Source organism: Rhododendron vialii, chromosome 4a, assembly GCF_030253575.1.
Source record: "Rhododendron vialii isolate Sample 1 chromosome 4a, ASM3025357v1".
NCBI lineage: Eukaryota > Viridiplantae > Streptophyta > Magnoliopsida > Ericales > Ericaceae > Rhododendron > Rhododendron vialii.
In genome coordinates, this window is record NC_080560.1 from 3,936,946 (window position 1) to 4,051,874 (window position 114,929).

General features: G+C 39.7%; 13 protein-coding genes across 15 annotated transcripts; 5 read left to right on the plus strand and 8 right to left on the minus strand.

The window, feature by feature from the left end:
* Positions 1–29,248: 29,248 nt before the first annotated feature.
* Positions 29,249–33,948, plus strand: LOC131323392 (TPR repeat-containing thioredoxin TTL1-like). The gene is made up of 7 exons (XM_058355161.1): positions 29,249–30,543; positions 31,340–31,535; positions 31,752–31,936; positions 32,024–32,357; positions 32,699–32,903; positions 32,984–33,090; positions 33,211–33,948. Exons 1-7 carry the CDS (start codon positions 29,705–29,707, stop codon positions 33,361–33,363), a joined length of 2,019 nt encoding a protein of 672 aa, XP_058211144.1. The 5' UTR covers positions 29,249–29,704; the 3' UTR covers positions 33,364–33,948.
* A 7,897-nt stretch (positions 33,949–41,845) lies between these two features.
* On the plus strand, positions 41,846–42,229 carry LOC131323560 (agamous-like MADS-box protein AGL61). Its single transcript, XM_058355413.1, has 2 exons — positions 41,846–41,997; positions 42,082–42,229. The coding sequence occupies exons 1-2, from the start codon at positions 41,846–41,848 to the stop codon at positions 42,227–42,229; spliced, it is 300 nt and encodes a 99-aa protein (XP_058211396.1).
* Positions 42,230–44,240: 2,011 nt separating this feature from the next.
* Positions 44,241–49,315, minus strand: LOC131323393 (ubiquitin-conjugating enzyme E2 36). Its single transcript, XM_058355162.1, has 8 exons — positions 49,144–49,315; positions 48,970–48,997; positions 48,429–48,515; positions 47,313–47,371; positions 45,687–45,728; positions 45,524–45,597; positions 45,123–45,220; positions 44,241–44,654 (listed from the first exon to the last, which is right to left on the minus strand). The coding sequence occupies exons 1-8, from the start codon at positions 49,177–49,179 to the stop codon at positions 44,617–44,619; spliced, it is 462 nt and encodes a 153-aa protein (XP_058211145.1). The 5' UTR covers positions 49,180–49,315; the 3' UTR covers positions 44,241–44,616.
* A 2,800-nt stretch (positions 49,316–52,115) lies between these two features.
* Positions 52,116–53,385, minus strand: LOC131323394 (olee1-like protein). The gene is made up of 3 exons (XM_058355163.1): positions 53,196–53,385; positions 52,723–52,853; positions 52,116–52,553 (listed from the first exon to the last, which is right to left on the minus strand). Exons 1-3 carry the CDS (start codon positions 53,338–53,340, stop codon positions 52,356–52,358), a joined length of 474 nt encoding a protein of 157 aa, XP_058211146.1. The 5' UTR covers positions 53,341–53,385; the 3' UTR covers positions 52,116–52,355.
* A 2,943-nt stretch (positions 53,386–56,328) lies between these two features.
* On the plus strand, positions 56,329–60,228 carry LOC131323396 (uncharacterized). The gene is made up of 6 exons (XM_058355164.1): positions 56,329–57,213; positions 58,132–58,282; positions 58,419–58,703; positions 58,777–58,948; positions 59,460–59,538; positions 59,618–60,228. The coding sequence occupies exons 1-6, from the start codon at positions 56,666–56,668 to the stop codon at positions 59,802–59,804; spliced, it is 1,422 nt and encodes a 473-aa protein (XP_058211147.1). The 5' UTR covers positions 56,329–56,665; the 3' UTR covers positions 59,805–60,228.
* A 3,121-nt stretch (positions 60,229–63,349) lies between these two features.
* Positions 63,350–63,823, plus strand: LOC131323561 (protein AGENET DOMAIN (AGD)-CONTAINING P1). The gene has a single exon (XM_058355414.1). The coding sequence runs from the start codon at positions 63,350–63,352 to the stop codon at positions 63,821–63,823; it is 474 nt and encodes a 157-aa protein (XP_058211397.1).
* A 648-nt stretch (positions 63,824–64,471) lies between these two features.
* LOC131323398 (anther-specific protein LAT52-like) lies at positions 64,472–65,772 on the minus strand. The gene is made up of 3 exons (XM_058355169.1): positions 65,542–65,772; positions 65,063–65,193; positions 64,472–64,941 (listed from the first exon to the last, which is right to left on the minus strand). Exons 1-3 carry the CDS (start codon positions 65,744–65,746, stop codon positions 64,672–64,674), a joined length of 606 nt encoding a protein of 201 aa, XP_058211152.1. The 5' UTR covers positions 65,747–65,772; the 3' UTR covers positions 64,472–64,671.
* Positions 65,773–68,380: 2,608 nt separating this feature from the next.
* LOC131323400 (major pollen allergen Ole e 1-like) lies at positions 68,381–69,463 on the minus strand. Its single transcript, XM_058355171.1, has 2 exons — positions 69,230–69,463; positions 68,381–68,904 (listed from the first exon to the last, which is right to left on the minus strand). The coding sequence occupies exons 1-2, from the start codon at positions 69,417–69,419 to the stop codon at positions 68,567–68,569; spliced, it is 528 nt and encodes a 175-aa protein (XP_058211154.1). The 5' UTR covers positions 69,420–69,463; the 3' UTR covers positions 68,381–68,566.
* A 1,979-nt stretch (positions 69,464–71,442) lies between these two features.
* LOC131323399 (major pollen allergen Ole e 1-like) lies at positions 71,443–72,637 on the minus strand. The gene is made up of 3 exons (XM_058355170.1): positions 72,394–72,637; positions 71,795–71,925; positions 71,443–71,690 (listed from the first exon to the last, which is right to left on the minus strand). Exons 1-3 carry the CDS (start codon positions 72,611–72,613, stop codon positions 71,445–71,447), a joined length of 597 nt encoding a protein of 198 aa, XP_058211153.1. The 5' UTR covers positions 72,614–72,637; the 3' UTR covers positions 71,443–71,444.
* Positions 72,638–74,089: 1,452 nt separating this feature from the next.
* LOC131323397 (phosphoenolpyruvate carboxylase 2-like) lies at positions 74,090–81,298 on the minus strand. 3 transcript variants are annotated; one of them, XM_058355167.1, is made up of 11 exons: positions 80,987–81,298; positions 79,603–79,796; positions 78,735–79,126; positions 78,473–78,557; positions 77,790–78,012; positions 77,313–77,416; positions 77,110–77,197; positions 76,876–77,030; positions 75,620–76,618; positions 75,081–75,467; positions 74,090–74,627 (listed from the first exon to the last, which is right to left on the minus strand). In XM_058355167.1, exons 2-11 carry the CDS (start codon positions 79,768–79,770, stop codon positions 74,331–74,333), a joined length of 2,898 nt encoding a protein of 965 aa, XP_058211150.1. In that variant the 5' UTR covers positions 79,771–79,796; positions 80,987–81,298; the 3' UTR covers positions 74,090–74,330. The 3 variants fall into 3 exon arrangements, with proteins under 3 accessions (XP_058211150.1, XP_058211149.1, XP_058211148.1); XM_058355166.1 differs by having other exon boundaries at positions 79,603–79,819; positions 80,987–81,146; XM_058355165.1 differs by lacking the exon at positions 80,987–81,298 and adding an exon at positions 80,312–80,635.
* A 3,311-nt stretch (positions 81,299–84,609) lies between these two features.
* LOC131323562 (uncharacterized) lies at positions 84,610–85,110 on the minus strand. The gene has a single exon (XM_058355415.1). It carries the CDS (start codon positions 85,108–85,110, stop codon positions 84,610–84,612), a length of 501 nt encoding a protein of 166 aa, XP_058211398.1.
* A 5,956-nt stretch (positions 85,111–91,066) lies between these two features.
* On the minus strand, positions 91,067–93,240 carry LOC131323401 (peptide-N4-(N-acetyl-beta-glucosaminyl)asparagine amidase A-like). Its single transcript, XM_058355172.1, has one exon. It carries the CDS (start codon positions 93,171–93,173, stop codon positions 91,443–91,445), a length of 1,731 nt encoding a protein of 576 aa, XP_058211155.1. The 5' UTR covers positions 93,174–93,240; the 3' UTR covers positions 91,067–91,442.
* A 16,669-nt stretch (positions 93,241–109,909) lies between these two features.
* LOC131323402 (uncharacterized) lies at positions 109,910–114,610 on the plus strand. Its single transcript, XM_058355173.1, has 8 exons — positions 109,910–110,167; positions 110,270–110,332; positions 110,554–110,620; positions 110,808–110,908; positions 112,813–112,857; positions 112,947–113,267; positions 113,566–113,668; positions 114,382–114,610. The coding sequence occupies exons 1-8, from the start codon at positions 110,021–110,023 to the stop codon at positions 114,462–114,464; spliced, it is 930 nt and encodes a 309-aa protein (XP_058211156.1). The 5' UTR covers positions 109,910–110,020; the 3' UTR covers positions 114,465–114,610.
* The last annotated feature ends 319 nt before the right edge of the window (positions 114,611–114,929 follow it).

Here is a 114,929-nt window from a genome sequence, read left to right on the forward strand (position 1 = left end):
GCAGCTTTCCATCTCTATCAATATAAATAGGAGAGACAGAGGTGAGATCGTCACCCTTTCTTCTGCTTCTGAAGTCGAACCGCCGCCGCCGTATACTTCCAGCTTTCAGTCGAGATTTCGATCGTTTTGGTTGGGAGATCTTGCACAAACTTGAGGTATGTCGACCTTCTTGCTTTATTCTTCACGTTTTGACCATTGTTTTGAGTTTTTCGCCGTTTTCTTGCACTTGTTACGGCTGAGCAACCGCTCACCACCGTCTGGTTCAAGGCGGCGCTGGGCTTCTCCAGCGTTGTAAACGCTATTACCGAGGTCTAAACTCATCCCGAGACCTAGATTCATCCCGAGGCCAAAACTCATCCCGAGACCTAGACTCACCCTGATCCCAAGGGAAAGGACTTCTGTTTTTAGAAATTCTTCCGAGAGGGAAACGCCTTTATAAGAAACGATTGTCCGAGGACTCCGGGGAGCGATGACCATTCCGCACTGAGCGCTAGACATTGATTTTTTCCCTGAGCACATAGCTAACGGGTTTTTGTATTCCTTTCCTTGGTTAGGCAGAAGCGAATGGTCATCGAGCTCTCTTCGGACAGTTCCGGTAGTTCAGGTTCTTCTCCTGTTGAAATTCCCGAGGACATTCGCCAGACACTTCGGGAGAGGGCATTCTTCCGGACTCCAATCGACTGCGTTGAACCATTTGAACCCTCGAGAGCTCCTCGTGAGGTGACGACGTTTGACTCCCAAGATATGGAAGCCCCAAGTACCTCGAACCAAGGTCCGGGTCCATTCGCCGATGCCCCCGAGGAGGTACGGGGACGCAGGAGGGCGATGAGGCCATGCCCATACCGAAATCAATACTTTGACGGCTCCTCGGCTTCTTATGCCGAATTTAAGAGGGTATACAGCGTTCCTCATGACGTTGACATTCGGATCTTACCGAACAGCGACCCCAAGGACCTTCCACACCGGGAGGGAGCACTCATATTCCCCTTGATGGCTATCACAGAGGGGGGCGTTAGATTCCCCCTTCATCAGTTTGTCCGAAGGGTTCTCCGAGCTCTCTCCCTCACGTCTTCTCAGCTGACGGTGAACTCCTACTGGATCATCACGAGCATTATAGAGCTGAGGAGACAATATAACCTGACGTTCGGACTCGAGGAGCTTTTCGGTGTATACCTCGTTGGAGTTAACCGGGAGAGCGACCGTCACTACCTCTCATGTAGGACGGGATACGACACCTTCCTTATCGACCATCTTCCTGACTCGGAAGAGTGGGCGAGTATTTATGTGTCGGTCACCGGGAATTTTATGTTTGGACCCGGGGAGAGCGCGGACACAGCCACCACAGTTCAGTTCGAAACCGGGGCTCCTGGTCGGTAGAAACATCTTCTTAGCTTTATGTTTGCACATTTTTCTTTCCTCATTGTATACTGATTCTTCCATTCTCTATCTTTCAGCCGAGGGCATCGTTGCAGAGCTTCGGGCAAGAGCTAACCGAGCGCAAATAACAGCGGCCTACGCAATCCCTATCACGAGTCGGTATGCACCCGATCTGCTCGGATACAAACCGACTTACACCGGTTATTTGAAAAAGAAACCGAGGCAGCAAGGAGTTTCTCGAGGGGGACGAGGACGTGGCCGAGGAAGAAACCAAGGAAGAGGAGAAGGCAGGAAAGGAGGAGCCGGGGCGACAGAAGACGAAGTTGGTGAGTCTGTTCCCCGAGGCGTGATCCGGGAAGAAATCGACCGGGAGACCTCAGAAAGGACGGGACTTAGTGGAGAGATGACCGGTCGTGGAAGGGAAGTGCTCAACCTTCGGCGCCAAAGGCCACGAGGGCGGGGTGCTGGCGTCAGGGTTGGCTCGCCGGGGACCGGAACCTCGAGGGTGATCCCTGTTTCTCCTCAGGAGCCGCCGGAGAAGAGGGCTCGCACCGAGGAAGAAGGCTTCGGACAAGGGAGGGGCGGGGAGCCGATCTTGATAGATGAAACAGGGGCCCGAGGAGATGAGGGGGATGTGGAGAGCCGGGGGGGAACCGAGACGAGGACTCGCGTTCCGGCGAGGGAGGTCCCCTGGGCCCCCGAGGTTCGTCACTACTCGGGGCGCCTGATTCATCATGCTGATAGCGCGTCTTCTAACATTGGGACGGCGTTTGGGCTGCTTCGGTCGTGTATTCTTCCGAAGGATGCCCGAGCTGTTGAGGGGTGCACCGTGGATCTGACAGGAGAGATAGCGCAGGCACTTCTGAAAGTAAGTTACTTCTGAAAGTTTCTTTTCTTACTCCTTCGATCGTTTTATTGGAATTTTGATCAATTTTAATTGTGTTGGTAGGCCGGCGCTCGGGTGCTCGCTGTGAACGAACAGTGCCAGGCACGGGAGCAGGAGATGGAGCTGCTGAGGAAGACACTTGCTCAGAGAGAGGACGACCTGAAAGTGGCGAGGGAGACTTGTGACCTCTACCTAGCCGACTTTCAGCGGTGCGACCGGGAGCGGGTTCTTGCCGAAGCGAAAGCCAAAAAAGCTGAGGAGGATGCTGACACATTGAGGGCTGCTGGGGCTCGGGAGGTCGAGTTTGCAAGGAACAAAGGCTACGATGAGGGCTGGGATGCTGCCGGAGTAGAATATAAGAAGCAGGTCCGGGAGATAGAAGCCGAGCTCTTCAGGGATCGGTTCTTGGACGGACTTCGGTACGGCCACGAGGCCTTGATAAGCAAGCTTACTCTGCCAGAGGGTTCGGAGCTTCGAACCGTGCCTGAGCCCCCTCCTGAAGAGCTCGTGCTACCGGAGGAAGAAAACGAGCAGGTGCCGATCCAGGAGCCCCAAGCGACCGAGGAGCCAGCTGACCTTAGTGCCCCTGTTCCCTGATGAAGCGTAGGAACTTTATATTTTGTAACTGAAAAAGTACTTTAATTTTTGCTTGAATGGTCGGTTTACTGGACGGCTCCGGACATTTGGAGTTTGCCGTTCCAGGAATTGTAATTGTTTGATACTTGAAGCAGTACCCCTTTTGTTTATTGTTCGTGAATGAATGCTCTTCTTTTCTTGAATGTTTTTATCTTTGAAATGCTTGTTTGATTGGTTTGCTCCTTAGGTTATGATGCCCCTGCTTCGGTGGGACTTAAAAAGTTTGTAGAAACAAGTTTAACCGAAGCGTTAACCGAATCGTTTTGCCAAGCATAAAAAAGATGTTCAATCAAGAAAAAGTGACTCGTTCCGAAGCCCCAGCTTAGTAGGACCGAATCAGAACCATTCATTGTAATGAACTTTTGACATTGCACGCCCCTGCTGATTAATAGAAATGAGCTTATCGAGCAGGCGCGGGATTGTATTACTGCTAGGGACGTAGGCCGGCGTAATGAAGTGGTATGGCTTCTGCCATAGGTTCGTGACGCGGCGAGTCCGAACAGTGAGAAATTGCTGATGGGTCGGTGTAAAGGGCTCGGAGAAAAAGGCCGAGTATCCTTACAGCGAGTGACCAGAATTTTAGACGACCGAAGAGGCCCGGGCGACTTGGTGGGGATTTTTCTCTGAGGGTATCACCTATGGGAGAATAATATCCCTGAAGTCGGTATAAAATGGTCCGGGCAAGAATAGGCCAAGTATAAGTAATTTAAACAATCAGTGTACGAATAGTGCCAAAGAGCATTCTCATTAAAACTCGGGGTATTGTCAATACATAAGCAGATTGCTTTCAAAACTTTCTTAAAAGAAAATGCAACGTAATAAGGACAAAACGGGCTTCGGTGGCCGAGCACTATCCGTAGAACTTCTTCAGATTGTTGGCGTTCCATGACTTAGCAATGGGGGAACCATCCAGTTTCTCCAATTTGTAATTACCCGAACCGAGGTGCTTGAGAACTCGGTAAGGACCCTCCCAATTGGGCATTAACTTTCGCTTTTTGGACTTCTCCACCACCTTTTTCCAAACGAGATCGTCAGGCTTAAACGACCGGAGGCGCACGCTTCGGTTGTAACCCTTTGCAACCTCCTGTTGGTATGAAGCGAGCTTTATCCTTGCGTTGTCCCGTTCTTCTTCGGCTAAATCTAGGTCCGAAGCAATGGTGGTGTTGTTGACCGACTCATCAAAATTTTCTGTTCTCATTGTTGGGAGTCCGACTTGGAGTGGGATGACCGCCTCCATTCCGAATGCCAAGGAAAAAGGTGTGCGACCGGTTGATCGCCGAGGCGTCGTACGATAGCCCCAGAGTACCCTGGGCAGCTCTTCGGCCCACTTTCCTCGCCGTGACTCGAGTCGTCGCTTTAGCCCGGATGAAATTGCTTTGTTTGCCGCCTCAGCCTGTCCGTTGCCCTGGGGGTAAGCCGGAGTGGACGTGTCCCATTTGATACCGTATTCGTCAAGCAGAGCCCGGTACTTCTGTCCTGTAAACTGCCCTCCATTGTCAGTAATTATGGCGAACGGCACACCGAAGCGTGAGATGATGTTGCGCCACACAAAGCGGATGACGTCTGTTTCTTCGATGGTTACCAGGGGCTCGGCCTCGACCCATTTCGAGAAATAATCTGTTGCGGTTAAAAGGAACTTGAATCCACCCGGAGCGACTGGGAGCTTTCCAACGATATCCATGCCCCATTGGGAGAAGGGCCAGGGGCTGGTGAGAGGGCTCAGGTCCCGGGCCGGTTGATGGATAATGGGAGCGAACATCTGGCACTTTTTGCAACGCTTGACGAACTCTTCAGCGTCCTTCTTCATTGTCGGCCACCAATATCCCTGAGTGAGGGCTCGGTGGGCGAGCGATCGTCCACCGGAGTGACAACCGCTGTCACCGGCGTGAAGCTCTTCGATAATGCCCGGAACTTGATGTGGGTGTGCAACCAATAAGTACGGTCCGGTAAACGATCTTCGGTAAAGCTTGCCGTTGGGATTGAGCCAGAAGAGGGCAGCTTTGTTGCGGAGTCGGTGGGCGTCCTTTTTGTCGGTGGGAAGGGAGTCTTCCCTTAGGTAAAGGACGATTTCATCCATCCAGCTCGGACCGAGCTCTATGTTGAGTACTTCCTTCTGTAGGTCTTCGAGTTCAAAACTGGGCTTGTCAATAGAATTGAAGGAAATGGATCGGTGCCCAGTGCATGAGAATGCCGAAGCGAGACCTGCCAGGGCGTCGGCGTGGGCGTTCTGTTCCCTTGAAATATGCTCGACTCTGATTGCTTTAAAGCGTTGAATGAGCTGGACAGCGGCGCTTAGGTAGGTACGCATGCGGTCATCCCGAGCTTCGTATTCTTCAGAGAGTTGGTTAACCACCAACTGGGAGTCGCTGTAAACGACGAGCTCTTCGATGCCAATGGCTTCGGCAGTCTTGAGTCCGGAGATTAACGCCTCATATTCGGCCTCGTTGTTAGAGGCTGGGAAATTGATGGAGAAGGAACTTTCGTGCAAGACACCGGAGGGTGAGAGAAGAACCACGCCCGCACCTGCGCCTCGGCTGTTGGATGCGCCATCGACGTACATTTTCCATACATCTCCGTGAAAGAGCTGCCAAGCTGTGCTAGGGTTGGCCTGGAGTACTGCTTCGGTGCTCGGTGGGGGTGCCGAAGCAGATACGTTGGGCGGTGTAAGCTCTGCGATGAAGTCAGCCAGAACCTGAGCCTTTATTGCTGTCCGAGGCTGAAAGTGGATTTCGAAATTGGCAATCTCAACGGCCCATTGTGAAATTCGGTTGGAGAGATCGGCCTTTCGGAGAAGAGATTTGAGGGGGAACTCGGTCAGGATGATGATGCGATGAGACTGGAAATACGGGGCAAGCTTTCGGGAGGCTGAGATTAGGGCGAGCACGAGCTTCTCCAGGGGGAGGTAGCGCGTCTCGGCGGGAGTCATGGTTTTGCTGGAGTAGTAGATTGGCTGGTGCTCCCGACCCTCCTGTCGGACAAGCACCGAGCTGACGGCGTGCGGGGAGACAGCTAGATAGAGGAACAGGTCTTCCTGGTCCCTTGGAGTGACGAGGAGTGGAGCCGTGGAAAGATACTCCTTTAGTCGCTGGAGGGCTCGGTCACATTCTTCTGTCCAGTTGAAGCTTCGTCGGCTGCCCTTTAGTAGAGCGAAAAATGGCTGACATTTGTCCGAGGAGCGACTTATAAACCGATTCAGAGCAGCAGCCATCCCGGTTAGACGCTGAACATCGCGCTTGTTGTGGGGAGCCGAGAGCTGATCAATTGCTTGAATTTGGGAAGGATCGGCCTCAATACCGCGTCGGGAGACAAGATGGCCGAGAAATTTGCCGGAGCTGACGCCGAAGACACATTTCTCGGCATTGAGGCGGAGTTTGTGGCGCTTTAGTATCTCGAAGACTTCGGCAAGGTGGGTTAGATGATCACCGGCACGAAGACTTTTAACCACCATGTCGTCAATGTATGCCAGCATAGTGTCGCCCAGTAATTGCTCGAACATCTTGGTTATCATTCGCTGGAAGGTTGCTCCGGCATTTTTCAAACCGAAGGGCATTACGAGGTAACCGAAGATCCCGTGGGGGGTAATGAAGGCGGTGTTCTCGATATCGCCTTCGCTCATGGCGATCTGGTGGTAGCCCCGGTACGCATCCAAAAAGCTGAGTCGCTCGTGGCCAGAGGTGGCGTCGACAAGCTGGTCGATTCGGGGAAGAGGAAAGAAGTCCTTCGGGCAAGCATCGTTAAGGTTGGAGTAGTCGACGCAGACACGCCATTTGCCATTTTTCTTCTTGACTACGACGGTGTTAGCCAACCACTTGGGGTACTGGACCTCTCTGATTGCCCCAGCGTTTAGGAGTCGGTTGACTTCTTCAATGACGGCCTCGGAGTGAATGGGAGAGGACCGTCGTGCCTTCTGTACGACCGGTCGCTTGGCTTTGTCGATGTTGAGCTCGTGGCAGATAAAAGAGGGGTCGAGCCCCGGCATCTCGTAGGGAGTCCAGGCGAACACTTCAATGTTTCGGTTGAGAAAAGCTACCGTCTCGTTCCGATCAGTGTCACTAAGTGAGGAACTGACAAGGAAGAAGCGGGAACCGTCCTCGGTGATTGGGATTGTGGCCACATCTTCGACGGTTTTGTCGTCGGGGGATCTGCCGACGTCCTCCAAAACTGGGGCTTCTGGTGCTTCAATGAGATTCACCCGGGGGGTCTGCTTGGTGCTTCGGACAGCGTTGACGTAGCACTGCTTGGCCGCGGTCTGGTCTCCGTACAGGTCTTCCTGGTGCCCGTTAGTGCCGATGAAACGTACCACTTGGTGATAAGTGGAAGCAATCGCTTTAAGCCTATGCAGCCAGGTTCGACCGACAATGGCGTTGTAAGGGCCAGGGACGTCGACCACCACAAAGTCTATTTCAAGCGTTACCGAGCCGGCACGGACAGGAAGAGTGATCATACCGATGGGCCAGACAGGAGCTCCGTTGAAGCCGATAAGGGGAACTTCGGAAGGACGGAGGTCGGTCTCGGGAATCTTCAGATCCTTGAAAAGGGAGTAGTACATGACTTCGGCCGAGCTGCCCTGGTCTACGAGGACGCGACGGACATTGAAATTTCCGATGCGTAGCGTGACCACGAGGGCGTCGTTGTGGGGAAGTTGGACACGGTCGAGATCCTTCTCGGTAAACGTTATCGTCCATTTGGAGCCGTCGTCGGTTCTTGGGCGCTTTGGTTCGGGGCCAACTATCATGACCTGCTTGGAGGAGGAGGCTTCATTCAATTCTGCCCGGATGACTCGAGCGGCTTCGGGGTTCAAGGGACCATGTATGACGTTGATTGTCTGTACCTCTTCCTCGGTATGTGATTCGGTCCTCTGTGTCCGAGCCGTCGTCTTCTCGTGATCGATGAAGTTTCCGAGGTGGCCACCAGCAACAAGCTGTTCCAAGTAGGCCTTGAAGGGCTTGCATGCTGTGGTGAAGTGACCTTGCTCGCTATGGTAGCTGCATCGAACGATGGGATTCTTGATTTTCCCATTTTCGGTTCCGAGCTTTTGATTGGGGAAGGAGAAAAAAGGCTGATCTTTCACTTGATCAATGATCCGGTAGATGGGAATGGTGAAGACGGTCTTTTCGGCGTTGAAGTCGCTTGGCTTCGGCCCCCTCCTCGGCGACTGCTTGATCGTGTTGACCTGTTTCTTCGAGGTTGAGACAGGTGCGGGGGCCGGTATGGATACCGAAGTGTTCAACGCTTTTGAACTTGTAGGCTTCCCGATGCCTCTCTCTGCCTTGGACTCGATGAGCTGACACCAGTTCTCGATTCGAGTCATAAGGTCCTTCATAGAGTTCGGCTTATGGCGAGCGAGGTCGTCGTAGACTTGCTCGTCCTGGGATGTGAGACCGAGCTTGAATCCTCGGGCAGAGATGACACCGTCGCAACCTTCTATCTCATTGAACAACTCCCAATAACGGCCGGCGTACTGCCGAAGCGTTTCGTCGTTCCTCTTACGGAGGGCTAAGAGGGAGTCGATCTCCTTCTCGTGCTTGTTGCTCGTTACGAACCGTGCCATGAAGGCGTCACAGAGGGAATCGAACGAGGAGATTGACCGAGCCGGGAGTTGATTGAACCAGGTGAGGCCCAGGTTGCCGAGGCTTGCTGGAAACACTTTGCACAGGAAAGCATCATCCGAGGGTTCATTCCGAAGAAATAGAGACATGACGGTTTTATACTGGACCAGATGAGTGTACGCCTCGGTCTTGCCGTCATATTTTGCGAACTTGGGTTGGGAGAATCCTTTGGGTGGGGTAACCGAGTCGATCTCTCTTGTGAATGGAGAGGTCGAGAGTCGTGCAAGTCGCGCATCGCGATGAGGTCGGATCGAACGGTCTGGGCCGTCTGGACGCTCAGTCGCTGTACGCTTCTTGGGGACGAGTTTGTCCAATCGTTCGTGCTCCTTTCTCTTTGGATCGATACTAACCGTTTTTCTGGGAAAACGCTCCTGGCGATGATGTCGGTAGCTATCCCGAGCGGAAGCCTCGAGGCGCTCGGTGACCGGGCTCCTGCTGTTTGCGCCGCCGGGGTGCGAGACGATGGGACTTCTGGCTCGGGGGCCCTTCAGGCGCTCCCGGTATCCTCTAGTCTGGATCTCGACAAGGCCGTCATCTCCCCTGGATGCCCTTGTGAGGCTAGGGGTAGATTCCCGGCATGTCCTGCCCACAAGGACGGAGTGGGTGGAGGAGGCAGAGACGCTCCCACCACCGAGCCTGTCAAAGGCCGATGGCCTCCTTCGAAGTTGCGCAGGAGAGCGAGAACGGTCCCTGCGCGATGTTTCTTTTGGGGCTCGTGTGTCCACCGGTCTTGGTGACTCAAGACGATCCTTGACTGAAGGACGGGATCTGTGCTCTAGCAGGTGACCGGCTTCGTGACTGCGTGGGGGGGTGCGACGGTTTGTTCTTCCGCCGCGGCTCCCGGAGGAATGAGATGGGGAGATGAGGAGATGTTTGATCTCTGCCAACTCGTCTCGGACGTGTCTGTCGCGGTCTACAACCGTCGTGAGATCATCGATTTTGCGCTCGAGATGGCGGATGTAGGAGTGGAGCTCGGAGGATGGGCCTGCGTCTGGAGCTGATGCTCCGGCGCCAACTCCGATGGATATGTGGTTCTTTCCATGGGCCGCCGCTCCTCCAGAAGCCAGGCTGTGGTCCACGAGGGAACCGAGCCCGTGGGCGGTACCACCGTGATGTGCGTCGTCGATCTCCACCATGTTTGATTCTGGATGTTTTAACGGAGCAGATGGGGGGAAGTGAAAGTTGAAAGGATGGCTAGGTCCCCAGCAGAGTCGCCAATTGTAGGGGTTCGATTTAGGAGGAGGGACCTTGGCCTGAACTAGTACTTCTCTTCCGCTGCTCTGTTCCTCCGCCGCTGAACCTGCAACAAGTCACTAAGGCTGGAATAGCCTAGTGACCCTCCGACGATCAAGTTAAATGTAAGGAGAGTTGCTTTTAGGTCTAGGGTTAGGAAAGATGGCATACCTCTCAAAGATGAATATCCCTTTGTATTTATAGACCTAGGTTAACTTGGGCTCCAAGCCAGTGCGTGGAGGTCACGCTTAGGTAACCGCCCTTGGTGACATCATAGATGACGCCACGGGATAAGACGGTTACGAAGCACATGGGCAGATGATCCTTTTCGCCACGTATCGCTCATGGTCCCCTCCTGCTATGCTGCATTCTGCCAAAAGTCCCAAGCGGAATGTACACCTCGGTAACTAGCCGAAGTGTAAACAGGAGACTTGACTCCGAGCGAGTAAATAGAAAGATATACACAGGCCCATGTCAATATGAGGCCTCGGTTGATGGTGGTCCGGTTTATATTACCGAGACGATTACCGAAGCCTCCACACTTCCGACTAATTTATACAGACTTTCTTTCACAGCCGTTTCACATGCTTACATGTGAGGGTGAGGGTTAAGTATTATTCCCATGTTACCGTTCAAGGTTTGATTCACCTCGTAAGAATGTGTCACACCCGCTAAATTTGTGCTCTGCTTTGGTAAATTATTCATAACATATTTATGCTCTGCTTTGGTAAACTATTCAATGAGAATGTATGGAAGTCTTGAGCTCCCTCATGAATGACGTTGATTAATATTTGGGCAAGAGATTCAGTTAAATGTGGGGTATAGGTAAGGTAAGGAGCTTATTAATCATTGGGGACTTGGCTTTTTGGTTGACATAGATTGGGATCAAAGCAAAAGAGAAGACCAAATTGAAAAAGAAGACCGGATTGGGATCAAAGCCAGCTTAACTAAAAGGAAAAAGAAAAGGTGGAGTTCAAGTGAAGTTTTTGAATGATCTGTACATGTTGTATGATTTCCCGAGAATAACTTCTTTACGGCTGTTCGAGTTATTTACAGCACCCAATTTCCGTCGTTCAAAAGTGTTTTGAAAGGTTCGGATTTTAATAAAACTTTGTGGAACTTTGCGGCCAAAAGTAATTTTTGGCAGCCAATAGGCATGTAAAACAAAAGAGAATTGTGCATAGTAATCACATTTTCAATACTTTGCGGCCGAGAGTAATTATAAGTGGCCAAGAGTAATTCTATGTGGCCAGGTGTAATTTGTTGCGGCCTAGAGTAATTCTACGCGGCCAGGTGTAATTTGTTGCGGCCCAGAGTAATTATAAGCGGCCAAGAGTAATTCTACGCGGCCAGGTGTAATTTATTGTGGCCAAGAGTAATTATAAGTGGCCAAGAGTACTTTTACGCGGCCATGTGTAATTTGTTGTGGCCAAGAATAATTATATGCGGCCAAGTGTAATTCGTTATGGCCAAGAGTAATTATTTGCGGCCAAGAGTAATTCTTCGCAGCCAAATGTAATTCGTTGCCGCCAAGAATAATTATTTGCGGCCAAGTGTAATTTTTCTTGGTCAAGAGGCATGTAAAACACAAGAGAATCGTGCATAGTAATCACGTTTTCAATACTTTATGACCAAGAGTAATTATTTGTAGCCAATAGTAATTCTTCGCAGCCAAGAGGCATGCAAAACACAAGAGAATCGTGCATAGTAATCACGCTTTTAATACTTTGCGGCTAGGAGTAATTAGTTGCGGCCAAGAGACTTGTAAAACACAAGCAAATCGTGACCGAAATGACTGATCATATGAGAATCAGAGGACAAAAATTCACACATCTTAGCCACCAAATCAATTCTGCTATCATGATGTCGGCCTTCTCTCTCTCTCTCTCTGGAATCCAAGGCACCATTGCCCATTGGAGCAGTTAAGGTTTGTCTACACTGGCTTTTTTTGACAAGGTTTGTCTACACTGGCTGGACCTGTTTATGTGCTTGTGGTTTTAGCCTAATACTGATCACACCATTAGTTAGTAGTAGTATTTTTGTGTAACCGTGCAACACCACGTACGTGACATGTTGACGTTGTATACACGGTTCCACTCATAGTCGGTCGTGTGTTCAGGGGATGGGCCTGAGGCCGACCTGGCTCCATTGAAGGATCCACCATGGAATTCACTATTCAAGTACTGGTTTATTTTTTTGTTTTGCGGCAAGATTTATGCAAATTCGTCGATTGGGATTAGATTGGATTAAATCATGTGGATAGGTAATCTTGTTGTATACATGACATTTATACCCCGTATATAACCAGTAGCATGGTTGATTTTTTTTATTTTTTATGACATAGAGAAAACAAAGAACTCTATGATATAAAGGTTAAGATTTTTTTTTTTTTTTTGAAGTCCGATATACAGGTTAAGTTATAAAGTTGCTTACTAAAGGATACAAACAAATTAATATTGATGATAGATTTTAACTTTGGAACAAAATGGTTAATCGAGATGCAAATAAGCTGGTGATATACACCTTAAGCAGTTAAAAAGAAAAAGAAAGTTATGCTACCTAACAGAACTTTTTATACCAAATGAGACATAATAACTTGTTCTTCAACTTGTAAAAAGAAATCCACCTTTTTTTTTTTTTTTAAAATCCATAGCACATTATATTCTTGAAAAGCCATCCGACAATTACAATGATTTTCATCCGAATACAGTGATAAAGAACTACAACCAAGCCCATAACTAACAAGATACAGGATACACGAGGAAACGAAACACCGGACGCAAACGAATCCTCAAACCAAAGCAATGGAGAAGACTTTGAGGCAAGCCCCCGCTGCCATGGCAGGCTTCGGGGGAGAAGACCGGAAAAAAATGCCGAAATAGGCTAAGATTCCAATCTCACAACCACAGCGACTGGTGATTGAAAACGTTAAAAATAGAAGTTCGGATCGAGCACATACACACGTCGGATGCCGTTGATTTTCGCGTAAGCCCACTCGGTTTTTTTTTTAGAATTTTTGGACGGCTCGGATCGGCCGTCCGGTGGCCGGAGTGGGCCCGGCGTGCGTGCGGTGAGCGATGCGGTGGGAGAGCCTCGGTGGGTGTATCATTTTCCTTTTTTAAAGCAGTGGAACATCAAATAGAACATAAAAGTTGAGACATGCAAGTACAAAAACTTATTTTTTTGGTTCTGATTTATAAAGTAGTTGAAGTAGTCATTTTCGGTCAGAGTAGAGTGACCGATGAAATAGGACTTTCGACACCCTGATTATTATTGTGTTCTGATATTTTCCTTAAATAAGAGACAGTACTTTCGTACTCTTTCTATTTTGAGCTTCTATTTTCCCAGACATTAGACTGCTTTCCCGGCCTGTACTACGTACGTACCCTTGTTTGGCTGTCGTCTCACATGGCATTTCAGTTTCCTGGAAAATGCTATTCTCCTTCCTTCTTACTTTTCTCACAATGGAATCGGATTCAAATTCCATTGGTTTTTAGTTCCTGACGACTCCTGTCCTGAGGTAACATTTCTCGCAGGAAGATGGATACTCGATCTCTGGTACTTTTTGGACTGATTTGTGAGTTTTGGTGTTTACCGGCTCTTTTTGTAAAATTTTCCTCGTAAAAATCGTAAAGAAAATCAACCATGCTATACATCACGTCTATCATAAATTTATTTTATTTTATTTTCTTGAAGTATGAAAGCCGAAGAATAAGATATTGAAACGTGAAAAGTTACAAAGATGTGTGACCGATGGACCCGAACCATACCGATTGGATTGCCTGAGTGAACCAGGGAGGACAACAATTGAACGTACACTTGGGAAAACTATTGATTGGTTTTAGAGTATCAATATACTTATGATATATCCTTATCCCTCCTAGCTTGCTATTCAAAACTATTGATTGGTTTTAGAGTATCAATATACTTATGATATATCCTTATCCCTCCTAGCTAGCTATTCTTTGGATTCGAAAAGGACATGCATTAACCTCTCATTTTCTCTCTCCACATTCCATGCACTTTTCTTGGCACGTACTCCTATATAATGTTTGGGTTAGATGGCTTCGAATGTTCTCATCCTCCGAAAAAATTGACTTGTAACTAGGGCTGTAAATGAACTGAGCCGTTCGTGAACTGTTCGAGGCTCGACTCGATAAAGGCTCGTTCGAGTTTGATTCGTCTACTAAATGAACCGAACCTGAACCTCAATTTTAGGCTCGTTTCATAAATGAGCCGAACATGAACGCAACAGTATTCGGCTCGATTAGGCTCGCGAACCTGAAGTATATGTGTATCATGGGGATTTTATATAGTTATATAGTAAAAATTTTAAAACTTGTACAAGTCTAAACGTTTACAATTACTAAAAATTTACTTATGTATATGTTTTTATCTTTTTATATGTATATGAACATATTTATGTACATAATGAAAATTTTATTTGCAGTTTTAGACCTGTATAAGAACATAAAAATATGATATTATTGAATTGTTAAGGCTCGTAAACAAGCTCGAGTTCGACCCAAACCTGGGCAAGCTCGGTTCGAGTTTGGCTCGTCATAATTTTCATTGAGTTCGGCTCGAGCTCGAGTTCGCTAAAAAACTTAACGAACGAATCTGAGTATTCTAATATTCGGCTCGATTCGGCTCGTTTACAGCCCTACTTGTACCACACACAAAATTCACACACACTCGCGAGTTTAAGGGCCCACACACGATGCATAGAGTGTGTGGGATTCTTACACTTGGATCCGAGGACCCTTTTTGCAGAGGTATAATACAACATCTCAGCTCTCCAAAAGTATATTTTTAAATCCGGATCGTTAATTTTTGAGATGGACGATCGGAATGATGCACTACATGACCCCTGTGGTGCACTCCTGCAATACAGTATCCTTGAATCCCTTACACTATATATGCTTGTTCTTGTGTACGTAAGTGTATGTACGTGGATAAAACATTAATATGGTAACTAATAAGTGTACACACGAATTCACACACTTACACAAGAATGAACATAGTGTAATCGATTCAAGGGCACTGTACTGTAGGAGTGCACTACAGGTGTTTAGCGCATCATCCCAACTGTCCATATCAGAAATTAATAATTCGGATTTAAAAATATACTTTTGAAAGGCTGAGATGTTGCAATACACTACCTCTGTAGCATACCTCTTTGCACTACAGAATCTCCCAAATCCAAGTGTAGGTAAGAATCCCACACACTATATATATGCATTGTGTGCATGCATGTGGGGCCCTTAAACTTTGCGAGTGTGTGTGAATTTGTGTGTCCGGGGATAAAACATTACTAACATTCAAACCCATTTAACACATAGATATACGTGCCAAGAAAGGTGCATGGAATGTGGAGAGAGAAAAGGAGAGGTTAGAGAAGAGGGAGGGGAGGGGTCCTTGGTGATCAGAACCTGAATTATACTGGAGTACCTGGGAAAGAAAGAAAGAAAGAAAGAAAAAGAGGGATAGATGATAGATCATGGGAACATGCATGAACGAGTGAATGTCCTTTCGAAACCAAAGAATAGCTAGCTAGGAGGGACAGATATAAGGATATGCTATATACATACAGCAATTATCTCTGAAAAGGATGTGACACTGAGACACAAACAGGGCTTTATTTTGAAAAGGAATCCCCACAGTACAGTAGTAGTACGTATCGGAATTGTTCTTTCTCTCCCCCAGAAATCATGGCCTCTCTCTCATTTCCCTGCGCTCATCACGTGCCCCATGCTGTCTACATGAAAAAAGTTCCATTATCCACATGCATACTGTACCACTACTATTTTGAGAGAGAGAGAGAGATGTCGCAAGATATTAGGACATGGTGGATTCCCAACGTGCAGTGACTGGATTGGACTGCACAAATTGAGTTTATGGGTTCATTTAGGAGAATGTAAAAAAAAAGGTGGAATTAAGGATTTTTCTTGGTAGACACATATGGAGTCAAGGATGGGATCGAGGGGAGTCTAGTGACGGCGACCGCCACGACAATAATTTTAGAAAATATAATTATTATATGTTTAAAAAATATATATGCCCAACTTATATAGTCTCGTCACCACTAAATTTTTTTAGTATATATTTCGCCACTACTATGATAAAATCATGATTCCGTCCTTGTATGGAGTTCGTGGAATATCAATGAGTATGATTATATAGTAACTCTGAGATTAATTAAAGTTTGAATAACGAATAGAATTATTTTTGACGGTCAAATACGGAGGGAGAAGATATTCTGGAGAGGGAGAAGTAGCCAACCACCCTTTCGAAATACACGCTCGTCCCTTATACGTACATGTGAGATAATAAGTGGGTAGATAGATAATCGGTTCTTGTCCGATTCGGTACTTATAAATTTTCTCCGAGTCCCATCTTCATCCAATCCTACAATCAAACATACCCTCTAGAGATCCACAAAATGAACGGAGCAGATAAATGGAATCGGTGATGGGCTTGCAGATCCAACTGCAGAGTAAGATTCACATAAAAAGGTCCATGCAGTTCCTAACTTGTTTAATTTGATATAAGTATATAATAGTTTCTCCCTTTTATTTTTATAGCTGGAACGCCACTTTCAAAGTTCAAAATTCTGCTGGCCAGGCATCTAAATTGGAGGGCTTTTCAAACCAAAACAACGAAAACTAATCGACAACATAAAAGGGGAACAAGAAATACTACTACCTAATACTGAAATTAGTAGACTCAACACACACGAGGAGAATTCGTTACCCTTTCCCATCTTCAATCCCAACACCCTCTCTCTCGACCTCTCTACGGTTAGAGGTGTCCAAGCCAGCTTATAGCATATACACACCTCGACTAGTCTCCTTTTCACGCGGTTTAGTCAAAGGCAGATCATCGACACTAGTTGAGACTAAAGAATTCATAAGAAACTACTTTCTTGCAGCCCTAACCCAAGAATCGAATCCTATTTAATTATGTGAGGAACAAACTCACCAACAACCAGACTTACCCTTGGGACTTCTCTCTCCCTTACACACGGCCCAAGATCCTCTGTGCCGAATGTATTTTCGGCCGTTGGATCACACAAAGATTTTAAAAAATATATATAAAAAAAAAACTTACACAATCTAACGGCTCAAATGCACTCAACACAGGGGCACATCATTTTTCGGCACATAGGATCTCGGGACCTCACGCGCGCACACACAAACACATGTGCTGATGTACATGCAATGAACTTGGGTGGGTTAAGTTCTGAGCCTATGATTATTCGCGCATATAATTCTTCAAACACCATGGATCCGTACTCTGACAATCTGGGGATTGAAAACTTCGAGACATTCTAAATTCTTGCTTTGCTTCATGTCATTCACATGGCAGGTCAGGGCCTTGTTACTCGAAAAGCCCTAAATAAGGCGAAATTCCAATGTTGTAATATAAGGTCCAAATATATAGACTATAGAGCACTACTTTCCCTAGTGAGTATATGAGATCGAGTTCAATTAAGGGCTACTCCATTGACAAAAAATTAATGTTGGGTTTCCCCCTCCTATAATTTAGCAAGAAGCTTTAATAGTAGTACTGTGCAATTTGCATGGTATGCTACGTTTAGCCATTGCTAATGGCTAAAACTTGGTGTCAAATTTGGATTCGAACCAACTTGAAAGTTAGAATGGAACAGAACCAACTTGGAGCTCCAAGAAAGCACAATTCCATCCACTACTACAATAATCGTAAAGGATGACAGTTTAAAAATGTCATTAAACGTAAAAGATGACAGTTTTGAAACTGTCATCTATAGAGCTGTCATTAAAAGTCTAAATCTTAAAATGACGGTTTGAAACAGTCATTAATATCTATAAAGATGACGCTTTATAAATGTAATTGAAAGTAAAAGATGACAGTTGTGAAACGTCATTAAAGTGCTTTAAAATCGTCATCTTTTGTAACGACTCGCTCCGACCCAGTATAATATTGTCCGCTTTGAACACCAAATCCCATCAAACCTCTCAGTGAGGTCACCCATCCCAGGATTACTCCAGTGCGAGCACGCTTAACTATAAAGTTTCAATTTGCTTTGGCACCCTCATAGTTTTAAAAGTCCTTGTTTAAGATATGATGACAATATATTATTTATAGCATAGAACTTACACTTCACCAAGCAATGTGAGACTACTCTCGATTGACCCTTTTGGTCACCGATCCGACAGCCCCTCACACAGGTCCCTACTGCCCTCAGGTCGGTTGACCACTACCTAGAAGTCCGCAGGGGCAGGGTGTCACAATCTCCCCCACTTAAGAACACACGTCCTCGTTTCGAGATTCTGTCTCACATTTCCGGTTGGTACAAGCTCTGATACCATATGTAATGACCCGCTCCCGGTTTGAGACTTCAAAGCAACGACGCTCATAGATGGCACCGTTTTCTCCAAAAATAAATTTTTGTTCTTCAATGTCACTTATAAGGAGAAACCGATATTAAAAAGAAAGAATAGTTATGTCACTATTTTACAAAGTGATATCATAAATATATTAGATCACAGTTTAGGGGAAACTAACATTAAAAAGAAATAATAATTATGTCACTGTTTTACAAAGTGACATCATAAATATATTATATCACAGTTTATGAGAAATTGACATTAAAAAGAAAGAATAGTTATGTCACTATTTTACAAAGTGACATCATAAATGTATTATATCGCAGTTTAGAAAAAACTGACATTAAAAAGAAAAAATAATTATGTCACTATTTTAAAAAGTGACATCATAAATATATTATATTACAGTTTTTTAGATGACTGAGACATTATTTATCTATTGCAATCTTTTTAATTACAGTTTTTTCAAAAACTGACATCTTTTCACTTTTTGAAGCGTCATCTTTTAACAATATTGTAGTAGTGATCTTATTTAATTAGTTTAGTTTCATGCATATGTATTTAAGATATTTGCAGCTCGAAGCCTCTAATTAACTAATGGACTATAACAGGGCCTAGATCAAGGGTTTGTTTAGTTACGTACTAGTCCACATAACTGGAAATGGGGGATCCTGTTGTCCCGTAGGGGCAGCATGGGTGTTGGTCCCATCCGTGCTATCCATATTTGGCAATGGATGGTTGAGGTTTCACCTTGGCTAGCTGGACGGCTCAAATAATTGCTACCAAGTGAGAACGTCAACTCCTGTAAGTATCTTGGCGAGATTTTGAAAAGAGAAAAATAAATCCATATCCACACTAGATTAATAAAGTCAAGTTGTTATTCAAATCGCGCGCACACACACATATATGAGACCTCCTTGTCTTAAAAATAATTTCAGGCTTTTAATTCGATGACATCTCAAGTGGTAAACCATATCCACTTGATCAGGTCACAAACCATCAAGAACTTGCTAAGAATGGAACAAAAAAAAAAAAAAATGATGGTTGGTGGACGACGGAACGTAAATAGGTAATTTCTCCCAACACGTTGCCAACTAATGTCTTGTAATTTTCCAACGAAGTTCTTGCCATTCTCAAAAAACAAAGAAAGCGCGCCCACATGTACACACAACTTGTTCTGTGTCTTGTTACTTTAATGGAGTTATTGATCTGCTAGCTAGCTAGATTGGTAGAAAAATAGGGAAGCAGCCAATGGCACAAATTAACTTCATATAATTAATCAAAGGAAATTAATATGGGATCCCTCCTTCCAAACCTTAATTAGCATATGGACCATTTATTAATATCAAAGTCAAAAGGGAATTAAACAATGATGCTTACTATGAAAAGTATATATAAATAAATGTTTAATTGCGAAACCCAATGGATCAGATGAATCTTGGGGACCAATTAGTGGTACAGTGAACCTTCCCTAGAAGATGTAAACATCATAACATGATTCTGTGTAATTTGCTTCGTCATCTCAACATATGTAAATAGTAGTTAGGAAAATAACCTTGCTGTCCTTCATGGGTGTTGGCCCCAATATCCAAACTGTATGCTCAACAATGGACGGTTCAGAATTCATTTCGGCTGAACAAATCTCAGCTATCCAGCCAAGGTAAAATCCGAGCCGTCCATTGCCGAGCATGGATAGCCTCGATGGGGCTAACACTCATGTTGTCAAATTTAATTTACAGAAGGATAAAGGGGTAATTTCACATGAATACAAAACAGAAAAAGACTGCAGATGGGTAAAATAGAGAAGCGCTAAAACACTGCCCGAAATTCATAACGTTAAATTTGAATTCACAACCTTTATAGAGAAATTCCATAACGTACATTTAGACACAAATTTATAGCATCGATTTTGTATTCACAACATTACATTTGCTATGAATTCTATGCAAGTCTTCAGAATACTTATACGAATATTATGAAATCAATACAATTTAAGGGACAATATGCACCTAAATATACAGTATACTAAGTTAAAAATAATAAATCAACATCGATTTGAACGCACATTATCCAATATTCTAGAAAACAGCTCCTTGAAATTTGAATGTTTACTAGTATTATTTTTCCTTGATTTTTAATTTAATTACTACAAATCTGGCAGAAGAATCCAAAGATTCCTGAGATGAGGGTCGCCGGATCTTTTCCCTCGTCAGTGCAGTTGGATGAGGCTGTTCTTGTTATGGGTATCAAACATATATCCTAGTAGTTAAATTAAAATGCAATAAGATTTATTAATTTAATTTTGGATTCTGAAATATTAAAAATTAAGGGGTCCGATCAGAAGGAATCATGCATGACGTTGGTGTCCTTGATTTGAGGTCACCTTGTTTCTGCATACCATACAAATATAAAATCAAAGTGATGCCAAATGTAAACTACAAGCAAGCTAGCAAAGAAGAATTAATTGTTAGGAAACAATAAGCAAGCAATTATATAAAGAGAAAATTTATGATGTAATTTGTTTATAGCACAAAAGAAATTAAGGGTAATTTGATGTTATGCAAACTGAATAATGGATTATCGTTTGATTCTACTAAACTATGTACTAGATATGCATCCTGCTTAAAGTTAGTGTTGTGTTCGACTCCGCTTACGTCTATATTTTACCTGGTCCTACTCCTGCATGGGCCTTGCATGCTGAGGATCGAAATAGGGGACATAATTCACATGGATATAGTGGATAGTGTGCCTTGAATTTAGCCTGTCGACATGAATCCGACATGATCTTGTCTCTGGAGCAATTTTTCTGATAGTAATAGATAGATAATTGACATGAATCTAACGTGATCTTGTCTGTCTACAGCAATTTTCCGCCCGTGAAAGATAAATGATAGAGATTTGGTAGTTAGTAGTTACTCCTAGTCCTAGGTAGCTATAATGTTTCATCATCACCTTTGATTTGGTGAATGTTTGCATTACTAACGGTCTTAAGACGAACTTTTTGACTTTCTGTAAGAATTTGATCAAAGGCTCAAACACATGTAACTTTTTGACTAAAGTAAAGAGGAATTCATTGCCCTAATTCCTCGCTTTCCATCCTTAATTTAACCTTTATACGGCTTTAATCAAGCCAGAAATTTTACATATATATATAAGAATTATGTTGAAATAATCTACCTATCCCAATGTTCCTTTCGATTTTCCAATAAAAGTACCTGCAGGATCAAAAGATTATGTCTCATTTTTATAAAGGACTTAGAAATTTGCTCCATCTTAAAGTCTCAAGTTCGAAATCTCACATGTGTTCTCAATTTTTCAGTCCATAGAAAACTTTCATCCGACTTTAATTGAGCTCCCCTCGAATGGATGGTGGAATTAAATCCCCGGAATTAATTGAGGTGTGCGCAAGCTGACCCAAACACCTAAGTATATAAAAAAAAAAGAAACAAATTACAAACATGTTGGCATTCGACAAGAAAAAGCTACATAATAAGAAGCAATGTTTACAATAAGGTGAAACCGGGCCGGATACACGTTAAGACTAGGGGGGTCATGTGCCCCTAGGTTTTCAATTCTTTCGCTTATACCCTTGTTAATTCATAGTATCTTTAATTCATAGTATCTTGATTAAATCGATCCCTCTTATTTCATAGTATCTTGATTAAATCTATCACTCTTATGAGTCTCAAATTTTAAAAAATTAAAATGACTCCTAAATGAATTTGTTTAACTTTTTCTATCAACAATAACTACATGTGTATCTTCCCTGATTGATCCCCTGGTCAGTCACTAATTGCTAAATAAATCTATTGAGATTATATTGTGCTTTTGAGATTTAGAATCCTAATTCAATTGCTAAACATTTCATTGTATGATTTGATATGTTTTCAAACTTATGTGTTAATTGCATGTGAAATTAGTCCTTTTCAATTTAGTAAGAAAGCCCATAGCGAGTAAAACTTATAGAACTTGAAACAATATTGTGCTAGGCAGGAAGAAAACATTTTCAAGCTTATATAACTAATAAGTGTCCCACTTGTGTGAAATTTATGGATGCATCACTTAGTGAAACTATCATGTGATAAAACTATTTGCATCTGATTTTTTATTTACTGTATTTATTTGCTGAGTGAAAAGATGAGCTGGGGCGACCAGTGTAGTTAAACGGGGCCTTTGGACGTGAGCATAGCCCATTACGTACCCACCCGCCCTAGAATGTCCGCATTTGAGCTATAGCTGACGCAAGCAGATAACATATATTTGTTGCTTACCAAGTCGTGAGACCCATCACCAAAACTGCATCCGGAAAAAAAAAAAAACAGAGAGAACAAAAAAACAAACTTACTTACAGGTACTGTCTTAATGTCCCAAAGGAAACAGAGAATAGATTGGTAAAATTAACACCGACAATTCTCGTGAAGGTTTGACTATTAACCACTTAATTAAGGAGTGAAAAGTGGAGGGTCTTTTGGCATTACAGCCGTTATGTTTGGTTTTGGGCTCTTGTTTTTTACCTTCATCTTTCAATCCTTCTCATCAAAAAAATTTGTCCCTTTTGTGCCTCTCTCTCTCTCTCTCTCTCTCTCTCTCTCTCTCTCTCTACTAATTTCTCGCAAGTACTCATAAAATCACGTTTTGAACACATTGAGCGGCTCGGATCATCGAAATTCGATCGGAAAAAAGGAGATCCTGATGGTCCTGACCTTAAGAGGTCCTGACTTGATTCTGACTATATATATAAAAAACCATTTGTGGGACCCCAGAAATATTTTTGCCCCCAAAATAGCTAAAATCAGAAGGCATCATATCTCAATAAAAAGGAGAGTTGTTTATTAATCCTTGGAACTTAAGCCAAGTTTTGACAATAATTAACTCATTATAACCAGCTTGGCCCCTACTCATTATTATCAAGCAATGCAATTAATTAATAATAATGCAATTAAGGGACGTGTTTGGATAAACAAATTGGGTCCAGGTCATCTACATCAAAATTGCCTTTAGGCTGTGATTGGGTGTCCTTAATCTTTGGGAGGAATATGAATTTGATTACCAGGTGTCAAATCCAATCAAATTCATAGTAATTCGATACGCGGAGTGATTTTATTCTGATGTTTGAATTAATTCAGTAATATTGTATAGGAACTAATTATTTCAGAAATTTATTGGTGTCGAACCATTCCTTGTTTTTTGGATTGAGCCATGAATATTGTAGAATTCTCATGGGAGATAAGAGAGATCAGATTCGATCCTACTTAGTTTGGGAAGACGGTTCCCAGTTGAATATGTTATCGGGAATCACATTCTCATTTTAGTGATCAGTTCTAAATTCAAAAATCATGAAAATATGACATCGCATTTCCATTCCTCCTCAAAATTACCGTCAGCCAAATTGAGCCTATGAAATCTATATGAATTCATTCAAAAGTCTGTAAATTAATTGGGTGGTGACTGAGAGCGTTCTCTATTGGACTCCGTATGCGCGGGATGGAATCAATCTTACATGCAGCCGGAAGGTAAGTCGATATCAAACCAAGTCAGCCAATGTATCGAGGGCCTGAGAAAGTTAATACGTGCATGTTTTGTCTTTCATCAAATCACATTTTTGAATTCCACACATGCCAAACATGCATTCCAGCCGTTAAAATAAACTTCGGAGCCATTGGAAGGTTTGCCCAATCGTTAACTTCAGGACCTCAGCATTATATGACGTGCACGCAAGTTGGCTCAGACACCTTGCAGTTATAGAAGAAAAAAAGAGAGTCTTACAACGTATCAATCCTGAACATAGTATTCGAAAATTAGACCATACACGTTCAGCAGGAAAAAGAAAAAGAGAAAAAGAAAGGCAAAATATATACATGGTCTTAATAAGGTTTAGTGGGCCCGAAGGCAGTAAATAAAATGAGCAATTTAAGACCGACATTGCCCGTGAAGATTGGAGTCATTGGACTATTTAACCACTACACATTACCGGGATAGAAAAATGTGGAGGGGTCCTTTTGGGATTTGATCAACCTTTATGTTTGGCCTAATTGGGCTGCTCTTTGTTAATTAACTTCCTCTTTCAAACCTTCTCATCATATAAAAACTTTTGAGCATTAATGCAACAAACACAACTGTGTCCGAAACCGTTAGATGCGCATGGATCGATGTAAATCTAACGGTTTCGGGACACAGTTATGTCATAAATTGTGTGTTCTAAAGGTGCGTTCCTAGATTTTTTTTGTGATTAAGCCATGCTTAGTGCCAACTTGGCTTTATGTTACATTACTCACAATTTATTATTGTGTTTATTTATATCATAAAATACCAATACAAAAGTAATGGGCTTCGCAAAATTCACCGATCATAATGCTTCATACAAGAGCTAGTGTCACCTTGTGTCATGAAATTTGGTTGCTACATAGCTCTTGACGCGAAATGTTAGCATGGAATTGACATCTCGAGAAAGGCCATCTATACCATTACTAACATGTGCTTGTCAATAAAATTAAGTCTCCGGTTGAAGATGCTCTAATGAAATTGACAAGAACGATAGATATAGTCGATAGACAATGTAGCCTACTCAAACACATGCAAATCTCTTGACTATAGTCAAGGCAATAGTAATTGGTCATTGTGCAATTGTGGCTAGTTCTGAACCCCAAAATACCTGTATCATATTTGATATTGTACAAACCATGTTATTATCACGAATAATATACATTAGCATTCGTTGAGTAGAAAAAACCCGGGTTGGCTCACTATAAAATGTCAATTTATAATAGATAACATATCCTAGCTAATTTTATCTCTCTGTCTTCTAAGTTCTAAATTCTAATCAAACAAGATGAGTACCTGTTTTTCCTAAATAATTGTTAAGGGGGACGCCTGTACCTAAAGAATCTCATGAACGTTGGTCTCATCCGGACTGTCCATACTCAGTAATGAACGGTTCAGATTTCATCTTGACTATATATCAGATTTCGAAGAACAAGGACTTAGTTTATGACTTAAGTGATGATGCTATGGTCCAAGTAATAGGGTACAGAAGCTATATGCTATGCCCATTATGTACTAGCATGAATAGACTTAATAATACACACCCTAACATGATAATCATTTAATTTATCATATGATTCATATTCAATGTTACTTGTATATATAATTCCACCCAGTGAGATTTAGAATTGAAAAAGAAGTAGAAAAATCAATACCATGAGCAAAAATGTCAATTTTGTGAAAATGTTAATTTGCATAACACCATGAGCCTAAGAAAGAATTCAGGCCCAACCCAGTGAACCTGTGATCAAAACCAGGTTGGACAAAACTTGGCATGGGACCACATGGCCAACTCCTACGCAAAACGCTTCTATTATTATTATTATTATTGTCTACTCGTAAAAGTGGAAACCCATGTGGCTTCCTCCATCCATCACTTCCCTCTATGGCATGAGAAAAATAAATAAACCATCACCCGCGAATTTAGTCAGAACCATTTGGTTTGATTTTTTTAGTAATGTGATTTGGACCCGGTCTAAAGTGATTCACGTTAACGGATTCAGTTCCAAACTAATCCAAATGGCATATTTAGATGCATACGTGTATATGTAATACTCCACTACTATAAAGCTAATTTAAATGCACCAAATAAACATAGAGGCTAATAATGCAGTACAATGCTCCGCCATTCCTTCACTATCAAGACTAATCACCCTAAATTTCTATTCTCTTTGTCCGATTTTGTTTGTTAGTTTCCATTTCTTCCTCAGATGTACACACATAGTGCACAAAACAACGACAAATAAATTTACCTTTCCCAGGGGTTTTATGACTAGGCAGGATTTTCTGTGCTGAAAATTCTTGTGCTTCAATGCTGAGAAATTTTCTGATTATTGAATTTAAAATATAAAGAAAATATCGCACAATCCAATAGCCGAAAAACCCTCAACACACAAACACATAGATTTTCGGGATAGTAAATTGGATCCCTTTTTTCGCTCTGAATTACTGTTGACCTGGCAGGGGATGGGGAAACAATAATTCTAGTGTCACACCCATTTTCACACCCAAACACACACCCATACTCACATGAGTGGTGGGCCTCATACACACACTAGAGTGTGTAGTGTGTGTGGGACTCACCACTCATGTGAGTGGTGGGTGTGTGTTTGGGTGTGAAAATGGGTGTGGTACTAGCACCACTCATGGGGAAAATCCGGCCGTCATCATTCGCTGCCACCACTGTTAATCTACCCCCATCCAGACGAACCGCTAACGGAATATTCCATTCTCGAGGGGAATATTCGGTGGAATCACAAAGACGTCGTTATGTCTTTCCGTTATGTGCTTAGCTGGTTAGAGTTTTGTGAATCGGCCAGCTGGCACGGAACCCGAAAGCACGTGGCCAGCTGCCGTGGATTATTAGTGATTCCTATTTCAACATTTTGCTCCCATGTCCAACCCAATTTACAGAAATGCCACTGAATTTTTATGGGCATTTACGTGAGATATATAATTGATTTTAATTTATACTTACCCTAATTACCCAGAAAAAGATTTTGGTTTTTAATATTCTAATTAGTACTCCATTGTTTAAAAGCAATTTGGTTAGAAGCAGAAAAGAACACATCATTTAGTGTTCATTCTTTCATGGAAGAGTTACTTATGTGCATACTTTTATACATAATACATGATGTGACTTTTTTTTAATTATTACGATAGATTTATCTCTACCGTTAAAGAATTGATATACTTTTTATGTAATCATGTTTTTAATTACAACAGTAACTTAATTTGCATCCACCATGATCCACGTATGATCCAAAGTCATTCTTCTTTGGATTTCTAGAGAAAGTCTCTCACGGTCGTGTTAAACTGAATTTCGATAGGTACGTGACCGATTTTTTTTTTTTTCCCACAAAATTATAGTAACACTATGACGGCCACTATACGAGGAGTTCAATTTTCTCAAAACAACGTTGAATTACGTGATTGTTCCTATCTGGCGAATCTAATCTCTTGCATGGCCAGTCTTCTTTAGAGCCTTTCCGAGATAAATGCCAAAAAATACTAGAAATTCCTGGGAGGCAAAACCCTGAATCCAAAAATGATGCCATGACCTTAAAAAACCACTACTATTAGAAAGAAAGAAACAAAGACAGGGGGCATTTATTTGAACAAAGGGCATTTTGGGAATTCGGATAGGCCCTTAAAATCATGCATGGGCTGGGCTTCATTCCCTTGCGTATGAAAGTGAAAAATCCTGTAAAGTACGTGAATCTAGGATTGAGGGAAAAGTACCCTTCAACTTGAGAAGTTTTTCAGTGCCGAGCGGGTACCACGTGATGTTCGCTCGCTACATTCGAGTTATCCATTTTCGGATTAGAACGGCTCAAATTTAGAAATAGAAAGAGGAGAGAGTGTGAGGGATGAGAGAAGAGAGAGTGTTAATACACTTTTGAACGGCACGGAAAAATTTATTCTTCAACTTCAAAGTTTCAAACAATACCGGGAAAACTAGAAAAGTAAACGCTTTCAAAAGTTCCCTGAAATTGATCAGAATCATTAATGCCTAATTTCGGTTTTACGAGTTCAAGATCAAACGGCTCTCAGTTGAAATCTGATGTTAGTAATTTCGGCTGATTTTGGGCCTACTTTGTGTGGGGTCCAAGGGATCGATGGCAACCTGCGATGACACATGTTAGATTAGTCCGGATGGTCGGTCGGTTTGTTCTTCCCACAATCGATTAGGATTTGATTATTAGAGTCAGACCATAAGAATGTGTTAATTTTTTTGTGAACTCCGTGATTTCGGTATGTGCATTTTTGACCGAATCGAAGAGGAATTAATTGAGGTGACCGTAAGAGAGATACATGAGACTGCACATGAGCACCGGTAAAAAGGGTAATGGAGTAATGGTCCGCTCTAAACATCAACGCCGAGGTAGAATGGGCGTAACCTGCGCACCATCCCTAAAAATTGCACCATTTTATGCATATATTTATAAAGGAAAATTAATGTTTTACTCCATTCTTTTAAAACACTCTAAAAAACATCTCCTAGTGCATTTTGCAAATAAATTGACAATGCATTTTGTAAATAATAAAGTGCAAAAAATTATCATTTAGATTTATTATGATATTGGATTCAAACCTGCTTAATTTTTATATTCAAGATTGATGAATTTCCACATAGTGCACCCCACAAAATGCTTGCGATTTGAAAATAAAACAAACCAATTCTAGACATGGGTTTGTGATATGGTAACCATAGTACTTTTCATTTTGGACTTTGTTGCAAGTTATGGTAAAGTTATTACATAACTTGCTGGTCTAACGGTACTTTTTTTCTATCATCGCTTTGTCTATTTTTTAGTTCAAAAAAGCAATAACAGTCAATATTGTGAATTATTTTAGATTACTCGTATCTCCGGGTTACTATCTCTAGAATTTTAATCGTTGACCGTAATTGATACGATTTCATACGAAATAAGAGAAAAAAATTGAAGTTCGTGATAGTTCGCATTTACTACGACAATGGGAAAGCAAGACTCCATAACTACGGCTGGATTTGTTTTTAAATACGATAAGAATCGAATCTGTAACGACGATTTCATATCGCGTTCTTACGTAAATTTAACTTACCAAACTCGCTATAGAAACAATTTTACGTAATCTCATGCGAATTACATACCCTAAACTTTTTCCCTCCTAGCTAGGTTTGAATCAAATCTCCGAACCATGAATTCCTCCAACTTTGCCTTACAAAATTAACTACAAATGGCCTCTTTTTTTGTTTGTTTTCATGGAAAACACTATTTGATAACTATATTGTAGAAGTAAAATTTAAAGAGCCAATTACGGCAATGTGGCTCATCCTAGAGATGACCCCCTACTAATATTGGATTCTGAAATTCGACAATTTATTAATTTCAAACTTTATTTGCATAAGTTTAAATTATGGAAAACAAAGTTGAGAAAAGATTTTAAAAAATGAGAAAAACATAAAAAAGGAAAATAGACAGAGAAAAGTGAAACTTGTCTCGTGAAGCAGCAGGTGTGTCATGTGTGTGAATGGCAAAACCATAAAACAAAAAGAAAAAAGAAAAGAAAAACAGAACAGAACAGTTAAATAAAAAAGCTTTTTTCTGTTCTTCATTTTCTTCTCTCTCTCTCTCTCTCTCTCTCTCTCTCTCTTCCTTTGAGTCCCTTTCCCTCTGGTTCATCTCTCTCTGTAAAAAACCCCTCTCTCTCTCTCTCTCTCTCTCTCTCTCTCTCTCTCACATATTCATTCTTTGCTTCTCCCTTTTACATCACGAGATCCCCATCTCTCTCTCTCTATTTCCCTCTCTCTCTCTCTCTCTCTCTCTCTCTCTCTCTCTCTCTGTGTATATACACCATATATAAATACATATATCTGCAGATGTCTTCTAAAAAATCTCTCTCTTTCCATTTCTCCATCCATTCTACCACTTCCTGGTGGTCTTGCACCTTCAGCCGCACACATTGCTAATACAAGACCTGCAAAACAAAAAAAAAAAAAAATCTTTAGAGAGAGAAAGAGTAAAAAAACAGAGAGAGAGAGAGAAGTGAGCCCTCATTCATGCTCGAAAATGTCGGATTCGGATAAACCCATTTCGGACAAGAGGTCCAACAATCTCTCCAAACGGTTTCGTGACTCACTGATCTTCGACAACACCACCACTAACAAGAACAAGCCCGACTACAGAGACCTTGATCTGGGCTCTCCCGTCTCTCCATTACGGGTCAAACATCCGGGTCGACCCGCTCAAGGCGGGCTCACCACCACCAGCAGCAGCAGCTCGAGCTCGTCCGGATCCCTCTCCGGTCTCAATGGGCCCACCAAACCCTCTCCCAAGAGATCCGAATCGAGCCACTCCGGGGAGTTATCGGGCTCCGTCTCGAGCTCCCCTAGCCGCGGGTTCAAACCGGGCCACACCCGGTCCCATTCGGGGTCGGTTAATTCCCCGACCCTCAGCGTTCCTCCGACGGGCAATATATTGCCGGTCGGAAGCACGGTTTTAAAACCAGGAATAGCTAATAGTAATACCCGGAATCCGAAACAAGACGTTTTGGGCTCCGGGGCGGGCCATTACGGCCACGGGAGCATAATGCGGGGCGGCACCACCACTGCCGCCGCTAAATCTTGTGGCAGCAGTGGTGGTGGCGGGACAATGTTAAGTACGGACGCGGAGGAGGTGAAGAGGGCGGGGAATGAGGCGTACAGGGCTGGGAATTTGGCGGAGGCGTTGAGTTTGTACGAAAGAGCGGTTTCGATTTCGCCGGGGAATGCTACGTATAGGTTTAATAGGGCGGTGGCGTTGGCGGGCCTGCAGCGGTTGGCGGAGGCGGTGAAGGAGTGTGAGGAGGCAATTAGGCTGGATCCTGGGTATGTCAAGGCTCACCATCGGTTGGGGTTTATTTTCCTGCGGTGAGTATTGAAATGTTTCTGTTTTTTGTGAATTATTGAACTTAATTGATTGTGTAGGTCTTGGCTATAAGGGAATGGCACAAGATTTATGTTGCCGACCCCAATTGATTGAGAATGCTTGCGTTAGCTTGATTCATGTACCCGACCCCAATCGATTGGGAATGCTTAAGTTGGTTTGGTTTGTTTGTGTTTGTTAATTTGCCGTGCCGTAACCCAATAGTAGAGTTATGGGAAGTTTTGTGGGTTTATTTGAATTCCTTGTAATGTTTGGTTTGCATTGATCTTTCATTGTGCGTGAACTGGTTAGCTGATGTACTTCCTTTTTGGTGTTTCTCAGTTTCTATTTTTTCTGCTGCGATTTCACCACATTATTATCATTTTGAGTTGGATTAATGAATAGGCCTTTTGGGTCCCATTGGGATTGATAAGAATCATGATTCATGGATACCATTTTTGGATGTGTTGAGTATCTAAGATTCATGGGTTTGCCATAATTTTGCTTATTCGGTTTTTGGTGTACTAACCAAATTGTTCCACTTCCTGATTAGTTGCGAATTTTCACTTCTTTACTTCAAGTCTGAAGAGCATTCTAGTTTGATTGAGTTCGTATTCAAGTTAACTTGGTTGTTACTCCCAAGTCCTAATTCCTAAGGGAGGAGTTGCATTTTTATCTCTTTGAGGAAGTTCTTCTTCGACCTCCATTTGAATTTCCTGTGCTCTATTGTTTTGTCTTCAGTTGTTTTGCTTCTCTGGCATTATTTGTGCAGCAAAGTTCTAATTCCTGTTAGTGTCACAGGGTAGGGCAGGTTGAAAATGCCAAGACGCACATTTGTTTTCCGGGATGTCAACCAGATGCAAATGAGTTGCAAAAGTTGCAAGCAGTAGAAATGCATTTACGCAAATGCACAGATGCCCGGAGAATTGGTGACTGGAGAAGTGCAATGAGGGAAGGTGATGCTGCCATTGCTGCCGGAGCTGATGCTTCTCCTCAGGTGAGGCAATGCTGCAAATTTTCTTTCAGTGTGGTTATAGAGATAGATACGATAAAATGTACAAGACCGCTACATATACGCTGAAAAAATACAGAGAAGCTTGAACAATTTGGTTGGTCCTCACTGCACCTACGCAATTTCGTTTGGACTTCGTTGTGTTCATATCTTTTCTCAAAAGTACAGTTGTTGATTGAACTTTGGGAAATTGATTCACAGCTGCATACGTGTAAAGTAGAAGCCCTCTTGAAGCTCCACCAACTAGAAGACGCCAATTCAAGCCTATCAAACATTCCTCAATTTGAACCATCCACTCCCTCTTGTTCTAAGTCAAAGTTTTTCGGGATGCTCTCTGAAGCATACCTATTATTTGTCCAAGCCCAGATGGAGATGGCGTTTGGAAGGTGAGTTCATAATATCTTTGTTTCATTTGCTAATAGAACTTGTTGGATTATGAGGAAGAGTGAGGATAGATGATGGGTGTATTGCAGGTTCGAGAATGCAGTTATGGCTGCTGAGAAAGCGGGTCAGATTGACCCACGAAATGTTGAGATCTCAGTTCTGCTCAATAATGTGAGGCTGGTGTCAAGAGCTCGTGTGCGTGGGAATGATCTCTTCAAATCAGAAAGGTTCACTGAAGCTTGCTCTGCTTATGGAGAAGGCCTAAGGATTGACCCCTCGAATGCTATACTCTACGGCAACAGAGCGGCTTGTTGGTTTAAGCTTGGGCTTTGGGAGCGTTCGGTTGATGATTGCAACCAAGCTCTACGATTCCAGCCCAACTACACCAAAGCCCTTCTTAGAAGGGCTGCGTCAAGCAACAAGGTAAAACTGCATTGTACAAATTGCATATGAGCTATGTATGAAATACCTGTGTCAGATAAACCCTGATGTTTTTAGTTAGACATAAGCATATGTAGTATTCAAGTTTACTGCAGAACTACGGCAAATACTCTCTCATATTCTGAATGAAATGGTATGTGGCAACTTTACTAAAAATATAGTATGCAGTTTTGCTCTTCTCCCGTACTAGTTAAAGCAATATGCATGTTAATATTATTAGAGTGATATAACTTTGACATGTACCCGTATTTCACACCCATTCGCAAGTCTAGGTAACATAGTGAGTGATTTTTCAATTGATGTTAAAATGATGTGGATTTCAGCTTGAGCGGTGGGCGGAAGCCATGACAGATTATGAGGTCTTGAGGAGGGAACTGCCGAATGACACTGAGGTTGCAGAGTCTTTGTTCCATGCCCAAGTGGCATTGAAGAAATCTCGTGGGGAGGATGTTCACAATATGAAGTTCGGCGGGGAAGTGGAATCAGTATGGGGTCTTGAGCAGTTCAGGGCTGCAATATCTTCTCCTGGTATGTCATCCCACATTTTCCTTTTTAGTTCATTCCGTAAATTACTTCCAATGCCTTGAAACTTCAATTTCGAATTGCAGTTGCTTCTGTAGTCCATTTCAAAGCAGCAGCCAACCCGCAATGCAAGCAGATTTCTCCCTTCCTCGATGCACTTTGTTTACGGTACCCATCAATCAATTTTCTCAAGGTGAGTTGCTTACATCTCTAGTTGATTCTGGTTGCATCCAACATGAACTTTTATTTTTCCTGAGAAAAGGTATGGAAAAAAAAAAGCATTAACTCTTTGCATATGAAATATGAATAATAGGTGGATGTGGAGGAGACCCCGGCCGTTGCAATTGCTGAGAATGTAAGGATTGTACCAACGTTCAAGATTTACAAAAAGGGCAGCCGAGTAAAGGAAATGGTTTGTCCTAGGCCAGAAGTTTTGGAGTCCTCGGTGAGGCATTACAGTTTTTAGAAAACGACCATATCGTATATTACTGTTTTGTCGGCTGTTTTTCTTCCATCCTCTCCTTGTTGCACATCTTTTCCGCCCCACCATACTAAGACTAGAAGTTGTTTGTGACATAATTGAAGGTACTACACAATAACCTCTCGTTAGGAGCCAATGCCATTGGAACTGAGGGAGATAGATTAGTTCCTTATTGCGGTTTCTATTTATTCATTCATTTCTCATTGCTCTCTGTTCCCCTTCCATTTTCTTTCCTTTCCCCCCCATTCAAAGCTACTTTCTTCTTCACTTTCTGAAAGCCAGCCTTGTTCTAGCATCTCGACATTGCTCATCGAGGAAGAAGAAGAAACAGAGGGACATGTAAAATTCACCCAATCAACCTTTTTGGCGCTGTGAGAGAGAGATGGCCAGCCGGTTCCTAGACGAGGATGTACATGTAAGTTTAGTATTATGAATCCATGATGATATATATATATATACCGAACATTGGAAGTCATTTAGGGAGATCAGATGCTGTGGTGATGTTCATTGATTTTGTTGTATCTTGACCCAATTGCTTCATCAATAAAATTGTCAATTTTTTTGGCTTGAGAGATGCCTGTTTTTGACTTGTCTCCTGTCTTTATCTTCCTTTCCCTTCATTTGAACTCCAGCAAAGTTTCCTTTGAGCAGGGGCAGTGCATATCCACTGTAATTTGGACATGTTTATTAACATTGGTGATGGGAAAGTAGGAGTCTGATTTTGTACGAATGGGCAATCACATCTGTACCTGTGATTGGTCAAAAATGGTATAGTCCCCTGCTTTGAATAAGACCAACTCGCTTCGACGACCGTGCTCGTTCATTTTGAAGAGCTCGTCGTGGCATACTACCAAACGTATCAAAAATTATGTCGATTGGAAATCATTCAGCACATGATCGGAATGTGAATGAGTTCTGATCCAGCTTGTCAACTCATTCTATTTCAAGGTAAATGTTGTGAAAATTATATATATCGATATTCGATTCCCATAGTTTCCATCAACCATTCTCTCCCCAGGAATTGCCCCGGACCCAAAAAAAGTCACAGACTGTATATTTTTGAAAGCCATTGCATACGGAGAATAAATTAAAATGCAATCATAAACGAGTTTCGATCATCAAATTGGGGTTTCGGAAAGGGCGCACGAAAGGCCAAAACTTGAGAGACCGGAGACAATCCGAACCACTTAACCAATCATAAAAAGTGTGTTGTTCGTATAGTGCAATCACTAGTATTAGGAAGGGGTTGCTATGAGCAAAACACAACAGGGTGCAATCTCACCGTCCAAAAGTATTTTGAACGATCCGACTTTTAAAAGAACTAAACTCTTCCACTAGAAGAGTTTTTTTAAAATCCAAACCATTAATTGTTGAGACGGACGATGAGATGGAGCACAGCCGCACGCTGTTGTGTTCGCTCACAGCCCCTCCCCACTTACTCCATTAATGTCCGGTGAGCCAGTATGTATCTTGCGGGAAGGTTGGCTAAAGTACATAAGTTCTTAATGGATGGTCGGTACCCTTTTTAAGTGGGTAGTTTGGTGGTTGAAAATACCATTCATTGCCTTTTGTTTTTTGTGCAAGTGGAATGTTCCAAAAGGGAGGAAATAATAATAAGAGAGAAAAACCCTAACTAAACCCACTGTTTGATTTTGTTCAGTTAAAAGTATTAAGTTAATACTAAAAGGAGATTGACATAACATAACACCTAACTAAGCTGGATTATATATTTCACTAGAGAGCAATGGGCCTTTCTAAACCCTCCATTTTGGACTTGACTTTGAGACAAAACCACCTTCTTCTTCTTTTTGAAAGGCAATTTTTTTTTATTAATCTCTGAAATTAATACAAAGATTAAAAACTAAAAAGAACAAAAATTGATAACATTATATTCCTAACTTGAGACCTAACATAGTAACAAAGCTAAGAATAATCATATGTTCACTCGATACCAAAATCCATTGTTAGTAAGAAGCCAACCAAGGATATATCTTTTGGAACAAGCCCACACCTATAATAGACCATAAAATGCCCAAAGGCCGTGCGGGACATGAGGATATTTGAAATCTCTAAAAATTTGAATTCTTGAAAATATTGTAAAAGGCTGGTCCTGTTCGATTTTGGTTCTGAATGAGGTTTTTGAGAGTAATGAGTGGAGAGAAATAGAGAAAACTTGAGACCTTATTTGGAGAATTTTGAGACCCCAAAATGAAATTATTACCAAAACTCGAAATTATTACGAATTTTGAGTAGGGTTTCTATATGTTTTGTTATCACATGTTAGCATTTAATTTTGCTTCCTCCCACAAAAAAAGAAAAGAAAAATTGAAAAAAGAATACAAAGAAAGGTCCAAAACCTTTGCTGTTGGTGCTACCTTGCGCCTGATGATCAGTCCCCCCATCCTGCCGTCCTGTCAGCTGAAGGCGACTTGCGTACCGTTGCAATTAAATCTCCTTTTGGAATCATTTGGAAAAGATAATTTCATACGTTTTTTTTTTGTTTAATTTTTGGCAACTAATGTATCCGAATTAGCTTACACGCATCTCGACTCCTCTTAGAGAACCAATCTCACCATCCACTTGCAGTATGGGTACTACTACTACTGCATCACATCGCGTTCAACATACAATATATAAATTTTGAGGTCTCAAAATTCCTGGGCACAATGTCTGATAAATTTTCTCGATCTCTCCCTCTTAACTCATTACTCTAAAAAATCTCCCTCAAAATTTAGACCGAACATGGCCGAGTAATTTTTTTTGGTCCACTCCGATTCAGTTTGGGTCAAGGATCGTTCATTTGATAGAGCTCGTTGAGTATATATTTTATGTGTAATAATTTAGCTTTGATCAAATGTCGATAAGTACATATACAAAACATATTTGTACAAGTAAAATGAGATGACTAAAAAACTAATGTGAAACTTAAATAGCCCATTTTACCCTTGTACAAATTTATTTTATTTATGTACCTATCGTTCAATTAACGTAATTTTTACGTAAATAACGTACTGGATGAGCTCTATAGAATGAACAATTCTGATAATTGTTGTCCGATCTGAACGGGACTTGATTGGACAAAAAAATACAAGAAGTCTGTCCCATGCTTACATAAGTACTTCCTCCGTTCCGATTTGTTTATCCACTTTTTGATTTTTGTGTGTCCCAAAATGTTTGTCAATTTGACTTCTAATTGAATCAGTTTTTTCTTTTTGTCATTTTTGTAGTGGAATAAAGTAATTTTTTAAAAAAAATTGAGAGTAAATGTGAAAAGTTGTATCTTTTTAGTTACAATCATTGTGCTCTTTAAAAAAATTAGATTTTTAAAATTGCACAAATAAATTGAAACGTAAGGAGTAGTACACGTATATGTGTGGCTAGGGACGTAGATCTAAGTACAAATGTACGGAATAGATAAAAGTGGAGTTCTTTTAAACTGGTAGGTGTAGCTTGTGATTATTCGCTGCTCCTCGTGCTTCGGTCCGTCTCCATCATTAGTGTGAGTGCTACAAGTTTTGTAATGGAGCTTGTAGCAACGGGTAGTGAAAAACAAAAATTCCAACGAGACGATTTGCAGAGAATCATGTAGAGAAAAATGCGTTTGGCCTTATTTTGGGTCTCGAAAAAATTTAGAAAAATATTCATAAATTTTTGAATATTATTTTATGGGGCCCTATAAAAAATTAGGTCCAGCGGATATCGGTAAGTATTACTTTTGGATTCGTAGGGGTGAAACTGCTTATCGATATCCGCTCAGTTTCGCCCCTACGAATCCAAAAGTAATATTTACCGATATCCGCTGAACCTAATTTTTTACAGGGCCCCATAAAATAATATTCAAAAATTTATGGATATTTTTCTAAATTTTTTCGGGACCCGAAATTGGACCAAACGCGTTTTTCTCTGCGCGGTTCTCTGTAGATTTTTCTCTACGGATAGCAGGACTGAGTGAAAAACGATGATAGAGTAACCACGTGACGGTCGATAGTCGTTCATTAACATGGCATTCGTCGTCGTCACACCGTATATACATTGTCGTGGTGGTGAAATAAAAATAGAAAAAATTAAACCCGCTGAAAGATCGGTCAAAAAAAATGGATTTTTCTGGAGGCCAGGTTTTGTTCTATTTAAAAATGGATTTTTCCGGAGGCCAGGTTTGGTTCAATTTTAAATTTTTTCTTTAAGAAATTAGATCTAACTCGATTTTGACTTTTGTCCAATTGAAACCGTTTTAAATTGTACAGATCAAAACTGAATTTTACTACTGCTATCTAACAAGGAGTCGAGGCCAACTTGTGCACGACATGATTAATCTTGCGACTTTGATTTTAATGACCGGACAAACTTCAAGTAATCCCAAAATTTGCATGTTTGATTTTCGTGAGTATTGAACGGCATACTTTTGGAGAGTAAATTTTTTTATTGCTACGTCATAGAACTCGACCAAATCCCTATGAACCTAGGGGCAAAGTTACTTGTTATAGGGTTGGGGTCGGTGTCACCCCAACCCCAGTTTCAAGCCAATTTTTTTTTTAATAAGGTATAATTCGATTAAGCGCCTACGGTAATCAGCCAAAATACACTTTAGATAACTATGTAAAAGTTTTTTTTTTAAATGATCGGTTTGGATAACACAAGGATAAAAGTATGGCAAGAATGATAGTTCTCTACCTTTTTTTCTTTCTTCAGTGGTAAGAAGTTCTTGTGCTTTGTCTATTGGTTGGACTTTGCAGCTGCAATTGGCCCAATTAATTGGGTTCTTTTTTAACCCCAGACTGCGCTTTTGGCCCAATACCCAAAACCTTGTTTTTGAAATAGTGGCCTAATTAAGCCCAGTTGAGATTGCTGGCCCAATATGAGAAAAATCAGAAGAACGGGCCGAATTGGATAAACCAAACCAACCCAAAGATAGTTTCCTTTATATCGATTTTGTATGGAGAGTGTCTCAAAACTAGGAGAAATTTTCGGGTGCCGAGCGGGTACCACATGGCGGTACTCGTCGGCGATTCCAGCCGTCCGATTTATATATATATATATATATATATATATTTGATAAGTCAAACAACGTCCGATTTATATTTATTCCCTTTGTCTCCCCTCATTCGACCACTCTTTCTTATCTTTTTCTTTCTCTAAAATCCGGACCATCTAAAACACGTTTGAACGGCTGTGATCGCAGATGGGGTACATGTGTGTGGTACCCACCTGGTGCCCAAAATCTTCTCCAAAACTAGGCTTCACTTAATAATAGTAACATTTAAGCCAAAATAAATGTTAGTAACTAAATTTAAAAAATCCACAAAGTACAACGCATGGTATTTCGACGGCTTTTAATGAAACTTGTGAAATAATAATATAATTTTAACTACAAGGTAAAATGCCTGCAGTAAAGAAAAAGTAAGTGTTATTAATACCAAATCTTTCCTTTCTTGAAATTTGATCGCATAATCAAGTTAGACCAATTTTCCAATCAAGTTTACACTTGGCTTATATATACATACATCATTATGCTACAAAATGCATAACAAAACGTATACATACTAAATTGAATCACCTCGATCTTGAAAATTCTTTAGAGTGATACATCATTATGCTACAAAACCCACACGCATAACAAAGCGTATACTTACTAAACTAAATCACCTCGATCTTGAGAATTCTTTAGAGTGAGAAACAAAAAAGAATTTGAGAGAGAGAGAGATGGGTACAGGAAAGAGGAAGATAGAGATAAGGAGGAGGGAGAAAGAAGAGCAAAGAATGGTCACGTTCTCAAAGACGAAAGGGTCTCTTCAAGAAAGCCCACGAGCTCCACTACCACACGGGAGCCGACATCGCCGTTGTCACTTTCTCTCTGGCCGGCCGCTTGTACACCCACGGCAAGCCCTCCTTCGATCCTACCATTGATTCTACCATTGAAGTAAGAAAAATCTACCGTTCATCAAATTAATAACAAACCTAGTTTAATTAATACAAAATCTTTCCATTCTGGGAATTTCCTGATCTCACGGCCTTGGAGCGTCATGCCCGGAATCAAGTTTAGAAACTAATAACACTTCCCATATATATATACACACACATACACACACATCATTACTACGAAACCCAAATGCAAAACAAAGCGTACTTACTAACTCACCCGCCCCATTCTTGAGAATTCTTTAGAGAGAGAGAGAGAGAGAGAAAGAGAGATGGGTATTGGAAGGAAGAGATAGAGATAAAGAGGAGGGAGAAAGAAGAGCAAAGAATGGTGCAAGGGCGGAACCAGAAATTGATTCTACCCTGAGCTAACCCAAAACCAGTGTTTTCAATTATATAGATCGTATCGGGATACGTATCGCATATCTTAAGATACGTTTGTTGGAAGAGTAGAAATTTCTATTGTTCAGTTGAACAAGATTTTTGAAAAAGAGTGGGAAATTAGACACTTGAACTCAACCTTTTTCTTTGCGTTGATACAAAATAGCTAGAACTCATCCTTATTTATAGTACTCCAAGGAAGACTTTAATACAAAGATATAGATAATTCTAGAATTACACATGACTAATTCTCACAAAAAATCTAGATATTTCACAAGTATATTCTAGAGTTTCTAAAGCTAGATATTTTAGAGTTCCTAAAATCTAGATACCATTTATATTTTCTTCAATAATATCTTCTATCTTTGGGTTTTATCGATTGGACTTGTTTGGACTTAATTTTCTTGTGTCAAATTCTAAATTTAGTTTATGCTTCAACAATGTTAATCATAATTAATAGACAATTAAAAAGTAGACACACCTAATACCACCAATAAATTATGCTTACATTTAAAATAAAAATTAAGATGTAAAATTTCAAGTCTCTCAATTGGGACATATTACATTAAGGTTTTCTATACCCTTTGTTAGGGAAAGAAAAGTCAAGCAAAATACAATCAAAGTATGGTTCTTTCTTCTATATAAGCCATACATTGAGGTTGGATGTCTATCAAATGGTTTGAAAAATTCTATAATTAGATCAAACGGTTTAGATGAATGCATTCGGGGTTCCGCTTCTTGAAATAAGGTTCGACTTTTTTCCAATAAAAAATATACGTACCAAATTAGGATACGCGTATAAATCGTAGGATATGTAGTCGTATAGTGTAATTTCTATATAAAAAGGACACAGGGTGGGATACATATCGTTCTCCGAATGAGACGATACAAATCGTAGGATACATGTCATGTGTTGTAGGTATTTAACAATTATTGGCAAAATAGTGTATATAATATGCATACGGGCAATCTCTAATAAATAAGGTTTGTAATCCAATCCATGCACCGTGCGTATGGCTAGTATCATCATACCATTAACCTTGCATATTGTGAACTAGTGCTTGCCCGTGCTTGAAGGTACGGCTTGAACGCTCAATTAAAATTCTACCGTATATGAGTTTTACTTTAATAACAAATTTGATCAATATAGATTGTGTCGATTACCATATATATCAATTAAAGTTCTGCTTCCATAACAAATAAAATTAGTCCAAAATAATCCTTTTAGATAAGTAAGTGTTTTTGGAAATTGATCTTAGCCGTTGGTAATGGATGATCTAGATTTATAGAAACTCTTAACACTTGCTAACCATAAGATTTAGAAATGAAGGGTCTAGATTTATAACTACGTATATAAGATTCAAAAACTGAGCTCCGTTATTATATAGAATGTTCAGATTGTAACGAGTGTGAACATTGGATATTTATTTCTTAGGAGTTATTATAGTGGTGTCTTTAAATGCATAATATGAAAAAGTCGCTCCCGTAAAAATTCTTGGACATCTACAAATCTCAAAAAATGCTTCAGATTTTTTGTTGTTATTATATTATAATTTAAACCTAAAATAATAAGATTGTAAGAACCAAAAATTTAAAATTTAAGCACACCAGCCAACGATCAATGAGAAATTCAAGAATTTTAATAGTAGCATGTTTACCTTGTTGGAGACCAGGATAATATTCTAGCTTCATTAAGAGTGACAGACTCTAAGATTGAAGAATGAAAACCCAATTTTTTGGTTTAGCATAAACCCTAGATGTCAGTCATTTGCCCGATTTGGGAGATGGTGGCTTAATGAACCCAATTTGATTGACATCTTGACCAATGGGTAGTTTGAAGTCGCTTTTTAGGGCTTTTCCTGTGGCATCCGAATCAAAATATTGAGCACCATGAGATTTCATAAAATTCCTTGAGTCAATTTAACTAAGTTTTCAACTCTGAACAATTAACAAGAACCCCTGCCCTTGACGGTAGTAGAAATGGAGAGTACGAGAGAGAAAGTAGAAAGAAAGAAGTAGGAAAGAGGGAGAGAAAATAGGTTGGTGGAATGAGTTGGACAAAAAAAAAAATTGAATTGAGCAAAACTTGTACATGTAGTTTTTTTTTTCTTCTCAAAATGACCTAGGCTATAGCCTACCTTAGCCCTCAAGTAGTACTTCCGCCCTTGGAATGGTGACATTCTCTAAGAGACGAAAGGGTCTCTTCAAGAAAGCCCACGAGCTCCACTGCCTCACGGGAACCGACATCGCCGTCGTCGCATTCTCTCCGGCCGGCCACCCGTTTACTCACGGCGAGCCCTCCTTTGAATCTACCATCGACAAGTATTTCGACATGGAGGGGAAATAAACTACTAATAACGGTACTGGTGGTGATCATGAGTGTAACAAGACCAAGCTGATGGTCAGGTCATGGTTGGAGGGCATAAAAGTGGAAGCTTGTGAGAGTGTTGATGATCTTGTTTTGGTGAAGAATGTGGCGGAGGAGATTAGGAACAAGATTTTGTTTCGAGCCATGGAAGTTGATGAGGATTTTGTTCGGTCTTTGCTGGCTTAATCTCGGTGTTTTGTTGTTAGTGAGTCGTTAGTCGTTGCTGAGTTATTGGTTAGGGTTCTTAATTAAAGTTGTTCATCTTTCTTGAACTCCAGAATACACTAGTATATTACTACTATTATAAGTACAGCTATAGCCAACTGGTTCGATGGATTTGATCTGTTTGTACCCAAAAATTACTTGGTAGGGATTTCGTACCGACCGGCCGTGCCGGGCCGTCTCCGGCCACCGGACGGCCGATCCGAGCCGTCCAAAAATTCTATAAAAAAAAACCGAGGGGGCTTGCGTGAAAATCAACGGCATCCGAGGTGTGTAGGGTGCTTAATCCGAACACCCATTTTTCGTGTATATACACGTATATACATATAAACACAAAAAAGGGTGCTCGGATCAAGCACCCTACACACCTCGGATGCCGTTAATTCCCGCGTAGGGCCCCCTCGGTTTTTTTTTTTAGAATTTTTGGACGGCTCGGATCGGCTGTTCGGTAGCCGGAGATAGCCTGGCGCGGCCGGTCGATACAAAATCCCTACACACGGTCGATACCGCAATCATTTTCGGTTCATTATTGGTTTCATATCTGCTGATATCTAGGGAGAGAGAGAGAGAGAGAGAGAGTGATTCTAATATTTAATTGAGCCGTGCTAGAGGTACAGCAAAACTGGTACAAACAGCTTACATAGATCCGTTTTGGACCAGTTTCGGGTTTCGCAAAGATGATCGGATCCGCTTATTTTGTTCAAAATTTAATTTTTAGGATCCCTGTAAAAAATCATTTCAATCCAATATCGGTAAGAGCGTTTACGAATCACCCAACTTTGCTTCAGAATTTGGGCAAATTCTGAAGCAAAGTTGGGTGATTCATAAACGCCCTTGCAGATATCGGATTGAGATGATTTTTCATAGGGACCCTAAAAATTAAATTTTGAACAAAATGAGCGGATCCGATCATTTTTACGGGACCCGAAACAGGTCCAAAACGGATCTGTGTAAGCTGTTTGTACCAATTTTGCTGTACTCATATCATTTCTGTATCAGTAATGCTACACGCACAGCAAATGTGCACAGATTTTGTGCACAGATTTTTTGTGGGGCCCACTACGGGTCCCACACAAATAATTGGAACCGTTTATTAAATGTAAAACATTTTTTCAATGGCTCCCGCAAAAAATCAGCTCAATCCGATACTCATAGATGCTTGATTCAATCATTTAACTTTTCATTCGAATCTCAGGATAATGAAAAGTTAAATGATTGAATCAAACACTTATAGATATCGGATTGAGCTGATTTTTTGCGGGGGCCTTTGAAAAAATGTTTTACATTTAAAGAACGGCTCGGATTATTTGTGTAGAACCCGTAATGGACCCCACAAAAAATCTGTGCACAAAATCCGTGCACATTTGCTGTGCGTGTAGCATTACTGTTTCTGTATTTAATTGGAGAGAGATTGATCTGTTTGTCGTTAATATTTGGTTTCATCTGTGCAACTCCGGATCCCGTGTACCAGTCTGTACATCGTCAGTGCACACATCCGTCGTTGCCCAGTGCGCGCACACATCCGTCGTTGCCCAGTGCGCGCACACACCCGTCAGTGCCCTTGGCATTTTCGACCATTTATGTAGCCTTTCGAATTCATCATCTTATGCATGTATGTACATATATCCATCAATTATGGGAACACTAACAGCCATACAAATGGACAAATAGCTTTAAATAGAGTACATTGTAATTAAAGGGTTTATCAAAGAATCAAGGGCTTATAAAAAAAATTCAAGAGGAAGATAGAAAACAAATGTGTCCGACAAATAAAGAGTTGTATACTTGAATAGCATAAATTTTGCAATGCATAAAAATAAGACCGTCGTGAACTAAATAACTACAAAAACTAGACTCGTAAAGTTGTTCAAAACCAACTACTCCTACTAATTACATATAACGCTCATATGTTCATGCCATTTTTAAAGAACTAAGCTAGTTGACCCCCGACTCGTAATCAACTCAAACAAACCAATATCAAACACATTATCAATTAACTTAGTGCGAGTAAAATGGACCGGACACTTGAGTAAAAAATACAACATCAAAACTTGTTAAATTGCCACAACCAAGCCTGAACCAAGCATACCTTGGATTTTCCAGATCTTCACCAGTTATTCAAGCCCAATTAATTTAACTGCACTAACCCCAACCTCCCAGGGAATAATTCCTAATTGCATGGTTAAGAAAGCATGCTTAATTATCTTATTATACAATTTAATTAGGCGGAATTAAGCTTTGAGAATAGTCAACTCCAACCAGCCTTTCCAAATTTCCATTTAATTTCCTGCGTCAACAAGATACATTACACCTTCTGCTGTTGCAGGGAGAACCTAACCTCAACGACTTCATCAAGCACCACTTGCATATAGCCGGGTCCATTCTTTTGCTGCAGGGTTGATCAAGAGAAATGAAACCCAGTTAGGAGGGCATATATTTTTTAGTAGGGCTCATAAACGAACCAATTAAGCTACTCGATTCCGAGCTCGTATTCGCTCGTTTGAATCGGTTCAGTACAAAACAACTAAACCTAGTTTGAATATTCTTTTGAAGCTCGTTAAACTATCAAACCAAGCTACAACTCAACTTGTTCAGCTTATGACAATTTAAAATTTCAAGCCACTCGGGATCGAGCTCGATTAACCTCAAATGAGATTGACTTATCTCATAAACAAGCCAAGCTTGAACACGTTTTGAAGCTCGCTTGTTAACTTACAAATCAAACTTGAACAATGGCTTGTTTGACTCATTTATCGATCCTATTTTTCAAAAGAACTATCCATCCCTGCCAAGGGTCACAATCCCTTTCTCAACATGACCAAAAAGAGCTACGACGAGAATGTTTTTACAAAGGTACCTGTTTCGACGGCTTCAGCTTCATTTGTTTTCCAATGCTTTGCAATGTTCTCAGAAAGTGGATCGTCTGGGTTTGGAGCACTCAAAAGTGCTTGAATGCTGAAAGCCAAACCGTCGGACATACCAACATCAGTTTGATTTATCAGCGAGCAATACAATGACACAACTTTCTGAAGTCTGAACTCCAAAACTATGAATATTTCCAAAACTATGAATATTTTGTTGGTTTTTATCTGGAATAATTAATAGTGTCATTTGCAAGCGAGACGTATCAGTATTGGACCATGTTCGCATTGGATCATGTTTGCATAGCATCAGTTCAGGAGGGAACTAATTTTAAAACAGGTAAGGTGAAGGGTTTTTAATTACTAGAGGATCAAAGGACCATATTACGGTTATTACCTCAAGAGTACAGTTCTAATTTGAAGAGCAGGACTCCATTTATCCTTGAGAATATCGAGGCATATCCTCCCAAGCTGCATTCAAAGGAAGATAGATTGTTTAAGAGGGAATAAACTTCAAATCTGAAACCTTAGAAGATAGTCAGGGAATGGGCATATCAAACCTTATCAATGTTAGGATGGTAGATTTTGGTGAGAAATCGAACCTGTTACAAGATGATTATGTCAGTCAAAATCTCCCAAACTAACCAAATCTCAATGACCAATCAACAAGAAGAGAAGGAAAAAAAAACTTCAATGCATACAAAGCAATCAAAAATTTCATCAATATGACTTGATGCACAATTATTCCACCAATAACACTACAAATGCACAAGCCTCAATGGGAAAAAAGCACAACAGCCTAATGCTCAGGGAAGAACAAATGTCGCAAAGATCATGAAATAAGGCGATAATACACGTGCAGGACAATAAGAAGGCTGATATGCAGGGCAACCAGCAGAACGGCAAGTACAATTAAGTGAACATTGTAACGAAACAGACAATCACCAGTTTAGGACAAAAGAAGACCAACTCAGATGAATGAATACCAATAGCACAAGTACTGCAAAGAGAATTCTAGTTGAAGGAGCGACAAGTACCATAAAGACATAACAAAAGGAAATAGAAATGCAGACATAACTCCAACCTCGACAATAGGAATAAGGCCCTTTAAAAATCAGCTTACTTCCTGTAGGAGGCAAATTCACTAAACGTCACATCACATGACTCACATGAACCATTAAACTAGACGTCATGGAAATCCAGCCAACACAAAAAGAAGAAGAAGCAATGATTTAGGGACATAACACAGCCTAAATATACCATGAATAGGGTGCACGTGAAAACAACAATATCAAATTGGTTGTCCAAAATATGAACATGGCACGAACTGTGTAAGTCATAAAAATATCAAACCAATGTTTAGGTGATTCCATTTCTGAATGCCAACAAAAAAATAAGGCTCTGTTTGTTTAGCTGAAAATATTTTCCTGCAAATTGTTTTCGGACTTTCTTGTGCTTCGTTGCACATAACAGGGGCAAAACACAATTTCCAGCCAACCAGCAAAAATAACTTTAGGATTTGATTTTTGCAACTCATTTGACCACTTGTGCTCGTGCAACGACTGTGCACCCTTCGCAGCAAAGGAAGGACAACAGCTCTGGCTTGAAGCAGCGTCCATCTTCCTTTTCCCTACTCAAGAAACTCTTCCTGCCTTACCCAACCTCTATGTTCCCTTCCACATTCTCTATGGCATCACACTGTGGACCACTTTAGTAAGAACTAAGAAGGCAATCAATTTGAAGGAGACACTGAAAACTGGGAGTTATATAGCTTAATATACATTGTTGGGCTCATTTCCTAATAGTTTAAGCTTTTGGGACTATTGGTAACTTAACATGATATCAGAGCTCTGGTTAAGAGGTCTAGGGTTCAAGTCGCTCTGTGTTCATTTGTTCCCCGTTTGCATTTTGCTTCTCTCCTTCGTATCCTGTTCTGCTCTATTTATGGAAATTTGCATCTCCACGAGTAAGACGGGATTGCACATGAGGGAGGGTGTTAGATAACTTGATATACATTGTTGGGCCCATTTCCTAATAGCTTAAGCTTTCGGGACTATTGGTAACTAAACACTGGGTACCAAACAGAGACCCTTTGATTTATGCAATGCAGTAAACAGCCACCAGATTTTAATGCAGCACCAAATTAGCAAATGAAACTGTCAGAAATTATTCAATTGAAAAAGTACCTTGGGAGCAGCCATTGGGTATTCTTCAGGCAAAAATAATTCTAACTTGAAAACCCCTCCTACACATTACACAAAGCAAGAAAAACTCATTCCATTACATGTAAAAATAATGACCACAAGAAGAAAGGATAACATGGAATTCTAAGACTGAAAACCTCATCCCACATAAACATTGTCGAAGGCAAAGCATTTGTCCCTATAAATCACACCACTCCTCGTGCTGTGACTAAGGACATCTATTCAACGTTTTTTCACAAAAAACAATTGCGAGAATGGGTATAAAAATTAATGAAGTGAAATAGCTCACCATGCAAACCATTAAAGAACAAGCATTTAGAAGTTAACTTGAAAAGGTAAGAGGCTAATTCTAATCTGTTTTCCCTTTCCTAATTCTGATTCTAATCTGTTTAGGACTTTATTAGAAGTTAAATACCAATCTAACCAAAAAATGGATGTGTATTTGCTGATTTTTTCACCCTTTTTTGTCCAGGGTTTATGTTTTAGTGATGAAACACCTTTACCTTGTTATCATGTGTAAGACTTAGCTTATGCTAATTGTAGTACACACATGGTGTGTATGAACAATGAGAGCAGTGATTGGATTTTTTTTCTGTATAACCACCGTTTTCTAACATAATCATTTTTTATCCGCCAACAATTTATTCTGTACCTTATAAATGACCATTTGTCTTCTCACCAAGCTGTGCAAAGCTTATTCGAGAAACAATAAACAATTTATTCTGTACCTGAGGCTCTTTTGGCCGCAAGAAGTTTTCAAAATGATTGAAAATCACAATTTTGTTTGCAAGGAAACACAATCCATGGCATAACAGATACTAGCATAAATATCAAGCTTACTTGAGTCAAGTTATGTTCTCACTCGACCACCAGAATAACATCAGAAACAGAAAATTCCCAAAAAAAAGAAGAGGCTTTCCCCACAGTTTTCTCAATAACGAATGGAGCAACCATTGGTCCATTACTCCATTAGTAGGAGAAGTGCAAGTTTAAACATATGAACGAACAACGAGATCGAACTCATTGTTATCACCACTGACAAAAACATTAGCATAACATCATTAGCAAAAGCTTAAAATAGAGTGCTGTAGAGCATACCTTCGTAGGGAGACTGTGAAGGACCAAGAATCATGACGTTAAAATACCGCATATTTTCTTCCGAAGGCGATGCACTTATTCCCGGTGCTGTACCAACACACAACAAGAAGTCACCAACTGGCTTAGGTTTCAACCGCACAACATATCTCATAATGAAAACCATGCTTGCATTTTCCAATCTACAATGTACGTCAATAGTTCTCTCTCCACATACGACTTAAAAACGAGGGCTCGGTTCAAAATTACAACACATTTAGCAATCCAAAATAGTTTCTCACTCATCAGTCATCACAATATAATTAACAATCCAACATAGTTTCTCACTCATCACACATACACTCAAAAACACCCCAGCATTCAGATTCTGATATTCAAACCAAAACAAACATTATCGAGAACTATACAACCAGATATACGCACAGTATTTTTCAGATAACTCAATCGTTCGGGGCACCCTGACTAATCTTAGCGAACGGGCACAATTAAAGACAGCAGTCATATATATTCATTCATATCTAGAGAAAGGGATGAACAGTTTTACCAGGTTCGCTAAGGAGACGCTGAGTTTCCTGTCAGATCACAAACAAAAAAAGAAACAAGTCGCTCAAAACAAAGCAAAATTCACGAAAATCGAAGCGGAAAGAACAAGAGAAATCGAGTGAATTCGCGCAGGGATCGAGAGATTATTGAAGGCGAAGACCGAGTTGATCAGTACCTTGATAATTCTACGAGGTAGATTGCTGTTTGCCATTGAGGAAAGCTCGATTGAGGACTACGCTAATACTAAAATGGGCTGATTGAAAAAGAAAGTAGAGAGAGAGAGAGAGAGAGAGAGAAGCTGATGGAGAGACTTTTCGTTCGTTCCAATTTTTGGATGTTGCGGTTCTAATTTCTCGTCTCTCATTATTAGGAGATATTTTCCGGTGCCTGGGGTACAACGTGATATTCGTTTTACACATCCGAACTGTCCGATACGATTTTAGATGACTTGTATTTGGAGGAAAAAAAAATGAGAGAGAAAGAGAAGGGGTGAGCGGAGAGAGATGATTTCAATTTGAGTCATCCAAAAGTACATCGGACTTATTCGAACTGGTCGGGAGTGCCAAGTAGGCATCACCTGAGATATACCCGCTCGACACTGAAAAATTTCTCTTATTAGTATTTTTTTTCCTTTCTGAAACTGTATACTATCCAAGGTGGCAACGTTCCGAATTCCGTACCAGCTAAAAAGGGGTTGTTTTTCAAAATATTTAGGTAAAAGTGCTAAAATTTTACTTTTATGATTCCTTTCGTTAAGACAAATCAATACCCAAAAAAATTTGGCACAAAACTAACAAATGCGAAAAAAATTCAAATAAGGACAAATTTTTTAGATTTAAGTTAAGTCTAAAAGGACGGAGGGGACCTTTTTTTTTCAAGAACTCCGCGTTTCTGTAGTCAATTGTAGAGAATGTTGTGCGGTTCAATCTGAATCGTTCATTTTGAAAATCAATGGTTCAAATTTATTGAATTTATTACTGGTAAAAGTCTTTTATTAACGGTAAAAGACTGAAAATAAATTTGAACCATTAATAACAGTATCCAACGGTTACGATCGTTTGGACTGCACCTCTGACATCACTTGGACCGCACCTATGGGACGTACACGTACTGGTGAGATACTGACTACTCTTTGGTTTGTTGTCCCTGGTAATTTTTTGAATTACAAAATTTAGCATAAAACAAACATTTAGTTAAAAGAAAAATAAAATTCAAAATACTCCGATACCATCCGGTATTTTAGGTGTTATGGAATTACAGCACTGGGATACCAAATTTGATCAAACGGTACATATGGGGCGGTACACGAGATTTAACTCCCTGAAATTGTCTGCGCAAGTGCGGGAACTTATTTAAAAGTATCTTAATTACTAAAATTCACGATAGTGAAGATTGAAAACGCAAGCGTAGAGTAAGGGCCCGTTCGGACAAATAAGCAACAGTGGCTTATTTTTTGTCTTTATTCAAATTTTTTTCGTATCACTTGGCTTATTGTCATTTTTTAAGAGATTATTGCATTCTCACGACAAAAGGAATCTAAAAAGTAAAAAATTTTGACCGAAATCTAATTTTTTTTGAATAAATGCGAAAAAATTGGCTTATTGATTTACTTTCGTCTTTATTCAAAAAAAATTGAATTTCGGTCAAATTTTTTTACTTTTTAGATTCCTCTTGTCGTGAGGATGCAACAATCTCCAAAAAAATGACAATAAGCCAAGTGATACAAAAAAAATTTGAATAAAGACAAAAAATAAGCCATTTTGACTTATTTGTCCGAACACCCCCTAATCAATAAAGATCGAAAGTCAGAGTGAATGGTAGTACTAATGAAGAATAATGTGATTAAGGTCTAGACTGGACTGTGCTGTTGATAGGTCAACCACTGAGGCACTCAAGAATCTGAGATAGACAATTCTCTCCCCTAACTCACATTATGTGTATGTTTGAGCGCGACATAAGAGTGCGATTCCGCTCACCCAAAAGTGACGGAATATTAAGAGTCATATTTTGATGAACAAAATTGTACAATACTATGTTCAAATTAATATGTAAGAAGATTATGTAAAAGTCCATCTTAATCAGATATAGATAAGTGAGTGCCCGTTCCAGAACGTAAAATAAGTATTTATTTTTTAAGAAGGCAATTTCAAGTTCAAAAATAATATGTTTACGCAAATAATTTTCCTACCAATATGGATCTTGTTTAATAGATCTCATCAAGATTTTTAATACGGTGCAAACAAAATTTAAAAATTATTTTTCATTTGCATTATTTTTGAATTTGAAAATGTGAAATAAGCTGCTTATTTTTTAAGAAGATTTCTGGAACGGGGGTTTAACAATCTTATGTATTTTTGATGCTTCACAATTTTTAAACCCAGGAGTTGGAGTTTTGGATGAAGCACTTATAGATTTGCTCCATTTACCTGAATTTTCTAAAATGAGGATGACAAAAAATTGTTATCAAGAGTAGGAGCGTGAACATAAAAACGTCTTTTAAAAACTTCTAAAAAACATATAGAACTTTTGAAGGATTTGGTCGGAAAAAAAAAAAAAAAACACTCTCCACATGTGATTGTAATAATATCTCTAATAGGATCTTAAAAAAAAAAAAATTAACAGTGTGTTAAATTTTAAAATGTACCATATTAAAAGTGGAACCCATTTTAGTATATGTTTAGGAATATCGTGCAAAAGATTAAATTAAGTCTTTTTTCGTACTGCGTTATTTCTTGAGTTATCCCTTGATCATTGTAATATCATTTTTCTATAATTATAGATATGTGACATTTATCTATATCTATTATATAGATACCATAAAAAAATAAATTTCTAATTGCTCAATAAAAATTGGTTAACAAATAGATGAGACGAAGCCAATGTATTCCCATTATCTGAATGAAGCAAATTAAAGATGCATGGTTACCTCTCCCCTTTTTTTTCCTTTTTAATTGTTTCAGATTAACACAACTTTTGCTTTCTGCATATGGGATTCGGAAACCGTGGATGCACTACAGGGTTGTAGTGCATCATCCAAGCCAAATGATTTTAAAAAGCCCATCGATATTCTTGAGAAGTGTCATTTTAATTTTAGCGTCCTTTGCCTTTTACATACGAATACGCTTCAATGAACAAAAAAACAAAGAATTACAAATCGCGAAATCTATTTATGGAATAAAGTTCCATATAAAGTAATCCCAAATGTCTCAAACAGCTGAATGTAGAACTTTGTCTTTCTCACACCAATATTTTCAAATATCTCAGTAACAGAGGTTACAAATTAACTCGAGAGGAGGATTAACTATTAAGCCAATGTACTATCGGCAACCGATCGGACGGATTTTGAAGCCCAGCAGTGATGTCCCTTTCGATCTTCTTCTTCGTCGCTCAAACCTGTGGGATGAAACCCATCGCGTCGAGCACATCATGACATTCCGGATAGGCATTCTTGTTCACGAATCCGATGGGGTTCACGAAGCGGGAGTTGGTGATGATGCCGCTGTCTCTAGCGAGGTTGACCCTGTTGCTGGCTATTGCGGGCACGATTTCCCTGCATTCCGGTATGGGGCTAGACACGACCCGCACCTTTTTTTTTTTCATCGCAAAGAAAGTAACATTTCATTAGTAAAACAACTTGAATGAAGACGATACAAATCCTAGTTGCCAAGGTAACCCAAATTTCACCCCCTATGTGTATGTCCCTGCACCAATGTATTATTATAGCACACTATAAATCATAATTCTTCACCCTCACCTCGCATATGTCGTTCTGGTGATCTTTGTCGATGTAAATGGCGTAGTACCCGCCATCGTCGGATTTCTGAGCCTTCGTGAGAGTCACTGTCCCGTTTTCACGATCTCTGCATTGCAGTTCCACATCAGCTTCTGCAAGCAACAAAAGATTCGAGGTCCGATGTGAGTCGAAGAACTTTACGCTAGTACCAAATTTTCATACAAGGATTTTGTACATAACTAGTATTAAACAAAATTTGTTTGCTTCCTTGTGTTCGAGCACATATGAACATGTATATTTATCTAAGTAGCAAAACGATAACTATCGCATTTGAGTATCATTTGAGTATCATATGATTCGTCGCTGAGGCTTTTGCGTAAAATGATTTAATTGATGGGCCATGCCCACTTTTGTACCAATGGCGCTGCTACACACAAGATGGAACGGAAAAGACGATACACGACCGTAACATTGTTGTTATAAAATATACGTACGTCCGATTTTCCCGCCGACGCCGGTGTAGAACAAGACCCGGCATCCGTCACAATAGACCAAGCCTTCGACGGAGAACGATCCATCAGCGGCGGCGACGGCCAAGAAGCAGAGGGCAGAGGCGACGAGAGCAATAGCCTTTGCCATTTTTATTCTTGGGATTTATTGGTTTGTATTGGTGTGTGCTATTGGAATGAGGGGTTGGTCCCTTTATATATGCCTAGGGGGTGAGAAATTTTGGGAGGGAAATGTGGCCAGCGGTTAGATTTGTGTGGTGAATCCTTTATTTCTCCATAGATTTGCGAGGTATGGTATGAGGAGAGAGAGATTGTGTTCAACATTTTGCTATTCTTGACAAGGTGGATAGGACATGGCATTCTTTCGATCCAACTATAGGGGGTCGGTGTTGTCGCTACATTTGGATCGTCCGTCTCGGCAATCAATGGTTTGCAGTATTCTTTTCTATAAGAGTTTTTTTAAATTCGGACAATCTAAAACACTTTTGAACGGTTGAGATTAGGAACAACAGGCTCCTCGAGTTGCTTTCGATAATTGATCAGTAGGGAGACTTCTTCAACATTTGCTTCCCCCCTTTTTTAGATTGCAGATGACACATTCAACACTCATCAATTACAACAAAAAATTACCGGTACTATAATTAGGGGTAGCAAATTGAACTCAAATCCATAAATAAACCCAAACCCACCCACCGAAAAACGGTTTGTATTGCAACAGGGTTCGTGATAAGTCAACTATGATTTGTCTACGTTGAGAGTAGATCCATATTCAAGCATAAACTTAGGCTGGAAAAAAAATGGGAACATGAACAAGCCGTTTGAAATGAAGTTTAAAATTTTAGTCGTCGTTAATTTCATATAATTTTGAGGTTTTGAACGGTTCAGATTGCCGTTTAAGGTTTTGAATGGGGCAAAAAGGCGGAAATTATGATGGAATATGGTGAGTTTATGTACGGAGGCTTAAATTTATTTTTAATGGCCCGTGCCCTGGCGGCTGTTACATTACATTAGCGGACTAAAGTAACAATAATCTGCACATGGACGTGGTTTTTTAGCCCATTTTTAGTGTATTAGGAAAAAATTCAAAAAAAAACAAATTATTCGTATCACCATATACATGCAGTGGCGGATATGTAAGAGCGGGAGACTCATTGAACAGTTATTGACTTCGCACATGAGGATAGAGGGTTTTTTTTTTTTTTGCAAATCAAGTGTCCGGGCGGGCCAAGAGGAATGAGATTTTTGTTCATCATTTTGCTAGTATTTTTGTTCATCATTTCCATTTTAAAGAAGGAAATTCCACCAGCAAGGATTAGGATATGAAATTGACTCATCTAGTTTTGGTTTAAGTTGGAAGATACGGTAGGATTGAATTTTGTTGCCACTTTGATCATAATATCCCGAGCCCATCAAGCTCTTCAAATTTTGGACCAAATTACATTTTAAAAACCTACTTTATTACTTTAGCTACTTATTTTTAAAATGTCTACTGCATCATCAGGCTCTCTATATTAAAACTCTTCCATTAAAAATTGTTTACTCTCACTCTTTTCTCAATTAAATATTTTTTGCCAAAAGCCCTATTTGGGGCACAACAAATTGATATTTTTGCGGGACCCATTATCGGTCCAACAAAGATTATTTAAACTGCAAGTCATTTTTAAAATGCTTTTTTATGGGTTCCTGAAAAAAAATTAGTTCAATCTCATATCAGTAAAAGCTACTTCAGAATTCGTAGGGTGTTCTGTGAATGCTGAAATAACCTTTACCGATATTGGATTGAGCTAATTTTTTTTTCAGGAATCCATAGAAAAATATTTTAAGAATGATTTATAGTCCGAATCATCTTTGTAGGTAATGGATCCGACGAAAATAAAAAAATACAAGCTTATCTTGCCTGTACCAAGCCGGCTCTATCTTTGGAGGTGTGGCAGCTCAATTTTTGAACAAAGTTTAAAATGAAAACATGAAATAAATGTTCATCCTGTGAATAGTTCCTCGTGGAATAGAAAGAGCAACCGTAGCAATGTTACTTTGAAGCAAGCAAAGGAGAGGCTGATGAAGGGGCTTTTTGGTGGGTTTGGCTCTTTACTTTAGTCCCAAAGTTAATTTGTTGGTAGAGATGTGGATGCTCAAGGCGCTAATAAATAATTACTCGAAACCATGGTGTTCGAGCCAAATTATTTATTAGTAAATTTGGTTCAAAAGATCATCGTTAAAAATGAACTTAGTAACCACATAATCAGATCACAATTGTTCGAACGTCAATAATGACTTTTAACGAAGTAGTCATTGAGGTCCAATTAGCTTAATACACTTTTTAGAGATTGCAATGGCAATCCGGCACCACAGGATGAGATACCTTTGGAGGTTGCTATGGACCGAAACCTAAAAAGATAGATTTTGGTCCATAGCAATCAACAATGGTATATTTCTTTCTTTTTTTGTAATGGAAGAACAATTTTATAGTCAGACCACTATATGGACTCGACTATATAATCCAAACCTTCGGATGCGCAAACGCGGCCACATCAATCACGGCCCTCCACTTACTTCAAGATACTCACCCGGTGGGAAAACGAACCACAGATCTTGAGAAGTACTTCCAAAACTTGGACATTCGCCAAATTTTAGGACAATATAGCAGCGTCATTGTGAATTCATAACAGTTGCGCAACACAAGATTTTTTCTCCTGAATCCTAGAAGTGAAGCAAATGGACTTGTTTTAGTCATGAACCTCGACGATGGCCAAGACGCATAGAGCAAAGGCGATGAGGTCACTTGGGGTTCCCGCAGTGTCCTAATGCACTGCACCCCGTAGTGCCTAATCTAAACTGATTATTATTTTAGAAATGTTGAAACATGTTGAGTGCATACAAAATCATATCAAGCGGACATTGATAGACATATAATTGAGACAAATTTATCTTGCAATTCATTTTCTAAGTCATATTAGCAATCATTTCCGAATTGTGCCATACTAATAAGGGGTGCGAAAGTTTGGCAGAAAAAGTTGGTCAGCGTAACAGCTGTGTGGCAAATCTTTTACAGTATTTCCCTGTAAACTTGTGATGTACGTATAAGAGGAGAAAGACTCGTTGAACGACTTCTAAATTTGTTCAAGAGGAGAGAGATTTGTTCAACGTTTTGCTAATTTCTTTTTATTTGACAAAGCGGAGAGGGACTCGAATCATAGTAAGAGGGGAGAGACTTGAATTTTATGATACAAAGCTGGTCAGAGATTTGTTCATCGAATCTATCATGTTTCGTGCACTCAAGATCTTAAATTCTTGAAGAATTCCGCTTGATTTTCTATGAACAACTCAAAATCTATTTAAAAATAATTAACGATTTGAATCATTTGTGTTAAACGAGACTCTGCTGGTCCAAGAGAAGCCTTTAGCTTGTCTTTTAAGTAGTATCTTTCCTGATTTCTGTTTCTTTTCAAATTTCAATGGCTTCAACTTTCAACCCCCAACCTCTCCCTCCAAAACCCTCCTCGACCCACTTCCAGAAAACCCCTCACCTCCTCGCCCACACTCTCCAAACCCCACCCAAAACCCTAACCCACCAACACCACCGAGACCCAAAACTCGTCATCACAGGCGGCGCCACCCTCTCCGGCCACGTCCCCATCAGCGGCTCCAAGAACTCCGCTCTCCCCATCCTCGCCGCCACCCTTTGTTGCTCCGGCCAAACGAAGCTCAAGAACGTGCCTAACCTGTCCGATACTCGGTCAATGCTTTCGATCTTGGGGTCCTTGGGAGCTGAAGTCGAGGTTTTCGGTGACGAAGTGGTGGTCAGTACTGACGGGGTTCGATCGGTTGAGCCTTGTGAGGGTGAGATTGGGAAGATCAGAGGTGGGTTTTTGGTGATTGGGCCGTTGCTGGGTCGGTTTGGCGAGGCCGTGGTTGGGTTACCGGGTGGGTGTGACATTGGGGCTCGGCCCGTTGATTTGCACATTCGTGGGCTTCGTGCTCTTGGTGCCAGTGTGGAATGCAGGTAAGTTTTTGTGTTTTATTGTTTCTTCCAATGTTGTGGTTGATTCTGTTTTTGTGGTTTTTAAGTGCAGCAACTTATGGTTTCCTTTGATCCGAAAGCTATATTAATCTGATTGGCGCAGATCTTCTTTTGGCTTATGAGCAAAAGGCAACTTTACAAAACTGATTCTAAGAAGAAAGAAAAGCATTTGAGAAGCCACATTTTGATGCTTTTTTTGACTTGTGCTTTTGTTGCTCACATCATATTAAATTATGTTGTTAATTCCGAAAAAAGTACTAATTCTATGACCCTTTCAGCTGCAAGACGAAACAGCATGTCTGATTAGGATATATGGTTAATTCAACAACCATACCTGAATTATTTGGATGTAATGTATGTTCAAGGTAATTTCGCGGGACGGGAGTTGTTGATAAAGTCTGTTATCGCATTTTCCCTAGTTTGGTGCGTAATAAGAGAATTGGCGGGAAAAAAAATTGAGTCTCAATCCAAGAGGTTGCAACAGGCGGGATTTCATTCCCCTGTATGGTTTCTAACAAAACAGAAACTAATAATGATGGTTTTCGCACATTGTCTACGTCTGTCATGGTTCCCTATATGAAGGTATTGCTTGCTTATGAAGATGAAATTATGAATAAAAGTCCATGTGCTTTCTATTGGGGGTAAGACTTAAGAGAACACCACGATGAAGCTAACATCTGGTGAAGGTGTCTTTCCCTGCTTGGAAAAGCATTCGTCCAAGGGAAAGTAGCTCCATGTCTGAGATTAGTGAAATAGATGGTTCTGGTTATTTTTATCAACCTTGGCTGTTCAAGTTTCCATTTGATAGTGTCTGTCATAGCTTCATGATCTATGGAACACCAACTATGATTGGTGCAAACGAACTGTCGAGGTTAAATTGAACCTTATGTGGCATTACAGGGATGGGAAAGTAATTGCACATGCTTCAAATGGAAAAGGATTGGTGGGGGGAAGGTTCCGACTTGATTACCCCAGCGTGGGGGCAACTGAAACCCTTATGATGGCAGCTTGTATGGCTGATGGCGTGACCGTGCTTTCTAATGTAGCTCAAGTATGATATCAAGAATCTCTCTAAATTCTTTTGTTTCTGGTCAAAACTTGAGGAACAAAATTTCTTTTCATTTCTGTCACAGCAGCCAAAGTGATTCCGTTTGATACTTGATAGGCAACTGATGCTTTCATCACAGGAACCCGAGGTGATTGATCTTGCTCATTTTCTGATGGACACTGGGGCATTTGTGGAAGGTGCAGGCACTGACAAGCTACTTATCAAGGGAAGGAGAAAGTTGCATGATTCTGAATATTCCATAATACCAGATCGCATTGAAGCTGGCACCTTCATGCTTGCTGCTGCAATTACTCGATCTTGCATCACAATGTCACCCATTGTTCCTTCCCATTTATCATGTTTAATAAACAAGCTGGTAACTGCTGGTTGCAAAATTTTGCAATGCACCCCCGACATCTTGGAGGTATAAGGATTTTTTCGAGTTTTATGTTTCTTTTCCTTTTCGTTTGCACCGTGATCATTGAGAGTTACACCAGTTTTCTGCAGTACCTGCAAAAAGTAGAGATGGCTTACATGGTTTTGATGTTAGAACAAGCCCTTTTCCTGGATTTCCAACCGATCTCCAACCTCAGACAATGGCACTGCTTACAACATGCCAGGGTTTAAGTGTTGTGGAGGAATCTGTGTTTGAGAACCGTATGAACCATGGTAATGCTTTTTGTCTTTGCCCTCTGATTATGAGCTTCTTAGTTAGCTAGGCGGCGAGTTAGATATCGTTACAAATTCAGTTTCTCGTAGATAATAGAAGGTTTTTTCCAAATGCTAGACCTTCTAGCTATAGGCCTAAAATGTCAGAAACTACACGCAAAAGTGGGTGAAACATACTAAATGTATGCTTCTCAAAATCAACTCAGGAAGCACTGAATATGGTGTATGATTCTGTCATCTGGGCACTCGTCTTAGAGTTTGAGCATGATTCATACCATGCCTTGTGTCTACATTTCCTGATCAGTTTAGTTGTTGCTGTTATTTTGACCATTTAGATTGTAGCTGAACAAATCAACAAACTAAAGGAGCTAAAAATAGAAACGAGGCTTATTATTGTACACACACATCCTCTACATCCAATTCTCTTTGTACTGGTACGCATACAAATAGTCTCGTCCATCTTATTGTTGGCTACTATTTGCTGTTTATTTGTTTCATCAATTTGTTGCAGTGACAGAGATGCAGAAGTTCGGCCCAAGAATTCAAGTTTGTGGGAGCACCGCTTTGGTTTTTGGAAAAGACAGCGGAAGGTACTTCCTTTTGCTTTCCATGCATATAGTATGTACTGAAGGATCTAAAACAGAGCTGAAATTTTACTTTTGTCGGCAGGTTGCATGGTACTCGAGTTGCTGCATCTGATTTGAGAGGGGGTGTTTCACTGGTTTTGGCGGGATTGGCTGCCCAAGGAACTACTGAGGTCAATGGGATTGCTCATATTGATCGGGGTTATGAAAATTTAGAGATGAAGCTTCGGCTTCTAGGAGCTGATGTCAAACGACTTACGATTCCACCGTAGCAATGAGATCAGCTCCCTTACTTGCGTGTGAATTGGCATCTAAAAGCCCAAATTTTTCCGAGCAATTCTACGGGACATAGATGTCCAGACAGATCCTGACATGAATGTGATCCGAGCTGTTGGGTGGACCCCACAAGAAACATGTGGGATGTAACCACATCGGAGTGCTCGAAGCACATATGTGATATGTCTTATTGTCTTCGGATTTGTCTCCGTCTGTGTCCCAATCATTTTTCTGTATTCCCATACCACTAACCAACTGCCCAGTTTCTTAACGAAATTGGTATTGGGGCATCTTTTGAATCTGCTGGGGATTTTTGGGTTAGAAGTAGGATTGGATCCCCAGATCACTGTAACACAGTTCACTTCAGAAAGGGTTCTTTCAAATAGTTATGCCATACCCCCGGTTGTTTAAAAAAGAAAATTGATGCGACGAACAATCTTCTCCTTTTCTGTTCTTGTGTATCGGTTTATACTATTCTACTAAGATTCTTATTTTGTAAGTATTTATTTTCGTTTTATGGGATAAGTTATTCTCTTACACTACATCATTTTTAATTCAAAAAATAATTATTTTAGTTATTGGAAAGGGACCTTAGTAGATTATAGAATATAGAATTTTATGTTTGGGGCCGGTTTTACTCACAAAACATTTGACACAACACTAATCGGCAATGTTTTGAATACCGTTTCAGACATAGTACCGGATTTGTCACTGGAACGGTACGTACCAGTACCGGTATGTTATCGGGTACCATTTCGGATTTATCGTTAAAAATAAAAAATACTATGTACATATAGTTATAACCTTATTTTTTCCGTTACTTTAAGTCGTTAAGTCCTAGTAGACTATTGGAATTTAAAAAAAAAAAAATCACTTAAAACATTTACTTTTAATAATCAACAATATAGCTTTCAATTACATATATACTGTAATTATAGTATAAACAAAATTGTTTTTCATATAGCTATGAAAATATCAAGGGCTGTGATTTGTTCTGCCATAAAGAAAGACAGCTGTGAAAGTGGATTTGTTCTGCCATAAAAAAAAACAGCTGTAAAAGTGGGAGGATCGAGAGTCAAAATACTCTCCCCAAGAGCTCTCTCTCTCCCCTGTACATATACATATATATAGTACTATATCCATTTCTTTGTACCCGAAAAAGTAGAAAAAAAAAAAAAGAAACTACGACAGAGTAGCCGGAGAAACGACGACAGGGTTTTCGGAGAAATGATTCCTTTCTTTTCTCTCCGATCAATCTTCTCTCTCGTTCTCTAAGGTTCCGATCGGCCGATGTGTTTGGTACACAGACGGTGGCTTGAATCTTCTTCTGGGTTCTGTTTGCAAAATACTGGACGAAATCTCCAGTAAGCCCATCTCGGTCGAAATCGTCAGGATTAACCAGTACCGACCGGTAAGGCCCGGTATTTAGACCGGATTGAAGGCTTATGGTACCGGAATCTCACAAATCCGGGACGTACCGGCAAGTACGGAACGGTATTGATAACATTGCTAATCGGAGCTCCACTCAAATAATCGGAGCTGTTCAATTTGTTTAAAACATTTTTTTAAGGGGTCTCGTAAAAAATGAACTCATTCTAATATCGATAAGAGCTTGATCAGGTCATTCAATTTTATGTTGTCAAATTTGACAGGAACTAACTGAATGTATCGATCAAGCATTTATCGATATCTAACTTTTACCAACTAGCTTTACAAAAGAACACTTATTTAGGGACATCTCTAAATGGAAAATGCGTTTGTCTTTTAGATCAAGAATTTGAGCAAGTAAAAGAAAAGGGAATTAAAACGTTCAGTATTTATTTCTGATCGGGAATTTTTGGACAAATGTATAAGGATTGATTTGAACTTTGATGTACGTACAACAAATTACTACTAATTAAACTGTTTTTGAATTGGAAAGTGATTTTAGTACTCTACAATTAGCCATTGACACTTCATTTTTTTTTTATCTTTATCTATTGTAAAAAATACCAAAATGTCATTTATTTTGTTAGTGTTCATCCACTTTAAATAGTATAGTATTGTTGTAATTTCAAATAAAAAAAAGACAAAAAGTAAAATGCCAATGACTAAAGTTAGAGTGGCAAAATCAAATTCTTTTAAATTTTACTTTCAAAATTGAATCCGGATCAAAGCAAAAATTATTCAATACTTATGGCGTATACTCCATTCTTTCACATAATATGTGGGGCCCACATGGGCCCCACATGTGGGCTAGCTTATGAAATCACATAGCCGTTTAATTAAGTACTCTCTCCGTCCCACTTTGTTTCACCTGTTTTCTTTTTTGGACGTTTCAAAAAATTGTCTATATCTCATAATCTATAATATTTTATATATTCAATATGGATCTTGTTTGATAGATCTCAATTTATTTTATTAAACAAAGTTTTTAAAATCATAAAAAACATTATAAATTGTGAGATATAGACAATTTTTTAGAATGTTTCAAAAAAGAAACAAGCGGAACAAAGTGAGACGGAGGAAGTAGTAGTTAAGGTGTCGGTACGGAGTTGCGACAGCTGTGGATATAGGCTAGGCTAAGGGACAGACTTCATCTGTTCTATTCTCTTCACTTACACTTTCGAACGAGGCTCAGGTGCGGAGCCTTCCATTGTGGATCGAGACTACCCAAAGGTAGAACACCATAGAAACTTCGTTGACTTTATCATAAACTTTGATCGTACTTTCGGTGTATATTCCCTCATTTCACATAACACGTGGGATTCATGCGAGACCCACATATAAGTCCCACATATTATGCGAGGGGAGAGAGTATACACCGACGTAAATTCTTTTATTGGCGGTGGAAAATTTCACTTTTTCACTATCATTTTTTTTGGTCCTACCATGTGTTTATTGTTGATCGGAACTGTTCATTTTATAGATTCTATATAGTAGTGTATCTACAAAAAAAATAAACTTGATTGGATATCAACATGAGTATCAAAAATTCAAATTTTTTTTTGTACAATGGGCAATTTATCTTTATTATTATTGACAGAATCAGATCGTCCATCTTATAAAACAAAATTTAAATTTTGATATATTTATCGTATTCTGATCAAGCTAATTTTTGCATGACAATATTATACTGCGGGTCTTAAAATATGAACGATTTAGATTATAATAATAGATGTGAGTGAAAAAGTGGGATTTTATTACCCGGTACAAAGAAAGGTATGGAAGATTTACTGGATTTGACAACCACAAGTGCTTACAGCACTTCTTGGACTTGAAACTAAAGTATACTTTCCCTCTTCAACCCGCATGACGTGCATTCTCTCACTATCGATCTCTTTCACCTAAAATTCTCTTTAGGAAAGTCCAAACGTTCAACAACTAGTATAACTTTATTACCGAAACCGAACAAAACCAGGTTTCTACTCTCTTCCCACTTTCCCAAACCCCACTGAATCTTCTCCGCTCCCCTATCAAAATCCGAAACCACAAATTCACAAACCAATCAAGAAAAAACACAGACCAAGAATCAATCAAGAAAACCCCCCCAAACCCACTCATGGATATCTCCTTGGGCAGCGACGTTGAAATCTGCAGCAACGAAGACGGGTTCCTGGGTTCCTACTACGCGGCCAAGGTGATTTCGAGAGCGGGCAAAGCAAGATTCAGGGTCGAGTACGCGACCCTTCTGGCAAACGACCAGAAGTCGCCATTGAAGGAGGTGGTTCGAGCTTCTGATCTGAGGCCGGAGCCTCCGCAGATTGGGGCTTCCAGTTTCAACGTGCTGGACAAGGTGGACGCGTACGATCTTGACGGGTGGTGGGTGGGTCGGGTCACCGGGAGGAAAGACGGGTCCAGGTACGTAGTGCACTTCGAGTGCTCCGGGGATGAGTACGTTTACCCTGTTTCTGCTCTGAGGGTTCATCAGGAGTACGAGAATGGGCAGTGGGTCCCTTCTCAGCAGAAGGCCCGGACACACCGGACACAGGCATTCTGCAGGAATGGATCCCGCAATGTGCGGACCCCGTTGTAGGCTCCCGAAATCTGTGTCCGGATATCTATCTCCGCCTGGGTATGTTTAACCTTTAAATCTTTGGTTTGTTTGTTTATGAATTCAGAAATATTGGCGAATTAATGGGAAAGAGCCGGACTTGTTAGAGGGATGAGAACCCTGTGTAAAATACAAGCTTGGCTCTTTCAATTCTGATATCATATCTCGATCTGTCTGTGACTTTAGGGAGAGGAAGAGGAAGTATAAAGATCAAGATTTTAAATTACGGTATCGAGACACGTAGCGGTAACGGTCGCCGTATAATGGTTTTGGCCGGAGTATCAAAGGATATGTAATTACAGGAATTGGTTGTATTGGTCGTGGATTTTTTAAAATCATTTTTGCCGAAATAAATTTGAAGTACGCTAATAGTGGAGAATGGGCCGTTTGAAATGGAAACAGATCAATACATAACGGGAATCAGCCGCCGATAACCATCTGATGTTTCATCTCACGTCAATGTCTTGGTACAAAGTACCAAAAACAACTTTTAGTACTTTGTATTTGTGGACCAAAACTCAACCGTAAAAGTCGACTGATCTATAGAAGTTCCATTTCAATCTTCTTATATTCGAATTAATAAAAAGGCATATAAATGTCACAATGCACGCAGAAAGTTACGCGAAGGTCTCGAAAACAACTGATATTGAACTTGTCATTCTCATTAACGTTTTGAACATCTCAATATATATATGATGACAGTGGTTGGCAAATATATATAAGAAAGAAGAAGCCATTGTATGAAAATCAACTCGGCAAATTAAATGCCCATATAGTAGTAATTAATTGAGTTACTACTATAGTAACCCTCTCCTCATTGTTCTTCTTCTTCATTTTATTTTTCCACTCAAGCCAGCGTAATCGAGCACCCCTTTTGGGATTAGATTACCCCTCTTGCCCCGCACTCTGCGGCAGTTGGGAAGGGCTTCATTGTTCAAGAAAACCATTAGCTTCTCGACGTAGAGGGTGCTGTCCTTGGATTTGGTAGAATCCTTGTCGTATAAATATTTGTAACTATAATTACCGAGGGTGATTCTTGCACTTCTGAATCCGGGCGCTTTCACGTTGCATCGAGGGTCAGGACTGGCGACGGCCCTCACCTGTGTTTTTTGTTGATCGGCGAAGAAATTAGTACCGAAAGAGAGAAGGAAAGAAGAAGAAGAAGAAAAAAATTAACAAGAATTTTTTCACCCTCTATATACGGCTTTCACCCTGACTCACCATGCATAGGTCATCGTGGTGACCATCCTCGACGTACGTTTTGTAGTAGCCGCCGTCGTCCGCTAAGGCAGGCTGGATAAGCGTTACCGTCCCGTTCTTACGACTTCTGCATTTGATTTCTACCTCAACCTCTGCAAAAAACAACAATAGGGATGATCACCATAGATAGGGTTTAAGTTCATGAAATAGCTAGGGAACCTTTGTTCTAATAAGGTAATTTTGATCATGCGAGTGTTCGTACAAAAATGAATGACCAAGATGTTGTGGGGCTGGAGAGCTTTCGATCATTTTCCAGAAAGATTTATGCCATGTTGATGTGTTTTTCAAATGAAATCAAGATCGACTTGCTGTGATCGATCGATCAACATATTACTACCAATTTTGTTCGTACACTTCTGATGCCTGATGGTATGTAATGGATAGGGCACACAAATGCCTTCAACACAACATCTATCTATACGATAAACAACTATACATACTTCCCAACGGCTGGAAATCGGTCCCGGAATTCACATTGCATGTGGCGCAAAGGACTTTGCCTTCGACCGAAAACTTATTTGTAGAATCGACGTAAAACTTATTTTCTTTTACGAACTTCCCGGAATTATCGAAGCCAGCTTGGACATTGCCGGCTATGGCCAAGACGCCGAGGGCAAAAGCGATGAGGGCTACCGCCTTTGCCATTTTTGTTAGGCTTGGTGTGCGCTATACCGATAAGGGATGTTCCCTATAAATAGAGGGCAGGGGGTGAGAGAGTTCTAGAGAAAAATGTGGCCAGCCATGAGAACTTTTTGCGATAAATCTTCTATTTGCCATATGTAGGAAGGAGAGAGAAACTCTTGTTCAACGATTTCTGTTTTGGGGAACAAGAGAACAGAGAATATTCAACATTTTTTTGTTCTTTTTTTCCTTTCTATTTTTGACAATTGGATGACGTACAAAGTTTAGGATATTACCAAAAAAAAAAAAAACCAAGGTTTAGGATATTACCAAAAAAATCCAATCAGTGCATATTGCAACAAGGTTTAGGATATTACCAAAAAAAAAAGGGGCAAATTTTCGTAGTCATCCCTCTAGTTTTACAGTTGTCTCAATTTCGTCCCTCTAGCTTCAATTGTTTCAATTTCGTCCTTGTAGTTTGTTTTACGTTCCAAATTGGTAAAATCGTTAACACCGTTAATGAAACGAACAGAAAAAATATGATTAAAAAATTAAGTGCTCCAATTTTCAATCCGATTGAACCAGTGCGAAGATCTTATTTTTCTGATCATTTTATCTTAAATGATCATAATGGATTTTTGGCTCTAAGGCCTTTCAATGAGCACCCTAAGAGAGCCCTGAAACTAAATAACGAGTCTTCGGGTGCTCGTTGAAAGGCCTTAGAGCCAAAAATTCATTACGACCATCTAGGATAAAATGATCAAAAAAATAAGATCTTCGCACTGGTTCAATCGGATTGAAAATTGGAATACTTAATTTTTTAATCATATTTTTTCCGTTAGTTTCATTAACGGTGTTAACGATGTTACCAATTTGGAACGTAAAACAAACTATAGGGACAAAATTGAAACAATTAAACTAGAGGGACAAAGTTGAGACAACTGTAAAACTAGAGCGATGACTATAAAATTTGCCAAAAAAAAAACACCAAGATTTAGGCTCTATTTGTTTCGACGTAAAATATTTTTCTCATTTTCCTGTGTTTGGTTAGACAAACTAAGAGTAAAATGTTTTACTTGTAAAAGATTTTCCAGAAATGGAGGTAAAATAACTTTTGCTGAAAACATCCGTAAGTTGTTTTCCGGTTCTATTCCCCTCGCGCAAGCCAGCACTACGTAGTCTACGTTATCCCATGGTCGGCAACCAAAATCAGCCCAGCTTAAAATTTCAAAAATGCTACGGGTACATAAATCTGTGCATAGATTGTACACAGATTTTTTTTGGGGCCCACCACGGGTCTCACATAAATGATCCGAGCCGTTCATTAAATGTAAAATATTTTTTCAAGGGCTCCTGTAAAAAATCAGCTAAATCCAATACCTATAGGTGTTTGATCTAATTATCTAACTTTTCATTACTTGGAAATCTAAATGATGATTGGTTCGAGTACTTATAGGTATTAGATTGAGCTAATTTTCTACGGAGACTCTTGAAAAAATATTTTATATTTAATGAACGGCTTGGATCATTTGTGTGGAACCTGTGGTGGATCCCACCACAAAATCTGTGCACAATCTGTGCACAGATTTCTGTACCAGTAGCAGGGCTCTTAAAATTTCTCAGGGTGCGTTCCAGAACGCAAAAAAAACTCTTATTTTTTAAGAAGACAATTTCAAACTCAAAAATTATGGATTTATTAAAATCTAAAAATATGCACTATGGATCTTGTTTGAAAAAAAAAAAGTTAAGTGAAAAAAAAGATTTGTGTATATATATATGATGCAAATGACTTCTTCTATCGATTGAAAAAAAAAAGTTAAGTGAAACAATGGCTGCTAGGGAAAAAGAGTGTTATTTATGGTTTTATTTGAATCTTGTATTCACATACTAGTTGTTTGGGTATATCCTGACTGTCCATTGATCAGTGTTCTAAAATAAGGAATTAATCGGCGATTAATCGAAAATTAATTGCTAGCAAGGCCTATCCGATTAGGTTCGACTAACGATTAATCGCCAATTATGCACTGATTAATTGCCGATTAATCTTATTAATCGCTCGAAAGTGACCGACCACCCAACTAGCGCTTAGCGACTTTTAGAACATTGTCATTCATTGCAACTTCTTTCACTTTTCACTTTTGTGATTTCCATGGGCTGTATTTTGGCTTTGAATTTGAGAAGGAAATAGTAAAAAGAAAAGGAAAGAAAGATTAGAGCAGTCAGCTTCAGGTAAGGGCGCCCTTATTTTAGTTATTTGCGGACGTCGATCTCAGTCATTGGATTGTGCTTTGAATTGTTCGGATTCGCTGACAATCTATTCGCACGAATAGATTGTCTGCAAATCTAGACCATTCAAAACACAATTCAACGGTTGAGATCAAAAGTCCGCATTTTTCCACTATAAGAGCGTCGGTGCCTAAAGCTGACTGAAGATTAGAGATGCTACTGTATCATGCAAAAGCACTCATATTTAGTCGTCTTGTAATCGATGTTTCATCTTATGGTTATTGAGGCATGAGTGCATGACATTATTATCAGCCAAGATAACCATGTCGATGTACATTGCACACATAAAGTTACGCGAAAGTGACAGGAAGACATATAAATGACACACAGCACACACAAAGTTAGGCGATCGAAAGTCTAAAAAACAGCTGATATTGAACTTGTCATTCTCATTAATATTTTGAAATTCTCAGTATGTATAATATCTGTTGGCAAATATATAAGAAGAAGAAGTCATTGTATGGAAATCAACTCGGCAAATTGAATGCCTATATAGTAGTAAGTTACTGCTATAGTAACCCTCCTCATTGTCCTCCTTCTTCATCTTTCTTTCTCCACTCAAGCCCATGTGATCGCCGGGACTAGATTACCCCTCTTGCTCCGCACCTTACGGCAGTTGGGGAGGGCTTCATTCTTCATGAACCCCACTTGCTTCTTGACGTAGACGGTCGTGTTGTCTTTAAAATTAACCAGGGAGATCCTTGCACTTCTAAATCCGGGCACTTTCACATTGCATCGAGGGTTAGGACTGGCGACGACGCTCACCATGCATAAGTCATCCTTGTGACCATCCTCCACCCATGTTCTGTAGAACCCGCCGTCATCTGTGAACATGGTCTGGATATAATTTACCGTCCCATTCTTACGGCTTCTGCATTTGATTTCTAACTCAGCCTCTGCAAACAACAATAGGGACCATAGGGTTAATGTTCATGAATTAGGGAACATTTGTTCTCAGGTAATTTCGATCATTTAGTGTTTTCATCATACAAAAATGAATGACCAAGATGTTGTGGGCTGCAGTTGCGCTTTCGGTTATTTTCATGAAAATTTTATGCCATGTTGATATGTTTTTCAAATGAAATCAAAACTTGTTGTGATCGATCGTCGACATATTACTACCGATTTTTTCATACACATCTGATGGTATGCAATGGATGGTACACACAAATATCTTCAACAAATATAACATGCATCTGTGCGATAAACAGTTATGCTTACTTTTCAACACCTCAAAATCGGTCTTGGAATTCAGTTTGCATGTGGCGCAAACGACTTCGTCAATGCTTTGGATCATAGGCTTATTTGTAGTATCCACGTCTTCTGCTTTTATGAATGTGTAGCCTTGGACATTGCCGGCTATGGCCAAGAGGCCGAGGGCAAAAGCGATGAGGGCTACCGCCTTCGCCATTTTTGTTAGGCTTGGTGTGTGCTATACCGACAAGGGATGTTCCCTTTATATAGAGGGCACGGGGTGAGAGAGTTCTGGAGAAAAATATGGTCAGCCATTAGAATTTTTTGCGATAAATCTTCTATTTGTCATATGTAGGAAGGAGAGAGAGACTTTTGTTCAAAGATTTCTGTTTTGTGGTCGGTGCCTATTGCAACAAGGTTTTGGATATTACCAAAAAACAAAAACAAAAACAAGGTTTAGATATTACCAAAAAAAAAACAAGGTTTAGGATAATTGGAGTGGTAGACCCTATGGACTACAATGCGTTTGACAGAGATTCAAACCTCGCAGATTATGGTTGGGTTGGGTAGGTCTCCATTACGTGGAGAGAATTGCCTTCTTGTAGATTAAGTTAAGCAATAACCAATTGGGGCTAGGCGGCTAACGCAGTTTGCCAAAACTCTTGCATCTCTCAAGTAGGTCAGAAGTTTGAATTTCTCAACCTGCGCGTGGGTATTCTTCCTTTAGAGGGAATTTTTTTTTTCTTTTTTGTTTCTATCCTATAATGGGTTTATTTGTTGTATTGGTTGAGTTATTGGATTTAATTGTTTTGTGGACTCACAAAATTAATATAATGTCCCGAATTTATACTTTGCACTTCATATGATATAAATTATTTCTTCTATTGATTGAAAAAAAAAATTAAGTGAAGCAATGGCTATTATAAAAAAAGAGTGTTATTTATGGTTTTGTTCGAATCTTGTATTCACACACCAATTGTTTGGGCATATCCTGACTGTCCATTGATTGCAACTTCTTTCAATTTTCACTTTTGTGATTTCCATGGGCTGTATTTTGGCTCTGAATTTGAGAAGGAAATAGTAAAAAGTAGAAAAGGAAAGAATTAGAGATTCTACTAGTGTATCAGGCAAAAGTACTCATATTTAGTCCTCATGGAATACCGCCCACGCCCCTAAATCAAAACAGCCCTGCTACCCTTACCGCAGGGTTTTACCGCATCTCATGTGGGGCTCACCCTAAATTTTTGTGAAAATATATGTGGTATATATGTTTGTTGTTTGTAATGCATGCCTCACTGTGTACGATTTTATTGTCGTTAACTAGAAAAATAAATTTTCACCATTAATAATTAATAAGGTACATTCACTAAATGACATTCTCCCTGGGAGTAGTTGTGTTCCAGCTATCAGATGAGGATAGTGATTGTTGTATGCGGAATACTGGAGTGGCTGTTTAAGCTTAAATCTTGATTTGTTTGTTTATGAATTCAGAAATATTGGCAAATTCATGGGAATTGAAAGAGCCAAACTTGTTAGAGGAATGAGGACTCAATGTATATATAAAACACAAGCTTGGCTCTTTCAATTCTCATTATATCGATCTCTCTGCGACTTTCGGGGAGGAAGAGGAAGTATAAAGATCAAGATTTTAAATTACAGTATCGAGACAGTAACGGTGACGTTCGCTGTTTAATGGTATCGGGAGTATCGAAGGATATGTAACAGGAATTGGTTGTAGTGGTCGTGAATTTCTTAAAAATCATTTTTGCTGACATATATAAATTTGAAGTATGCTAACGTTCGAGCATGGGCCGTTTGAAATGGAAATGGACCGATACATAACAGGAATCAACCGATAACCGTGCGATCAATGTTTCATCTCTCATGGTTATTGAGGCATGACATTATTATCAGCCGATAAACATGTCGATCGATGTACATTGCACAAATAAAGTTACACGAAAGTGACAAGAAGACATACAAATGACACACTGCACACATAAAGTTAGGCGAAAGTCTCAAAAACAGCTGATATTGAACTTGTCATTCTCATTAATATTTTGAAATTTCTCAATATATATATATAAGAGCTGTAGGCAAATATATATAAGAAGAAGAAGTCATTTTATGAAAATCAAATCGGCAAATTAAATGCCTATATATATAGTAGTAATTAAGTTACTACTACTATAGTATTAATTAACCCTCCTCGTTGTTCTTCTTCTTCATCTTCTTTGTCCACTCAAGCCAGTTTCGTCGCTGGTTTTGGATTAGCCCAAGCCAGTGTAATCGCCGGGACTAGATTACCCCTCTTGCTCCGCACCTTACGGCAGTTGGGAAGGGCTTCGTTTTTAACGAACCCCAGTGGCTTCTTGACGTAGAGGGTGTTCAAGCCGTTTTGTTTAAAATCAGCGAGGGTGATCCTTACGCTCCTGAATCCGGCCACTTTCGCATTGCATCGAGGGTCAGGACTGGCGACGACCCTCACCTTTTTATGTCAAGAAATTAGTACGTCGATAATTGTAGTGGTAAAATATTAGGAAAAGAGAGAAGGAAAAGTTAAAAATAAAAAATAAAGAATTTCACCCTCACCATGCATAAGTCATCCTGGTGGCCATCCTCCACGTATGTTTTCCAGCACCCGCCGTTGTCTGCTAAGGTAGGCTGGATAAGCGTTACCGTCCCGTTCTTACGGCTTCTGCATCTGATTTCTAACTCACCATCTGCAAACAACAATAGGGACCATGTGAGGTGTTGTTCATGAATTCGGGAACCTACTTTGATTGGTTTTGAGTTTCAAGGAAAAAATCTGATGTAACAAGTAGTAACGTGTGTAGAGAGATAGATAGAGAAACTTATTGAAAACCATGCATGGAGTGAAAAGGTTTTTTTCCTTGGGTAATTTTGATCTTGTAGTGTTTTCATACAAAAATGAACGACCAAGATGTTGTGGGCTGCGGATCAAAAAAAAAAAGATGTGGTGGGCTGGAGTTGTGCTTTCGATCATTTTCAAGAAAATTTATGCCAGGTTGATACGTTTTTCAAATGAAATCAAGATTTGTTGTGATCGATCTACATATTACTACCGATTTTGATTTGTCGTACGCATCTGGTGGTATGTAATGGGTGGTACACGCAAATGTCTACAACATGTATAACATGCATCTATGCGATAAACAATTATAACATACGTCCCAGGTTGCCGGTATCGGTCTCGGAATTCAGTTTGCATGTGGCGCAAAGGACGTTGCCTTCGACCGAAAACTTATTGACATAGCCTTGGGCATTTGTATAATTCACGTCGAACTTGTTTGGTGATTTGAGCGTTATGTCGGACGTATACCATTGGGCATTGCCGGATATGGCCAAGACGCCGAGGGCAAAAACGATGAGGGCTACCGCCTTTGCCATTTTTGTTGGCTTGGTGCGTGCTATACCAATAAGGGATGTGCCCTTTAAAAAGAGGGCACGGGGTGAGAGAATTCTGGAGAAAAATGTGGTCAGCCATTAGAATTTTTTGCGGTAAATCTTCTACTATTTGTCACATGTAGGAAGGAGAGAGACTCTTGTTCAACGATTTCTGTTTTGGGATAAATTTTTCGGTGTCGGGTGGGTATATCCCACGTGGTACCCGCTCGGTACATTCGAGCAGTCCAAATACACTTTTGAACGACTTAGATGCGCCGAACGAACATTACGTGGTACCCACCCGGAACTGAAATTTTCTCCCTATTTTGGGGAACAAGAGGACATGCAGAGACTTCAACATTTTTTTTTTCTTTTGGGTTCTTTTTTCTATTTCTGACAGTTGGATGACGTACAGTCATTGGGGTAACAAATCCAATCAGTGTGTATGGCCGCAACGTTTAGGATATTATAAAATAAAATTTAAAAAACAAGGATTTAGGATAGCTGGAGTGGTAAGCCCCTTGGACTCTAATGTATTTGACAAAAATTCAAACCTCGCTGACCACAACTAATAATGCTGAGGTTTGGGACCTATTTTCGTTTTATTTGTTCGAGTTATATAATGCTGAAAATTAAAGAGTAACATGGTAGAATTAACTTTGAATCACGTGGCCTTTGCACAATCCTTTTGAATCTTTTCTCATTTTAAAGATGTAATTAGACAAATACGAAAGAAAAAGGCTGATGCTTTTGTAAATTAACTTGAATTAATGGATACGTGGTTGGGTTGGGTGGGTCTCCATTATGCGGAGGGAATTGCCTTCTTGTAGATTAAGTGACGCAATAACCAACTGGGGCTAGCGCAGTTTATCGAAACTCTTGCATTTCTCTAGTAGGTCAAGAATTCGAATCTTTCTACCTGCGCGTGGGTATTCTTTCCTTAAAGGGAATTTTTCTTTTTTTGTTTGTTTCTACCTTATAATGTGCTTATGCCTTGTATTAGTTGAGTCGTTGGATTTGGTTACAGTGGCAGTTGCGGTGAACTTTTTTTTGACGAAAAATATCATCTCGTATTAAAACGAAAAGATTACAACTATGATAACCAAGTACTAATTTTCTGGTACTTGTAAACCTATCTTGTTTGATTGTATAGTTTTCTTTGCTGTCTTCTATTTTTTACGAATATAAACGTCCACATATAAGCAGAGCAAACAATTGCCCATTGATTGCAACTTCTTTCCAATTTTCACTTTTGTGATTTTCATGGGCTGCATTTTGGCTTTGAATTGGAGAAGGAAATAGTAAAATGAAAAGGAAAGAGAGACTAGAGATTCTACTGTATCATGCAAAAGTACTCAAATTTAGTCCTCTTGGAATACAGCCCACACCCTAAATCAAAATGGAAGGGGCCACATGAAATGAAATGTGCTATCTTTATGCTGTTAATGGGATTTACAGAAAAAATATAGGATCAAGACCTCATGGCACCACTGATATGCAGCTTATTTCATTTAGTTATAAGCTTAAAGAGTCATATTTGACAATAGCAGTGTGATCAACATGCCTTGTGCAATTACATAATAACTCAACCTTAATAAAACATAGTCTCTCCGAATAACTCGGATTTTACCGCCTGTAACAGATATCTTAGTTTTCCGACACAGGACTAACGAATGTTGCCGGGTAGAACATATATAGACAGAAGGAAACGAAAAACATATTAACCGGTGTTTTGCATCCCAGCAGCAATACCCTTCATGGTCAAGATAAGGGTATCCTCCAAACCGGGAGCATACTCGCTTGTTGGATTCAACTTCACAAGTTCAGCAGCAGAATTGCTTGAATCGACATAGTCCTTCGAGATATGGGGGCGCAACGTCACATGGTAGTTGGAGTCACGAATCCGCTTTAGAGTGTACCCTTGCAACACGTTCAGAGTGGTGATGTAGGAGTCGCGAAGGCGAAGCCGCTGCTTCAAGTAGGGGTTATCTTCTAGGAGATCCTTATGTCCGGCAATCTACCAAAAATAAAGAAAGATAACGTAAATATAATCCTACAATCATACCAACACCAAGCGAAAGCAGTACCAAAGTATCTCTATTAGAAGCTTCAGTTTTCGGCTTATAAGAAAACAAGATAGCTCTTTTGATTGTGTGTATGTTATTTTTTGTACAAAATAATATACAAATGTTATGGTACTCATATAAGTTTCAAAAACAGTTGAGTATGCCTGAGGAGTTGCCCGCAGCAGGTGTGGGCGGCCGGAGGGGTTGGGTGAGGGATGAGATGTTATTTGAAAACAAGTGAAAAATCCGTTTTCCTAATATTGTGGCGATTTTGGAGACTACTGCTATATTTTTGAAAGAGGAAACAGTCGTCAAATGGTTTTCCGATTTTTTAAAAACTAACGGAAAACACAAGACTGAAACAAAGACCAAAAAATAGAAACGCAGCCAAACACGAAATTTACCCGGAGCAGAAGGCCCTTTGTTTCTTCATAGTTGGCCCTCAGACGCTCTCCAAATGACCACAAATCTTCTGAAACGAGGATTTTGTCATACAAAGCGGCAATACCAGGGTCTCCCTTGGCGAACACCATCTCAATTAAATCAATTGTAACTCTAAAGAAAGGCCATTCTTTGTACATTTCCCGCAGCATCTGGAGATTCTTAATGTCCTTCTGAATGGCATATTTGAATGCTGCTCCAAAGCCAAGCCATACTGGGAGATGAAATCTAGTTTGGGTCCAGGCAAAGATCCAAGGAATTGCACGAAGGGATTCAATTCCTCCACTTGGCTTTCTTTTCGATGGGCGGCTACCAATATTCATCCGACCATACTCCGTCTCTGGTGTAGCCTGCAGCGAATAATACTCTCTTTTATCAGTTGTTCGATTCACTATCCATATCGCATTCGATACGCCAAGCAATTTGTTAAGTCTCTATTTGAAAACTGTGACTAAAACTAGCATAACTGGAGACTAAGAACAAGGCATTATGGAATACTTACAAGGCGGAAATACTCAACAAATCGAGGCTCTTGAAAAACTATTGAACGGTACTCAGCCGTAGCAACAACAGCGATTTCGTCCATCAGCGCACGCCATTCTGGTTTCGGTGATACCGGGGGGTGCATCCCATGCTCAAGTGTAGCAGCAGTGAAACGCTGGAGCGTCCTAAAACACAAGTGCTCCTCCCCAAACGACTGCTCAATGACTTCGCCTTGAACCGTAACACGTAGCGACCCGTGAACCGTATCCGGAGGCTGAGACAAGATAGCAAGATGGGTGGGGCCGCCTCCTCTTCCCACGGTCCCACCTCGGCCGTGGAACATGGTCAACTTCACGCCAAATTGCTTCGCAACTTTTATAAGCTCCTCTTGAGCCTTGTACAATTGCCACGCTGCCGATAGTCGTCCAGCATCTTTACCCGAATCTGAGTACCCAATCATCACCTCTTGCTTTCCGTCAATTCGGTTTCTGTACCAATCGATCGAGAAAAGGCGTGCGACAGCAGCCGGAGCGGCGTCCAGATCATCGAGCTTCTCAAACAATGGAACAACTCTCAACGGCTGCTTCAAATGGCACTCGCGTTGCAAAAGCTCCACTGCGAGCACATCAGATGGTGATGTGGCCATTGATATGATGTATGCTCCAAAGCAGTCTGCTGGGAGTTCTGCCAAGACATGGAATGTGTCCAAAACATCGGCAATTTCTTCAGTTTTCGGAAGATCGGGCCCAAAGAGAGGACGTTTTCCAATGAGTTCGGATAAAAGCCATTCCTGTCGGCGTTCTTCGGACCATTCACGGTAGGAACCAATTTCCAAATGCTTGGTGATGGCGTCCATCACATCGGTGTGTCTGTCCGACTCTTGTCTGATATCGAGCCTCACGAGTGAGAGACCAAAGGTGGATACTTGCCTTAAGAAATCTAGAAGGCTTCCATCAGCAATTGCGCGGTCGCCACAAACACAGAGAGATCTGTAGCACAATTCGAGAGGTTCCAAGAACTGAAAGAAACAGAACACCTAATTAGCCTTAACGCATGAGAGAGAGAGAGAGAGAGAGAGAGAGAGAGAGAGAGAGAGAGAGAGAAGAATAAACTTCCATTGCACTAGACAATGCTAACCAAAGGAACGCTCAATCCACATAGACGAAAACAAAACATAACAGCCGGGCAAAAGGGGATCCACTTGCCAACTCGATAAAGTGCATCACAAGAATGTCTTTTGTTAAGAAGAATGAATGGCAGAAGTAACCGAAATACCTGCTCAACATTGGTAAAAGTTGCCTCAGCAGGAATGTCAGAGATCCCATTGGCTAATAGATGGCGAGAACGTTCACGAGTCTGATACAGCTTATCCCTCACATCACCAAGAATAACACGATAGGGTTCATTTGCAGGTACTTGCTTCCAAAACTCTGCATCAGGACAGAGGTCAACAATAAAGCACCGTTAACAATACACACACAGGACCACACAAGGTTGACAACTGATCACCTATATAGTGTTTTGCATCTCTCTTTGAGGAGTTGTGAAGCTCAGTAGCTCGACAACGAAGCTCATCACTGCAACGCCACATCGACAACTGGAAAGGAAAAAAAGGAGTTAGAATAGCACCAAATGATTGCAAGGCCAAAAGTTGGACCTCCTAGGAGAATACAATCGCCAAATATTCGAAAACAAAGTGTAGCAAATGAAACCTCAAACATGAGATCCTCAATCTGGGAATAGTACAAGTTAGAAGCCATCATCCTAGCCAATAAGCAGACATCCCGCGTGACCTCAGGAGTAACCCTAGGGTTTCCTGCATTGGATGGCAAACACAATTAAGCAACGAGAGAGAGAGAGAGAGAGAGAGAGAGAGAGAGAGAGAGAGAGAGAGAGAGAGAGAGAGAGAGAGGTCAAAAGCCCATGAAAAGCCAAATACACCAACCTGACTCTTATACAATAAGCCAAGACAACTGTCTAAACCACTAAATCCGCACAACAAAAGACTTAACAAGTATTCCTATCTAGGGAAATGGCAATAGAAATACTCTTTAATTTGCCAATTGTTAGGAAAATTAAAATTTTAAGTTTTAAAGTCTTTGCTTATTGCCTCTGTTCCTGAATTGATCTTGCATATTCTTGGTTGTAGATATAAACAACATAGAGTTTTCAATGGAAATGGGTTATACCATCTCGATCGCCACCCATCCAAGAAGAGAATTGAATAAGGGGGGCATTGTAAGGAATACGTTCATTTATTCCAATGTTCTTAAGAGCTGTGTCCACACGCCGTAGAAATTTAGGAACGCCCTTCCAGATTGTCTCATGGAAGTAGCTCATTCCTGCTCTCATTTCATCTTGTGGGGTAGGGGGAGTCCTCCGGATCTCGTCTGTTCGGAAGGCAGCTTGAATCTGCATAAAAAAGAAAACAAACAATACCAGCAAGGAAGCAACTAGTTAAACTTGTAGACACCACCTTATTACTTGATCAATAGAACACATTTAACAACTTCTCATATTCCTAAGTGATGATGGAATATTTCAAATGAAAAACCAATACCAGAAAAGCAAAAAGAAATGTTAAGAAACGAGTATAGCAAATGCCAGCATAGTCAAGATCCAACCAGTGCAAATCTTACAAACCAAGAGTTACACGAGAAAAAAAGGGTCATTTGTCAAGCGAAATGAGATTACTGAAGAAATCCACGCCAAATTGGTGACAGCATAGTGCAAAATAAAGAAATTTACGAGGAAGAACATCTTCACATGGTTTGACAGGTGTAGAAATAGCCATTTAACACTCCTGGACCTAAACATAGAATTTCATAACACTCTGCAAAGCCTCATAACACTCTTGGACCCGTAAACTTACCTCCCTCTGCAAAGCCTCATCAAGTTCTTGCTTATCATCAGGAGTGATGTCTTTTGCATATAATTGAGTTAAACAATTCCGAATCCTGATGCAAATGGAAATACAAAAAACGAGGACGAGGTTGAGCAGATAACAAAAGAGTTCTATTCCGTTTGACCAAAAAAAAAAGATAACAAAAGAGTTTGTAAAATTGAGGTCACAACATGACAAAAAAACTTTAGTAACCTTCCTATACTAACATAACATAAAACTACAGACAAACCTTCCGTGCTTCTGAAGTAAAGATCTGCGAACAGATTGGGTTGGGTGGGCGGTAAAAACCAGATCCACAGTTTGATTTTTCAGAGCATCAAAAACTTCTTCAGGGGACTTTTTCAGTTGCACCACAAGTCTCTTGAGAGTTTCTTCAATATCCGACTCAGTTGTTGCAGAATTCTCATCGGCAAAATCACCTTTTTTCAGCTTGATCCGTCGACGGAAAGCGATCTGGACCTCCTCCGCCAAATTGGCCAAGTTAAGCATGTGAGAGAATGACTTAGCAATGACAATTGAGTCCCCAGGATCCAAACTCATCAGAACATTCCCAAGATCTTCTAGCTTCTTGGGATCCTGCTTTCCTTCATACTCAGCAGAAAGTTCATAACACTCTTGGACCTAAACATAGAAACATAAGAATCAACTTCCTTTTATAATAAGCAAACTGGCAGTTGACAAAAACTGAACACAACAGAACCCATCGGGGACTGACGAATTAATCAATCAGCTGCATGATTAGCTTGATCAGATTTGTAGCCATTTTAGGCCAAAACAAGAACTTCAGTTCGCAGGTATTTCACCCTTACTAACCACCTCAACTGAACTGATTTCACCCTACTAACACACCATCAGTTCTATGCATAACTAAATTATAGATAATCAGTTTTCAAAAACAGCAATATGATGCAACTCTCTTCCCAGGTTGTCACAAAAATGCTCTTAGCCTCTTATACAGCACTCAGAGTGAGAGTACCCATGAGAGAGAAAATAAGGTCCCGGCTTGAAATCATTGGAAATTTGGAATTGACATACATGTCTGTACTCATAGAGTCATATTGAATCAGTAACAATTACACTCCAAATCAAATTCGTACCATCTCTTTAAGATCCTCCCCATGTAAGTCCTGCAGAATATCAAGAAACCGATCCAATAGCAGAGCATCATACTCCACAAGCTTGTCATCCTCAGACACTTTTCCAGGAACCAGAAGCCTCAACTGGGCATCGATCGACGCCAATTTCTCCAAATTCCGAGTCGTCATAACCCCAGCTCTCAGTCTCCGCAAGACTATTCAGTCAAACAATATATTTCTGTTAGGAAAACCTTACAAGTAAAATAACAATCACGAAAGTAAATCAATCACAACCAAAACTTATGAAATCAACCCACAAAAAAAGGCCCGCATATTTGCGGATTACACAGGAAAAATGCACTGTAAAGGAAATACAGATGATGTAGCTCAAAATAATCAATTGGCAGATGAAAAGCAGATCATGGATATGGTGCATGTAAATCGATGCTTCTTTTCAAAACCCTAGTAAAGTGAATGAACAATCACAGAACTAACACAACCATAACCATATCCATCACAAATTACAATCAAAGACCCAGAAAGATAGGTCCTTGGAAATAGAGGATAAAACAGCTACAAAGAACTATAAAGCAAGTGGAGATAATGTAGTTTAGTACAAAAGAGTCAAATTTGCATAGGAGAAGCAGAGCAAACACGCCTTGTGTGGATGCTGATGTTATTTTCGATACCCAGATGGATAAAATTGAAGAGAAATGTAAGTGATGAATACCTGAATCTGGGTAATTGAGATTGAGGATGAAGAAAGAGTCCTTCTATGGGTACGCCAGTTGGGGTACATCAGTTGCACGCCGCATGTTGTGGGAAACACTTCGGGATCCCACACAAATGATCGAAGCCGCTCAATTTGTTTAAGAAATTGAGTGAAGAATCGATGCCTCTACTAATATCCAACTAATATCCAACTGAGCTGATTTTTAAAAAAAATCCTTAAAAATGCATTTTAAACAAATTGAGCTGCTCTAATCATTTGTGTGAGATCCCTATCTCGGTCTCTCACAATGCGGTGTGCATTTGGTGTACAACAGATGGTGTACCCATAGTTTTATCGATGAAGAAAAGGAAGAAATTGGGTGAAAAGGTAATTTCCCGTGGGCAAAACCCTAGAAAAAGTGAACTAAAAATCCCGGACTTTTAAATCAAGAATCAACCACAACCACAACCACAGATAAGGATCACGAGTCTCACGACCCACCAACATAGGGTCTGCATGCTAGAGGATCAGAAAGCTAAAAAGAACTAGAAAGAAAGTAAAGATAATGTAGCTCCAAAAAAGGATCGAAATTGCAGATGAAAAGCGGAACATAACAAATATCTGCATGCAAAATCACGTCTTTATGCGAAACCCAGATAGGGAAATTGAGTAGAGTTGCAATTGAAGACATACCTGAATCTGGGTAATTGAGGTTTGAAGAAAAAGAGATGAGATCGGACGATTGGAAAGAGGGGGGCGATTTTTAGAGAGCGAGAGAGAGGGGGGCCGAGGGGTGAGATCGCAGAGATAGAAGCAGGGCGCAGCTATATAAAGGCTGTGCAGTGTGTACTGTGTAGTGAGTGATCACTGATCTCTCTCTCTCTCTAAAGCTTCTTCCAATGTTTTGCCGTACAAAAGTAAGAGAGGAAGCTTGTTGAGAATCAGGAGCATATACTTTTCAAAGATTCGGATTTTATAGTAATCTTTTTTCCTGGGAAGGAGAATCTTCCAGATACTGTTAATTGTTTCGTAAACGTAAGGTTGGAAAAGTACTCCGTAATTTATGGAAAGAAAGTCGGGCCGTAATTTATGGAAAGAAAGTTGGGGAAGATAATTATCTGTTTGGAACTTGAGGGAAAAAAAGGAAAATTAAAAAAAATTTACCCTTGTTTGGTGAGGAAAAAAAGAAAGAAGAAAATAACAATTTTAAGTTTTATGAATAGTAAATTTTTCTTTATATTTTTCTCTCATTTTTCTTCCATTTTATTTTATTTTCCTTTTCTTTTTTTTCTTTAAGTTTCAAACAGAGCCTAAATGAATACGATATATTACGAGGATTGTCATTAAATTGACCAATATTGTAGGAGAAAGACAATCAAAAAAAATATTACAGAATAATAATTTTAACCACATAAGAATCTTTTTATCTGGTCGTTAACTTCGGAGTTTTGAAATGTCGTGATACAAGCAAACTGCCCTAGACATTCGGTTATATAAAAAAATCTTTAACGGTTGTTTAAAACACAACACACAACCAATCTTTAGCCGTCCATTGCTATAATAAATGATCAGGAAGAGTTTTTATAAAATCTAGACCGTCCAAATACATCTGGACGGTCAGAATTACGCATAAAACCAACACAACGGTTGTGCAAGTAGCATTTTTGTTTCATATTACACTTATCTACCAAAAAATTTTAAAAAAAATCATAAGAGTTTGATTGTAAGCCAATTAATAAAAGCAGGACGATCTCTTAATAATGTGTAAACGTCATAAATTTACATTTTTAAATGGGAAATGATATCCGCACCCTTCAAATTGTTAATTGCACTCTAAAAGGAATATGAACTTAATTTTTGCATTCTTCTTTTACAGTGCGATTAATAATTTGGTGAGTGCAAAAATACTACAAAATGAATATGTCATTTTTGAGAGTCCAATTTATGTCAAGCTGGCTTTTGTACCCTTTTGAGTCATTTGATACCAACAGGCAATAAAGCACTTTAGCTGCATTCATGGTGACGGCAATCTCACACATACAAAATAGGGCACTATTTCTTTGTCCAATGGATAAAATTTTGAATGAATAAAGAAGAATGGTGGATAAGATATGATGGAAGATTTATTGTTATATAACACGGGGTTCACATTTATAGAAGTGGGGAATAATAGATAAATGTGATGTATTCCTATTTTGCCCTAGGTAACTTTGGAAATGTTGAAAGGAAAATTCTAAAATCAGTTAATGGGCTGATAGTAGTAAGTGTGTGAATGTGTATTAAATGGTGTATAAAGTACACAGAAATATGTATTTTTCTTGTCTTCTAATGTGTTTATCGTCAACCCAGTGGGCTGACAATAGTAAGACCGATGTTGAAATTAGCTATTTAGTTTTTCGAGACACGGTTAACAATAAATCTATATATATATATATATATATATATATATATATATATATATATATATATATATGTTCTTAAAAAAGATTTGGTTTGGAAATATTGATATGGGCGGACCTATGATTACATATCACTTCGCTTAAAACACAAACAATCACCGGATATGAGTGGACTCGGATATACCTTAGCCGTCATCTTCCATATCCGTCCTCTTCGCCTTGCGGCAAACAGGCCATGGAGTGAAAGTCTACCGACGGCAATGATACAATTGGTCCATGGTTGAGATTTTATTAAAATAAATAAATTATAAGAACATATAGACTTGCACAATCTCAACAACTATTACACCACTCCGACAAGGACGATTCTCTGGCTTCAAATGACACAATAGTTGTCGCGACAAGTGAAGTTATGTGGCATCTTAGTGAGGCGATCAATAGGATCTGCATATTGCTAACTCGTTCAATGTTTTTGCGTTGAAATTTAGGTAACATATATTTGTCTTCTTCATTAATACAGTTTTAATTTGCAGCAGCCGGTCGGGGTATTTTAATAGTGGTATCGCTCAATATCTCATCGTTTAAAATATTTTTGAACGGTGAGATTGAGAGTGGTGGAGGGAGCGGTAAAAGTTGAGCGATGGGCGTAGACTTTTTGATAATTTTAAACTATCAATTTATCAGGATTGAAACACATTTTGTCACTGCTCTTTTATATAATATATATATACTAGTGCATGCCCGTGCCTGAAGACACGGCGCAACACGTTTCGGTCATACGGTTGGTGATAGGGGAGAGAGCAAGGGAAAGGGATGTGCTGGTCCTGTAATAATTTGATCACATTATTACATAGGGAAAGGAATGTGCTGGTCCTGTAGTGATCTGATCAAACAATACCATTCAAACGAAAGGGGAATAAAGTCGACAACAATTAAACTCCCAATTGGAATACTTTTAAGTTACATATGTTATCCTCGTAAAGCTTTTTAAAAAGTGTTAAATTCACTTGGATACCTCATGTGGCGTGTCCAGATATATCTCCACGTTTTTCCGTCGTGTCGCGTATTCTCGCAGTGTCGGACCACAAAAAAGGGCATAAAGAATAAATTCACTCCCCCCTATTTTTCACTCTGTCAAACATGAATTTTAAAAAACACAAAGTGAGTATTTTTGAAAGACAAATAACAAAAGTAATAGCTCGCCAAAATTCTCATTTTCAGATTTGTGTTAGGGTCATTTAGAACTCAAAAATTCCAAACACCCCAGCTAGCAACTTATACTATAAAGGGAAACTATCTTCTGATGTGTGGTACTCAGTGGAATGACATTAATGGCTCAGACTTCGGAATCACGATAGCTACAAAAAATCAAAATTGAAAACTGATACATACATATTTAGAATAAAAAAAGCAACATAAGCTCCAAAGTCCAATAATATAAGCTTATTTGAATTTAGTGGATGCCACATACTGCTGATGTTGGTGATGGTGCCCTCTACCAAGCTTTGAAGTTACCTCATTACGATGACATCAAAGCAATGTATTCATGTTAATCCTCATCAACTCCATTGCATTTTCAAACGAATCCTATATAAGTAAACTTAAATAATAAATTCATTTAAAAAGTTGCCAACTGAAATAGAGAAATTTAGTTTGAACAACGTACCCTCATTCGAAGTAGTGATTTTGCTCCTACATAGTTTATAACAACACTTCAGGATAAACAATATTTGTCGTGGAATCCAATTCATCTTTGGAAAGAAGGACGCTAATATGATCAAAAGATGTGCATTTAGATAATGCCACATATAGTTGACCATGACTACACACTGGGGTACGCAAATCAACTCCAACGAATTTCACAGATTGTCCTTGTGATTTATTGATAGTCAAAGCATATGCCAATCGTATAGGGAACTAGTGTCTCGTCATCCGAAAAGGAAATTCTGAAGACGATGGAGTCAAGGTTATTCTCGATATGAAGGCCAAATTGCCAAACTTTTCTCCCGTTAAAATCAGAGCCTCAATAATTCGAGAAGCACACCTTACAACCATCAATCTAGTGCCATTACAAAGTCCCGCCTTAGGAGCAATATTTCTCAACAACATGATTGAACATCCAACTTTCAGCTCCACTTTGAAAGGTGGAAGACCAGGAGGATCCAATGAGTTTAAAAACTCATTGGGATAGCGGTTAGTAATTGTCCAATCAATTTCGTCTTCTTCACATATTTTATCTGCCGCTAAATAAGTAAACGCTTCTCCTAGAAAAATATTCAACACAGCAATATTGATAGAATTGACATCCTCATTCCAAGCAGACAAGGGATCTCGGATTTCGCATTTCGTGCGGACCTCTTTCACCAACCGTTGGATTGTGTTTTCAATGGTCCGAATCTGCGGAAGGTTTATGACCATTTCGTGCGGACCTCTTTTACCAACCGTTGAATTGTGTTTTCAATGATCTGGATCTGCAGAAGGTTTATGACCAGTCATAAACCTTTAACAGCTGAAATCATAGTCTGCACGAAACGCAAAATCCGGAATCCCTTACCGTATCCGGAGTGCATATATATATTGATAGATAGATATAGATAGTCAAGGTTCACTATCTTCTTGAAATTTGCTCCAATACAAGAATTCAATTAATGGGAACAATTTTCTTATGCTGAAGTGAGATCAGCTTGTTGAAATGGATGTAAGAAATTAATATTTTCCTTTATGTGCTTAAATGGATGAAATAGATGATAGAGATTGCTCCATATATTTTTTCCCTTGTGGTTTTGGGCTATGAACAGTATTTGAATCTCTTGTGGACTAACTTACTAACTACCTTCTAACCCACGCTGATGTACACCGCTTTGCAAAAAAAAAAAAAAACTGTTTTACACGGAAAGGGATTGACCCCTATGATTTACAGTATTTTCCTTCTTTTTTTTGACAGTTTGTGTACTTTGAAAATTGTAGGATAATTCTAATGGATTTGTGTTGTTCCTTTTGATGCATGTAACATTATCTACTTAATAAAATATAAGGGTGTGACAATCACACAAACATAAGTTGAAAAAAGGGTTGATATTCTTTTTTTTTTTTTTTTTGATCAGAGGACTGATATTCATTTGATCTAAGGGCTAATGTGTGTTCTCCAACTCTCTTAAGAAAACTCCCAAAGTATTACAAATATATTACAAAAATGCCATCAGTTCTTTTTACCCATTGCTCGACTTTTAACGTTGGCATAAAAAAATAAAAATATATGGAGTACAAAAATGCCCGTGCCTACGACCATAGGCACGGGCAAACACTAGTAGTACATATTGCAGAACTTAATTAAAATTTTAAAAGGAGTACAGCAAATAACGTGCCCTGATTATTCTATATATTCTAAATCATGTGCAAAAAAATTAATTTTGTCCCCTAAACACATCGAATTTAATGATTTGAGAGTCGTAGCTTTCTTTCCATGCCATCGTTCTTTCGACTTAGAGAGAGGAAATTGATGATCTATATCAATTATTGTAGGCGTGGCTCACTTCACAATCAGTGCAGCATCTAATCTGTCATCGATTATTGTAGGCGTGACTCACTTCACAATCAGCGCAGCATCTAATCTGTCACTATAATGTTCTCAAAACGAATATGTCAAAGTATCCATTTCTTGTGGGTGAAAACTAGAAAGAGACTGGTTATTTACATGTAAAATGTTTTGTTTCGGCCTTTTTAATAATGAGTTCATCCTATTTTGTTGACTTTTTATATTCCTAATAATATTCTAGACAAAAGTAGCTTCATCTGAGATATTCAAATATTATTTCCAGGCACATTCTTAGGCCACGTTTGGTTGCTGGACAAGTGACCCCACTTGCTTTGATTTCTCAGATAGAAATTTGATAGTTTGTACCGAAATTTTAGACCCCACAAATTTAAAATTCGAAATTGCTCCAACTTTCTTTAAATGTATAGAAAATTCAAGCATTCTTATCTTTTCGATAGTTAATAGTATTAAGACTCAAGCTATTATGCAACGTTTTCATACTATATTAAAGTCTTTGAGACCTATTGTAAAGCAAAATTACCTTTATTAGTACATCTACGTTATAATTGAACTCTTAATTTAGGTTTTATTCGGCTCATTAAACAAAATTTTTGGCTCCGCTCCTGATAGAAGCTATCTTTGGGTAGGTGGAAGACTCAATACCTCATGGCATAAAGATTACTGTTATGGAGGATAAGGTGATACTTTCGTTCAATTTCTTTTATAGTCTATCCTACCTCCGTACATAATCGTGTCCAGAACCGTTAGATGCATATGAATTTACATACATCTAACGGTTACTAGGCTTTTTGAAAAAGATAAAGGGTTAAGGAGTTGCCAACAAAGTGTGTACACCATCATTTGGAAGACAGAACCAAGGATAACAAAAGACTACAAATGCAGTAGGAAAAGTCATTGGTAGTTGAAGATTTCTACGGATTTAGCTTTCATTCAATCTGCCAAATTTGCAAAAATTCTGCAGAACACTTGTAAAGAGACGATCTTATGAAGCAATTGAAGCGTCAAGGTAGTGAATGATTCAACGCCGTTCCTTGATATTGCGAAAATAGATGCTTCTCCAAACAGGATTAAGGCCACGGCACCACTTCGCAAGCCCGGAATCCACGTACGGGAGCCTGAAATAATTTCCCTTCAAGTGTTTCCCACTTATCGAAATGAATAACAGAGCCCGAGCTGCTTACATTTTGGGAAATACCAGAGTTCACTTTTATCATAGAACCCCCTGCCGCCGCCGCTGCCGGGAGGCCTCCGCCCCTCCCCCCTCTCTCTCCTTTTCTTTTCCCCGCCCTTCTTGCGTCATTAGTCTCCAGCTGATTGGCTTTCCGTGCTCTTAGTTTGGGTGCGTTTGTTGTTTGGTCAGGCGTGGTCCCCCCTTGCGGCAGCTTTGTCTGGGGATTGGTGGTGGCCCGTAATCCTTGGTTCCACACAGCTATTCAGATATGTCTTGCTCGGGGTCATCGACAAGGTAATAAGGTGTGCGGTTGGGTTTGGGCTTGTTTTTTTGTTCCGTTTTTTTTTTCCCCTTAACTTCTACTGGTTGTTTGGATCTCCCTCGAATCGGTCCGGTCTTGTACCAGTTTGGTTTCCCCAAATCTGGTATGGTTGAGGTAGGGGGCGAATAATCCGGCGCCTATTGAAGAATGGTTCGTTGATGGTGGTTTGTTGGTGATTGTTTGGGGCTAATGGAGGTTCAGTGATGTAACAGGGGGTTGATGGTGGTCTTGTGGTGTTGGTTTGGCTGCGCAACAGTTCGGCTGGAAGAAGGCTAGTTTACAGTCGCCATGGGCATAACAACGCATTTGAATCACGATCGGTGTGTTTTGAGCTCGTTGTGTCAACGGGGACTTGCCTCGAAGTCTCTCCACTGCCCTGGTTCGAGTGTTTCGAGTCTCGTCCAGTTTTGGCCGGCGACCCTTGTGGATTAGTCCACGAGAGCAGTGAGCTTGTAGTTGATATTGTTGTTGCTTGCCTTCAGATTTTAGCGGCGTTTAGTTTTTACGGTTTGAGTTGTGAATCTTTTAAATCCTTTATTATCTAGACCTAGATTAGTTCTTAAGTACCGGCGATATTGCCGGGCCTGGTCCGGCAATAGGTACCTGAGATCAAAGTTTAGATAGCTCTGATTTTTTCCTGTATCTTTTATGAAATCTGTATTGTTCGATGGGCTGATGATGAATAAATGACTCCTTCAAAAAAAAACTTTTGTCATAGGGTTTTTTTCGTTTATATCCCTCAAACTGTACACTATTTTTCTGCTTTTCTTCTCGAACTATAAAAATCGTTTACTTCTTCCTCCAACTCTTGCATTGTGTGGAAACTTTATATCCATCTCAAAGCCAATTGACAATGAGTGGAGATGTCCCAGATGTTATTAAGTGATCACTCATTCCACTCCTAAGCGATGTGAGATTCATTTCTTTAACATCCCCCCTCACGTGCAGCCGCGTTTGAGGTCTGTCACGTGTGGCCACTTTTTGGGTCCTATTATCGTGCAGCTTTTTCGTTGGTCTGTCATCGCGGGGTGTGGATTGTGAATTTTATAAAATATGGGGTGGAATGGGCCCCGCTTTGATACCATGTAGAAACTTCATATCCATCTCAAAGCCAATTGGCAATGAGTGGAGAGGTCCCAGATGTTATTAAGTGATCACCCATTTCACTCCCAAGCAATGTAGGATTCTATTTCATTAACATCCCCCCTCACGTGCAGCCACGTTTGAGGTCTGTCACGTGTGGCCACTTTTGGGTCCTATCATTGTGCAGCCTTTTTGCTAGTTTGTCATCGTGGGGTGTGGATTGTTAATTTTTAAAATGTGGGGTGGAACGGGCCCCGCTCTGATATCATATGGAAACTTTATATCCATCTCAAAGTCAATTGGCAATAAGTGGAGAGGTCCCAGATATTATTAAGTGATCACCCATTCCACTCCCAAGCAATGTGAGATGGGTGAAATGGGTGAAAGAAATGAATCTCACATTGCTTGGGAGTGGAATGGGTAATCACTTAATAACATCTGGGACCTCTCCACTCATTGCCAATTGGCTTTGAGATGGATATAAAGTTTTCACATGGTATCAAAGCGGGGCCCGTTCCAGCCCACATTTTAAAAATTAACAATCCACACCTCACGATGACAGACCAACAAAAAGGCTGCACGATGATAGGACCCAAAAGTGCTCACACGTGACAAACCTCAAATGCGGCTACACGTGAAGGGGGATGTTAAGGAAATAGAATCCCACATTACTTGGGAGTGAAATGGATGATCACTTAATAACATCTGGGACCTCTCCACTCATTGCCAATTGATTTTGAGATGGACATAAAATTTCCACACATTGCAACCTATCAAGTCTCAGAACTAACATCCGTTAACATTTCAAACGATAAAGATAGAGTACACCACCAATCTACGGGCAGATATGTCATTCCCCTAAATCCTACAATCTAGCGCCAAACTAAACCGAGGTTCCCTCCATTTTGGGTTATATATACACACACGTACACTCAAGAAAAAAACAGAGTACACCAGCCATGTCTTCCTCATCCTCTTCCCCCCATCCCCAGCCGTGTTTTATTACTTTCGAGAACGGAGAACCTAACCACCCCATTTCAGATTTCATGTACAATATTCAGCACTGAAAGACTCACAATTTCAGCTTTGAAACAATCATTTCAGCATATGATTGTAATTTGAGCAGCTGATCATTTGATTCCAGCAATAAAAACAAGGTTCCAGCTTTAATACAATCGGTTCAGCATATGATTATAACTCGAGCAGCTAATCATTCAATTCTAGAAGGAAAAAAGAGAGAGCATAATTCCAGCTTCAAACAGGTAAAAACTTCAGTACTTAATATCCTATCTCGGCACTCAATACAGTTGCTTCAGCATCTTTTTCTTTTCACTTCAGAGTCATCACCAGATAAAGGAATTGGTAAGTCCATAATTGGACTTATTTTCAACGAACTTCAGAGTCATGAATGGGAGGAAGCAGTGAAGAGCGAAACTCAAACGCAAAGAATGCTCAAAGCTTTTAAGCTTCCTGAACCCAAAATTATGGTTAAACAGAACTTGAAGTTGATGTGAGAAACTACATTTGGGGTTGTGCGTGGGCTGGGGATGGAGGGAGGTCAGGGGAAGGGATACTCAGTTTTTGCCTGAGTAATCTGGGTTTGTGCGAGGGCTGAAGCTGGAATGGCATTTTTGCCCTTTGAGTTGGGCATGTGCCATTCACGTGGGTTTTAGCCGTTTGAAATGTTAACGGAAGTCAGCTCTGAGACGTAATAGGTTGCAATGCAAAAGTTGGAGGCTGAAGTAAGCGATTTTAATAGTTTGAGGATGAAGTAGAAAAAATGGTGTATAGTTTGAAGGATAAAAAAAAAAAAAAAAACTCTTTATCACACTGGTACACTTGCCGTGTACTAGTGATCCACAAACCGCCATTTTTTCCTCAACAAGAATAAAAACTTGCCCATTCTGCAATTCTTTGGGAGAACTGATCAAAGAATCCAAAATACCAAGCTTAATCTCTTCTCAATTCATTAGATTCGTTACTTGAGAGTAAGTTCCATTTTCTTTTCCACAAATTCAGAATAAAGGTGAAGGGGTAACTTATTTAATGATTCAACCGAGTACGTAGAAGAAGATGGCACCTTGTCATGGACACTGTCGTTACCATCGATTATCTGATTTTTACAATCTTCAAATTCCCATCTTTTCCATCACCACAGAGTCACAAGATGGCATATAACATCGTATTCTAAGTTTTCTGCGTAAGCAAAGCAGATGTCTAAGGAGAACTCGGATTACAACTCTTTAATGATGAAAGCACAAGGAAGTATATAAACACGGTCCACTTGAAAGACAGAAACAAGGCCTGCTGAAATACAAATAACTGGAAAAAAAAAAAAAAAAGATGTTTACAGAAACAGTGTAAAAGGTAATGATTTCGGTTTTGTGGTATCTGAAGAAAATTATACACCATTCCTATTTATTTGATCTTCGGACTTCTAAATACGCTAGCTGCAGAACACGCACACGAGAACTCTTTTACTGAAGTAAATGAAGAATCAACCAAATGAAGGATTCGATGCTGTTACTACTTATCATCACGAAAAGCAGATGCTAGAATGACCATCCGAGCAGGAAAAGGACACCATTCGGAAGCCCAAAATCCCCAAGAGGCTGAAATTATTTGCGGCAAGATTTTCTCTCTTTATCGTAAAGAATGGTGTAATTCGAGCTACTAACATTTCTAAAATAGCAGAATGTACTATCATCGTATCGGTATACTTCTTGTGTACTCCCTATGCCAGCAACCACCGAATTGTTCACTACAAGCAGAACACCCTGCCCATTCTGCAAATTTTTCAGAGAACTATCGAATAATCCAAAATCACCAGCTTTAACCCTCTTCTTCTCATTATAACCCAATGTCAAATTCGTTACCAATAAGAAAGTTTCATTTCCCTTGTCCACCTCGTCAGTGTATAGGTATAGAGGAAATCGTTTCGATGACTTAATTGAGAAAACCGAAGAAGATGGCAATTTGGCATGGACGCTATCATTGAAGCTGATTGTCTGGTTAACAATCTGTAAATTCCCATCATCCCCCAATATCATAAAGTTACTAAAATCGAATCGTTGGGTTGAATTCGTGGTGATCTTTCCATGGGACGACTTCACCCATCCAACCGACGATACAGATTTATTAACAGTCGTCAAAATATTCCCATTTATACCTGTCAAGTTAGATACCAGGGTAACAACCGCAGGCGATATGTAGTGTTTCAAAAGATGGCCTTTGGTTTTTACCCTCTTCCTGTCCAACCAAACATGCAAATTGGCATCTATGTACCACACATTCAGAGCGTTTGTCACGCTAAATGCAAACTCATGGGTCTTTCCATCAAGTATTGTGCCCAAAAAGGGAGTGACCTCAATATCATAGGAAGGGAGATCAAAAGATCCGATCCCGGTAATAGGTCTCCACAAAAGGGGATTTATCCCTCCGGTATAGATCACGGTAAAAGGCCAAATTGCGCCGACTTCCACGCGGTCCAAAGTGACCACAACCTCCCTAAAAGGCCCGTTTTCAGGCGGAATCGAGAGGTTGTTTGCGGTAATAAAGTTGTTCGGTAAATTGGTATACCAAAACTCATCATCCTCGTGATACGAAACATAAACCTCCAGCACAGCCCTATATGCATTTCGGGGAATCATGAACTTTTTCGACTCTATATCAGTTGAATTTTCGACTTCAAACCACAACCCATCATTCAAAGGTAGATTCCGCGAAATGGGTAAGATCAGATCAGCCCAAGAACCATACCCACCAAAAGAATTGCCGATACTCACTTCAGCAGGATAGAAATGGACCGTCAAGTTCACATGGTACACACCGGTATAAACATTACTAACAATGTTACCAAGATAAACAGCAAGTGTTTGATTACTCATCAACAATGAATAATACCTCGTGATGTCCTTCTTTATCGTCCAAACGATTCCGGTGGCTGTCGGCTCTGCGGTGCAGCTCCGGAGAAGCTCCACGCCACCTAGCCAGACCCCGAAAATGCGATCAAATTGCGTCCCATTGGATGCAGCCTCCCATTGGAGAACAATTTTGGCGAAGTTTTGACACGGGCAATCTGAGGGTGGCGTATAATTGGCAAGAACTGGTGGTAGTCCATATGTGTAGCCGAAATCATGTTGGAGGAGGAGGTAAGAGCAGGGTTTGGTTCTGGGAACTTGGATGGGTTTGGTTACTTCAAAGATTGTGGTAATGTTGGTTTTGGCGAGGTGAGATTTGAGCTTTGGTCTGAAGTGGCCTTTTTTGTGAATGTTTGCTGCGGTGGAGAGAGAGTGGTTCAGGAGGAAGAGAGAGAGGAGGAAGAGGAGGAGGAGAGGGAAAGCTGTCATTGGTGTGGTGTAATGTTGCTTTGCTTCAGACCTGAATTAATGAAGGAGCTATACAATTTGGAAGCTGTCACTGATGTGGTGTAATGTTGCTTTGCTTCAGACTTAGAATGAAAGAGCTATATAATTTGGAAATGGCTTGTCTGCTGTCCAAGTTTGGATTACAGAGGTGCAATTCAAGTGATCGCAACTGTCGGTTAGCGTTTTCAATGGTCCAAATTTGTTTTGATATTTTTACCGGTAAATTATCCGTTAATTGTCAATATGAAAAATTCAGATTGGACTATACATGTTTCTCGGCCGGATCCTAAAATTTTCGTTTGACCAAAAAAAAAAAGAATGAATGAAAGAGCTCTAAATATGCAAGGTTGGGTGTGGAAAAATTTGCTGAAGAGAGTGCAGAGAAAGAGAGGTGGAGACAAACCAGGAATATGATGACATCGAGTTTTTCTTTTTCCTTTTTTGGTAAGGTAATCCATTGAGACTATCAAACCAGGAAAACGGACCAAGGGCATGGAAATTTTAGATAAAGAATAGATTTTTAGCTAAAGAATAGATTTTTTCCTTTTTTTTCTAAACAGAGATATGACGACAATATTGATTGATTCATCATTTGACTCTTATTTCTCTCTGTTGAGTGAAAGCAATAGCAAGAAGATTTTCCTATTTTGAACATAAGAGCAGGAAGCTGGATCGATTCACCATTTCAAATGCTTTTGAGGTCAAATCTTCCCTACCAAAACATTGTTAGCATGAAATCGTAAATATCGGAAAATCGCCTACATTTTCAGTCAAATGATTACACAAGAGAGTATCTTTTCAGGAAGATAGTTTTATGCAAACATTCAAGTGAAAATGCACAGGAACAGAGGTACATATACTTTTTTGGTACAAGTGATCTGGTAGGCTTTCTACCTGGACTCGGAACAATTTTTACCCTGTAGATTTATGTATGTATTCAGATTTATGTGTACTAAGAGTGATGTTTAATAGGTTTTCAAATAGTATATAACCCCTCATCATGCTAGGAACAAATAACTAACCCTTAAATGTGAAAATTTGTCATCTAAAAACATAAATATTGAATAAATTGATCGTAAATTATGAGATTTCACTCTTTCTTCACCTGTGTGGAGGGCTCTACAGATACAAAATTGTGTACAAGTTCTTCAACCCATATAGTAAGTGTTTGCGCAAGTTCGTGTATTTTTTTAGCTTCGTTCTTTTAACCTCTCTTATCCCTCAATACTTACCATTCATGAGTAAATTTGTGTTATGATCGAAAGATGAAAAATCAATAATGTTCATTTAAATGGTAAAATCAAAATTTCCTACCTTAATTTACATCATTTATTTGTGGACTAGGAAGGACCCGTGTTAGCTGATTTGCTAACCTTTAGCCTAACCATGTTGCTCAAAATGTTGACCTCTTATACAGTAACTGCTCGCAAATTCTTATATATCATTTCATCTTTTCAGAAATTCTCGATGTGGGACTTATTCCCAAGGTGGATTCTCATAGTAAATTTGTAGGACTAGATAAATGCGTATTTACGTCGAGGAAGTTACCTCTTCAAAGTTGCATGTGTAACATGCTCAATTTTATAGTATTGTTAAAATTTGAATTTCTTACATCAAAATTAGCTAGCCAATCTTATCATACCAATTTGACTTTAATTATTCTATGTCGCGAGTGATGTGTTGAGTGATGCAACCTAGCTGTTAACTATATAATTTTATGAAGTTAAAAATTCAAGTAAATTAAGATAGAGGAATAAGGATCCCATTGTGTACTGCCATGCGAATCACGGGGGAGATGAATAAATACTCCTATATTGGTAAATTAAACATATCTCTTTCTTTTTTTTTTGGATAATTAAAGTTTTTATTCACAATAAACGAGATACAAAATCAAATGGGCATTTCCCATTGAGCCAAGCCAAAAATTACACATATCTTATCTTTCTTGAAGTTTCTGACAAATATGCAAACCTCCCCTGTGGTTTAGGAAAATACTCTCACCTCCCCTTGCTTTTACCCAAGTTCTTCAACCCAATATGTGTGTGTGTGTGTTTGTCATTTCTGTTATTCTTTGATTGTTTTGAGTTCAAGGGTATGCCCTTGCTCTGTTTTTTCTTCTTTTGCTGGTTATAAGAGCATCCGCAATGGGAATAATCAAAATCAATAATCAAAATGTGCCACGTCAGCATTTGATTATCCATTTAGTTCATAATCAAACTTAACAAACTTGACATCCACATTAGTTATTTTTGTATCCCTATAAAAAACCCCCCACAATACGCAATGCATCTATGTCCAATTGCCAACGAGTTTCAATCACGCACCCGACCACACCAAATTATTCGTCTCGATGAGACGATTCTAATGTGAGGTGTTTTTTAATTTTTTAGTTTTGAATTTGGTTATTGGGTTTGGTTATTGAGTTTTGGCTATTGGTAAAAGTTGTTAAGTTTGGTTATAGAATGGGTGGAATTTGATTATTTGCTAAAAGACTTGTAACTTTGTTTATTACAATGTGAGGTATTTTTTTAGCATTGTTGTTAAGTTTGCTTATCTGTACCAATTTGCTTATTACAATGTGGATGCTCTAATAGCTTAACTTTTCAAAAAAAAAAGTGTTTGCGCAAGTACTGATTTTAAGTAAATTGGGTGATATTCAATAAATCTTTTACAACTTTAACATAAGTACTTCAACATTTCTCACCTCGACTCTTCGTGTATTGTAATTAATCACATCAAAAAATTATCACTTCTTGTTCTTCTTTTTTTGCGCACCCACTTAGTAAATAATCATCCTCATATTGCATAGGTAATTGGGAGGATTGGCTGGGGCAATGGTAATAAGAAGTAATCAAATAATACAGTAATATTTTGATATTTGAGGGGTAATGGAAATTTCCCAAATTTGAAGAAAGATAGAGGAAATTTGAGGTGTGACTTTAAAGTATTTGGCCTTTGTGGAACTGACGGTTGTGTAGATCGGTACTCGGGCGGTACCGTTGGTGTCTTGTTTTCTATTTAGGAAACAGTAAAAGTCTCAGACGTATCTGGTTGTCTTTACTGCAAAATGCTAAAAATTTATTGACTTGCAAACCATGCGATAATTAACCAATAGGTTAATACTCTAATGCTTATCGAATCCAAATGATTAACCAACCATTGAATAACCAAAAGCAATCTTTTGAGAATCCTTCAACTCGTCGCTCACTGGGTTCTCCTTATAAAAAAAATCACTTAATTTTTTGATAATCCATGTCTAGATTAGGTTAATACGAAAAGTCTACTTTACATTATTCCATAGTTAAGGTTTTTTGGGAGTAAAAATTCCTTCCAGAATTCCCTCCACAAGGACCACACAATCCTAGACAAAACCACTACTCCCATAACGCCGGGAGTAGTTAAAAAACTAGTAGTACTTTCTTTAAGTTTAGCTTGCTAGCTGTTTGTTTACTAGTTTCCTATGTGTTTATTCTTCTCTCTGCCACATTATAGTAGACTTTTATTTTTTGAATAACCGGATGTCCAGACCAGCTTGCGCGTATTTCGACTAATTTCGGAGACCTAAAGATAACAATCGGGCACTATAGTAGACTTTCTACCTTTGTTTCTTTGTACTCGCTCATTCTCTCACGCCCTTAATCCACACATGCAGGTCTCTACTTTGGGAGCTCGGGTCCCCTCAAATGTGGCAGACTTTTAGGGAATGCAACATGTTAGATTTTTTGAAAGGTTCTAACCTAAAATCAATTGGTAATAGGTGGAATAGCCTCTATAATATATTAACCAAGTTTGGATGGCTTAAATGCGCGATATGGACAAGTCTAACACTCCCGCTCACATGCAGCCTGTATGCACGTGGAGGTGACAAATCAGGAGCTAAGCGATTGACTTGAGCGACGCAGATGACAAAGACTTTCCCACGAGCGAGAGATATACGGACATCCTTGCACGTGAAGCTCGATTGGTCCATGCAAGACTCCTTCATTTGCTTTGTTTCAATTCCTAGTGTATTATTTCTGGAGTCCGAGATGATGCCAGGGCCGGGTGTTACATACAACCCCGATTATCTATACTTGATCTTTCCTTTTGACCATATTTTTTATTTTTTTTATTCCCTCTCCCCAGAGATACGTTTCTTCTCCCAAGAAATCTATTCCCCCTCCCCACAAAGTCAACTCCTCCCTCTCTCCCCACATTATATATAGGAGTAGTGTTTTGATATTTTCTCTTGATTCACTTTCATATATACTTCTATGGTATCTATGGTATCTGATGCATGACAGAACTATGAATTGAAGAATAAACGAGTAATAAGGACAATCACAAACGAAATAGATATAGAGAAGCTCTCTCTAAACACCTAGTCAATCAATCAATAATAAAAAAAAAACTGTCTAGCTTACAACTCTTTAAATACGAAGCAAACTCTAACCCTACTAGGAAAAGGAAAAAATACCAATTTCGGAAAGTTCTGAAATTAATACATATTCTGAAAATATAAGAAAAAACAAGACTTCCCCAACAAGAACGGACTTTATTGGACTTTCTTACCAAAAGTTATAAGCAAAAACATTATTTCTTAAAACGGCAAATTTGATCTTTCGGAGCCCTAAACGGCCGAAAACGGCTAAAAAACACAAAAGCAAACCTAGGTGGGCCCGACTCCTAATTCCACCATCACGCCGCCACTTATTTACGATTATGCCACTCGATGCTTTAAATGGGATTCCTCCTCTATGGGCACTGCATCAGTATCTATCCTTATTGATCAGCACAAAAGCAAAGCTTGCTTGAACACACACACATACATACATTGGATTCTAATGATTTTTCCAGCCTGTAATAACCAAAGAGGAACAAGAACAATTTTGAGCAAAGTTTTGATGAAAGTTGATCGTTGATTGGGTTTTTCCCATCAGTTCTAGTGATTCACTCTAGTTTACTAATTTTTTTTCATGAACCTCATTTTAAATAAAATGCGGATGTCTCATTTTTTCTCCTTTCCAGATCAAAATTCGATGATCCGAGCCGCTCAATATGTTCAGAGCGTGATTTTAAGGGTACTCGCGAGAAATCAGCGAAAAAATGACCGGAAATGACTTGATTTGAACAGTTTTTATTTGAACAGTTCGATAAAAAATAAACAAAAACTGCTCAGATCAAGCATTTTCCGGTCTTTTTTTTGTTGTTGATTTCTCGCGAGTATCTTTAAAATCACGTTCTGAACATATTGAGCGACTAGGATCATCACAAATTAGTCGGAAAAGGGACGTCCTTAATAAGTTAAAGGCGCCCTTATAAGAAGTTTTGTGAAGGGTTGGGATATTACTTGGTTCTCTCTCTTCTTTTACAATTACTAGATTTTATGAATTGTTTTCTTCTCAAATTAGTTCTTAGTTAGGAGCATTTTTTCCATATCTGATTTAGAATTGAAGTCGTCTGAGTAAAAAAAAAAATTGCTTGATGACCAAAATTGATCAGAAATTATAGATTTTTAATTTGGAGTACTCCATCACAATACTTAGCTTTTGGAGAAGAAAACAAAGAAGAGGACAAATGGGTCTGAATATGTGCGTGTCTGAGTCGTCTGACAAAGAGGAGAAGAAAAGGGCTTTTGTGTGTGTAAATACAATAATAATATCCCAATCTTGGCCCAAAACGACCCCATTTTGATGGGCTGCAAGTTACGGTCCTTTTAAAGCACTGTAGGGATTCAGAATCCCATTTTACGTACGTAGAGAGCAATATTTGCCAATAAGGGAGCCCACCATTCATGACGACAAACAGTTCATCTGGTCATTTGGCAAAATCAATATCCTTTCCAGGCAGAGATGTCAAACGTGCGTGTCGTGGCGTGCTGTGTCATTCAACTTCCGTGCCAACCGTGCTTCGTGCCGTGCCCGTTTACTTAAATCTTGTCGTGCCATGTCGTGTCATAGCCAATCTTGTCGTGTCGTGCCGTGCCCATGTACTTAAATCGTGTCGTGTCGTGCCGTGCCATTTTTCAATCGTGTCGTGCCGGGCCAGGCCCATTTACTTAAATCGTGTCGTGTTGTGCCGGCCCGTTTTTTAATCATGTCTTGTCATGCCGTTTTTCAATCAGGCCGGGCCGGGCCATTTACTTAAATTGTGTCGTGTCGTGTTGGCCTTTTTTTTAATCGTGTCGTGCCATGCCGACCCGTTTACTTGATCGTGTCGTGTCATTTTTCAATCACGCCGTGCCCGTTTTGTATGGTACGCACAACAAAATTGCTTTGTTTTTGTTTTTGGTCTCTTATGGACGGTATTCCTTTGAACCCTTAAGAACCATAAAAGAATGCTGTGATGTGCTGTGATGGAGTCATGTATTAAAAATATGGCACTACCCATTTGCTTCTTAGAAGCTACACACGAATCCGGGTGCTAAACACTAGGTTACTATAGCCAAATGAATGACTTTCGTTCGTTTGAGTAGGCAAAACCTGGAAAACTTTTAATTGATTTTCTCATCAATCATGTGGATCATGTGGTTTAAACTTGCACTCTAATTATCTTCATACACCGGTGGAGGATTTGGGCAGCAATATTTCTACTATGTATTTTTTTCTTATTTTTTGTTTGAGATTTTTTTTCTTATTTCTCGTTAGATCTAGGGATATACGACTCTTGCACATTTTCTTTCGTATTAAATTACTCTTGCACCATAAATATTTGATAAGTTTTCTTAATTTTACTTGTTATCTTGTAATGTTAAATTTACAAACCAATTGTCCAAAGTCTATTCACTAACAAAAACAAAACAAATATTTTTTACCGAATAAAAATTGATTATTTTTTAAAGACTTGATTTTTTTAAGAAATAGTTTTTTTTTAAAACTAAATATCTCAATTGTAAAGGTAATCAAATATTTTTTACCGAATAGAAATTGTTTAGTTTTTTTTTAAAATTAAAAAAAGCCATTTGGCTTATTTAAATTTTGTTTTTGTTTTTCCGTACCCGTGTTGTGCCCATGTCTGTGCCCGGCTTGAACCGTGTCTTGTCGTGCCATTCTCATCCACATTATGTGCATGTGCCCGTGTCATGCCCTTCTACGACCGTGCCCATCAAACTCGTGTCGTGTCGTGCCGTGCCCGTTCAACTACCGTGTCGTGCCCGTGCCCAGCTAAACCGTGTTGTGCCGTGCCGTGCCAGGCCAACTTCCGTGCCGTGCCCGCTCACGTCCATGTCCTGTGCTAGTCCACGTGCCCCCTAAAACCATGCCGTGTCGTGCCGTGCCCGGCCAAGACCGTGCCCGTGCCAGTCCACGTGCTCACTACGACCGTGTCGTGTCGTGTTGTGCCAAGGCATGACCGTGCCCGTGCCCGTGCCACATTTAACCGTGGCGTGCCCGTGTCGTGCCGTGCCGACCCGGCCCGTTTGACACCCCTATTTCCAGGAGTCCGGCTCCAATCCAATCTATAGGAAACTGGAGAATTCTTCCATTGCATCTTATATTGCGACAAATGGCATCTAATGCATTCAATGGTCAAGATTAACCTATTAACTCCCTTCCCAATTTCAACTCATCTAGTACTCTACGAACACCCAATTACTCCCCAAATTTCTTAACGTCGTCTTCCCTCTTTCCCTCCCTCAATTTTCACGAGCCTCTGTTTCCCTCCATCGTGAAAAGTAGATTTCCCACCAAAAAGAGAAACATATGGAGATCCAAAACACTACCTTTATTTTCAATCATCGTATACTATCACTTTGTTCTGATTTCTTCATCTACGACTGATTGATCGTCAATTGGAGAAAGAGGTAAAAAGTTTTGTTTTTTCCATTATATTATTGACCGTAAATAATCAAGACCACTCTATTTTTGTATAACTAATTGTCTAATCTTTTCACAATGACTCTAAGGATCGTATATCACATCTAGGTTTGGAATTCAATTCAGACGATGACACCTTTTCTTTTTACAACAACTATGCTTTCACTATGGGTTTTAGTGTCCGAAAAGAATTCTGCAATAGGAACAAAAAAACTGGTGAAGTAACTTCGAGAAAATATGTTTGCTGCAAAGAAGGTTTTCGTGCACCGAACCAAAGAGATTATAAAACCAAAATACCTCGAGCAGAAATGAGGACAGGTTGTAACGCGCACATGAGCATTAGACTTGATAGAGAAAAGGCCAAGTATGTGGTTTACAGTTTTAATGCAACACATAATCATGACCTTCAAAACGAAGAAACGGCGCACATGTTGCCGTCCCGCCGTAACATATCTGCCGCCTAGGCTTATGAAGTTGATCTTGCTGATGACTCTGGTAATTTAGGTTGAAATCTGCTCATGAGTTTATGGGGAGACAAGCCGGTGGAATGGGTAATCTCGGTTATACTCAACAAGACCATAAAAATTATCTCCGAAGTAAACGGCAAACCGACTTGGAATACGGGGAAGCTGGAGCTATATTAGACTATTTTGAGAAGCAAACACTGGAAAATCCCTCCTTTTACTCTGCAGTGCAATTAGATGTAGAAGAGAAAATCACCAACATATTTTGGGCAATGCAAAGATGATTATCGATTACAGCTATTTCGGTGATGTTCTAAGTTTTGATACAACCTATTGAACGAATAAAGAGTACCGCCCACTTGCAGTTTTTACTGGATTTAATCATCACAGAGAACCAATTATATTTGGTGCTGCTCTTCTATATGATGAGATTGCTCCTTTCAGCATGGTTTCTTTCATCGATATCATGTAGGTTCCGAGAAATTTTTTTCCACTGATGTTTATATTAGTAATTTCATCATGGTTTCTGTTTTTTTTTTTTCCAGCAAAACAAGCACAGAGCCAGGAACATCAATTCAATTCATAGCACTACTATTGGTAGGAGTTATAAATTTCACCCAAGGCGTTCAATCTCTGATCCATGAATCCAAATAAAAATACTTACAAATTGAATTACAACTTCACAAAATCAGACATCGAAAGAGAGTTGGGATGAAACTTGCTGCAAAAATGAGATGCTCTGTTTTAAAAAGAAGAACACGTTGATGGGTAATGGAGAGATGAAAACCTTAAGGGTCTGGGTTAACGTGGGGAAGAAGAAGAAGACGTTAAGAAATTTTGGGAGTAATTGGGTGCCCGTAGAGTACGAGATGATCTGAAATTGGAAAGGGAGTTAGTAGGTTAATACTGACCATTGAATGCATTAGATGCCATTTGTCGCAATATAAGGTGCAATTGGAGAATCCTCCAATTCCCTGTAGATTGGAAAGGAGCCGGACTCCCTTTCCTGTCCAACTTTTCCTCCGCCAACTCTTACCGGTTTACAGGCAGGAAAAATCATTAGAATCAAATGTCTCCTACCGTGAATAATAAAGGGGAGGTTATGGCTTGCCAATTTTCAGTTTCGGACAATTTTGCCCTTTGATTTTGGGCAATTTACAGCTTTGCCGGGAGGGGAGGTTGGCTTGCGAATTTTCAATTTCAGACAATTTTGCCCCTCGATTATGTGCAATTTACGGCTTTGCTGGGTTCCCAACTTCCTCTCCGATCTCTCTTCTGATCTCGTGTGTTGATATATTTCGGCTTCTCCTTACTTTTTGCTCTGGTACGCGGCTGGTGGAGATGCTGTGCGCTGGAGGTGGGTTATGGTTGGTTTCTGCTGCTGATTTCTCTCCTCTTCTTCTTCTTCTGCGTGGATCGTCGTAGGCTCGTCTTAGAGGTCAGTGTTTTCCGATCTGTGGTTTAGGTTTTTGTTGCCCGTCGATTGGGTGCTGTGGTTTTTTTGTCTGGTTGTTGTGTTGCTTTCTCTCCTCTCCTCTTCTTCTTCTTTTGCGTGGATTGACGTCGGCGTGTCTAGGAGGTGAGTGTTTTTGGATATGTGGTTTAGGTTTTTCTTGCCTTCTTTTATGCTCCCGCGAGTTCGGTGTGGGTTAGGGGTGTTAGCCGAAACCAGAAAATCGACCGAAACCGGAAAAACCGGACCGGACCGAATTTTTTAAACCGGTTGAATAATTTCGATTCGGTTCCGGTTTTAAAATTTTTACAAACCGATTTTCCGGTTCGGTTTCCGGTTTACGTATTCTAAAAACCGGTCGAAACCGGACCGGTTATATATATATAATATAATTTAATTTATACATACATATATTAACCCAGTAACCCTTTACCAATTGAGCCCTAAATTTTTTTCATTCTACGCCGCACTCACAATCCACTCTGTCTCAAACTCCCACTTCTCACTGATCCCACCCATGATTTGACTCTCTCTCTCTCTCTCTCTCTCTCTCTCCTACCTATCAACGACAAGTTCCTCGGCCAAGCTGTCTCTCTTCTCCTGTCAACGACGAGGAACGACCGGCGATCCATGAGGCGATCCAGCCGGCTGTCTCCCACTCCGTCCACTCACACACAGGTCTGTGTGTGTGTGAGTGTGTGTGTTTGTTTGCTCTCTTTTTTTTCTAATCAGAACTTTTGCAAGTCCTTACAGTTTCATCGGCTGTCTCATCTCGTATGAATAGATCTGTTGTTGTTTTTGCTGTGAGGGGCGGCTTTTGATCTGTTGTTGTTTACTTGTTTCTGCTCTTTCTTTTTTCTTTTTTTTTGTAGATGGATGATTCTGGTGTTACTGGTATTGGATCTAATAATGTTGATAATGAACCCATCACAGTGGATGAACAGAGTCCGAAACGTAGTCCGAAACGTAGGGCTAATCAGTCTGAAGTCTGGGATCATTTTGAAAAATTGGAAAAGGTTAAAGGACAAAAGCAAAAGGCTGTTTGTAACCATTGTGGCCAAATATATACTTGTGATTCAAATTCTAATGGGACATCATCAATGAAAACACATATTAAGTTGATATGTAGACAATATGAGTTTAGCCAGTACAATTTGAAGAAGAACCCAGGTAAGAGACAAAAAACCCTAGCGTTTGAACCCGTGAATGGAGGAGGCACCGGAGCGGTTCCAAAGCTTACCTCTGTTAGCTTTAGTGTGGAGGCATGTAGAAAGGCCTTGGTTGAAATGATTATTCTTGCTGAGTTGCCATTTCGTTTTGTTAAGGGTCAAGGTTTTAAACGGTTCATATACGCGGTGCAACCAAAGTGGAAAAATTCGCCAGGTAGATTAATGGTCGCAAAAGATTGTATGAAAATATACCAAGATCGAAAGAAATCTTTGAAAAGAGCACTTAAAGACCAACGAATTTGCCTTACCACGGACACTTGGACTTCTCTTCAAAATCTTAACTATATGTGTCTCACTGCTCATTTCATTGATTGTGATTGGAAGCTTCACAAAAAAATTCTTAATTTTTGTTTAGTTCCAAACCACAAGGAAGAGACACTTGGTAAGGTGGTGGAAGAATGTTTGGTGGAATGGGGGATTGACAAATTTTTAACAATCACAATCGATAATGCAAAATCCAATGATGGCATAATTGATTTTTTGAAGAAGAAGACCAAGAAAAGAGACACCACTATTCTAGACCACGAGTATTTACATGTTAGGTGTTGTGCTCACATATTGAATTTGGTTGTACGTGAGGGGTTGAAAGATGTTGACGTGTCAATTGCAAGGGTGCGCAACATTGTGAGGTATGTGAGATCCTCCCCGCAAAGGTATGCCAAGTTTAGATCATGTTGTGATAAAGAAAAAATTGTTTCTAAACTTGTGCCATGTTTAGATGTTGCTACTCGTTGGAATGCAACATACTTTATGTTGGAAAGAGCTTTGATGTTTCAAAAAGCTTTTGAGAGACTGGAAGATGAAGATAATCTCTCACTTATTGTTGGTGTTAGAGAGGATGAGATTAGTGTAGAATCTGTAGATAATGAATTGGAAGGGGAAGTACATGGTGGGTTAAGTGACATTATGAATCTCGAGAAACAACATGAGAGGGGCCAAGGGAAAGGGAGAGGGAAACATGTAACACATGGTACTCCTAGTAGTGATGATTGGAATGTTGTGGAAATGTATGTTGAAATTCTTAAGGTGTTTTACATTCTAACCGAGAAATTTTTGGGGTTCTTTGTATGTGACATGCAATACATTTTTCAAAGAGATCATGACCATAAAAACTGCAATTGCTAAGTTGGAAGATAGTGATAACCCTAAGTTGAAGGTTTTGGCTAGTGGCATGAACAAAAAGTATGACAAGTATTGGGGTAAGTTTGACAAAATAAACTCTTTATTGTTGTATGCCAATGTTCTTGATCCCCGTTACAAATTTGTTTATGTGAGATGGAGCTTGAACAAACACTATGAAAAAAGTATTGTTGAAAAGAAGGTTATTGAGATAAAGGAGGGGATGCTAAAGCTTTTTAATTGGTATGAAAAGAAGAGTGTTGAACATAAGAAAACACAAAATGTTGGTGAGTCCTTTAGAAGTGAGAAGAATTCAAAGGAGTATATGAATTTTTGTGAGGAAATGGACGATGAATTTGAGCGACACATGGAAGAGGAGAATAATATGGTGAGCAAATCGGAGTTAGAGAGGTATTGGTTGGAGAGTAAGGAAGACTCTAAAGTTCATGGTGATAAGTTTGATGTGTTGGCTTGGTGGAAAGTTAATTCTCCTAGGCATCCCATTCTCTCTCAAATGGTACGGGACATTCTAGCTATTCCAGTATCTTGCATCCGAATCCGCTTTTAGCACGGGAGGACGTATTCTTGATCCATACCGGACCTCTCTTTCTCCCAAAGTAGCGGAGGCCCTTATTTGTGCACAAAATTGGTTGAGGAGTCCTACTTAAATATCTCTTCGAGAGGCACTTGATAAGGTGGAGGCACTTGAATCCGGTAATACTCTTTTTAACTATAGCTTAACTGCATGAGTTTTGTTTTTTCAGTTCGTGGTTTAACTTGTTTTGCATTATAAATTTTTCTGTCATCTTTAGAGGTTTTGGAAGCATTGAAGGAGGATGAATCATGTGTCACTTATTTGTGATAAAAAGAAAGGAGTGAAGAACAAAGAGGTAAGTTCGAATCATGTGTCACTTTCCTTTTTATTCATTTTTCTGTACACGGGAATTGGTTGTCCAGGCTGGAATTCAATGATTGTTCTGGTTTGTGATAGCTGAAGAACCATGTTGAAGATCATTGTATGATTAGGTTTTATTGTGAAGTTGAGATGCATATGAAAATTAGTAGTGAAGGGTCTAGAATTAGGCGTTCTTTGGTTTGTGACATCTTAAGAACCATGTAAGAAATCATGACTTGATTCAGCTTTGTATTAAACTGTTCAAAGTTTGGAGCAATTAGGATGAGCAATCAGAACAAGAGTATATGAAATCTGGGTTTGATTTGGCTTTGTACTCGTTTCTTTTCATTTGAGAAATGTGGGTTTTGATTACACTAGCTAGAGTATATGTTTTAAACTATCTCAGTCATTAAAATACTTTGTTCCTGTGATTATTGGCTGGATATGAATATTTTTGAAAATGAAGGAGTATCACTGTATCAGACTTAAGTCATTTATAATTCTTCAGCAGTATATTTTCGTGATGCCCTTGGTGGCTTCGTTTTTGACTTTTTGGCATTAATGTGTCCTCCTTATGCTATTAGTGCTGCTGAAATATGGAAGCATTGTGTTTCTGCATCGTGTTTTTTTGTTGCTGCTGCTGTGGTGTTGTGTTGCTGCTGGTTGCTGTTGGATGTTGCTAATGGTAGATGCTGTTGGATGTTGCTACTGGTGGATGCATTTTTTTTTGGCCGCAGCTTGCTGTGTTGTTGAACTAAAAATGTTGAACGTTCATTTTATTTTTCTTGTTGGGCTTGGCCCTTGGTTTGTAATTTAAAAGTCTATAAATTGTGTAATGGGCTTAATTATGTTTTTAGGGATTTTTTTGATGTATTGGGCTCAAAATTGATCCTTTTTCGTTGGGCCCAAAAAAAAGTACTCCCTCCGTCCCTTTATTACAGTCCAGTATTTCATTTTGGGTTGTCCCTTAATAAGTGTCCATTTTGTAAAGTTAGTGGGTAAAAATTGGTGAATTGTCTATTTTGTCCCTAAAAGTAGATTCCATTTTGAAAAGTTAGTGAATAAAAGTGTAATGATGATGGGTAAGTAAGGAAAATGGAGGAAAAAGTTGATGTGAAAGGTATAATGATGATGTCTTTTTAATAAGTTGGAGTTACGAAGCAGGACATTTAAAAAGGGACGGAGGGAGTATTGAATTATGAATTTTTGTGAGTTGAATTGTGAATTTTTTGATGTATTGGGCCCAAAATGTGGCCCATGAATGAAAACCGGATTAACCGAATAAACCGGACCGAAACCGGTTGAACCGGTCGAAACCGGACCGGTTTTATTTCAACCGGTTCCGGTTTCAAAAATGCTCAAACCAGATAACCGGTTTCGACCGAAAAAATATCCAAACCGGACCGGTATCACCCCTAGTGTGGGTGTTTGAGGGCGTTTGTGGTTGTGTGTGGTCGGTGCAGTTGGGCTGTTGTTTGTGGTTAGGGTGTGTGCGCTTTGTCGATTGGGTGAGTGTTTGCTGTGGTTTCTTTGTCTGGTTGTTGTGCTGTTTACTTAGCCATGGTGTCGCCTGTCCGCATCAACCCATTTTAGGGTCTTTGTTGTCGATTTGGCTTTGTAACTGAAATGGTAGCCTGTGCTTGGTTTTTTTATATTTGGAAAAGATCCCGCATTTGTTAGCTTTTCACGGGAAAAAAGCCCAAAAAATAAACGGGGAACAAATGGCCAAAAAATGAATGCGCAGGAAAAATCAAAGAGGGGAAAAAATAAATTGCTTAACTTTTGAATCCAAAGTCATACTCGGTATCTTTTTAGGTTTCCCGTTGTGCAGTCTGATTTTGGTCTATTGTGCATGTATATATGTGTGTGTGTGTTCAAACAAGGATAGAGTATTGGGTGTATTGCCTTTACCAAGGTCAGGTCTGCTCTGTTTGTCATCTTTGCAAAGCTACGTTTATTTCTGTTATGGAGTCGAGGTTTAGTTTATTGAAGATTATGGACTATTAAGCATTAAAAATCTGGCTTCTGCTGCTTTTCCTATTGGGTGTGTTGTTTAGGTTTTTTTTTGTTTTTAGTTGTGGGAGGCTTGTTAGGGGATGAATGCTGGACTTTGCTTCATGGCAATTTGACAATTAAGGAAATATGCAAGTTCACGTATCTGTGCATTAGGAAATGAAATTTTTGCTTCATTTTTAGCGATTTTTGTGGCCGTGTTTCTTTTTTTACCTTGTGTTTATATTAGTTTCTTTGGCCTTCTGCTGTGAAGCAAAAAACACTATATTTTGGGTTGCGAGAATGGATGCAGCTATAGCGTTAATTCAGTTTCTTTGCGTGGTTTGGGTTGGTGTTGCTTCCTACCTGATTTTTCGTTTGCTATGTCTGTGCTAGAATGGTTGTGCGTGCACCTTTTGTGCTGTGGGACATAATTAGGCATGGCTGTGGCAATTCCGCTAGGGCAGGTGTTTACTATTTGGAAACTGCTCAACCTAGTCACATAAACCTTCAAAAATACTTAGCACTCTCGCTCTCAATCCTCGCTTTCGCGGATTTCACTAGGTTGGGATGTGTTTGGAACATGCTCTCGCTTAAGCACACGCCAACAAATTATGTGACTTACCTCAAACCCTATGCTGCTACGGTGTTCAAAATCAAGAACCAGTAAAGGAGGAGGGGGAGACTGGTTGGACTCAATCAGAAAATAAGTTTGAAAAGTAGAGAAATTAGATGAGTCTATCTGTTCCGAATGAGGAGATGAAAGAGAAGGTTTTGGGCAGAGAAGGATAAAGCGATCTTACCGACTGAGGCGTCGTTGGCATGTACAGTACAGTCAGTGGTTGCGTGCTGTACGGTGGTGCTGACGGCGAATGGCATTGGTTTTCAAGGGTTTCGTGAGATAGAAAGATTGTGCCCGTCGGCGGCACATTGTGTGAAATTTAACACTTGAAAGACTAAAATGCCCTTCAAAATACTATTCTTCTTTCTTTACTGTCCATTTCTCCACTTACACTCCTTTTTTGTTTTTTCTCGATTAGGGCAAAATTACTAAAATACCCTTGTTAAGATGTCATTGCTTGAATATTGTACATTATAAAGTACATGGGCATTTTAATAACTTCACCCTAATAGAGACAAAAAAAAGGACTGTAGGTGAAGAAATGGGTAGTGTGGACATCAATTTCCTTAATGGAAATTAAGATTTCATTTGTTGAGATATGAGTGATTTGGCCTAACTAATTAATTTCATCTTTTTTTTTTTGTTCTTGTTAGTTTTGTATAAATATGTGTTTGTTACTGTATTTATTTGTGTCAATAAGAGGAATTAGAATCATATCAAAAAAATTGAGAAGAATTAGAAAAGTCTAAAAATACTTCAAAGGAGATTAGAAAGGCACATACAATCCCAATAAAATACACAGGTCTGACATTTAATGTTTGTTAGAGACACTAAATCATTTAATATTTGTTAAAATAAACAAATAATAATAAGCAACGCTAAATCACCACAAACTCAACTAATGGAATGGTATTTAATATTTGTTAGTAAGTAAAATAGCTCTAGAATTGAGGACAAAATCAAAAGACTAGGAACAAAATGTATTTTGAAAGGCTTTTTTCCCCTTCAATAGCTAAATTTAACACCGCTAGTGATTTAGTTAACGAAAGGGGATCTTAATAATAGTTTCAAAAGTGAGGGGGTCAATGTCATATCACAAACCTTAGGGGAGGTCTATAAATTTAACACCACTAGTGATTTTGGTATACTTTAAATCAGTTTCTTATTGCAGTAGAACACCGGAGCGAACAGGGAATTTCCTTGCTGTAAACTGAGCCCGACCGTTGCTCACACGGAGCATCTGCGACAGAAGTTCGGAGCTCATGGCGGCAAGGCAATCAGGACTCGATTCTTTTAGTCTATTCTCTTCATCTGGGGACAAAATCCCATTAGGTTTTGGGTATCTTGATTCATCAGAGAAGCCCCTGCTGCTTCCCCTTCCTGCTTGTGTTGAAGTTTTTCCCTCTGAGGTATTATTCTTTAAGTTTCGTCATTGGTTTACTAGTATCTTTTTACTGTTTATGCTGTATATATATCTCATCTAGGGTTTTTGGGTTCTTCATTTCGAATAGGTTTCCTCATCTGTCAAATACACAGCGGAGCCTGTGGATTTGAGTGGACTTACATTGCTCAAGGTAATCCTTTGCTTTTCCTCAATTATGACTGTAAATTGAAAAGGCATGGTTGGGGAAATGGAAAGAAACTAAAATGAGCTAGCAATTGTTATGTTCTAAGTTTTAAAGTTGTTTCAATGTTCTTCCATTTTCTTATCGACCAAACATAGAAAATACAGGAATAGTGAGATTGAACTATGTTAATGGAAATGACTAAGCCTAACTTTTTCCATCTCTGGTAGGGTAGGGTGAGTACTCAGGAGGTTTTCCAATTATCAAATTCTGACTTGGTCCCTGGTAAATATGAAGGTTTGTAGGAAATTCTCACTCTACGTATGACCTCACATTGTGCTTTTATGGAATTTAAATGATTTAACTCACAGATGTGAATGCATGATATATCATATATGTTCATGGAATTTACATGATCTATTTGGGTAACTGAGTGCTAGATTACCAAAGAGAATGGAAATGACATGGGTTGATCATGGTGTAGGTGGCCTGAAACTGTGGGAAGGTTCACTGGATTTAGTCAAATCGCTACAATCGGAGTTGCAAGATGGGCGCTTATCACTTAATGGAAAGCGGGTGTTAGAGGTGGGCTCTTCTCGTTGAGGTGACTATATTCTGTTATGCTAGGTCTACGAGATTTCATCATCTTTCATTCACTCCCATTGGTTTCCTGCTCACACAAGAACTTCCATTGGTAAAATGTGGCCGAAATCATCAATCATGTAGCTCTGGTTTGGCAACTCTTGTCAAAATGATGACATGGCCATGGAGTGGTTAGACAAATCTCATAGGACTTGTTCGTTTTGGGTTTTGAAGGAGGTTTGAGTGGAGAGAGATAGAGTGCACAGGGGTTTTAAAGCCTCCAAATGAACAAGCCTGTAGGCTTTGGGAGCCTAAACCAAAGGCTATTGGCAACACAAGCATCGAGAAGTCTTTTTGGTCCCAAGAGCAAGTGTCATTGGTAGTTCAAGGGTCATCCATGGTAGTTTGGAAGTTCATGGGTCATCATGAATTTAGTACTTGCATTAGTATTCATGTAGATGTATTAAACACATGTTACAATGTATGCATTAAACACATTTTAGTTCTTTGCATCTAATTGCTAGTAGGTTCAATGTATGCATTATATCTAGGTTCATTCATTATCTTTTTAAATGTGTTCATTGATAAGGTTCATGTCACTTAGACGTCTAGGACTTTGAAAGGCCATTGTTTAGCCTATAAGTATGGATGTTATCTTTCTTTCCAATACAGAGTTAATTAAAGAATTGAGTTTTACAAGGCTGAGGCCATTGTGATTAGGGTTTGGGCTGCAGTTCTTCCTGTAGAAACCGCCTAATTCTTGCGACGGTGAAACACCTCTATCTCTCTCTTCCCCTTCTCATTCTTTCCTTTCCTTTCTTCTTCTTTGCACACTTATCCAAGTAATATTCTTGTTTCCCCACCCAAAACCACCACAATTCCTATTGTAGGCGGCAATACTCTAAGTGTCCTAAAATCGTCCTACATCACAAAATTAGCGGAAACCATTGTGCAACAGAGCTTTGGCAAACTTCAGCGATCGATTATCAAGGATTTCAGTTTCCGAAGGAGGCTTCTCCCCAGGTGGAAGGGTTTGTACGCCCCCCACCCTCCTTTTTTTTGGCTGTGCTGTTTTCATCGTCGGATCACTGGAATCCCCACGCCAGTTTGCAATCTATCTAGGATTGGGATTGTTTGATCTGGTCGCAGTTCCTGACCCCTCTAGCGAATAATGGTGACCATGATATTGAGCCATTGCAGTGCCCACCATATAGTCGAAAGATAAACTGAGGTCTGCTCCGAATCCCTTGCACTCAGATTATCCTCTGTTGGGGAAGAATGGTGTCGTTACAAGGGTAAGGAAAAATCGCTCAAGTGGACACTAGTCTTAAGTCGTTGAGACTTTGAGTGGCGATAAAGTAGAACAATTGCGTAACGGCCCGTCATTGTTGAGCAACTCAGCTTAATAATGATACCCTCGCCGCTATGCAGCAGACATAGAGCCTCCTAATGGACCATTCTCACATGGCAAACAGGCAAAGGGAGCCACCATTGCCGGTCTTTCAAGCGACGGCAGTCTGATCTCTACCTGTTGGCTCGGAGACTGAAATCCTTGATAATCGACAGCTCAAAAGGGTACAAACCCTTCTGCCTGGGGAGAATCCTCATCCGGAGAGCATGTGAAACCAAGCCCAACCCATTGTGGAGACAGACTCACAAGTCACAACCCATTGCGAATCAAAAAGGGGAATATGTTTGCCAAATCCAGAGAAGCTTAAGACCACTGTAATGGATCTTTTGTTCTACGTAATGGTTATGAAGTGTCTTTGCATCACTACTTTGAATTGACTTTAGAAAGCTAGCAATGAACTATGAACAATGTCACTGCTTCAAAGTGATATTTATGTCTTTCTCGGTTTGATCTTCTCTATTGCTTTTCTGACTCTGTTTATTTTTACGCGGTTTAGCTTGGGTGCGGTCATGGACTTCCTGGAATCTGGATGGGCCTTGAGGTAATTATTGTGTCTATTCCGTTTAGTGCTTGGGATTGGGTAGCTAAAATTATCTTTCGGTTTAGCATCATCTTGTTTTGTTGCATCAGGGTGCTGCTGTCGTTCATTTCCAGGATTTTAATGCTGAGGTCCTGCGATGCCTCACTATTCCCAATGTAAATGCTAATTGTCTAAAGAAGTCTCCATCTTTCGCTACAGATGTGAGAGAGTGGAATACAGATGCAGAATTTCGTTTTTTTGCTGGTGATTGGAGTGAAGTTCATCAAATACTTCCTCATACATGGACCAATGAAAAGGAGCAGAACTGTTGCCCATCTCTGGATCAGCCTGTTGGTTATGATATTATCCTTATGGCAGAGACAGTTTATTCCGTATCTGCCCTGCCCCATCTTTATGAGCTTGTTAAAAAGGTAGTTTCCTATCTAGTCTCTGAGTCTTTTCGCTCTGTTTTGGATGGTGGATTTGAGATGGAGGATTGAATGGAGATGGTAAATATGTATTTTGTAACTTGTTAAACTTCGTGTTTAAGTAGCAAACTATATGGAAGGTCTAGATCTAACTATTCTCAGAAACATACACGATCTAAAGCTATCAATCCATTATTGAATGAACTTGATGCCGAATCCATTCATTTCAATTCCATAAAACCAAACACTACCTACGGTCTTGCAACTTGGGCTCTAAAGTAATCTGTTTGTAACTTTGTAGTGTTTGAATCGTCCAAATGGAGTTGTCTACATGGCAGCCAAGAAGCATTACTTCGGAGTAGGAGGAGGGTCGAGGCGATTTCTCTCTTTGGTGGAGAAAGATGGTGAGCTTAGCTTCAGCCTTCATTCCTATGATTTTCTTAGTAGGTCTTGCCAGTTTTCTTTTCCTCTGTTCTGTACCTGTAAAAGGTTATAGTTTTGAACACTTCTACAAATAGCAGGAGACATCTGATTTGTACAGTATTTAGCCTTTTATTTCAATTCGAGATGTACAATTTGGTCATAGACCATCATTTTTGTTTTCCAAGTTCGCATATGCATGAGAGCAATAAGGCAAACCAATATGGTTTACCTGTGGCCTGTGGGTATTGACAAAATGATTATATTGTCACATATTGATGTACATAGTTTTCGATATTATGTACTGGATCATTTGAACAGATTTTGTATTTATTAGAACAAAGTAACCGAAGTGTTAAAGGTCATTGTCAGTTGGAGATGCATATAGTTGTTCTTTATCTTATATGGCGCGGGCATAATGAATTTTTTTATGCCAAAAAAGTGTTTGATTGGGAAAATCCATTGCAGTTCATTTTGCCCCTTTGTGTTGTCATGTCTGAGCATCAAGGCAGGTGTAGGTTTTTCAACTTGTTGCTTGAATGCTCAGAAGGTTATGTCGTAATGAAGTCAACAGTTGAATTATGTCTGCCCTTGAACACATTGTTTGTCCAAACGTTGCTGCTGAACATTATGAGAATGCATTGATTGATAGCTTGTGTGGCCAAGTCAGTTGATAAGATGATCCTCTTTTCTCCAGCTATTATGGAAGCTTGCCTGGTTGCTGAAGTAGCCGATGGCTCCTCCAATGTACGAGAGGTATGGAAACTTCATTTTAAGTAGGTTTTGATTTTCCAGTTGAAGGTTTCGTCTCTTGAAATTGTCAGTTAAGTTTGAATGGTACTATGATCTCCAAATTGATGTATGATTTCTGATCTGACTATATATTACTTTGACTTAATCCGACTCCCGTAACGTTATTTCTTGCTGATCGACATTTTTTATTGGAGCAACATGATCAATCTAATTACCCTAGTATACAAATGTATTTTTATGGGTGACTAAAAAAACTACCATTTTTTAGTCAAGTAGAGTCTGGCCTGGCAGTCTGTGTGAGAGAGAGAGAGAGAGCAGCTCGGCTTAAGGAAGAAAGAGAAAGGGGAAAGGAAATTGGGATATGGAAAAAGGTTGTAGGAGAGAGGAGAGCAGAAAGAACAAGGGCGAAATACTCAAATTATTCTAAATTGTCATGGCAACATGATCCATCTAATTACCCTATATTAATTATTCCCCAAATACTTCTTAAGG

Coding starts and splice junctions, on each gene's coding strand:
- LOC131323392 (XM_058355161.1), top strand. CDS start 29,705: ATGTCGGATTCGGATAAACCCATTTCGGACAAGAGGTCCAACAATCTC. Junction 32,358..32,698: donor GGGCTGCGTCAAGCAACAAG/GTAAAACTGCAT, acceptor TGTGGATTTCAG/CTTGAGCGGTGGGCGGAAGC. Junction 33,091..33,210: donor CATCAATCAATTTTCTCAAG/GTGAGTTGCTTA, acceptor TATGAATAATAG/GTGGATGTGGAGGAGACCCC.
- LOC131323560 (XM_058355413.1), top strand. CDS start 41,846: ATGGTGACATTCTCTAAGAGACGAAAGGGTCTCTTCAAGAAAGCCCAC. Junction 41,998..42,081: donor TTTGAATCTACCATCGACAA/GTATTTCGACAT, acceptor GCTGATGGTCAG/GTCATGGTTGGAGGGCATAA.
- LOC131323393 (XM_058355162.1), bottom strand. CDS start 49,179: ATGGCAAACAGCAATCTACCTCGTAGAATTATCAAG. Junction 45,221..45,523: donor ATTAGAACTGTACTCTTGAG/GTAATAACCGTA, acceptor TTTGGCTTTCAG/CATTCAAGCACTTTTGAGTG. Junction 44,655..45,122: donor AGCTGAAGCCGTCGAAACAG/GTACCTTTGTAA, acceptor TCAACCCTGCAG/CAAAAGAATGGACCCGGCTA.
- LOC131323394 (XM_058355163.1), bottom strand. CDS start 53,340: ATGGCAAAGGCTATTGCTCTCGTCGCCTCTGCCCTCTGCTTCTTGGCC. Junction 52,854..53,195: donor CGTCGGCGGGAAAATCGGAC/GTACGTATATTT, acceptor TGTTGCTTGCAG/AAGCTGATGTGGAACTGCAA. Junction 52,554..52,722: donor ACCAGAACGACATATGCGAG/GTGAGGGTGAAG, acceptor AAAAAAAAAAAG/GTGCGGGTCGTGTCTAGCCC.
- LOC131323396 (XM_058355164.1), top strand. CDS start 56,666: ATGGCTTCAACTTTCAACCCCCAACCTCTCCCTCCAAAACCCTCCTCG. Junction 58,704..58,776: donor GCACCCCCGACATCTTGGAG/GTATAAGGATTT, acceptor GAGTTACACCAG/TTTTCTGCAGTACCTGCAAA. Junction 59,539..59,617: donor TTTGGAAAAGACAGCGGAAG/GTACTTCCTTTT, acceptor TTTTGTCGGCAG/GTTGCATGGTACTCGAGTTG.
- LOC131323561 (XM_058355414.1), top strand. CDS start 63,350: ATGGATATCTCCTTGGGCAGCGACGTTGAAATCTGCAGCAACGAAGAC.
- LOC131323398 (XM_058355169.1), bottom strand. CDS start 65,746: ATGGCAAAGGCGGTAGCCCTCATCGCTTTTGCCCTCGGCGTCTTGGCC. Junction 65,194..65,541: donor CGATTTCCAGCCGTTGGGAA/GTATGTATAGTT, acceptor TGTTTTTTGCAG/AGGTTGAGGTAGAAATCAAA. Junction 64,942..65,062: donor ACCACGATGACCTATGCATG/GTGAGTCAGGGT, acceptor CAAAAAACACAG/GTGAGGGCCGTCGCCAGTCC.
- LOC131323400 (XM_058355171.1), bottom strand. CDS start 69,419: ATGGCGAAGGCGGTAGCCCTCATCGCTTTTGCCCTCGGCCTCTTGGCC. Junction 68,905..69,229: donor CGATTTTGAGGTGTTGAAAA/GTAAGCATAACT, acceptor TGTTGTTTGCAG/AGGCTGAGTTAGAAATCAAA.
- LOC131323399 (XM_058355170.1), bottom strand. CDS start 72,613: ATGGCAAAGGCGGTAGCCCTCATCGTTTTTGCCCTCGGCGTCTTGGCC. Junction 71,926..72,393: donor CGATACCGGCAACCTGGGAC/GTATGTTATAAT, acceptor TGTTGTTTGCAG/ATGGTGAGTTAGAAATCAGA. Junction 71,691..71,794: donor ACCAGGATGACTTATGCATG/GTGAGGGTGAAA, acceptor TGACATAAAAAG/GTGAGGGTCGTCGCCAGTCC.
- LOC131323397 (XM_058355167.1), bottom strand. CDS start 79,770: ATGACGACTCGGAATTTGGAGAAATTGGCGTCGATCGATGCCCAGTTG. Junction 78,558..78,734: donor TTACTTCAGAAGCACGGAAG/GTTTGTCTGTAG, acceptor CATTTGCATCAG/GATTCGGAATTGTTTAACTC. Junction 75,468..75,619: donor TTGTTGAGTATTTCCGCCTT/GTAAGTATTCCA, acceptor TATTCGCTGCAG/GCTACACCAGAGACGGAGTA.
- LOC131323562 (XM_058355415.1), bottom strand. CDS start 85,110: ATGGTCATAAACCTTCCGCAGATTCGGACCATTGAAAACACAATCCAA.
- LOC131323401 (XM_058355172.1), bottom strand. CDS start 93,173: ATGACAGCTTTCCCTCTCCTCCTCCTCTTCCTCCTCTCTCTCTTCCTC.
- LOC131323402 (XM_058355173.1), top strand. CDS start 110,021: ATGGCGGCAAGGCAATCAGGACTCGATTCTTTTAGTCTATTCTCTTCA. Junction 110,168..110,269: donor TTGAAGTTTTTCCCTCTGAG/GTATTATTCTTT, acceptor CATTTCGAATAG/GTTTCCTCATCTGTCAAATA. Junction 110,333..110,553: donor GTGGACTTACATTGCTCAAG/GTAATCCTTTGC, acceptor CATCTCTGGTAG/GGTAGGGTGAGTACTCAGGA.